Here is a 104625-nt window from a genome sequence, read left to right on the forward strand (position 1 = left end):
AGTTTCAGTAAAGCCCGCGTGGTATACATGATATTGTCTATTGTCATCATATGGCATGAGGTCGATAAGCTCACACCGGAAACTCTATTTTTTATTATTCCGCCCAAAAAATAAAATGTGTATGTAATTTTTTAAAAAAAAAAATAATAATGATTAAAAAATAATATTTCATACATCTCACAAAATTGGCACCTAATATATGTAATTCGTATGTGGCTTATATAATTACGAAACCCATATATTGTGAAAAATTATATATCTATGAAATAAATCATTATTGCTCACCAAAGGGCTTTTTATTTATTTATTTTTATTTATTACTTATTCTACTTTCCTCTGTCCTGAAGATCAAATATGTTCCCCACCCATAAAATAAAAATCTCTTCTGTTTTTTCTTCTTTTTTTGGCTTTTTCCGATTAGAACTGGCAACTAATTTTTGTCTCGTTGTGCACGTGGTTTTGTTTTTCTCCTTTTATTTTACTTTCTAGGATGGTTGGTCTACAACTTTGTCTTACTAGAAGATGTACATGAGAGATTACAAGTCAATTGTTATAGTTAGTTGACTAGACAAAAGATCCGAGGTAGAACTCTTACTACCATGAATGATAATCAAGATTGTCACCAATAATTATCTCCTCTTCTTTGTCAAAACTAATATTTGGGTTGCTTAAAAAGACTATTTACAATCTTATACGTTAAAATATGACTTACAAAAGTAGGAGAAGGGGGGACCAATCGATCGATAGCTTGACCCAACTCCTCTAAAGACACTAGTAGACATTGAGCTAGTAGTATCGAATTAATCCCAAACACTTCACATTTTGAGATTTGATCATAAGACCTACCACCCACCAAACCTCATAGGGGTAGAAATTATATTTCTTATTTCTGCTTGCACAAGTATATCTTAGAATTTTACTTTTTACATGGTACAGGACTTCTAATAGGGAGATGTATTTTCTCAAATTATTTTTTATGCATCGTTTGGATTATTTAATGAAATCTCTAAATCTTGCATGTAATTACGAGACTTTAGAATCAATAAAAATATGTTTGCATCCAAAACTATAAATAATCCAAACTTTTAAATAAACCAAACTTTTGTAAACAGCTCACTCAAAAAAAAAAAAAAAAAATTGTTTATATTTTTTTATTTAGAAAATGGGTCAAAAACTCAAGCCCAAGTTTTAATTTAAATATTAATAACGTATTCGTAATTAAGCTCATGTATAAAACTTTATTTGAATGCATAAAATTATATGTTTATATATGTATGCATGTATAAATAATATTTATAAATACTCAAAATTAGATTATGAGAGTTCATAAATAAATGCAAAATTATAATTTATAATTGACTAATAATATGTAGAATCCATTTCATAGTAAATTATATATGAATTTAACGTTATAAGATGATGATTCTAACCTTTTTTAGACCCCAAATTTTTATTCGTGGTATTAGGTATATAAAGGAAAATAAATAAAATGATAAAATAACTGGTGAACAAAACAAACTCAAGCTTGTTAGACTATAAAAACAAAGAACAAAGTTAGAACACGTAATCTGATTTTATATTGAATACAAACTTGAGTACATTTCTATTTATACCCCTCAATCAAACAAGGGCGCAAATGCATGCCCGCCGCTTACTGTGGCGAAAAATAAAAAAAATAAAAAAAATAAAAAAGGAAAAATTACATATTAAACCTTCAAAAAGTAACAAAAAGTCTATAGCCTCAAAAGTGAAAAAAAAAATAAAAAAATACACACACACACACACACACACACACATATATATATATATATACCTCTTAAGAATTTAAATTTTAACAAATAAAATCCTCCATACATATTAAACCTCTAACACAACAATAGTAAGGTCTAATTTTTTTATTATTATATGAGACTTCAACATAAAATTTATTTTTAGAGTTTAATTTGTTACTTTCGAATTTATAAGATTTCATCTGTTGCTTTTTCCTAATGGGTTTTAATTTTTCACTTTCAAAACAACATGGTTTAATTTGTTACAAAATTAAACAGAAAAAAAAAATGTAAAAAGATGTTTATTGATAAATTGTTATATACCAAGGAAAAAAAAAAAAAGACAATATGTGCAAAGCCTGTTCGGTGACTTCAAAGACAATACCAAGGGGAAAAAGAGATTGAAAAAAAAGAATGCTGTCAGCTAAAGAGAAGGCAAAGCCTGTTCGGTGACTTGTGTGCAAATCAGCAATGCATGTGTGCCTGCTGATAAAAGAAGACAATATTATATTTAACTTGGTAATCGAATAGGCTTACTGCTCTGAAAATAACCATACCACAGAAATCAAGATAGTGAGAATCAATAAGTGAAAAAGCATAATATCATATAAAGATGCAATCTCATACAATGTTTCTCTTAACATTGAACAAACTTTAACTTCCATCATTCCTAAGACAACAAATTGCATGAATACATGCCCCAGGTAATTTACTCGAGTGACGCATTCGCTTAACAAGAGCTTTGTATTATTTCAGTCAAAACCAAAATATTACAAAAGCCTTAGAAATACTTGACAAAGGGAAGAAGAAAAATACCAGGACCAGAGCCTCAAGAATATTACCCCAACATAATTTGGGTTGAAAAGAACATGCCTATGAGAAAAACAAAGAAGCGGTCAAAAAGAAACCTTCACCCTCTCCCACTACATATTCTACAACCCATAACCCACCAAAATTACCACCAAATAGAAAAGAGGACAGATAAAATTTTAAAAAAAGGGCAAAGAAATCCCTAATGGGTTAGTACTTTCTCTCCAACACCTACAAACTTACATAAATTCCTGTGGCGCACCAATACCAAGCAAACATCATCACCTCCCTCATAAGTCATAAGCACTTCTAACAGTATAGAACAACAAAAGCTTAAAACACTAACAAAAAAGATGTCACGGAAACCAAAAATGACCCTATAGAAGAAGGTATAAGTTCACAACCATATTACCTAGAGACCATTACTGCTTCAGAAGTCAAAAGTTAGTCCCAAGCGCTGGTCACCCCAGAAGAAGCTCCATATCCTCCACCATACCCACCAGATGAAGCTCCATATCCACCACTGCTGTTGCCTCCACTATAATAATCAGAACCACCCCTATTGAAAGCGCCTTCCCTCCTAAAATCACGTCCACCAAATCTACCACCAGAACGACGGTTCCTCCCTCCACCAAAGGAAGATCGAGCTGCATACCGTGACAGCCAAGCAGGCACTTCTTGATTTGATTCTTGCATTAGCTCAGATAAAGACCGTGCCATCGATGAATTGTTCTCATTGAAGAAGGCAGTAGCTAATCCCGTTTTCCCAGCTCGCCCTGTCCGACCAATCCGGTGGACATAATCATCAATGTCGTTTGGTAGATCAAAGTTGACTACATGGGCAACATGGGGAATATCAAGACCACGTGCGGCCACATCAGTTGCAACCAAAATTGGGGTGTTCCCACTTTTAAAAGACCTCAATGCCTGTTCCCTTTCCTGCATACATGTAGGATAAAAAAAATTACAGATGAGACAATGCACATGAAACTAAAAAATTGATCTTGTACAAGTGACCAGTTGCTGAATAAAGACTCAAACATAAGTATAAGCACCATTTAAAGAAGCCTCAAGGACAAGTATCTCCTGTGGGGCTCTCTCCTGATGTCAATTGTCTAGTTCTTGACACAAGGACACAGTTTAGAAGTCAGAGTTCTAAAAATCCCTGACTAAATGCTGGCAGGAAAATTACATTAATGCTTTAATGAAACATACTTAATTTGTAGAATGTTTGGTTTAGATGAGGCTGATGATGTTGTGTTTAATTGGAAATCTTTCAGAGCTAGGAATGCGATTGCCATATAAATATATATATATATATATATATATATTACAAGTAATAAAACTTCATTAAAAGAGAAGACTACTCTTCAATGAAAGAGGATGAAGTAACCAAGAAAAATATGTACAAGAAACAAAACAAAAATGAAATTATGTACAAAAGGAAAGAGAGTCTATAAACAACAGGATGGATTCTGCTCAAACAGTGGTATACATGGACCAAGTTAGATCAAGCCCAAAAATTCATTGCGAAGTCTAAATTTAAATTGATCTCTGGTTCCATGGAAAGTAACATTTCATGGAGGTTTGAGGAATTCTAGAGAATTATACCTATTCAGTATTTTTTTTTTTTTTTTTGTGGGGGGGGGGCCTATTCTAGAAATCCTGCTACAAGGATTGTGGTTAGGAGGCAGGCAAATGAGGGTGGTGATACTGGTGGTGGTTGAGTAATGCTCCTCAGTTCTATGCTAATGGAGGTTAAGATAATTCTTCAAAGTCAAGTACAATAATTTTTCTTGAATTTGGAATTCTGGAGCAAGGATAATATGTTCGGTTGCTATAGAAATTAGAAAAGTAAGAAATGAGTTGAAAATTGGACATTGGGCAGTTGATGGATCTTGAAAGATGAAGTGTTGGGTTTGCACATGTGTGTGTTTCAGAATCTATCCCATATTTAAAAAAGGAGGATTAGCCTTTACTTAAACGTTCCTCCTGTTGAGCCACATTGGATTGACCCTTATGGTCCTCCAGCGCTTATTTACCCTTCTTCTTGCATCCCAAAATTTTCCCACTTCCTCATTTAATCCCACTCACCATTTTTCTGACTCTCTCCCTTTTTGGACTCTTCCTTTCTCCATCAAATGGAATCAGCTCTCCCCCTTTATCATTATTGCCTTCAAATCTTCCACCTTGAAATTTTGATAACTAGATAGTTGGAGAGGGGGATTTGAACCCTGGATGTTTTCATTGGAAACACCAAGAAGTGTCAACCAATTGAGCTACAAGGCTCTCAGCTCCCACCTTGACATTGACCCCAGTTTTCTACTTTCAGGTCATTTATGACAGGGAAGACCAAAACTATGCTGCAATGGATAATTTTTTTAATAAATTTGTAAGTTCCCATCAGGACAGTGTGTTTATGTTGGATTAGTACTCTGCAAACACTGGCAGTCTTAACAGTCCCCATAAATTGTCTGCTAAGTATGAGTCGGGGTTTGATAGGCACAAAAGTACTGCATCTTTATTTTGTATTATAAAAAGACTCCCTCATTATGAATTTTTGCCAAAAGATACATCGGTTCTTAACTTCCATTGTAATATGTTGTTCTGGTAGAAATTGAAATTCAGAAAATTAGATTCTTAGTATTGTTTTAAGTTTTTTGCGTCATTCTCAAAATTAGATTTAATTGTTTTCAAATGGTTGTACCAATAGCAAAGTGAGTATATATAACATTTGTTAAACTATTGCACGGGTAGTGACTAGTATTACAATAAATCGCAACTCCATGCATCTAAATGCCTTACAAAGGGGCAGAAATCTTTTCTCACATAAAAATCTCCTTACAAAGGGGCAGAAGAAAACCCGTTCCAATTGTTTCTCACATAAAAATCTCAAAAGGGGCAGAAACCACGAATTTTTAGCAAAACTAATTTTTTTATGACATGGAACCTTACAAAGGCCCTCCCTTTGGACCCACCCCTGGGGAGTAAACCACGAATACACAATCCCACCCCGCTAAAACCGTGTATCACGTAATCCAAGGTAACTCCTGTGGGGCTCAAAACCAGGATGTTTGGGTCTATAGCTCATCCCAAGCCTCCAACCGCTAGGTTGCACCCTAACCTATGAAGCACGGGTGCGTTTCCAGATTCGGGTGCGGGTGTGGGACTCGGCAATTTTTGAAAAAGTAGGGTGCAAGTTCGACAATTAAAAAATTATTAAAAATATTTTTATTTATATTTTCAATATATTGCTAAGCATTTTTTTTCACATTATATAAACATATACCAAAATTTAAGAGCAATAGTATATTAACTTTTGAGGGGAAAAATACATTTTTAAACCCTATAATTTAGGGGTTCAACAAATAAAATCCTATAATTTCAAAAGTAACTAATAATTGTGAATCAGAAAAATAACAATGTTATAAGATTTATAATAATAATAATAATAATAATAATAATAATAATATATAGAAGTAAGGGTGAGAAGTGTACGGTGGGGACTTGGGAATCTTGGGGAGCGAGATAAGATTTGAAGGAATGGCTGCTGCTGCTGCTGCATTTGTTGGTGAGTGGAGACTGAGACTGTGAGATTGTGACCAAGGGTTCTTAGGGAGTGAGACAGTGAGAGAGGGGAGACAGAGAGCAGAGAGCAGAGAGACCGTCTGAATCGGCCTGATTCAAAGCCGGTATCGGCCTGAATCAGCCAGTATCAGTCTGAATTGGTCAGTTTCAGCCGGCCGATACAGTTCGATTCAACCCGAATCAGTGCAAATTGGCCCGAGTCAGCGCGAATCGGGAAATGAAAAAAAAAAAAAAAAAAAAAAAATCTGACGTAGCACCAACGCGCAGGCAGCAGCATTGCCCACCGCACCCCACATCAAACGCCGGTGCGGCACCCCTGTTGCCACGTCGGTGCTTTCCAGACCCTAACGGGTGCAAAACTAAATCAATTAAATAGAATGTCCCTACTTAGATTATATCTATATAGAATTAGATTGAACCTCTACCGAAAATGATTTAGCACCAGCACCACTTCACTTAGTCCAATATTATATCACTATAATTATCCAATAATCCAATACTGATGTCACTAGGCATAACCAAGTTCCAAAAGAATCATCTTGCCAAGACAAAATAATCCTACATGCACAAACACATGCATATTCATTTGAGTCTGTTTGAACTTTAATTAGACAGAATGTGATGTATCAGTCTACCGCATAACATTGATGTTGATGAGCATGGTGACGTGGCATAAGGCCAGCCAAGCTTAAGGGCCAAATTTAACATATGCCATATGGTTATTGTAGTTAAATCCACATGTACCAAGTCTGTTGTTATATTTAAAAATTGGGGGTAGTAAGAGGCATGCACTAATTCACCACCACAACCACACAGAGGACAAAGTGCTGAGCGCACTTAAGCGCAAAGGCCTCCTAGAGCCTAGGTACAAAGCGCAAAGCGCAAGCACTCGCCTGATCGATGTGAAGCGCACATTTTTTTTTAAATTTAATATATTGAAAAAAATTGATTAATGGTCAATACGACAATCAAGTGATCAATTAATCATATAAATTACAATAAAACATTTTATATAATTTATATAACATTTATATAATTCTTTTGTGCTTTACAAAATATATGCAACCATGATATTTGATGGCCATGATTACGAAACATGGTTGAATCAAAATAGAAATATAGAACAAAAAAGGCAAAGGCTAAAAAGTACTAGAATGTTAAGTAATGTTATCTTTGCCTAACAAAATATCTTTGCCCAACAAAATCAATGCATATGATGCAATGCAATCCTAATCTACATAATCATCATCCCCATTAAGCAAGGGAGCATCATTGTCATCACAAGATTTGTAGCCCTCATCTCCATCATGAGGAGTATGTTGTGAACTAGAACTTGAACCTGTTGCTTGAATTGAGTGTTTGTTTGTGTGGTCGTGGTCCAAAAGGTCTAAAATATCTAAAGCAATAGGCTTAGGTGTATGGTAGCACACCACACTATTAGTTTTTATATATTAAATCAATGGCTTATATCAAACATATTTAGATCTAATGGCTAAAAATCAAATCAGGATTTTTTTTTTTTTTTTTAATTTACAAAAAAGCACACGCTTAATAAAAAAGCTCTAAAAAGTGTGCTTTGCATTTAATAAAAATGTTCTAAAAGGCGCACTTAAGGGGAGCTTTTAAGAGGGTGCCTCGCTTTAAAGAGAAAAAGCCCCAAGACCTTTGCGCTTTATGCGCCTTAAGTGCGCTTTTAACAACACTGCATATACTCTAGAAGAAAATAGACATCCAGAACAACAGTATACATACAACAAAACAAACCTGTTGTGTTCTATCACCATGAATAGTAGTTGCAGGAAAACCATTCATACACAGCCAATGTTCCAGTGAATCAGCTCCCTTCTTAGTCTCCACAAATACTAATGTCAGAGCTTGCTGCAATAACCAGATCATGAAAGCAACAGTCAAACAACTACATATTTGGATCAACAAATTCAAACTCCCTCCTCCCTGGAAGTATAAGGCTTATTGATTTAAAGAATAAATTGTAAATAATAACCCAATTTAATAAACTGTTCACATTACATCAATAAGAAAAAGTTACCAGCCCGCACAGACCCTCCCCCCCCCCCCCAAAAAAAAAAAATAATAAATAAAAAGATAACTACAAAAAAAAATATGTAGAAATGATCTTTATGCAATGGTACCTTTCCCTGTGTACCATTCGCCCTCTGTGCATGAAGAAGGTCCATGAGGTGACTTCTTTTGTCAGATTCATGAACAAATTCAACTCTTTGAACAATCAAATCAGTACTCGAGCCCACTCTTCCAACAGCCAAAAATATGTAATTTGCAAGAAAATCAGAGGCCAATCTCTGCATGTCAGCCAAATTGGTAAGAGTATAACATAGATGTTTTTTTTTAATAAGTACATAGATTAAAATTAGTCCTACACAAATCTTCAGCAAAGCTGACATATTCTGTTTGCATAAGATTTAATCTCAAACCACTTTCATACTCAATGCATGTCAAGAGATGCAACATTCTATGCAAACAATGCATTACAGAAACTAGGAGCACATGCTGAGAGCTGACTCGTCACATATTTAAAGAGTAAAGAACCAAAACTGATACGCCTCCACCCTCACCCCACCTCCGTTCAGGGGGGAGGGGCAGCCCCAAGAAAAAGAAAAGATGAAAGTCCTAACTCTCTAGCAGAACAGGCAGAATGGCCAAAAAGTCATAAGCATTGGTTGAAAATCATACTTCCAATTGAAAAAATTCAGACAGAAAACGAACCTGTATCTCTTTTGGGAAAGTGGCACTGAACAGCATGGTCTGCCTTTCACCAGGTGGAGGCATGTCCATTTGTTCCACAATTTTCCTTATTTGAGGTTCAAAACCCATATCCAGCATTCGATCTGCCTCATCTAGAGCTAAATATCTGATCATCTGTAATGAAACTCTAGCCCTCTCCAGTAAATCTACCAATCTTCCAGGAGTTGCAACAAGAATATCAACACCTCTCTCCAGCTCCCGCAGCTGCCAAAACACAACTTGTTAGGATTGCTAACTAAATACCTGAGATCAAGCTAGCATATCATAATAAGAATTTCAACGGAGCGACAAGATGCAGAAAAGAGGAATAATTAATAAACAACTTGCAGAGTCAACTATATCAGACAAAGAGTATCCAACATCAACACATTGGCCATCTAAAGGAGAAAATAAGAACAAAGCCTTAGTCCCAAAATCCACAAGGACAAACGAAAAAAAATGTGTCACCAATTTTATACCCAATGTCTATGTGTCAACCATGCTGAATCAAGAACATCAGAGAGAATTTCAAGGGTACTTTATCCTTCTTTTTTGGGGGGGAAGAGGAGGAAGGGAAGGGAAATTTTTCATCAGAGTTGAAATTCAAAACATTCAAGAATGACAAAAAATTATTTTAATTGCCAAGTAATTTGCAACTATTGTAACTACTTATTGTCTGGAACTTCAGGGGACATCCACCAAACTAACACAAGGAAAATAAAACCTTCAAAGATAATTGAACCATGATCTATAAATAATAGTTCTTTTTTTTTTTTCTTTTTTTGATGGGTAATAAGAATGATCTCTAAATAATAGTACTTCAGACTCTGCCTAGGTCAAACTATGAATCAAGTTTGGATATCTGAAACCCAACTTCAATAACTTAATAGTATAAATTTGTAATGCCTGCCAGCTTAGCTTGTAAAGGCAAATTGAAAAATGTACCACCAAACTAAGGTGAAGTCCTCCTGAGCTCAAACACATTGATCAGCAAGTCATCAAACTATATGAAATATAAAGTACAAATATTTCATAATTTTTTCCTTAAATAACTGAGATTTTATTGATTCTTGTACTGTTCTCATTTTGATCAGAAACGGACAGGTACGTTAACTCATATACTTCTTTTAGATTGGCTAGAGATTCCTTTTATGAAATTCTGAAAGTAAAAAGATAAAAATCCCTTCATATCATGACCCTATAGCAACTTGAATTTGTAAAGTAGCAACCACAAAGAGAAGATAACCTAAGAAGCACACATACAGCCAAAATGAGCAGCATCCTTGCGTGTATCATTACTGGTATATACCCAATACTCTACAGTACGTAACCAACACATACCCAATGCACAAGTCTCCCACTTCTAAGAGGTCTAGGAGAAGTGGTTGGTTGACAGCTTTACCCCCAATTATTTGAGAGGCTGATTCCTAGAGGGGACCCACAAAATATCAATTGGGCAGGGGGCATATCCATGTGAAAATGAAATTTTCTATATATAAAATATATTTTAAAAAGTTACAAGTCTAGTTTTAGTTTAAGATAACACAAACTTGGGGTACATTGTATACATACATGTATGATATATTGTATATACTAATTTTTGAGGATTAATAAGTATCTATATATCCATCAAAATCATGAGAGCTCACCTAGATTCAGAATTAAGTAGATGAATAAAATTGACCACTACTATGTAAAATTTTTCCATAAGGAATGAGTTTTTCATAATTGTGTGTGATGCTTTTTTGTAAAGAAGCACCATCACAACTTGTGAACCACAGCAATATGAACATTAACATTTAAAATACATTCTACATAAATAAAATCATGTAAAAACTTTATATACTAGTTTACAATCAAAACAGAAGGCACCACAGACTATCATGACCACAGCTTTGCAAACAGGATAATGATAAATCAGTGTACAGCACCAAAAGAGAACATATTCCTTTTTGAAAAATAAATAAACACAAAACCTGTTGGTGAATTGGTGCTCCTCCATAAGCAACGACCACCTTAACACCGGTCTGATATGAAAATTTCCTAGCTTCCTCGTGTATCTGAAATTTTTAACAAAATTTTGGAATCTTATTTTAATAAAATTATGCATAATATTAGAGCATATAATGAAAGTAGTCATATGACTAAACTCACTTGCATTGAAAGCTCCCTAGTTGGAGAGAGAATAAGAGCAAGCGGGTACACTGTACGTGCCCCACGGGGTGGTCTCTGTACACTCTCACCCCTCATAATTCCACTGATAATTGGGAAACAGAATGCAGCTGTCTTGCCAGAACCGGTCTGGGCACAAGCCATTAAGTCCCGTCCTCCAAGTGAGATGGGGATGGCATGCCGCTGCACAGGAGTTGGCTTCACATACTTGCACCTCCGAATATTCTGATTCAGGGCATCACCCAAATCGATCTCCGCAAATGTATTCACAGGTGGTGGCACATTATCGCCACTTGTCTCCACCGGAATATCCTCATATGCATCAAAGTTAATACCGCTATTCTCTTGCTCAATAAATGCCTCCTCTGTAGTAACATCATCATCTGCAAAGGGGTTCACTTCCCTCTCTCTCCCACGGTCCCAACCACCACTTCTGCCACCCCCCCATCCACCACGGCCACCACCACCACTATACCCAGATCGACCAGAATCATTTCTAGGACCACCACTCCACCGTGAGCCACCATACCCAGCTCGATCATTATTTGAAACAGGCCCACTATAAGCAGGAGCAGGTGCATCAGAAACAGCTGGGCGATTTCGAAGATGTGGAGGGACATAGGTGCTCCGGGATGGAGGAGCTGACGCCGTACCTACAGGCCCATTGTTAGCAGAAGAAGACCCAGCAGTTACATTCTCAGCTGCAGAGTTCGCAGCCAAATCCGCCCATGAAGTTCTCGTACTCATGACAAATTCACAGCAATTCCCACTCAACCCCAACACCCCAAATCCTAACAATTCACAGAATAATCAAAAACCCTTCCTTGAAAATCAATATCTCCACGAATTACAATCAGTAAAATTCCAAATACCCTGATCAAACAAAATTTTGAAAATCAAAAACCCGCAAGTCACAATGACATACTCATCTAATAATAACGCAAAACCAAACAAATCAAAATTAAGACAAAACATAAATGGCAAATCAAAGTTTGATTTTTAAACAAAAAAAAAAATCTGCATCCACATAACATCTGTTTCAAACCCTACCAACCAAAAATCAAGTAAATTCCCTATATACCCTTTTGCTCCTCCTTCCCTCAATTTTCTCACCAGTCAAACAAAACATAATACAAAGAAAAAAACAGTCCTGATCTACAATGGCAACGAATCACAAACACAAAAAATGAACCACCGCAATCTAAAGCTAAAGCTAAATAAACTCACACACATGCACACACACACACACAGATAGAGAGATAGGAAGAAAACCCTAAGAATCGAAGACGATGACAAAGTTGTGGTTATCGTTGTTGATGTTGAAGAAGATGAAGATCCAGAAAACCCTAAAATTTTGCAGACACGAACGCTTTTAATACGCAACAGCACAAAAATATCTCTTTGCTCGCTTCTCTCTCTATATATATAATTGGAAAATGGAATATGGGAATATAATGAATATATTTTTGTGCGTGCGTTTTTCTTTTTACTATTACTAATATAAGAAGGTAGTATTTTTAGTGGACACAAATAATATACTATATATATTAAAAGTTAGACTTCGAAGTCGTGGCTGCGTCAAATGACTGCATCAAATTATAAAAAATTTATTAAAAGTTGGGTTTAGAAATCGTGGTTGCGCCAAGTAACTGCACCAAATTGCAGAAAATTTATTAAATTTATGTTTGAAAAACTAAATTTAGTTATTTGATGACATACAACTGCTATACCTAAGATACCTATTGAATAGAAAAAACTAAATTCACAAGCTATCTCTTTTCTAATTTATCGTCATGGACTCCTTTTTCTCTTCTTTTTTTAATATCAAATTTTTTTTTTTACCATATTAACTTCTTGAGATGAGAAATTCTATATCCTTTTTTATTTTACACTTTTTTTTTTGTTTTTCATGTCAAATTCTTCAAGAAGTTTAGGAGAGATATATATATATATATATATATATAATTTAGCATCATGGACTCCTCTATATCTTTTCTAATTTAACATTATGGACTCCTTTTTTTTTCGTATCAACTTTTTTTTTTTTTTTCCATATCAACTTCTTCAGATGAGAAGTTCTATATCTTTTTTGATTTTACGGACTCTTTTTTTTTTTCATGTCAACTTCTTCAAGAAGTTTAGGATACATACATATATATATATATATATATATATATATATAATTTAACATCATGGACTCCTTCTCTATATCTTTTTTTTTTTTTTATAGAATACTAAATATTTTTTAACACACACATGGAAAGAGGAGATAATGTTTTTTAAAGAAACTTACAATGGTGTATATCAAAAAAGGTCTAACTCTTAGATACATAGCACAGGCTTTAAACTTTTTTTAACTCACTCATTTTCTAACTTGGGATTAATCCACTATTTTTTCTTTTGAGAATACTAAGTATTTTTGAACACACACACACGGGGAGAGGGGATAAGGTTTTTTAAATAAACTGACAGTGGTGTATATCCAAAAGGGCCTAACTCTATATCTGTTCTAATTTAACGTTATAGACTCCTTTTTTTTTTCTTTTCTTTTTTCCCCTATCAACTTCTTGAGATGAGAAGTTCTATATCCTTTTTTATGGACTTTTTTTCTTTTCTTTATTTTTTTTCATGTCAACTTCTTCAAGAAGTTTAGGATATATATATATATATATATATTCTAATTTAACGTCACGAACTGCATCTTTCTTTTCTTTATTTCTTTTTTTCCATATCACCTTTTATTTATTTATGGACTCCTTTTTTTTTCTTTTCTTTTTTTCCATATCAACTTCTTGAGATGAGAAGTTCTATATCCTTTTTTATGGACTTTTTTTCTTTTCTTTTTTTTTTCATGTCAACTTCTTCAAGAAGTTTAGGATATATATATATATATATATATATATATATGTATATATTATAATTTAACGTCACGGACTGCTTCTTTCTTTTCTTTATTTCTTTTTTTCCATATCACCTTTTATTTATTTATTTATTTTTTACCATATTAACTTCTTGAGATTAAAATGTTAATATCCTTTCTGATTTTACATACAACTCATGGACGGATAAAATAAGTAATATATATTATGATTTTTATTCCATAATTGGTAAGTATGATCAATCCTCATTACTTCTAGCATGTATTCTTTATTTTTTAGCCTAAATTTTCTAAGGAGAAAAAAAATGGAAGTAATCATGTTATTAAAATTTTGAAAATTATTATTTACAATAATTTTGAATTTTTGGAACTTAATTAATTAGATCTTCATCAGCCATAATCTATTGAGATATGATCACAACAAAGGATTCTAAAGAGGGATAAAAATCATAAAAATTAAGGTGTAGAGGGTTTAGCAAGTTTGGGTCAATCGAAATATACACTGGAATTGGATAAGAAAATAATTGCTAAAATGAAATTTATTGAAGGTGTAGGGTTAAAAATTGATATTGGTCAAGATATGGCATAATCCATTGAAGTTTTAAACACCTTGAAGTTATAATCTATATTCCAAATGCATCATTTACTTATAATATAGATTGTTGTTCACAAAACTAGCCTAGGACCTCGCAAAAAGGTATTACTTTTTAATTCTCATCACATCTCAATGCTAATGAAACTATTTTCAATTATCGATGCAAACTTATTGCAAAGGTCTTACTCTTAGTTTTTCTCAAAAAAAATTATTGAAGTTTATATTTACATATTTTGTTTTGATAAGTAGAAATTTAGTGCCTCCTCCCTTGCTTTCAAATACAAAAATTCAATTCTTATGTAAATCTCAATACTTTTTTTTTAATGTTTAGTAATTTGGGTTGTTTATAATTCTTAATTATTAAATTGAGTTTACCACTTAAATATGTTTATTATTTAATTTTAATCAAATTAAAAAATATTTTCTTAAGTTTACACATGATTCTTAATTAAGCCGTATATCGCATGGACATTATATTTTAAGAGTAACTTTCCAATATGGAAGAAGTGGTAAGAATGATAGAAATATTTTATTTGTTTAATTAAATAAATTATATCAAACTTTAATAGGTTCCACACTATTATTTTGAATATATAATTTTTTGTATATATATTTATGTGGGAGGACTTTCGTCTTGGCCCCCAATCATGTATTGTTTGCTTTGAGATGGGTAAGGATTGACCTACGTCCCACCTGCACGAATTTCGGATTGAGCAAATTCATGCAGGTGGGACGTAAGTCGATCCTTGCCCATCCTAAAGCGAACAATACCTAATTGGGGGCCAAGACGAAAGCCCTCCCACAATATATATAAAAGTAATCATAATGAAGTGATTTAATCTCAAATTTTAATATTTCACTCACCTCAAATTCTATTAAATGTTTCAAGTAATTTAAAATAAATTAAATATTTGGCGTAAATACACTTTTAGTCCCTACATTTTGACTTTTTTTCATTTTAGTCCCTACATTTTATTTTTTACCACTTTTAGTCCCTAAACCAATTAACGGGGGACATTTAAGTCCTTAAAGCACTATTCTGTCATCAAACTAACGGGAAACTGACGGATTAATAAAATAATAATAAAATCTAAAAAGAAAAGAAAAGATTTTCAATTAATTTTGTTTCTCTTTTTTTGGGAAGAACATGAAGAACATGTTCATGTTCTTTATGTTCTTCCCTATAATCAATCTCCAGCAAAAGAAACAAACCCTAAACTCAGATCCTAACCAAACCCCAAACCCATATCCCTAGTAAACCAAACCTTAGCTTTCAAACCACCCATATCCCTAGTAAACCAAACCTTAGCTTTCAAACCCATGAATTTTCTTGGCACACAAACACCAAAAAAAAAAAAAAAAAAAAAAAAAAAAAAAAAAAAAACCCCAAGTCACCACCACCGAATCAAAGAACATGAAGATCAAATCCAAGCAAAAGAATAGAAACACTAAAAAGAAAGATTAAAACCCATGAAAAATAACCCCACCCACGCCGTCCATCGAGCCATCAGATCAAACAACTAAGACCCAAAATCCATCAACCAAAAACTGTACAATCTTGATCACCAGATCCACACCTCCGACCCACTAAAAGCAAGTCCCACCACAACCTGACCTCTAGAAACCCAGCTAAATAATATTGAAGAAGGAACAAGATTGACAATGGCGCCAAGAGAACTTGAGAACTGGTGGTGGCGCCGATGACATGGAGCTAGTGATGGGTGGCAACAGTGAAAGGAGAGCTGGTGATGGGTGGGTTTGTTCTCTCCTTTCTCTGTCTCGACCCATCTCTCTCAGATTGGCGTGGAGGGTGTTTGTTTGTGGAGATTGGCATCTGTGGTGGACATCGGCGTTTGTAGTCGAGGTTGAGGTCTGGGTCACGGTGGTTGTTGGGCTGTGGAATCGATGAATCAATGGTTAGGTTATGGAAATCGGTGACTAGGTTATGGGAATCGGTGGCTGGGTTATGGGATTCAGTGACTGGGTTGTGGAGTCAGTGACTGGGTTGTCGACATCGATGACTGGGTTGTGGGAACGGTGAGTGGGTTGTGTGGGTTTGGGTTTGGGTTTGTGGGTATGGATTTGGCAGTGGTGGTGGTGGTGGTGTTGTTGGATTTTAGGTGGTGGTTGCTGTGCTGTGGGTTTGATGTCGTTGCTGGGTTTGATGAGAAAGAGCTTTATTTAATTTAAATAAAAAATGACCAATTAGTGAATATGGAAAATGTCATTGCTGGGTTTGCTCTTTGATTCTGGGTTTGATGTTGTTGCTGGAGATTGATTATAGGGAAGAACACAAAGAACATGAACATGTTCTTCCCAAAAAAAAGAGAAACAAAATTAATTGAAAATCTTATTAATCCGTCAGTTTTCCTGTTAGTTTGGTGACGGAATAGTGCTTCAAGGACTTAAATGTCCCGCGTTAATTAATTTAGGGACTAAAGTGGTAAAAATAAAATTTAGGAACTAAAATAGAAAAACATCAAAATGTAGGGACTAAAAATGGATTTATGCCTAAATATTTTGATTATATATCATGATTTTATATTTTAATATGTAAAATTTATATACTACACACCATGTACGCACAAAGTGACTCAATACATGTATGTATACATATTGCAAAATTAATTTGTTTTTATTGTGTGACTCACAAAATTAATCACAATTTATAATATAATTTCAACATGTATAACTTTTAATTAAGTCGTGCATCGCACGGACATAATACTAGTAAAATATAATTTTTTTTTATTTTTTTTAGAATGATTGTCAAGTGTTTTAGATATGGTAAATTTTTGAATATGATGATAATTTTGATAATTTGGTTGTCAACGTTTTTAGGTGAGATAGATTTATCATAATTGTATTAGTTTTTATTATCAGTGATGGATTTGAATATGATGTCTATTTTATGATAATTGTTAAGTTTTTTTTTTTTCATTTATTTTTTATCTTTTCTTTTTATGGAATTTGAAAGTTTATTATGATTGTATTGGATTGTTTTCATACATAGATGTGATAGGATTTGAAGTTATGATGGTGAGTTTCTTATTACTTCTTTTGAAAAAATATTTTATTGGTGGGAGGGAATCCAATTCAACAACAAAATAATTTGCTACTTGATAATTAGATATTAAAAGATTGAGGAAAAAAAAAAAGATCTTAAAAGGTATATTCTATATGTGAAAAAACAAAAGACACCGTTCCTTATATATTTTAATTAAATTTAATCACATAATTGTATTGACTAATAAATTTAATTGAATTGTCTTTTGAAAATAGAGTAATATTATATAAAAAAATGTGATTTAATTTAATTATCTTCCGAAATATGCTAAACTAGTCGCTACCCCGTGCGATGCACGGGAAAGTTTTTAGATGATAGGGTTAACTTGCACGATGGAGTCATATCATGGCTACCAGAGTTTATTCCTAAGGTTGGACTCAAAATTGTCAAAAATGGTTGTGAGTACGGCTCATTTTAATAAAAAATACAAACATAAAAACTATTTGCCTGGAGAGAAAAAATTTTGAATCGTTAAGATTTTGAATTTCTACTCCCTTAAATAAACTCTGAAAGACAGGAATAACCTTCAAAGTAGAAGAACATTAGGTTAGCACAAAGAACCAATTGCAAAAATTCTCGAGCTATAGGGAGCACCTGGACATATAAATCTTAAATAAGAAAAGCAGTTCCCCATGTGCACTAACACCCAATTAAAGGAAGCTAAATTGAATACAAAGCACTAAAACTGAGAGGGAATTAGAAGAGAGGGGAGGGGGGAGGGAATGGACATTGTTCCATGGAAAAAAAATAATATAAAAGGAACAATCTCATCATATACCTTGTAGACATGGGTTTTCTTTAAGAATAAATAAAAAATAAAAGTTGTAATTCAATTAAACTGCATATAAAAACATGACTTAGTTTCAAAAGGTTATATCATATTTTCATATATTAAGGCTGGAGTTAGCAAGATGCCTAAATAACAACTATACTGTAGGCCATCTCTGAACTGCATACAACCATAATCCATTGAATTTCTCTTTTAACCTTATTAGAGAAACAGACACCCCTGATGTGGAGGAGGGTGGAAGATTAGTCACAGTGGAAGATTGAACATGACTGCTTCCTGGAGCAACATTGTTGTAGGGCTCATCAGACTGTGAATCAGCCAGAACAATGGCATGGGAAACTACTCTAGAACTGTCAAAACAGGAAATTCGGCACTTTCTATGAGTAAAGTTTCAATGCAGGCTCAAACTTAATCACAATTACAAAAATATTATGTGTAAAAAATAGAAATCAAAGAGATGGAACTGTTGAACCTAATTCGTTCTGCAATATAAGGAACCGCTGTATGGTAGACAATGAAAAGAGCACGTCTTGCTGGGTTTGGAGGAATTGCATAAGGTCCTGCAACCTGTTAAAACAACGATGAGGACTGTGGCCACCAAAAATAACACTAATGTATTAATAGTTTTTTATTTTAGGGTTTTATTTTTTTAATAGTTTTATTTTTTTAAATAATGCTGATGTGGAAAAACGTGGGAGCTTCAAAAGTTTCGGTTTTATATATATATATATATATATATATAGATTTGTAGTGGTTTATACAATAATGTAATTTAATTTAATTATAGAACCATTAGGCATAACTATGAAAAATGTATTTTAAGATTTCTATAAAAAAAATTATAAAAAAATTGAGCATGCACACTCACATTTGTAAAGACTTTATACTTATTTCTTTTTAATAATTAATAATTGCAAGTATTTCTTTATGTAGAGAGAGCAATAAATTTAGGGAAACAAATTTTACTACGATTTTGTGCACAACTTTGAATTGTAAACAATTATTTTTACATAGAATCATGGACTAGCAACTTTTATTCCTCAACTCATAGTCGACCACTTGCAAACATGCCTATGTGTTAGCCACTAACGCATAAGAAGACACCTAACTGATCTACTTCATTTATCTTAAGACCTAACACCTTTTAGCCATGAGTATATGCTTGCATGAGTGGCATCATTAGATGATGTTTGGCAAGTTCCAACAAATTTGGTAGTTTCCTATTAGTTGTTTCTGCCTAAAATGTCACAATTAAATAGGTTTAGTAAACAAATTACCCAATTAATGACAAAACTAACTTACCCTACTGTCAAAGCAAAATAAAAAACTAGTAAACCTAGTCCTACTTAATTGCTTTTGAAAATTAATCATGGGTAAGGATGGTAACAGCCAATAGAATCAAGGATGCTCGTCCTTGTCCAATACCCTCTCCAAAGTGGAAAAAACTTGTGTTGATTGGAGCAAGGTAGGTCAGATTTGGAGACATTTTGTCATCTACAATGATGTGGCTTTCACATTCACATTATTAAGGTTGAGATGAAACATACTAAAGAGGGGAAATCATGAGAGTGCTAGGAGGGAGATAAATCTTGTATTTTGGAAGACAGTAATAGAATATGTAAAAATAAATAAAAATTATAAGTAGTAGATGTATACAAAAATGTTACATTTTAGATATAAAATAACTCAAATATATACTATTAAACAAAAACTATATATATACACACATTTAGAGCGAGCAAAACTCATGATTGCCCTGTCACCTCTTTGGAACATAGAAAACCCATGTGGGATAGAGTGAGGTAGGTAGGTCAAGTGGGACGGAAAAAATTCTCCATCCTTAATCACTGGCAACCTAAAAAAACCACACAGTGGTCACTTCTCCATATTTAATTGTTATTTGGTGGGACAAAACTTAAGGCACGATTCAATTCCTTATATGTTGTATTAAGTATTAGACTATTAGCCAATGAAGCACAAATTGTGTTGAATTTTTAAAGAACAATTAAACTTAATACAAACATGTATTTCAATTTAATTGGAGAACCATTATTGTTAAAGTTTCAAAAAGTTTTTAAAAATACCAATCCAACTAAAAGTATACAACATATAGTTCCTACAAATTTAAATTAAATTTTAATAATTAATTTATATTATTTGAATAATCTACCATAATTTTGTTGTTTTAATAAATAAAAAATTGGCTTTTACATGTTGTGCTTGCATTATATAGCTCAGTGTTATAAGTTTTACAACATACTTTTACAATCGTATTTTTTATATACATTAAAATAATAAATATAACTTACTTAAGTGAATTTCTTTTACCAATATATTTTTAAACAAAATAAATTGTGGTTACAAGTTAATTATAAAAAAAGTTTCAAGAAATTTAGAAGGAGTTTCATTGATATTTTAAATTATTTATAATATATTATAGTCTTTGAATTTTTTTTTTTTTTTTTTTTTTTAAGTTTGCATATGATTATTGATTGTCACGTATAGCATGTGCATGGTAATAGATAATAAATGTTGAGTCATACAGTTTTTGTTGTGTCAAATGTCTTAACATAAGGGTTAGTTTTCCTCTCTATTCTCGCTCTATCCAAACTGACCATAAGTCTTACCGGTGGTATAATATGCTTTTATCTAATAGCGCACTATAAGTACATTAAAGCTATTAACATAATATTTCTTTTATTGATAAGTTATACAAACATCCAATGAATCCTGAACTTACAACTTTACACTCCCTTATAATAACTTATTAGGGGAATTAGGTATCACTTGAACTAGATATCATTTGTCGGTAGCATGTTATTGTGTTGCAGTGAGGCTTCTTTGTTAGAGCTTTAATAATTTTAGAAAAGCCACTATAAATAACCAACAGTCTTTATAATTATGAGATAACTTTTGTTATTTATTTTAATTTATCGTTATCATCTACATTTGTATCCTCTAACTAATAAAAATTGAATCTTACATATCGTGCTTTTGTCCATGTGACTTAACATTAGTATTATATATTGTACTTTCACCACTTAGTACACTGTAATTTTTTTTGTTTAGAAACAAACACACACACACGTAAGGAAGATAGAAAGGAGTTCTAATACAAAAGCACATCACAAACTCCACTTAAAACTAATAATATATTGTTAGCTTGTTATATGTAAAGTTGCATTACTCAAGTTTGAAGAAATTTAGAAGATCACTCTGATTAAAATAAAATTAAACAATTTGAGGTTTTAATAATAATTTCATTACTTTAATAGAATTATGGTATCATATTTGGTTTTGACAATAAATTGGTCTTATTCATAATAATAATAATAACAACAACATGGTCTTTCAATACTACAAATGACATCATTGTTGCAAGCTATCACTAATTATTTGAGGATAAATGATATGTCCACAACATTTTCACAACATTTTTACAACAAATCTTAAGTGACAGGTTGTTACTAGTTGTTATTGTTGGGGCAAAAAAGTAATCGTAGTGTTAGGTTTAAATTTGAACCAATAATAATTAACCACCTATAATTTGTTGTGAAAATGTTGTGGACCTAGCGCCTCTCTTATTTGAATATGCAAACTTTGGTTAGTTTTCCAAAAGAGAAATGATATGTCCACAACATTTTTACAACAAATCTTAAGGGGCAGGTTGTTACTGGTTGTTATTATTGAGGTAAGAAAGTAATTTTAGTGTTAGTTTCAAATTTGAACCTGTGGGGTTCAATAATTGACGGGCCAGGCCCATTTGCTGATGAAGGGTCCAAAGGCCTAAGCCGAAAAAGGTCATGGCCAGAGTTCAAGAATAGTATGGCCCAATTGGCCCGGAGAAGCAGCCGAGGACAGTGCAGTCCTCGGCTGACCCAAGAATAAGGGCAGAAAGGTAAAAGGACGGGCTTGAAGGGAAATCTAAAATATCTAAGAAAGGCTTCCTTTGCCACCTTCCCCATGCATATCTCTGCGCCTAACAGAACCTTATCCATTAACTTTATCAACAACTCTCAACGACTTAGGTCTGGGACCGATGGGACAAGTATCAGTCTTGGAAAGGTCGACCCTACACGTGGACGAAGGAAATTGAACGCATGCTAGTATAAAAGAAAAAGATGTAACCTAAAGAAAGGGGGCTCCAGTCCCAGGGAAAAAAAGGAGGAGGGGTTCAAAAGGTGAATACACCTGAACCAGGTATGAAAAGCTTAACAAAACCACCACCGGGTGAACACGATTTAGCCTTTCGATCCCACTCTCTACAAATGATATTGTATGGGCACACTCACGTCCTGACCCAACTACAATTTCGGTTTGTTCTGGAACGTGACCTTACAGAACCAATAACAACTAACTACTTGTGATTTGTTGTAAAAATGTTGTAAACGTATCATCTCTCTTTGCTAAAACATGGTACACTAAGATTGCGTTTGGCATTAGTTGAAAAAGGCAGTTTTTTTAACTATTTAGCTTATTTTTGCTAAAACATTGTATGTCTTACTATATTATTTCAACTAGTTTTTTGCTGAAAGTAAACAATACTTTTAGCAAAAAGTTTTTAACTAAATAAATTGTTCCTAAACGAACTATAATTACAAACTCCACCTTATCCTCTCCCACTATATATCCTCCTCCATGTGTTAAAGTTGTTAAAGTCAAATTATGTACAATATTTTTTTGCCATAATTTTTATAATAAGTAGGGAGAGGGGGATTTGATCCCTAATTATCCTCATAAAAGATAATACTTACAAGACTCTTTGACTTGTGTGTATGTATATATTTTAAAATTTCACTTTTTATATGTACAATAGTATTTTTGTACCCAACTTTAAAAAAAATTTAAACCAAAAAACCTAATAAAATTTTCTTATAACAAAGTCGTTTGGCCTTCGACCATTAATCAAGTCCCACTCTTTTTATTTTTATTTTTATTTTTAAAGTTTTGACTTGCTCTCTACTACTCTATGTTTACAACCATCTCGTTTTTTTTGAGAAGACAACTTTCTCGGGGTTGATATACTCTATTGTCACTCTTTGAAATATATTTCAATCAATTTTTTTGAAGTGATTCTACAGCAGTAATTTTTTTTTTTGGGATAGACTAAAGCAGTTAGTTTTATTATTGCTAATCAAGCATTAATTTTGAGTTCAATAAAAAGAACTAGTACAAACATGCACTAGCCTATTCTAAGTAATAAAACAGTTCCAACCGAGAAGAAGGTGAAAAAAAAAAAAAATTGAAAATAATATCAGAACTCCCCTCAAATTATTTTATTTATCTAGCTGTGTTCTCATCATGGTGTCCCAACTTGTGAAATTATGGGTTCAAGGGGAATTACTACTTGCTGTGTCTGCAATAATGATTATGACTTTGATTAATCATGTTCTTATTCTGGGTCTCTTTAAGCAAACCTCCCCTTGAAGGTTCTTAATCCCTTTCCAAGGACCCAATTGAATGACTTCCACAATAGAAGGATAAAACACATTTACAATTACATGAAAAGCGAATCGATCTACAAATGCTCATGTCATTGTTGTCAAGCATGAAACTTATGTATTTATGTAATTTTGATTTATTTGACACCCACACCGTTTTTGGTGGAAAACCTTGTAACTCTAGATGTGGAGGATTATGTTTGTAATAGACTTATTTCTTTTTAGTTAATGCATTATCATTTCCTTTATTACCAACAACATAAAGATTATCATTAAAGGATATTATGATTTGAATTAAAATTATTGGTATATTCGAAATCAATTCGTAAATTATTATGTTATTGATACCATTAGCTTTCCTTTGTTTTTGTTTTGTTTTGTTTTTTTTTTTTGTTTTTTGGATACATTTCCTTTGTTTTTGTTGAATATTCCTTTGTTGATATTTTGTAATTTTTACGTATGAAAACGATTTACACTAAGATCCACTCTCGGGGTATTCCTAAACTTGAAGAAAAATAGGATATGATAACAATTAACAAGGACATGGACAAAAAAAAAAAAAAAAAGTGGGGAATCACTAAAGCTTACGTGTGATCTCCAATATACTTCCAACAAGTTCCAACTCAACATAGAATGGACTATGGTCAATTTTAGTCACAAATGCCGTGGAGCATAGGCCATGGACATAGAGACCTCACATTTTGAATATTCATAATTCATTACATGTTTGAGTGTTTCCTAATATTCTACTCTCTCACATGTCTAAAAGATCCACCATTGATGAGACTTTCTCATTTGAGCTTTAGATTTGAGCTCTTAAGGTACTGCCTATTGAAAACAATAAAAAGAAAACACATCAAATATTTCCAATTATCTTTTTTGTTTTTGTTTTTTTAAACTGACAACACTGAACAATTTTAAGCAAACCCATTTTTGTTTTTCTAAAAATAACCCATTTTTCAAGTTTATTAAAAACCCATTGGGTCCATGTCAGTGTAGTTGCGTACATGGAGTATAAAATTTTAATATATATAATTTTTTATTTGCCTAAAGTAAAATGGTGGGTTTCTTCTACAAAATATATAAATTAGAATTGGTGGGTTTTAGTTAAATTTTTGAATTCAATTAGCGAAATAGTTAAGATTTTATTTAATAAATCTAATGATATAAAATTGCCTTTCCCTATACTCAAAGAAGTGAGAGATATCTTTTTCTATACAAAAATTTGTTAACAATATATAAAAAATAATGTCATTTAAAATTTTAAATAAAATGATACTGGATATATCATTAAATTTGTGTAGTATTTAATATGAAACCATTAACAAAAACAAAAAAAAAAAAGGATTTTTTTCCCCAAATTCTTTTATAGTGCATGAAAAAAAAAAAAAAAAATCCATTCCATTAGCATCTTCATATTTGTTATCATATTCACTTTAGAAAATCTTAGTCTAAAAAACTAGTATATAAATAAAATTCAATCCAAGATCTATCATTATAGAAAAAAACAAAAATGGTCTTACCGTCTTTAGTATTTGGACAAAGTCAGTTGATCAGTTGCACGAGCATGACAGTCCCAAAAGATCATCAACCATTCATTCACATCCACAAAATCTTAAAAACCCAAGACAAACAGACAACCTTTTTCTTTTCCCTACCCACGCGCCATTACTGACCGCCCAAACCTCCTACCCAATCAAAACCCGCCACAAAAGCACCGACCTCTCTCCTTATTCGCCCAAATATCCACGCGCCAATTCCGCGAGTTCGATATTTCAACGATTAAAAAAAAAAATTTAAAATCCCCCAAACTCCAAAAACCAAAAATTTCCAAAAAGAAAGAGAGCCAAACGAAGCGCTCCGAAAGACACAAAAAAAAAAGCAGTGCCTCTCTCTCTCTCTCTCTAGGGCGTCGTTTTCTCTCTCCAGAAATTTCTTGAAGAAGAAGAAGGAAGAAGGAGGAGGAGGTGAAGGCCTCGGGTAATCTAGGGTTTGTTTGTTTTTTTTGGGGGGGTGGGGGAATTTCTAGGGTTTTGATTCGGAGGGATTTTTGATCTGTGAAACGGTGCGTTTTTGTTTTTTTTTTGAAGAACGAAAGCTATGGAATCGGTCCCTTCGAACACGCATGGAGGCCTCGACGAGCAGATTTCGCAGCTCATGCAGTGCAAGCCCTTGTCCGAACAAGAGGTTCTTCTTCTTCTTCATCTTATTATTCATTATCCTGATTTTTGAATTTTTTTTGGTTTTTTTTTTTTGGTTCGATTGGTTCGTGTTTCGTTGCTCGAGAAATGGCGGATCGGGTTTGATTCGTTAGGGTTTGCTTCGAGTTAGATCGAGGAGTTTTGAAAATTTGTAGGATTGCGTGGGTGATATCGCTGGTGTGGTTCGTGATCTGTGAGATTAGCTGAATTAGGGTTTTTAAAAAATTGTTGGGGGTCGATTTCGTGGTTGGATTTTGGGAAATCTTGTGGTTTTATGGGTAATTGAATCAGATCCGTTGGAGTTATGGTTGGGCACCGCATTTGAATTGAACTTGATGGGGTTGGTTTTCTTATTTGGTATGAAAATTGAGGATGAGAAAGGATATGAAAAGTAGTTTCTTTTAATATACTGCATATATTTGGCTTATCGCAATGTTGGTCTTTACTTGGCTCAATGTGGGTGAGAGAGGAGTGCAAGGGATTTGGAAGCTAATAATACTAAGAGATAGTTCAATTTCATCCTTTAATGAATGGTGGGGGTGGTATTTACTATTTATTCTAGAGGAGAGAAGTGGGAGGACAAGCTTCTTTCTGACTTCACTTCAATTGGTGGTTTACGTCCCTCGTTTCTGTATTGATTTATTGCAAATTAGCTTTTTGAAGAGATCTGTGTGCACCATTGACTATCATTATGATAATGAAGTCTAGGCTTATGTTGTCTAAAGTTGGGTCTATAATCTATATTATCCTTTTGATAAGAAATTTAGTTCCATTTGATGTGGGTTATATTGTGTACATAGAAAAAGAGTCGGAGGTTAAAGCACTGCATTTACCAAGTTGATTTTCTTTGGCATTTGAATACCTTGGAAGTTACTTGAAAAAAATGCTTTTTTGGGTAAAGAACATTCAGAATGTAGGCTTCAGTTCATGGTAGTCCACTGTCATAACTTTTATCTGATCGCTATCAATGCTATCTATCTTGTTCAGTTTTTGCTTATGTAAATATCACTTTCTGTGCATATCCTAACTCCACAAGATCTAACATTTTTAATAACATCAGAAAAGATGTAGAGATTGAAGAAAGTACAGACAGTTCTCTTTAGTTTCTGGACTGTTCTCTAAATTAAATGGTCTTGGTCACATTTTAAGCATTGCTTGAAGTTAAGTTCTGTGATATTTTGGGTGAGGAAACATTATGGTTAGCTGCAAGTTCTGTGATATTTTGCCTAGAGGCTTGTAGCTCAGCTGACACCTCTTGTTGTTTCTAATAAAGACGTCCAAGGTTCAAGTACAGGGTTCGAATCCCGCCTCCCCTATTTTAATTTTCGACTTAGAAAAACAAAAAAAAGGCTGAAATTAATCAATAATTAATGTGACTCTTAATTTATTATAAGTCATGAGCCTTGTAGCTCAACTAACACCTCTTGATGTTTCCAACAAACATGTCTAGGGTTAAAATCCCCCCTTCCCCAACCATTGAATTATAAAGAAAAAGTCACATTTGAAGGAAGAAGCCATTTTAGGTTGCAATTAGTGTTTCAGCTTTAGTTAGATGGGTGTTTGTTTCAGCCAATGAGCTCTAGGTCAACTGGCACCTCCTCACCTTGTAAGTGTTAGGTGGGGGATGAGATCGGTAAGTCAAGACCCACTGCGTGTGTGTAACTTACCAAGCAAAAAAAAGTTGGGTTTTTGTTTCTCTTATTAATGTTATTATTTTACAAAATTTTAAGCTTGCATCTTCAATTCCAGTGCTTCAGTCTGATGTTTGCAATATTTGTCTATATAACTTTGCTAATTTATTCTCCTTTTGTTTTCTGGGTTTGCGACTGCCTTACAATTGTGATGTCTGGAATTTTCTTTGAGTGAATGTGTTTCTTTCCTTTGATGATCAAAATCAATTAATCAATAATGGATGTTATATTGGTGTAGGTAAGGGTGCTGTGTGATAAGGCTAAGGAGATATTAATGGAAGAAAGCAATGTCCAGGTGTGTCTTTTTATCTATTCTTTTGTGCTAATGTCATATTTATCTCTCCCTCTCTCTCTCTCTCTCTCTCTCACACACACACACACACACACACATGCATACTCACACACTAATACATGTGTTTTTATGTGTTCACTGCTGATGAGGATTTTCATGTATTGGCTTGATCTTGCGACTGGCGTAACATATGTTTAAACTTGTTTGGACTGTACGCCCCACCTAAAGTAACAAGAATCTTTGAGGTTGAGGTATTTAAGATTCAGAGATGCACTTAGGCTGGTGAGGATTGATAAAATCATTTGAACAGCTTCCATTAGTTTCTTTGACTGCATTGTGGCTAATTAATAAGTTAGGAGTTACCTTTTTCTAGTCATGATGCTTGGAGTTAGGGATACCATTCTCTCAGTGTTTCCCCTTTTCTTTCCTGGGGCAATCTGTTTTTGCTATATCGATAATTTCTTGGTGTTTTAACTTGGGTGGCTGAGATTAATATCTGAATTTTTTTATGGGTTATTTTTTTCCCTTTCTATATAGGAGAATCTATTTGTAGCTTTAGTATAAATGAAACTTATACTCTGAGGTTCTTCTTCACAGCATGATTAAAATCTTTTGATTGATAAATTGCATTAGTAGCAACATTTTCTTCTGCAGAACGTTTTGTGAGTTAAACATCTGAAAAAAGGTAAAACCTGTTTTATGAGTTAGGTTGTAGGTAAGGTTTGTTGCTATTCCTACCTACTGTATTTTTCCTCCTTGTATGAAATCTATTTAACATACTCAGCTGGTGGTTTCTAAGCCATCTGGTGATTAACCAACAATTTGAGCTAAGGTCCAAAATATGGAAGAAAGAGGTGTTTTCCCAAAAGAGAAATCCTAAATGGCATCAGCAAGAAAAAAATATTTCAATTGTTTCTTATGACATACATATAATTTCTATATTATACTGGGTCAGTGTTTTATCTTATGTTGCAAACTATGGTGGTTAAACCAATTGGGACGGGCCATTATCATTGCTGAGGTATATTTTGGATGTAGAATCAACTTGTATATCTCCTATCAAAAAAAGAATCAACTTGTATCTTACGTTGCATGATTCAAGTTTTACATTATCTTTTCAGTGGGTTTTTGCTCCTGTTTTGCATTCATGCTTTGCCTCTTTTAGCTTATGTTGATTTTAAAACCCAAGGGTAGCACAATCTGGTAGGGACCATTTCTCATAAAGTGGGGGTTACTTGTTTGAATTTCCCCTTCTCTCCCCCCTTGGGACCCAAATCTCACCTATTTTAAAAACAAGCTTACATTGATTTAGTAGAGTGGCAAGTTTTGACTAATCTTTTTTGTACTTTTGCATTGCAGCCTGTTAAAAGTCCTGTTACAATATGTGGCGATATTCACGGGCAGTTCCATGATCTTGCAGAGCTTTTTCGCATTGGAGGGAAGGTAGTAGTCTGAACAGGGCTTCCAACATTTTTCTCATGTTATGTTTGTTGAAGGCTGATTAGTTACAGCTTGAGATTTATGAACTAATGGGAGTTGTGATTGAACTTCCTTTCCGAATTGAAATTCTCTAATATATTGCTGTAATTATGTATTATAATTTTTTTCCATTGAAGTGTGAATGAGGTTTCATGCATTTTGGAGAAGCAAACCAAGAAATGTAGAGCGTGGCTTATGATGCTGATCATAATTTTATTGATAAAATTTAAATGCAACATCATAGCATGTAAAAGAAATCAGAATCTATGGCTCAATTATTGGATGACATTTACATTACGAAGACAGGCATGGGGAGGTAGATAAATTGGATGGATCTTTCAGAAACTTAAGGCTTCCAAGTGGGGCTATTACAATGCATTGAGGGATTTTTTTTTCCTGGGCAGAGCATTTGGAATGTTTTGTGTACTATCAAGGGTGCCTTTTTCTTGTGGTGTGTACCATTGGGGATGACCTTGACTACAGATAATGTAAGGAAGCGAGGGTTAATCATTATGGATCAGTTCCTTATGTGCTAGAGCCATGGAGAAAATGTAGCTCATACTTTCCTGCATTGTGCGGCTTGAGAAATGTGGTCTTTGGTTTTCTACTTGTTTGATTTCTTGGGTGATGCCTTATTTTGTGTTGGAATTGTTATCTTGTTTGAAGAGACGGTTTGGCAAAAGAAGAAATGGGGAGATTTCTTTTTCAAGTAAAAGCAATGAGGAGATTTGGAAAGTTGTTCCTTTATGTTTATTGTGGTACCTCTGGAGACAATGAAATGCTTGATTATTTGAGGGGAAAGAGTTGCACAAGTTGAAAGTGTAGTTCTGATTTTTTGAAGACTATATGAATAGACTTAGACTTAGACTTTTTATTTTTTATTTTTTATTTTTCTAATGTGGACTTTCTACAGTTCCTTGATACGGTTTTTGTTAATCCTTATTGTATTTAAAGTTAATTTTTCTTTTTATTTTTGTTTTGGATTTTCCTTTATATACTTCCTGTGTATTAGGGTTGCACTCCTTTTGCGCTCTTTCTTTTAATGGATTTTTACTACTTATCAAAAAAGCATGTAAAAGAAAATGAGAAGGTTAACATCATTAAAAGAAACTTAGTAAAGCTTGAGCATAGAAAACATTAGCCTATGTCAATGTCTCCTTTGTCAATTAAGTTTCTAGCTATGCAAGTACTGATGTCGCAAACAAGTGGGATGAGATTGTATTAATAAGAAGTTTGTAGTTGGTGAGTGCATATGTTGTATGAGTGGTTAACTTTACACAAATAAGGCACTGATTATTTTATTCTCACACGGAAATTTTGCTAGCCACTTTTGTCTCTAATTGGGACTGTAAAAGGGGACAAATTCATCTGAATCTGTTTTCGTTAAATTTTGCGTTTGATTCAATTAAATTATCCCCACTGGGATACATGAACTGATTTTGCTTCTTGTAATGACTTTAGTTCCTGCCTTTTCTTTGCTTGGATGTGTTGATCACTTAACAATCACAACTTCAATATTAATTTCTGGTTGCATATTTTTGTTGATAGTGTCCAGATACAAATTACTTGTTCATGGGAGATTATGTTGACCGTGGCTACTATTCAGTTGAAACTGTAACTGTAAGTATGAGTTAATAGCTTTTATATTTTAACTTTGTAAGTTCTGTTTTGAAGGTTTGTCTACTTAATTTTTTTCTTTTTTGAGGAAATATAATTTTTAATCTTTTACCAAGAAATAAGTCATCCCGGATTCTTTGGATGAGAATGTTTCAGTAAAACCCAGGTTTTTATTTATTTATTGTTTTGTCTTTCATCCAAACAAGTGGGCACTGTAAATCCATTCTATGTGAAACATTCAAAATCTTCAACTTTGAGTTGAATGTAAGTTGAGGACTAGATATTTGGTTCACTTAATGGTTGTAATTTTATTCATGTACAAGACTTGATCTTCCTAGGAAGACCTCAAGATTGGTCCATTTTGAGTCATTTGCTCCTTTACTGAGAATTTGTGGTTGCATGTCATTGAAATGATAATTATTTCTTGTTTTGTCTGTCGTTTGTTGGGTTGCATAGTTGGGGGGTTTTCAACTAATGATAACTTGTATTGTGAGCTTTTGTTGAATGTACCATCGAGTTCAATGCAATACATGGGGGTCACATTTGATAACTACATTAAAATCTAGATTAGTTATATATTTTTGTGCCTGTTGGTACTACAGAACATATCGAAAGATGATTAGTTGTGGGTTCCAACTGATGACACTATTACAATTGATGTTCCTTCGTGCACTTGATTTATGTTTTTAAAGTGTTTATTCAACTTGCTTCAAGACATTTGTTTGTTTTAACTACTTTTGTATGGATTTACTCCTTTGTTCAGCTCCTGGTGGCCTTGAAAGTGCGTTATTCTCAACGGATTACTATACTGAGAGGAAATCATGAAAGCCGTCAGGTATAATTTTGATTTATGGTCTCATGATTTACTGTTTATTCTTATTTAACAATGCTGTAATGTTTTCCTTTTCTATTCTGATAATAATATAATTGTAAATATCATTGTAGTAGTAGGAGCTGGTCATAGAGCTATTGTTTTACTATAATTAAGAGGTTCATTTTTGGGTTCCAATGTTCCATCTGTTTTGCGATATAGGTTGTAAGGTGTTGTTCAATTTTTGCTCTTCCATGATTCTTCTCGTTCATGGATTCCGTATATTATTCGTTTGCATGGATATGTTATGCTTATTATGGTCTTATGTTTCCCATTGCAGATTACTCAAGTTTATGGGTTCTATGATGAGTGCCTTCGGAAGTGAGTTTCTTAGCATCCTTGTTTCGCTGGGAATTCAGTTTTAAACTACTATTGTAATTGATTATATCTTTGCATGTGACTTCAATTTAAAACTCTAGCTCTAAATTCTCTTCCCTTAGAACCTCTTTATTTTTATTGATTTTCTTTTCTTTTGGTGTTAGTGATTTTGCTCTAATTTAATTTGTAATTAGATAAGCATATCTTTATTGATGCTACCACAATGCCCAGTTGGAAGGGTTTTTTTGGGCTATAAATGACCCATGTTACAGGGACACTGCCAAATTGAAATTTAATACAAGAAAAATGGCACTGTATGCTTACATACCCATCGATGCCACATTAAACAATGTAATGTGGGATTTCTAGTACTTCTCAGGTGTATGCGATGCATTGCAGGTGCATCTGAGTCATGTCAAATGACTGACATGTGGGCCAACATGTTTGAAACTGTGGAAAATGACTGACAAATGCATCATGTATTGTTGACTACTACTAGTTTGTGGAGAGTATTTTGTTTTGGAAACTATATTAGATGTAATGTTACTTATCCCAAAAAAGAAAATGTGACCTTTAAGATGGGCTGCTAGTCTCTTACATGTACATAATACTCCCACCCCCTCTTCTTATTTTTGGTTCATTAATGTCATTTCTGGTATTCTGTAAAGGTAATTTGGTTTTGGTTTATTTTCAGGTATGGTAATGCCAATGTGTGGAAGATCTTTACAGATTTGTTTGACTATTTTCCACTGACAGCATTGGTTAGTGTTATTTATTGCCATTTCTATGATGCTTTAAATGCTTGTTGTAGGGTAATGATGTCCTGCATCTTTTTTCGTCCTAATTTGTTGTGTACACTGCCACTACCAGCTATCATCTTGTACATAAGGGAGAACAACCTAGATCAATTATATGTAGCTGATCTTAAATAGATATGATGTGGCCAATGAGCTTTAGCTCAACTGGCACCTCCTCCCCTTGCAAGTACTAGGTGGGGGTGAGGTTGTGGGTTCAAGACACATTGGGTGCATAACTTACCAATAAAAAAAAACCCATGATGGGGTGTTGATCCAGATGATGAATAACTGCTTTTGGGAAGGATTCATGCAAAATATTACCTTAGAAATTTTTTGAAAAATTGATAGCTGGTTTCTTGCGATCGCATTGTCACCAAAATGATAACACTGGTTGATCACCTGCATGTCTAATTGCGTTGCTATTTGTGCACTTCCCCTTTTAGTAATGCTGTGTTAAAGCATCATTACAAACTGTTGCTTTTGAAGTAGCCATGCAAAAGAGCATTGGATCACATGATCAACTTGCTTCTGAAGAGCATAGATTGCAGAAATTCTGGTGGATTCGTTTTGTGCTTAAGAATTTGGCTACAAATTTTTTGTTTGAGCCTATTACTTCTTATAATACTGAACTATATAGTAATGTTGTGCTTCTGCATCTGATTGACCTGTAGTTTACATCTGTCTTTCAGTTTTTGATTATCTTTGTTCAGAAATCAATACTAATTATATACATTGCAGTAAATTATAATTGATACTGTTTGTAGGTACTGCTTTGTTATGATGTTACTTTGGTCATATGTTAACCTTTTCTTCCCCCTCTTTTAAAGGTTGAATCTGAAATATTTTGTCTGCATGGTGGATTGTCCCCTTCCATTGAAACCCTTGATAACATTCGTAACTTTGACCGTGTTCAAGAAGTTCCTCATGAGGGGCCCATGTGTGATCTTTTATGGTCTGACCCAGATGATCGCTGTGGTTGGGGTATCTCACCCAGGGGTGCTGGATACACCTTTGGCCAGGTGATTTATTTTTTGTTTTTCATTAAATCCATCTTTTCCATTTAATGCCAAGCTTTGTTGATCTGTTTGCTTGTACTTTTTACAGGACATATCTGAGCAGTTTAACCATACTAATAACTTAAAGCTGATTGCTAGAGCTCATCAGCTGGTTATGGAAGGATATAACTGGGGTCACGTAAGTACTTAGCCTTATTTTGAGGCTTTGTTAGGGATGGTCAGTTTGTGTAGCTAACGTTCATTCCCTGTGACAGGAACAAAAAGTGGTGACGATTTTCAGTGCACCGAATTATTGTTATCGCTGTGGGAACATGGCATCCATCCTGGAAGTTGATGACTGCAAGGCCCACACATTCATTCAGGTTGCTGCTCCCTCTTTATTCATACACACCCACACCCACACACGAACACTCTGCTGCCCTTGGACCACCATTATAGCAATATGATATCATAAGTGACAGTATACATATGTTAAAATTCAGTTGCACATATACACATAACAGACCTTGAGAGAACTTTTATGTTGGGTGCAGTTTGAGCCTGCTCCAAGGAGGGGAGAGCCAGATGTAACCCGGAGAACACCCGATTACTTCCTATGATGCATCTGTCAATTAGTTGCTGAATTTGCAGCCGCTAGTGCTTACTAGCTGGTTTACGTGTTGAGGGCTTCTATTCAAATTTTAAAGTTTATGACTTTGCTATAGTGGTGGTTGGGTGGTGAAAAGCATGTAAACTGGGCAGGGGGAACTTCAATTACTTATGCTTTCAGTTCTCAGAGAGGAAGCAGCAGATCTGGCAATGATGTAGCAGCCTATGTACCATTTCCTGCAAACGATGTGGCATCTTTTATTTCTTAGCACTGATTTCCCTTTTTTTTTTGTCCTCTTTTCTGTAGGATGGTGGCTTTTGGTTGGGGGTCTGTAGAGGAATGATGAGTAAACTTTTCTTATAATGGGTGCTTTTATAATTTTTTGATGTTAGTCTGAATTAGATTTTATTTTTATTATTATTATTTTTGTAGGTGCTTTTATTTTTTATTTTATTTTTTAATATTTGGCACTTTCAATTGAACTTTCTAAAAATAGGTGCTTTCTGTTATTCTAGTTTTTGTCATTTTTTACTCCTATATTTACCAGATGCAATTTGAGATTTTACCTATCATGGATACCTATATAAAATGTATCCACATGCAGAAATTTAATAGCCCTAAAATCTTCTCCCATTTCTAGCTCGTTAGCTGCTGGAAGCAAACAAAGCACTTTGAAAATGCCGGACTATAGACGCATGGTAAATGTTGTGAAATTTAAGGGATCTATATAAGCAAAATATAAGCTCATTATTCCACAGCCTTAATATAACAACACCCCCGAAGAAAATCTGAAAGTACTGCAATTATGGGAAGGGATATGCATATGAGCATATCATATTTATTATGTATCCATTCTTACCATTAAATTATATATGTACGCACACATAGTAATAGATCTATCATCACCAATCTACTTTTTTATTGAGTTGTCTTGATGCATTGATTCGAGTGACAACGCCTTTGTTTATTTTTATTTATTTTTCTGGTTGATAGCAGTTATACAAGATAGAAATTCTACTATAGCCTAATCTAAGTGTATATGTGTGAAACTCTCTCTTGGAGATCTGAATTCTGACCCTTGCCCCTGCACTCTACAATCACTCATACTTGTAGAGTTAGTGGAGATTTGAACTTTAAACATTTTCGTTGAAAACATTATGAGGTGTCAATTGAACTACTTAGTTCTTGATAGATGACAATGCTACTTGGCACATATTGGAGTGTCGTAAACAACTGACTAAAAATTCAATTTAATGGTATTCATTTTGGTGTTACCAAGAAATGTCACTGGTGAAGATCTGACAGCAATTGTGAATTTTAATGCTCCTTATAGTTTTTTATGTCTAAGCTTTTCTATAAATTCAAGTCATGAAAATATAGAGCATGGAATTTAAGCACCAACTATTGAAAAATACTTTTTTTTTAACTAAAATTTTGGGTAAGTGATATATTATCTCCTCCTGGTTTAGCTCATTTTTATTTACAAGAGTAATTTTAAGACGATATCCTTTTTTACAATTATCTTATATGACAGATTGTAACTGGTTACTCGTTACTTTCACATGAACCTATCATTTTTTCTCCACTTATCACAACCTACCACATCAGAGTTGTGGTAAGGTAGTGACACAAAAGAGTGTGGCCTTAAGTTTATTTATTTTGGTTTATTCTGTTTATATATCCAATGCTATTTTACACATATCCATTATAATTATTCAATTGAAGGAATGAGAAATATTTAAAAAAAAAAAATCAACTTTGGAGGAATATTATTATAGAATAAAATTTGATATAGAATGTGTCTTTTTCATTTTCCTTAATTTTAAAACAAAATATACATTCCAAACAGCCACAATTAATCACATTATTTACAAAATTCACGAATCCACAACGTTCGACCTTAACATAAAAATCCTAATTGTTGTTGCCACTCAATATAAAATGCAAGCTTCCCTTCCTTGGTTTTAGCCAACTCTTATGGGTTAAGATTAGATGAAACAACAATGTTAGAACTAGGTAGGTGTCGTCGAAAAATTGAAGGTATATGATATCGTTTTTGGTCTATGTGTGTTTGATATGGGATGACATAAAGGGCTATGTATAGGTATATATATAAAGAGGTAGAAGTGCAAGAAGTGAAAATTGTGAATTAAAATGTAAAGAGTTTTGTGTGTATGTATGAGTGATGAAAAGTCTTGAAACATTTAACCAAATGAAACAAAAAATCAATATTTAATTTATTTTTATTTCTAATGCGGCACTTGAAAATATTCCAATTATCTTTGCATAGAATATGTCACTTGGCAGAACCTCATGCACTTCTACATAATATCTCTACTTATATATATATATATATATATATATATATATATATATATATATTGATTGAGAATGTAATTTTTTATATATTGAATTGAATGATACTTTTTAGAGGAGTATATATAGTGAGGCAAGAGAGACATATATATAACAGTGCACAATGATAGTTCGATTATATTGGCCTTGAAGGTAGGCTTGGGCCTAGTGAATAGTAACAATTATCTCTGAGTGTCGAAGGTTGGTGCAATTTAATATGCCCATGGCCAGTGAAGATTGTAGTACAGCTCCATACTTTATCAAGTTGAACCTTAATTTGTTAATTTTAAGTAAGAGCAGACATAATTTATAAGTTAAAAAAAAAAAAAAAACAACAACAATAACAACAACAGCAGCAACGTATGTTAAGACTTAAAAGAGAGCTATCATAAATCAAGGGAACAATTATTTGTTTCACATAAATATGAAGTATCTTTGTAAATCACTAATTGCTCTCATTTAGTGGAAATGTTAGCTTTCCCATGTAAATCAACAAATTGAAATATCAACTAGTTTTGAGTTAATTGACTTGATTCACCTTATTGAATTGATGAGCTAGTTGAATTTAAGTTGTCTTCGACATCCCCTATTGGCCTCTTTGGTGATGATAATAGGAAAGGCTTGGAAGGCATTTGTAAGCATTCAACTTCTCCTTCAAGCATTTCTACAACTTTGTTCATTGAAGGACGATCACTAGGCTTCATTTGTATACACCATAATGCGACTATGATCATTTTCTTAATAGTCTTCTTTTCCTCCTTTGTGGCATCTTCCATTTCTATGCCATTTCCTTCGTTAAATTGGCCATAGACCCAAGTTGGGAAGTAAATTTGGCTTGAATGTTCTACAAATGCATTCAAGTTCTTTCTTTTACTTGCCGTTTCTAGCAATAACATGCCGAAACTATAAACATCAGCTTTATAGGAGACCCCTCCAATGTTTTTATAGAACAACTCTGGAGCTATATATCCTAGTGTTCCCCTTGCAGTAGTCAAAGACACTATGCTATCATCTGTTGGATAAAGTTTTGCTAGTCCAAAATCTGACACTTTTGGGGTGAAGTTCTCATCAAGAAGAATGTTATGGGGCTTGATATCAAGATGCAAAATTTGCATGTCACATCCTCGATGCAAATATTCAATTCCACGAGCAACTCCAAGAGAAATATTGTATGTTTTCTCAATACTTAAGGAGATATTTCCTTCTTGAGAAAAAATGAATTTGTCAAGAGAACTATTAGGCATGAATTCATATATAAGTGCACGCTTTAGTCCCTCAACACAGTAGCCAATAAGTTGCACCACATTCTCGTGGTGAATCCTTCCAATTGTGGCAACTTCATTGATAAACTCTTGACCGTTTGCATTGGACTTATTACTTAACATCTTTATAGCTACCAGATGACCACTTTGAAGCTTTCCTTTATATACAGAGCCATAACCTCCTTCACCCAATTTGTCCTTGAAAGATTTAGTCATCTTCTTAGTTTGTGAGTACGAGTACCTAATTGGCATGAGGTTATTATGGCTTTGCAAAAAATTTTCAACTGCGTCACACATTGATAAATGCCTTCTACGCCACTTATATATAAAAAACGCAATGACACATGGACTCCCCAACAAAATTTTTGCTGCAAAATGTAGCCCTGTGCCGGAACGTCACAAAAATAATTATAAGAAAACAAATTAGTTCCCATAGTTAAATGCTCTCATCATTAACTTCTAGTTTTTGGTTGAAATTTTAGTTCACTAACCGCATTCATGAATCATAATAATCAAGCACAATTTGTGTTGTATATTTAATGTAAATGTCACTTTAATTTCAAACTCAAAGTCTTATGGCCTGTTTGGATTAAGGGGGGAAGAAGGGGGAGTGAAGGGGAGTAGAGTAGAGTTGGCTGAAAATAGGTTAATTTTGGGCCAACTTTATTCTAATTCCCCTCACTCTTTCTCAATTTAAACGGACCATTAATGAATGATCTGATAAAAAGAATTAAAATAAAGTAGATCAAAGAAAGAGACACAGGTTCATACCTATGATGATAGCCCCTAATTGTGGCAAATACACTGCAAGATATACGAGAAAGACCGATTATTCTTTTTTATTCTAACAAAAATTAAACAATGAAATAAGTGACATAAATAACTTGAAAAGTCCAGGGCATAGTAAATCAGCATTAAGTCATTAACAACTTTTCCTTTTTTATTCTTATTAAAAAGTATGAGATCAACCAGTTGTCCAAGTAGGCAATTAAATACATGGTTATTGCTCTATATGCATGTCATCACTAGGCACAACAACTCATTTCTAGATTATCTGTCTGCTTAGACAAATAGAAACCTCACCTTCGAAAAGCCACCGGATCGTGGAAATTAATCTTCCTGTTTTGACAAAGAAGAGAATAACGTCAACGTTTGGAACCTCAAAATTAAAAATCAAGTCATTATAATGTTAAACTACAATAAATATACCTAGCATGTCGGAGAGAAAGAAACGTACAAAAGGAAATTAAAAATCAACAATAAATTAATGTAAGGTAGTATTTAATTAGAGAATGGCAAGTGTACTATGACCTAAATTTCTCGCATAATTTACAAATACTTTTGTGCCATGAAAATTTACCTCCGCAGTGAACAAGGTTCGCGTCATCAAGGTAGCAATTATTAAGAATAAAGGTTTGTGAACAATGTTCACAAATAACTTGTAGCCATGAGAGCTCAAAACCATATAACAATTCATTGTGGACGTCTGTACAGGAAGTATTAACTGGGTCATCATTTCCTGGCCAAGATGTCAGGAACATCTGCTCTACTTTGCACGAGTCCTCCACATCTCTTGCATTCGTTCTACCAACTTTAACATATTTATATCTCTTCTTGAAATCCTTTCCACTGTCGATATTGCAAGTAGAAGCGTCCAAATAGAATAGAGAATTCACTGGTTTTTCACAGCTCATCAAAACCACACTCCTTGATAGTTTGGTATCCTGATCCTCTGTCCTCTTCGGCAGATACGTGGTATATGCAGAGCGATCTTGACTGAAATTATAGCTATTTAAAGAATAACTTGGGAAGGAGAAGTAATTATCCTTCCATATACCTGAGTCCACGACCCGGATTGTGTAGTTATTGTAATTGATTTCCTGTACATGGTATTTTCGAGCAAATAAGTATAACACAGTAGTTCGATTGTTCTCACACGACAGCTCATACCTTGAGTCCCCACATATTTCTGGATCGCTCTTCAATCGAAACGGATAGCTTATGTTGTGGATATTGCCACAGGAAGAAGGGGGACAGTGATGATCATTAACCTCAGCAGTATCACAGCAAGTTTCTTGGACTAGTACAACAGCAATAAGGGCCGTGAGTACTACTGCAGTGAACGTCAATCTTCTCGCCATTGATACTGGAAAACTTCCACAGCTGTGGATGAAGATAATACGAATTTATTTTGGTAGTCTTGAAAAGTATCTTCAGTCTGCTACAAGAAAGTAACAAGTAATTTCCACTGAAACGTCAAAAAGATGAATATTAGTAATAAGTTGGTGGTAGTGAGATACTTTCAACATCAGTTAAGTTTGTTTACTTAGATTAAAACCGCACTAGCACACTTTAAAACGCACTAGGAATGGGTCAAAAAATATATGCCACTTTAAAACGCAAAAAAAGTTATTTTATTTATTTTTTAAGTAATATTTAATAATACATCTTGCATCTTATTTTTTATTTTATCATTATAACATATTAAAAATAATAAAACAAATCACTCGCAACCAAGTAGAGGAAAGAGAGAAAGACATAAGTAGAGGAAAGAGAGAAAGTCTAGGGACAAAGAACTAACCAGGAGAGAGAAAGAAAGAAAATATAATAAAAAACTAAGTGTGCGTTTGACCATAGATACTTGTGGGTATTTAAATTCTCCCCTCAATCCATCTTTTAAGAAATGTTGATTCCCTTTTTAAAAGATAAGTATCCACTATCCACTATCCACATTCTTACTCTTGAAAAAAGTTACAATTTTATTTATTTATTTATATAAATTGACAATTGTATCCATTCTACGATATCCTTTATTCTTTAACCAATAAAAATAAAACAAGAAATTGTTCAACGGGTAAATTTAAAAGACCTTATTGGAAGGTAAGTGCTGACAATATGTGCTGACAATATGGACAAGTTTGGTATAAATGCTATGTATGCACCTTCATATCCAATAGAAGCCATGACTCATTAGTCAACAAATAGCTTCCAAGGAGTTGTGGGGTTCCCTTCCATACAAACTTGAAAATGAATTTTGCAAGTAGTGTCATCCCTATTCCCTTATCTGTATTACTTTCTCATTGGAACATCAATGAAAACACAACTTGTCATCCTAGCATGATAAATCAAATAGCTTCTTATGGTCATACCATGCGTAAGAAAAGTTGATCAAATTCTTTGTTTGTCAACCATAGGAATGTCACCAAATAGTAGCTCAAATTAAATATTAACTAGTCGAGGGCCTTGTGCAATGCGGATGTTGTTGTAACTTACTATATGAGAAGATTAAGTAGAATGTTGAACATATGTTAAAAGTAATAATATTAGGTAATATCATTTTATCAAATCATATCATTCACTAATCAATAACATGTTGCATCAATACAATTTTCCATTAACATAACATTTATCCTTGGGGCGAGCGAGAGGTTGAGTTTGACATGGGTTGAGGAGGAAAAGGGTCTTGGTCTTTTGGGTTTTGAGTCTACGTAGAACCTGGTGAAGAATGCAAGAAAACATGACAAAATGAGAGAGACATAGGGATAAAGAAAAGAGAAGTTTAGTACATGTTAAACTTTTATATCACTTACTAGCATTACCACGGAGTGTTTATTAAACTATTCTGCTACAAAACTTCTATTCTTTTCCGTAGCCTTTCACATATTACTAACCACCTCCAAACTCTTTGATAGATTTCTATTTAGCCTCTTCTTTTTTCTTTCTTACCAAGATTTCGATGAAGCCTTTGACATAGAAGAAATGAGATGTATTAAAGTTCCAACTTTTCAAGAGAAAAATACAGTTTAAATAGAATACAAAATGATGATGCCGAAAATGTCACCAATGAGCCACACGATACTTGCACACTCGAAATAGCACCTGCGCAACACAAAAAGGAGAAGACCTTGCAGAGAGCACTGGTGTGGTGCCGGCCAAATACTCTCCGAAGGTCAAGTTAGAACTTCTCACAACTCTAGAGTGCTAGAGAGGGGTAAATTATGCGTACCTTGACTAGTGAAGGTATTGGGGCTTTTATAGTAGTAGATGGTTGACATCTTTTTCTTGCTATAGAAGTCTTTTACTTATAGGAGTCTCTTTTGAGCGTATTTGATGGGATCCTTTCCTTATAGGAATCCCTTTGAGTAGCCCCTAACGTGGGGGGCAAGACTTTTCCTTATATATGCAATCGTGGGCACCAAGCAAAATGCTATAGAGACACCCGCCCACCCTTAGGCTAATGGACAGGTCGAAGTCACGAACCGATCCTTACTCAAGATTATCAAGACTCGGCTCGAGGGGGCAAAGGGTATATGGCCTGAAGAGCTGCCAAGCATACTATGGGCATACAAGACAATGATAAGGACGCCCACAAGAGAGACACCATTCCGGCTAACATACGGGAGTGAAGCTGTCATCTCGACCAAAGTCGGACTCACAAGCTATAGGGTACACAACCATGACGAGAGTAAGAACGACGAGGCCATGTGACTACAGCTTGACCTAGTGGACGAAGTCAGGGCGATGGCAGAACAAAGGCTCACACGGTATCAGGACCACATGGCTAAGCATTACAATTCCGAGTCCGACACAGAGACTTCTGGGTTGGAGATCTCGTTCTCAGGAGAGTCATGGGCGTTGCTAGAGACCCTACCCAAGGGAAGCTCGACCCCAATTGGGAAGGACCTTACCGAATCACGTCATGGCAGAGGAAAAGCACTTACCACCTGGAGATGTTAGACGGACAGAAGCTGCTGCATCCATGGAACACCGAGAACTAGCGGAAGTATTACCAGTAGAGATGACGACATGAAGACCAACCCCCCTTTATTTACAATTCATCGTAGTTAAATTTAGTTATACTCCTCAGTTTTATCATTTACTTTAATTTTTGCTACAATGCCATTTTTTAAGCCTAAAGGGTAGGACCTTTTTTCTTTTTAAGAACTACTTTTTCCTCGTATGAATGGCAATAAGAGGAGTTTATTCAAAATTGACTAAAGTTTCTATCTACAAATTTGAAGTTCATGAAAAATGGACAACTTTAAGTAGATGCTCCCGAGTCCACAAAATAGATGGCTTCAACCTAAAAAGGATCATGAAGTCCATAAGATGGAAAAATTTCTAAGTCCATAAAGTGGACGACCTTAAGTTCATAAAAAGTGGACGATTCAAAGTCCATAAAGTGGATGACCTTAAAGTGGACGATTCAAAGTCCATAAAGAGAACGACCTTAAGTTCACAAGAAGTGGACGATTCTAAGTCCATAAAATGGACGACCATAAGTCCATAAAAAGTAGACGACTCTAAGTCCATAAAATGGACGACCTTAAGTCCACCAGAAACAAACGACCCTAAGTCCAAAAAAGGGACGACTTAAGTCGATGGTCTCATCAAATGGATGAGATTATAAGAATTGACAAGGTCATTAAGTCCATAACATGGACGAAGCTATAAAACCGATGGGCTTATAAAAAATGACGAGTACGTCAAGACCGTAGCGAAACTATAAAGCTGACGGGCCTATAAAAAATGGCGTCTTCATCAAGTCCATAAAGTGGACAAGGTCAGAAGGTTAGCAACACAATCAAATGCTCAGAGGTAAAAGCTCATAAAATCAACGGGTTTATCAAACTCAATAAGATAGACGAGCTCAACATTACAAGTGGGTTACCCATAAAACTGACGAGCCTGTCATGTCCTTGAAAAGGACAAGTCAATCATCAATCCATGATATAGACGAGTTTGCAAAGACAGTAGGAATTATAGACAGACAGATTCATTTGGAGCATTCAACAACACATTAACAGATAAAAGCAACGAGGGCAAAGTACTACGGATAAAAGTAAATTGTTTACAAATAAAAGCCCAAAAAACAACAAGGGCACTTAAATACATTGTCCACAAATTAAATAAAATAGGATTAAACGGCAGAGGCGTCAGTAGGATTCCCGTCTCCTTTATCCTAAGCAGGAGGATTTTCTACATCTAAAAGCTCAATTGATGGGTTGGAAGAAGGGACAAGAGGATTTGCAGCAAGTTGAGCCAAAATGACGCTGTCATTTCTAGGGTCATCACCATCATAAGCGAGGGTGTCGCCAGCAGGTGTTGACGGCACAGACTCATCCATAGTGATTTCAGATAGGTCTAACTCTGGGAAGGCTGATGTGACTTGCTTGAGGCAATCATCAAACCCAGTGCCATAGTAATCAGTACAGGAGTCAATAAATGATTGCGACGCCTTGAATTCTGTAATAGCGTTGGTCCCAGCCTTTTCCACCTATTCGCGCAAAGTTGTCAGCTTTTTCTGCAATATCTCCTTCTGACGATCTGCCTCCTCCAACTTCCCCTTTGTCTCCTTCAGCTCATTATTTAGAGTACGAATGACATCCTTGTATTGCCCCTGCTCATTCAATAAGTTTACATTATGCTTCCTGACTCGGCTGATGACACAACGGTCCTGAAGTGCCTTAACGCGCACCAAGGCCTGAAGAAAAGTGTAGCCGTCAGTAAAAAAAAAAAAAAAAAACCAACTAAAGACATGATAAAATCCACGAGGGAAGAGGGCTTACTCGGGTAAGGTCGAAAAGGGCTGACGCCCCCAGCTCCTCTATGCCCAGCTCAGCACAAGGATCCATATCCGTTGGCTTTATAAGCGTCTTCACTTCCTCAACGGCGTAGTCCTTGAGAGTAAAAAGGCAATGGGGTCCCTTAATGACGGGACCAGCTGAGGTCATCATACCCTTGCTCGCACCGGGACTTGACTTGGGAGGTGACTTCTTGGAGTAAGCATCCCCAGGAGTGACGGCTACTTTTTTGGGCAGACGGTCGCTATCCCCGTCAGTCTTCCTCTTGGCCGAACCCTTATGTACGGCCTTGGGGACTGACGAGGAAGTCCCCTTTGTGCCCTTAGTCTTTTTCTCCTCTTCTTTTTTACGAGCAACGGCCGCCCTCACTCTTTACTTTGCTGCATCCATTTCTGCAAAAGACAACTAACCTACGTTACAAAGGTAGACGGTAAGAACAAAAACCGACGAGGATGATAAAAAAAAATCTACTCACGGCGACGGCTGAGTTCGTCCAATTTGCGAGCCTCAGATGTCGGTTCCGGGCCCCCACAGTACAGATGAAAAGTGTCAAGGGTTATTAAGTCCCTACACCTTCATTGCTCAAGAGGAATATCAAGAACACGATGAATGAATTCCTCCTGCTCGTCAGTTATGTGAGGATGAGTGCTAGCTGAAAACAAAGGAATAGACGATGTTAGAAACAATAGAACAAAACAAAGGAAGAAGAGCTGACAGAATTAACCTGAATCCCTGATGAAAGCCCAAGTGTTGTCAAAATAACCACGGGGCATCGTCTACCATTCTTCCTAACGACATACCCAATCCGTCCCCTTGACAAAGAAATATCTACTTTTCCAATTCCTGTTAGAGTCTGGCATATCAGACACTAATCTCAAGTCCCTCTCTCGGACAACAAAATGATACGTCCCCTTAGAAGACACAATGTGCTGAGGTCTATAGTAGTAAAAGAACTCGTCTAGGGAAAGTTGACGGTTCCCTCCGCTCAGACGACCCCATAAAACCTCAGCACTTATAAAGATCCTCCCGGTGTTCGGGGCAATTTGGCTGACGGATAGACCCAAAAAATCAGCCAGCTGACGGTGCAAAGTCGTCAATGGTAGTCTAAGCCCCGTAGCAAACATGGCATCATACATGCCGACGTCCGCGGTCCTCCCTGAATAGCACCTTTCATTTTGCCTAAGGAGACGGATTGAGATATGGTCTGGGATCTGGTAACGAGAACGCAACTCCTTAAAAACCCTACTACTCATCATGGGTAGAAATTTGTTGATGGCCCAGTCCTCAAGGAGGATGAAGGGACGATTATCTCCAGGACCCCCTGAGGTCCCTTCACAGGATTCCTCGTCACCTTCATCTTCATCCCTGTCACTTCCACTCTCTCTTTCTCCCTCTTCTACCTCATCCTCTCCCTCATCCACTACCTCCTCACTTTCCCTAGTATAACTCTTATCAACATCACGAGATTGGGCTGATGTCTCCCTCTCTGATGAACGTAAAAAGCCCTTGGATTCATCACCTGAACCAAAGACCTCGTTGTAGCCCGCTCCATCGCGGACTGACGACTATTCACTTTTCTCATCACTTGACATCTTACTACCTACAAGAGACGGATCAAGTCTAAGAACCTAAATTGATGACCTCACTAGGAAATTAATCGGTTGGAATGAAATACAAAGTAGAAAGAGAACTTACAATATGTCTTCTGAGCAGGAGATGAGTCTGAAAGCGATAGCAACAGCATAGGCAACGAAGTCAGTAAATCAATGGGGTAAGAGTGACGGGCTCTCTCTCCAGAAATTAACAAGGATGAAATAGGAGAAATGAGGGGAGGAGGAGAGTTATATATAAGGGGGAAATGCACGGAAGACGAAGCGACGCTCTCATCCAGAAGCGGAGCCAACTAGGATGCAACACGTGTCTGAGCATTTAATGATGGCTGCTAGAGGAATCGCCCATAAATGGCTTCCAAAAGACAATTAACAAATAAGACTCAACTCCATAACCCGTCAGTTAAAAGCGACGAGGATATGGAGTAGGGGGCAGCTGATATGGGCAAAAATAGAAAGTAGGCAAAACCGTCAGCTTCCATTGTAAGCTGACGACAAAAAGAGATTTGATAAGGGTAGAGAAGGGAGTCGGTTGACAAAACCAAATGGTTGATAGCATCAATAAGCTGACACTTGTAAACCTGAAGGGAGCGCGATAGGCTGACGGTCCTGAATAAGTTGACGATCTCTATAGCAGTTTGCTTGGTGCCCAAGATTGCATATATAAGGAAAAGTCTTGCCCTCCACGTTAGGGGCTACTCAAAGGGATTTCTATAAGGAAAGGATCCAGCCAAATACGCTCAAAAGAGACTCCTATAAGGAAAAGACTTCTACAGCAAGAAAAAGATGTCAACCTCTACTACTATAAAAGATGTCAATCTCTAGTACTCTAGAGTTGTGAGAAGTTCTAACTTGACCTTTGGAGGGTATTTGGCCGGCACCACACCGGTGCTCTCTGCAAGGTCTTCTCCTTTTTGTGTTGCGCATGTGCTATTTCGAGTGTGCAAGTATCGTGTGGCTCATTGGTGACGTCAGCCATTTGGTTTTGTCAGCCAACTCCCTTCACTACCCTTATCAGATCTCTTTTTGTCGTCAGCTTACAATGGAAGCTGACGGTTTTGCCTGTTTACTATTTTTGCCCATATCACAAAACAATGAAGGGAAAAAAAGATTTCACTGAAATAAAAGTCAAGGGAGAAAATCCCGCATCTTCCTTCTCAATCTAAAGCAACAACACATTTCTTGACATAGATTTTAGGAAAATCCGGCATATATAAAGCCTCCAAATAGAGCCTCCAAATTGTTAATTTTCCTAGATTAAAATTTACAAATAAAGAAAAATCTTTAATACTTTTTAATCAAAACATTATGTATGCATAGTGGAAGCAAATTGATATTCATAGAATAACTTGTCCACAACAAATCCCAAAGTGTGGGATGCTTGAATATATAAGAATGCCATATATAATTACATACAAGCTCTATATAAAAAAAAATGTAACCATGATATATTGTACTAATACATATAGAAATTGTTTTCGTGTGAAACCTAAATTAAGATTACTAACAATATAATCAATACCTGACCAGAGTATCATATGCATCCAAATCAGAGTTCTCCTGTAGAACCAAATCAAGCCTATCAATTTGCACAAAAATTGGATCTACTTTTACATTATTCACCTATGGCAACTACAAAAGCGCGACAAATCTTAAAAATCCAAAGAAAATAAAACCCCTAATAAAATCAAATCCAATTTAATTACTGAATTTTAATTGAAACCATAATTATCAATATAATCACCACCAATTTGATTTCAAAAATTTTGGTGTTTTTTTTTTTTTTTCTTTCTTTCTATTCAAGAGTGAACTTCTACTGGATCAAACCTTATACACTAAGTTAGCTAACTCAATTATATATTCAAATACTATCAATATTCATGTTAATACATTGTGAACAATGTTAAATGTATTGTAAAGGAATATTATTAATAGGAAGAAGGTTTTCATTAATTATTTACCAACTTCAAGTTTATAGTTATCGAAAAAATAAAAATTGAAGTTTATAAATCGAAGACCAACAAAAGCGTTGTACCCCCACAATTAAATTAACAAAAGCAGAAATTAGAAAAGCAATATCTCTAATCACTCTTCATAACCGATTGCTACTTAAACAATGGATTAATTAAAAAGATGAATCTTACCAAATCATTGGCTAAATTAAGAAAACAATAAAAAGTTGGACTACATAAAGAGGAATTGTTCCAATAGACAAAAGTTGATGGTGATGTGTAGACCATTTCGTTCATGTGTCTTTTTGGACTATCTCAAGCTTAGTTCAGAAAATTCCAAGGCAATAGCAACAGAAGGTTAAGAAGAGAATAAAGTGGAGAAGATAGTAGTAATAGTGAACTAAATTAACTTGAGAAGTCGAAAACATTGAGAAGCATTGAATGTGAGCAATTGGGTTTTAATTCCAATATGGTGGCAATTGAATGTTAGCTAATTGGGTTTGATGGTGGGGGGAGATGAAGAGTTGAGAGAAGGTGGAAAGACAATGGATGAGAAAGCCCTTCACAAATATGTATGAAAAAAGAGAAAGAAAAAAGGATAACAATGAAAGGATCTAACATGCTAAATTAATGATCAATGTCTTGGAGAGAATCTCTTGGGACAACTATGTGTGGAAATTGTAGAAAGATTATTGCAAAGGATGTGTCACTTGACAAAACCTCATGCTCTCCCACATGAGATCTCTGCTTTTATATATATATTGATATTGATGCTGCTACAGAGTGATTGCTATTTTTTATTTTTATTATTAAATAAATCAAGAAGAAAGGGAGCTTGATGGCTCAATCTCTATTCTTTTTCTGTGCTAAAAGCCATCCACTTACAAAATTGGTCCGTCCGACTTATAAAAAGTAGCCCAAGACAAGATTGTGAGCAATGAAATTTTACATTCCGAGTATAAAATAAAATGCTAAAATCCATAATTTATTTAAGTCTTTTAACTTTTCTTTTGTTAATTTAAGTTTTCTAAATTTCAAGTTTATTCAATGAGAACTGTTATGTCCACAACATTTTTATAACATTTTCACAACAAATTATAGGTAGTTAGTTGTTATTGGTTCAAATTTGAACCTACCATTGAGATTACTTTTTTGCCCCAACAATAACAACCCGTAACAATTTGCCACCTATGATTTGTTGTAAAAATGTTGTGGACATAACATTTCTCTTATTCAATTAAGGTATTTCCTTTGTTAAATGTTGCGGTTAATTGTCCAAAATTTTAAATTTTTTTCTTCAAAATTTTAATTAAAAAAAAAAACAATATAGGGTTGAAAAATATTTACAGAATTAAGAAAAAAAGAAGTAAATGAAAGTTCACAGAAATGTCTTAATTAAATAAACTTGAAACTTAGAAAACTGAAATAAATGAACACAAAATTAGAAGATTGAAATGAATTTTGGTGAAACTTAGATGGTAGGTTTTACATTTTAGCCAAAACAAAATCACAAAACAAAAAAATTTTCTGCTTGGGCTGAATGGTCCAATTGATATCTGAGGAGTTCTTATGTGTAGATCGACCTGCATGAAAAAAGTTATACATGTGAGAAATTTGAGGTCAATATTGTGACTGCAAAGCCAAAAAGAGCATAACTGTCGGCACTGCCAAGGGGAATTCATAACTATAATATTTTTCTTGAGTCCTTTTTTCAATAAAAAATGAAATTAGGGATTATTTTTTTATAAAAATTGAAAGAGTTACAAATTTGAATGATTATTTTTATTTTATTTTTTTGAATAGGCTTTTTGTTGAATAATTTATTCGATTATTGTTGTTTGGTCTAGTCTGATTTCTGTTTAGGTTATGTAAGGACTCAATTTGTAATAATCCCAAATTGGTATTGGGTTCGAACGTTAAAGGCCCAAACAATAAATTTGTAGAGCGTGGATGTCAAAGAACTAGGTTAACTCCAAAAGAAAAACGATTAAACTTAACGTTTATAGATGGATTAACGCTAATATAACACTCAATTTCTCCTTGAAACAAGTTCAGTTCTTTATTTCATAAGGTTTTCTTCTAAGTACTACTCGTTTAGAAGTCCTGATCTCCCTTTCCCAATGCATTCTTCCATGTTATATATTACCCTCTTGGTGTCATCTTCACCACACATGTGTAGGTTGAGTTCGGGGGATCCCTTTCTGTCTCATCCAACACCTTCTGGAACCTCCAACCAGCAGCTGTAAGACTGCCTCATCACTGTTCAGGCATTACCTCCACATTAATGCGTCCAGAGAGTTGGTTGAGAGGCAATTAATGCGGAGGTAGCTGTGGTTAAAGATATTTGTTTACCTTTTCTTTCTTACCCTTGGTCCCATGTCCCACCTTCAGTGGTAATGTAGCTCTGAGGTGTGTTTGCAACAATGTGGCGTTCGGGTCGTCCTCGAACTCATACTGCCGAGAAGGATTTTGTCCTCGGACGAATACTGAACTCACCTCACGTGATATCTACTCTCCTTTTTATTTGGTTACCCTTATAACCTGATATGAGTCTCCTCGGACAGTTTTACGTTCTCAGATGGGTCATAGGCCCAGTTAACACGATTTTAATAATTTATTGACTAACTGGCCCCCACAGGTTATTTTTGTAGTTATTTGGGTTATTTTTGTTGTTTTTATTTAAGGGTTATATATTTTTTGTTTTGTTTTTTTGTTTAAGGGGTTAAAAATTATGTTTGAGGGGACATAATTATTTTTGGAGTCCTGCTACATCTACAACATTTTTAAAACAAATTTTATGCAACAATTTGTTATTGGTAAGTTAAAAAGTGATGTCGATATTAGGACAAAATTAGAATTAGTAACTGTTATCCACTTATCACATAAGATTTGTTGTGAAATTATTGTAGATATTATTGTGAATGTAGTATTACTCTTATTTTTATTAAATCAAAATTCTTGTAATTCTCAAGTTAGGGTGGTCAATACTTTTATTAAGGTGGTCAAAATAGGTTAGTTTTGGGGGTGTGTGTGTGTGTTACACCACCCAATAACTTGTTATAGAAATTATAATTTAAAAATCCCGCCGTTGAATTACATATTCTATATGTTTTTAACATTCATACCAATTTTCATGTCAATTAGATATTATTTACCATTGGATTCATAAATTCATCTTTTATGCATTATTTTAAACTACAAAAATTGAATTTAAACAATTGATTGATGACATGGTTATTAATCTTTGATCACCTTGAAATTTTGCAAGCATGAAAAGTATATGAAGATAACATAATCTAACGGTAGATTTGTTAAAATTCACATTCAATTAAAAACTATTGAGTGGTGTAACATTCCTTAAAGTTTAAAGTTACACTAGGTGTAACTTAAACCCAACTCTCTCTCTCTCTCTCTCTCTATATATATATATATATATATATATCGCAAGTTAGGGTGGTCTTATAACCACCTGAGTTACACATAGAACCGCCCTTTGCGTAAATTGCATTAGCACGCCTTTGAACTTTCAAGTTGTTACATTAAGGCTCCATAATTTTCTTTTTTTGTCAATTTGGTACAATAACTTTGATACTATATCAATTACCTCTATCCATGCCCTGTCCATTTTCTACCTAACAGAACACATGGGTCTCACATGAGCCTAAATGTTTTTTCATCTAATAATTAAAAATAAAGGAAAATATAGAGAAAACTAAGGATGGAAGTAGGAATTTGTCTTTGGGGAACGAAAAATTGAACAATAAAATTTTGATAAAATTCAAGAGTAATAAATATACTAGAATTCAAATCTAAGTTAGTGTACGAAAAATAAAACAAGTACCTATACTATTTTTTAAAAAATTAAACAAAATAAAAGACACAAATAACAGTTTTTGAATATATTTGAAATCGTTAATGATATTTCAAAATGGATCCCAACTTTTTTTTTTGAAGTATTGAAAATCATTTATATTGGTTCTATAATAAATTTCACTACAATTTCTCTTTTAATATAACCAAGTTGAAATGGTCAAAAGCCAAAAAAATCTAGCCCTTCTTGTCTTTGGTAAATAAAATTTTATTACTTAGTCGAACAAAAAAATATCTCAAACTCTAAAGTCATGTTCTATATAAAATGCATATCTCACTTGCTACTCTACTTTCATGGACTGCAATTTCCATTAAAACTTGAAACTTGATCTTAATTGAAAAGTTCAGTATCAGCCTCATTATAAAAGCATATATTTTCATTACTCCTCACTTTCCTAGATTATGATTTCCACTAAAACTGGAAACTCTTATCTTTTTTGAAAAACTCTAATATCAAACTCATTATGAAATCTTATATTTTCATTACTCTTTATTTAGAGAATAGTGCTGTAATGGATTTATAAAGGTAGATTTTTTTAGAATTACAAAACTAGTTGGGTGAGAAGAACCCATCCAGGTTGCACGCAATGTAAAAGACTTGATGGATTGTATTAGTTCAATTACATAAGTGGTCCAATTAAACAATCAGACTATAGCTTAGATAACGATTTATTGATTTACTGGTTAAATTGGCCCTAGTTGGTCCAAGGTTAATAACTATGCAACTAAGTATCTTCATAAATCCTAGAAATAATTGACCACAATATGTATTATATTTCTGTAGTTCTATTCATATTGTGTAACAAGTATTGTGCTGATTTGGTGGTCGGGGATGTTTTTGTAGTTCTGGTGTGGCTACTTAAAGCAGCATGCATCAAGACCGGAAGGCCTCAAATGGCAAAGCGGGCGATTGAACTGGTAGAGCAACAGCTTTCCAAGGATGGCTGGTCGGAGTATTATGATGGTAAGACTAGGCGTTACGTTGGAAAGCAAGCCAGGAAGTACCAGACATGGAGCATTTCTGGCTACCTGATTGCTAAAATGATGATTGAGAACCCTTCCAATCTTGTTATGATCTCTCTTGAAGAGGATAAGAGGAAAGCCAATCCAAGGCTTAACCGCTCTACTTCATTTCCACCATAAAGAAGAGATTGAGGTTGAATTGCAATAAGTCAATAACAGGGATACGGTTATCACAAATGTATTGCTTTAGTCATGGTTGGATAGTATCTCAGTTTCCCCATTATCTTCTATCTTTTGTGAATGGTGGCTGAACCTGTCTATTTGTTGAAAATTGGAAATAGTTTTCTTGATTAGTTGCTATTACTTGTTGGATATGATCTTAAAGTTTCATTCCTTGGGTAGAAATGCTTTGTTCTTTTTCTGTTGATTTAATAATTTGGGTATTTAAGGAGGAAAAAAATAAGTTGCGAATATTATACCCAAGCCTTTTCTCAAAATCTTAGCTAAATAAATTATGTCCAAGCCTTTTCTTAAACCTTGAGCTAACTAAACATACTTATGATATAGGAACAGAGATATTGCTCTTTACTTGTTCAGAGAATGTCAGAATGTGTGCTTAATACAGCTGAACCCCGATATGTGAATATCCATGATTATGACATTGGATGTGAATTGATATCATAATTTAAATTAATACTTCAAATTAATATGGCCTTTATTTTTCTTAGATACATTCCGTTCTCTATTTCTTTGGAAAAATATATCTAAGATATGACTCAGTTTTGGGCCCTAAAATCAGGCACCTTGTAGGTTGTAGACTATTAAACTGGATTCTGCAATCAGAACTTTTGTCTTGCTATTCAGAATTGACAATCTCTAACATATCTGTATATAACATTCCAGATGATTTAGAAAAATTCATGATCATCCTGCATATGTGGTATGTAATTAGAAGATATACCTAATTTTTAAGGAAAGTTAATATCCAAACTGGTTTTGAGAAAAATTCCTCCAACACACTACATGGTCTGTTTAATGAGTTATGTGGCTTGTTTAAATAATACATATGAATGGTTTATAGATTGGCATGTAATTGGTTGGAGGCTTGGAGCAAAATTTTGTCCTTTTTTATGCCTCATATTTGTGAGGTATGACTCAAAGTTGAGTGCTACTGGATAATTCTTGGATTTGTTTTGGAATCAATTATGTTTTAGATAGCCATCGATTTTGCACGTGAAGAAGGAATGACCAGATTAATTTTCTTCTTTCTTTCTTTTTTGTTTTTCTGTTTTGGATTGGGGAATGTCTGCAATGGATTTTCAGGCTAAAATTAGTTAGTTTCCTTAGCTCTGTACCGCTTAACATCTTGCCTATTAAGTGCACAACAATGTTTTATGCTCTGTTAAGCCTATTAGGCCATTTCTTATGTCTCCTGAATCCAAACGAATCGCTTTGAATATAAGCATAATTTAAGATCATTTTGAACTAACAAAGTTGTAGGAGATCTATGGCATAATTGCTCGTACTTTATGATTTTTGTGGCTAACACGATTATAGGAGGCTCTCTGTGTCACAGGCTGGCCGATATTTAGTTAGTCTGCAGATTTTCTAAATCAAGACCTAGTAGCAAGAAGTTTGAAGGAGTTGGTTAGTTAATTAATCAAACAATAAATAGCTGGTAGAATAACTCATTAATGTTCATGAATGACTAGGTTTCATTTAGACATTTTCTAGATTTAGTTAGAGTTAGTATCTGGCCTAGAACTGAATATGTTTTCCCCAAGTTTTTGGATGAGATATTATTTTCTACAATTGATAAGTACTTTTAAAACAAGCTGTTAAAAGTGTATATCATTGCTTGATGCATTGCAAATACAAACTATTAAAACTCGATATTCCTGTGACTAAACACTTTTAGCCGGTTAGCTAGCCCTGATCTCATAACACCATTGATGAGCTTTACTTTGTGCTTTGAATTAAGCCCGAGTCCTCCTTTCCTAACCAAAAATTCGTTAGTAGTGATTATCATCATGGCGTTTTTTGTTGTTGGTTAGGACTAGGAAGTTAAGACCTTGTTTGGTTTAAAAAAATGGTCACTCATCACTCAGTTTTCATCACCCATCACTCATCACTCAGTTTTCATCACTCATTACTTATTACTTATCACTCATCACTTAAAACACCCCACCCTGTTTGGCACCATCACTCACTTGTCATCACTCAATATTTTTCAATTATTTGTGGGCCCCATACTTGTACCTTGTGTAGCTTTAACTTTTATTTTTTTTCCTTCAACCCCCAGTAGCTAAATTCATCGAACCCAGAGAGAAAAAAAAATAATTAAAAAAAAACCAAACTCACTAAACCCAGGAAAAAAAAAAAAGGAGGATGAACTGAAGACCGAATAGTGAAAAAAAAAAAAAAAGAGAAAGAGACAAAGAACTGAAGAAAGAATCAGTGAAGAGAAAAAAAAAAAAGGATGAACTGAAGACCGAATAGTGAAAAAAAAAAAAGAGAGAGAGACGAAGAACTGAAGAAAGAATCAGTGAAGAGAAAAAAAAAAAAAAAAAGAAGACCGAATAGTGAAAAGAAGAACTGAAGAAAGAATCAGTGAAGAGAAAAAAAAAAAAAAGAAGACCGAATAGTGAAAAAAAAAAAAAAAGAGAGAGACGAAGAACTGAAGAAAGAATCAGTGAAGAGAAAAAAAAAAAAAAAAAGAAGACCGAATAGTGAAAAGAAGAACTGAAGAAAGAATCAGTGAAGAGAGAAAAAAAAAAAAAAAAAAGAACGGAAGACCAACCAGTGAAAAAAAAAAAAAAAAGAGTCAGGTCAAAAGTTACGGCTGTGAATCCCTCCATGTGTGTATAATTACAAAAATGCCATTGAGTTATGAGTTATGAAAATTGAAAACAGCTAAAATGTGTTTTCAGTTTCCATAACTCATAACTCAAAAATCAAAGAATTGAGTGATGGAAACTGAGTCACGGATCATGAGTGATGGTGTCCAAATAAAAAATTTTCTGTGGATCCCACAAATTTTGGATGATGAGTGATGAAAACAAAATCATATCACTCAAAACTCACTCATCCAAACAACACCTAAGACTCCAGTGCTTAAACATCTCACACCCCACTTGTGAACTGTCAAATGTCATAGTCACTTGCACAATGGCCGATATGTTAGATGTTCATCATATTATTAAGAAATGATAAATCATGATTTTTATTATTTCATTTATTCTACTCTCATTTCATGCAAATTCGCCATATCAGTGATTGTTGGGATTGGGGATATAAAAAAAAAAGGGTAATACCACAGTTATGCGAGATTGCTGGGATTGGAGACAATTAAAAAAAAAGAAAAAAAATTAATCAAAGTATACAAAGAATATTTATTTTTTATTAGAAAAGTATTGAAACATTGAACCAAATGAAACAAAAAATCAATATTTAATTAATTAATTTTTTTTTTTGAGAAAAATTTATTCTTATTTCTAATGTGGCATTTGAGAATATTTCAATTATCTTTGCATAGAATATGTCACTTGACAGAACTTCATACACTTCCACATAACGTTTCTGCTTTTATATATATAATATATATATATATATATATATATATATATATATATATATATTTATATTGATTGAGAATGTAATTCTTTATATATTGAATTGAATGATACTCTTTAGAGGAGTATATATAGTGAGGCTAGAGAGACATATAACAGTGCACAATGATAGTTCGATTATAGTGGCCCTGAAGGTAGGCTTGGGCCTAGTGAGCAGTAACAATTATCTTTGTGTGCCGAAGATTGGTGCAATTTAATATGCCCATGGCTAGTGAAGATTGTAGTACAGCTCCATACTTTACCAAGTTGAACCTTAATTTGTTAATTTTAAGTACAAGCAGACATAATTTATAAGTTAAAAAAAAAAAAAAAAACAACAACAACAATAGCAGCAATGTACATTAAGACTTAAAAGAGACCTATCATAAATTAAGGGAACAATTATTTGTTTCACAGAAATATGAAGTATCTTTGTAAATAACTAATTGCTCTTATTTAGTGGAAATGTTAGCTTTCCCATGTAAATCAACAGATTGAAATATCAACTAGTTTTGAGTTAATTGACTTGATTCACCTGATTGAATTGATGAGCTAGTTGAATTTAAGTTGTCTTCGACATCCCCTATTGGCCTCTTCGGTGATGATAATAGGAAAGGCTTGGAAGGCATTTGTAAGCATTCAACTTCTCCTTCAAGCATTTCTACAACTTTGTTCATTGAAGGACGATCACTAGGCTTCATTTGTATACACCATAATGCGACTATGATCATCTTCTTAACAGTCTTCTTTTCCTCCTCTGTGGCATCTTCCATTTCTATGTCATTTCCTTCGTTAAATTGGCCATAGACCCAAGTTGGGAAGTAAATTTGGCTTGAATGTTCTGCAGATGCATTCAAGTTCTTTCTTTTGCTTGCCGTTTCCAACAATAACATGCCGAAACTATAAACATCAGCTTTATAGGAGACCCCTCCAATGTTTTTATAGAACAACTCTGGAGCTATATATCCTAGTGTTCCCCTTGCAGCAGTCAAAGACACTATGCTATCATCTATTGGATAAAGTTTTGCAAGTCCAAAATCTGACACTTTTGGGGTGAAGTTCTCATCAAGAAGAATGTTATGGGGCTTGATATCAAAATGCAAAATTTGCATGTCACATCCTCGATGCAAATATTCAATTCCACGAGCAACTCCAAGAGAAATATTGTATGTTTTCTCAATACTTAAGGAGATATTTCCTTCTTGAGAAAAAATGTATTTGTCAAGAGAACTATTAGGCATGAATTCGTATATAAGTGCACGCTTTCGTCCCTCAACACAGTAGCCAATAAGTTGCACCACATTCTCATGGTGAATCCTTCCAATTGTGGCAACTTCATTGATAAACTCTTGACCGTTTGCTTTGGACTTATTACTTAACATCTTTATAGCTACCAGATGACCACTTTGAAGCTTTCCTTTATATACAGAGCCATAACCTCCTTCACCCAATTTGTCCTTGAAACATTTAGTCATCTTCTTAGTTTGTGAGTAAGAGTACCTAATTGGCATGAGGTTATTATGGCTTTGCAAAAAATTTTCAATTGCGTCACACATTGATAAATGCCTTCTACGCCACTTATATATAAAAAACGCAATGACACATGGACCCCCCAACAAAATTTTTGCTGCAAAATGTAGCCCTGTGCCGAAACATCACAAAAATAATTATAAGAAAACAAATTAGTTCCTATAGTTAAATGCTCTCATCATTAACTTCTAGTTTTAGGTTGAAATTATAGTTAACTAACCGCATTCATGAATCATAATAATCAAGCACAATTTGTGTTGTATATTTAATGTAAATGTCACTTTCATTTCAAACTCAAAGTCTTATGTCCTGTTTGGATTAAGCAGGGAAGGAGGGGGAGTGAAGGGGAGTAGAGTAGAGTTAGCTGAAAATAGGCTAATTTTGGGCCAACTCTACTCTAATCCCCCCTCTTTTCCTCAATTCAAACTGACCATTAAGGAATGATATGATAAAAAGAATTAAAATAAAGTAGATCAAAAGAAAGAGACACAGGTTCATACCTATGATAGCCGCCAATTGTATCATTAAAGCTGCAAGATATACAAGAAAGACGAATTATTCTTTTTTATTCTAACAAAAATTAAACAATGAAATAAGTGACATAAATAACTTGAAAGGTCCAGGGCATAGTAAATCAGCATTAAGTCATTAACAACTTTCCCTTTTTATTCTTATTAAAGAGTATGAGATCAACTGGTTGTCCAAGTAGGCAATTAAGTACACGGTTAATAATTGCTCTACATGCATGTCATCACTAGGCACAACTCATTTCTAGATTATCTGTCTGCTTAGACAAATTGAAAACTCACATTCGAAAATTATCAGGATCAACGTTTGGGACCTTCCTGTTTTGACAAAGAAAAGAATAACATCAACGTTTGGAACCTCAAAATTAAAAATCAAGTCATTATAATGTTAAACTACAATAAATATACCTAGCATGTCGGAAAGAAAGAAACGTACAAAAGGAAATTAAAAATCAACAATAAAATATACCTGGCCATGAGAGCTCAAAACCATATACCAATTCATTGTGAACGTCTGTACAGGAAGTATTGATTGGGTCATCATTTCCTGGCCACGATGTCAGGAACATCTGCTCTACTTTGCACGAGTCCTCCACATCTCTTGCATTCGTTCTGCCAACTTTAACATATCTATACCTCTTCTTGAAATCCTTTCCACTGTCGATATTGCAAGTAGAAGCGTCCAAATAGAGTAGAGAATTCACTGGTTTTTCACAGCTCATCAAAACCACACTCCTTGACAGTTCGGTATACCCTGTCGTCTTCCGCAGATACGTGGTATATGCAGAGCCATCTTGAGTGAAATTATAGCGATTTAAAGAATAACTTGGGAAGGAGAAGTAATTATCCTTCCATATACCTGAGTCCACGACCCGGATTGTGTGTTTATTGTAATTGATTTCCTGTACATGGTATTTTCGAGCAAATAAGTATAACACAGTAGATCGATTGCTCTCACACGACAGCTCATAGCTTGAGTCCCCGCAGATTTCTGGATCGCTCTTCAATCGAAACGGATAGATTATGTTGTGGATATTGCCACAGGAAGAAGGGGGACAGTGATGATCATTCACATTAGCAGCATCACTGCAAGTTTCTTGGACTAGTATAACAGCAATAAGGGCCGTGAGTACTCCTGCAGTGAACGTCAATCCTCTCGCCATTGCTACTGGAAAACTTCCGCAGCTGTGGATGAAGATAATACGAATTTATTTTTGTGGTCTTGAAAAGTATCCTTAGTCTTCTACAAGAAAGTAACAAGTAGTTTCCACCGGAAAGTCAAAAAGTCAAATACAAGAAAGTAACAAGTAGTTTCCACCGGAAAGTCAAAAAGATGAATACAAGTTCCTGGAAGTGGGACACTTTCAACGTCAATAATGTTTTTTACCCAAAATACCCTTGCTCATAACGGTCATCCAATCCCTCGTCCCCAAAATACCCTTGCTCATCCAGTCATCCATCGGAGTGAAAAGGCAATGGCATCTACGTAAATATATATAAAACTAGGCCTGATTAACCAGAGTGCAAGAAGCTTAAAATACTTCTGAGAACGTGTCCTTGTCCGTGTCCGCGTCTGAGATTCCGAAGATCACGCTGATGTCTATTGAAAAACAAGAATCTCAAGAAGACTCACCGGCCAGGGAATCGTTGCCGCCCAATCTTGAAGTAACCGGTCAGTGAAAATCGGTCAGGAACTGAAAGAGTGTCCACGCGGACTGAGAATGTGTCCGTGTCCGTGTCCGAGAATACAAAGATCGAGCCGTGTCTGAGTCTTGGCCCGTGCATTGAGAACTTTGTTGTGGAAGACTTCCACAACAATTCAGTGCCTAATGGACAGAGCAGTGCGATGGATTCAACTGCTGACACTTTGAACTACAATCAGGTAGAGTGCGATGGTTTTCTTGAGAATTTGAAGCATTATCTTGATTCTATGTATGACCCAGCAACACATTATTATTAGTATTTGCTAAAATTGATTCCTTTTATTGTTTGTTCTTGGATTATGCTGTTTTCAATGTATTGTGCCGATTGAATTCGGCAATTCTGCAACTTTTTTGAGCTTTTTTTCCATTGATTGATCATTCAAAATGTTAAATTACAAATCAGATCCTCTAAGTTTGGTATATTTTTAATCTTGTCCCTACAATTTCTGCCAATATTGTCGCTCCATTCATCTCCGATGGGGCTTTCGTGATAGCAGATTTGGTTGGGGTGTGGATAGGAGTGTAGGTGTGTTGATGATTAGCGTAAGGAATTGATATGTGGAGTGGAGACTGTTTGGGAAAGACTTGAAAGGGAAATGACTTATATTGGGGTATTTATGCTTCAAGAAATGGAAGAAGAATGTATGATTAAGAAGAGAGCTTAGAAGAGAATTTTGAGAAAAATGCATCAACCTTCATGACGAGCTTTGAGTAAACGGTTGCTTAGTATATATATTAGGAGATTAAAAGCAAAATTCAATAAAAACTTAAAGATTGGTTCTTTTAATTATATTGAATTCACTGTGAATTAGAATAATGTATTAAACATAGGAAAGGTGGCTAATTTATAACTTTGTTTGCCATTCTCACAGTTCTAATGTTTCATGAAGTAGAGCAGGTCTGACATAACTGAGAGAGTATTTATGGTTCATTCATTTCTGAGGGATCAAATATGTTAATTTGCAGCTTGATTTATTTCCTGATAAAATTTTCTTTGGAAATGTGGACTGCTGAATGAACTAAGGAAACCTTTTTGGAGAACTATAAATCTGACTTTCAAGTACTTGATTATCTAAAGGGACTGACCTCCTGAAGCTTTTTTTGATGTTGGTGTGAGCAGAGAACTAGTCTGTGATGGAGTGGGATTGACTTTCAATACCCTTTTTGGATGATCGAAATATATCTGGACTTCTCGTCCCATGAAACTTTGAACCTACTACATTCTAATATCCTAACGGCCCTTATTGGATCATGTGTAAAATGCTGATATTCTTATACACACAAAGTGTTGCAGAGAAGATCCCCAATTTGTCTACCTGCATTTGTTACATAATATTATTTATTATCTAAACTTGCAGGTTTTTGTGAAAGATTTTGTTCCTACTGGCTTAGCTTGCTTGATGAAAGAAACTGCAGAACCTGAGATAGTAAAAAACTTCCTATTAAAGACCCTCCAATTCCAAGGTTGGGAGAAAAAGATTGACAACTATACTCTTGGAGAAGGTGCAATGCCTGCAAGTTTCAAGGTTCAGTTTGACACAACTTCAGAAGGACATTTGTGTTGCAGATTTTAGAAGCAGAGCAATTGGAAGAGTTGCACCAGTTGATTCTTGGTTCTGGTGGATTATACTTCTAAGGGCATATACCAAGCATACACGTGATTATGCACTGGCAGAGATAGCTTTTCAGTCCCATTGAATGATAACACTTTGGCATACTTTTGAAAAAGGGAATATATGGATATCCAATTGAGTTCCAAGCCCTCTTTTATTTTGCACTAAGATGTGCAGGGCAGATGCTGAAACCAGAGCATGATGATAAGAAATTAATGGAGCAAATTGATAAGCGGATCACAGCTCGCAGCTTTCACATACAGCAGTACTACTGGCTTGACTTTACACAGTTAAATAAGATATACCGGTACAAAACGGAGTACTCCCGCACTGCTGTCAATAAATTTAATGTCATCCCAGAGTCTATCCCTGATTGGGTGTTTGATTTCATGCCCTTGAGAGGAGGGTATTTAATTGGCAATGTCAGCCCAGCTCGCATGGACTTCCAGTGGTTCTTACTTGGGAATTGCATCGCCATATCGAGCTGTCTAGCCACAGGTGCACAGGCTACAGCGATAATGGATCTTGTTGAGGAGCGCTGGGAGGACTTGGTTGGGGAGATGCCTTTGAAGATTGTTTACCCAGCACTGGAGGGACATCACTAGTGGACTATGACTGGTTTTGATTCAAAGAACACACGGTGGAGTTACCATAATGGGGGCTCTTGGCCAGGTGAAAATCATGAACACAAAGCTCAGAATGTAAATTGCATTGCTGCTTGGAATCTATGTTAATGAAAAATAATGTTTCAGATATACCAACACTTTGGAACCTTACTGTATCTTAGATTCTAATCTCATGCTGTGTTACTTTGTAGTCTTTCTAGTAAATAAACATCATGAATGGATTTTATATAGTCAACTACTCACAACAATCTTCTATGAGTGTCCTGCTACCCAAAATTTTCTAATCGATAGCCAATGGTTGTGACTTATAACAGCATTTGATATGTCTGACTTTTTTGATTTAGATATATGGAATTTAACTTCTTAACACTTTGGGGGCAGTGTTTCCTAGTTGTTTAGGCCCTTCAAAGACAATGCATGAATTTAGAAACCATCAGCTAAGAAATAAACTGCATTTTGATAAACGAGAAATATCTATTCATATTGTGTAACAAGTTGTTTGCTGATTTGGTGGTCGGGGATGTTTTTGTAGTTCTGGTGTGGCTACTTAGAGCAGCATGCATCAAGACTGGAAGGCCTCAAATCGCAAAGCGGGCAATTGAACTGGTAGAGCAACAGCTTTCCAAGGATGGCTGGTTGGAGTATTATGATAGTAAGACTGGGCGTTACTTTGGAAAGCAAGCCAGGAAGTACCAGACATGGAGCATTTCTGGCTACCTGATTGCTAAAATGATGATCGAGAACCCTTCCAATCTTGTTATGATCTCTCTTGAAGAGGATAAGAGGATAGCCAATCCAAGGCTTAACCGCTATGCTTCATTTCCACCATAGAGAAGAGATTGAGGTTGAATTGCAATAGGTCAATAACAGGGATACGGTTATCACAAATGTATAACTTTAGTCATGGTTGGATAGTATCTCATTATCCCCATTATCTTCTATTTTTTGTGAATGGTGGCTGAAACTGTCCATTTGTTGAAAATTGGAAATAGTTTTCTTGATTAGTTGCAATTACTTGTTGGATATGATCTTAAAGTTTCATTCCTTCGGTAGAAATGCTTTGTTCTTTTTCTGTTGATTTAATAATTTGGGTATTTAAGGAGGAGAAAAATAAGTTACAAATATTATACCCAAGCCTTTTCTCTAAATCTTAGCTAAATAAATTTTGTCCAAGCCTTTTCTTAAACCTTTAGCTAACTAAACATACTTGTGATATAGGAACAAAGATATTGCTCTTTATTTGTTCAGAGAATGTCAGAATGTGTGCTTAATACAGCTGAACCCCAATATGTGAATATCCATGATTATGACATTGGATGTGAATTGATACCATAATTTAAATTAATACTTCAAATTAATATGGCCTTTATTTTTCTTAGATACATTCCGTTCTCTATTTCTTTGGAAAGATATATCTAAGATATGACTCAGTTTTGGGCCCTAAAATCATGCACCTTGTAGGTTGTAGACCATTAAACTGGGTTCTGCAATCAGAACTTTTGTCTTGCTATTCAGAATTGACAATCTCTAACATATCTGTATATAACATTCCAGATGATTTAGAAAAATTCATGATCATCCTGCATATGTGGTATGTAATTAGAAGATATACCTAATTTTTAAGGAAAGTTAATATCCAAACTGGTTTTGAGAAAAATTCCTCCAACACACTACATGGTCTGTTTAATGAGTTATGTGGCTTGTTTAAATAATACATATGAATGGTTTATAGATTGGCATGTAATTGGTTGGAGGCTTGGAGCAAAATTTTGTCCTTTTTTATGCCTCATATTTGTGAGGTATGACTCAAAGTTGAGTGCTACTGGATAATTCTTGGATTTGTTTTGGAATCAATTATGTTTTAGATAGCCATCGATTTTGCATGTGAAGAAAGAATGGCCAGATTAATTTTCTTCTTTCTTTCTTTTTTGTTTTTCTGTTTTGGATTGGGGAATGTTTGCAATGGATTTTCAAGCTAAAATTAGTTAGTTTCCTTAGCTTTGTACTGCTTAACATCTTGCCTATTAAGTGCACAACAATGTTTTATGCTCTGTTAAGCCTATTAGGCCATTTCTTATGTCTCCTGAATCCAAACGAATCGCTTTGAATATAAGCATAATTTAAGATCATTTTGAACTAACAAAGTTGTAGGAGATCTATGGCATAATTGCTAGTAATTTATGATTTTTGTGGCTAACTGGATTATAGGAGGCTCTCTGTGTCACAAGCTGGCCGATATTTAGTTAGTCTGCAGATTTTCTAAATCAAGCCCAAGTGGCAAGAAGTTTGAAGGAGTTGGTTAGTTAATCAAACAATAAATAGTTGGTAGAATAACTCATTAATGTTCATGACTGACTAGGTTTCATTTAGACATTTTCTAGATTTAGTTAGTGTTAGTATCAGGCCTAGAACTGAATATGTTTTCCCCAAGTTTTTGGATGAGATATTATTTTCTACAATTGATAAGTACTTTTAAAACAAACTGTTAAAAGTGTGTATCATTGCTTGATGCATTGCAAATACAAACTGTTACAACTCGATATTCCTGTGACTAAATACTTTTAGCCGGTTAGCTAGCCCTGATCTCATAACACCATTGATGAGCATTACTTTGTGCTTTGAATTAAGCCCGAGTCCTACTTTCCTAACCAAAAATTCGTTAGAAGTAATTATCGTCATGGCGTTTTTTGTTGTTGGTTAGGACTTTAGGAAGTTAAGACTCCAGTGCTTAAACATCTCACACCCCACTTGTGAAATGTCAAATGTCATAGTCACTTGCGCAATGGCCGATATTTAGTAAGATGTTCATCATATTATTAAGAAAAGATAGATCATGATTTTTATTATGTCATTTATTTATTCTACTTTCATTTCATGCAAATTCGCCATATCAGTGATTGTTGGGGTTGGGGATTAAAAAAAAAAAAAAAGAAGGGTAATACCACTGTGTATGCGAGATTGCTGGGATTGGAGATTAAAAAAAAAAAAAAAAAGCAATAAACAAAGTGCGCATCCAGGGAATCGAACCCTGGTCAGTACCGTGGGAGGGTACTATGATACCACTACACCAGATGCGCTTCTTAGTCGATTGTTGGTATTGTGTATAAATAATTAATAGTGTAGTATGCCTTCTCAAATTGAATGAGCATTATTGTCCAAGAGCCTTTGGAATCTTGAAAAGCAAGAGCACAAGTTATTGCAATAAATGATTCCCATTGGGTGAATTTTTGATGATATTTCTCAAATTGGAGGAGGGAGGATTTGAACCTTTGACATCTTCTTCAAAAACATTAAAAGATGCCGATTGAGTTACTAGACTCTTAGCATATGTGAGTAAAATTAATATTTGATCCAAGTAAAATTAGTAGTATAAAAAGTAAAGAGATTGTGTGTGTAGAAAACTAGTAACATAATCATTTGGAATGGAGCTGATAATGTCAATTTCTTAGTCAATATAATTTGGGAAGGATTATGTTTTATACACTTTTAAGTAGGGAGGGAGATTTGAATCCAAATATTTCCATTGAAATACCAAAAAATGCTATTTAACATGAAGAAAATAATTTCACAGCACCTATATCCTATATCGTTCTCTAAGGCTATTTCTCGGTGTCTTATATTAAGTAGATAGTGTTGCTCCAATATATCATAATCTCTAGGAACTTTGTGGCTTAGTTGATGAAGATACAAATCACCTACTGTGAACATCAATCAACAATATTACTTTCCATTTTTAGGGGGTGTCCAGGTCAAGTCAAGTTGATTTGAAGCTAAGTCTATCATTCGAAATGACCATGTCGGCTAGGGGAGGCAGAAGCCATTATTGATCAAGTATAAACGTTATCTTGACCATCTGGAAGTCCACGGAAGTAGGTCAAATGAAATTCATGAAACCAATTAAGGGTGAATGATGGTTGCAGATTTGGCGATAATGGCACGAATTTGAGCCATTAAGTGTCAAGAGAGGTGAAGAGATCTTTGCCAAGTTTTGACAGAGATGTCACTAGGAATGAGGTTATGAGAATGCTAAATGGGAGAGAAAGCAAGTTTTGGATTATGGTAATAGGATATGTACAACAAAAACATATTATAAATTAGATTTGTGTAATAGCGATTAAATTCTATATAAAAATAATTTGTATATACATATACACACACACAAAGCTGAGATGAGGTTGGGCAAGCAAAACCTGTCTCTATTTTGTCATCTCTTTGGAGCAAGAAAAACTCGCACAAAGCAAGATGGGTCAAGCGGTGTTGAGATTTTTTGACATCCCTAAGGTTAGGGCAATCCAAAGACCTACTAAACTCAACTCACCCATCTGATCCAATCTAACCCAAAGACTCATGGATGGTTTTGAATGGTGGGACAGTTGATCACGGTCTTTGACACTTGAAACCAATGATTCTCGATTCAGGTATGATCAATTTGGGTGATTTCTCACTTGCCCAAACTGACTTGATTGAAAATAACATAACAATTCGGCCATATTTAGAAATTGGGTGCCATTCACTCATTGATTGGATCAAAACTCAATCATTTCCCATCCTTTTTTTTCCTTTTCATTTTAAAATTCAATATTCAGTTCTTTCTCTCTCTAAAAAAAATAGCTATCATTCATTTGAATAACTTGGTTATCCATTCAATTGGCGGGTTAATCTCAAACCCGAGCCGACTTTAACTCATGTTTGTGTAGATGTATGATTTACCCCCATATGAGAAGGTGAATACATGATAGATTTTCTCAGAGTGTTTAGAGTCTAGACAGTCCTAGTCAAATTTATTGACAGCAACATACACCTATTTGGATGGCCCAACCTTCATCAAAGGTTTGCAGTCCTTGTATTGTAAGCTCCGTTACCTTTCCCTTTTGCCTTAAAAAAAAAAGGAAAAAAAAATTTAATATAAAATAGAAAGTGAGAGAAGAAATTATTTTTGTTATATCCAATGCTTTTAGAAAGAAAAAAAAAGTCAAGAGAGTGTTTGGTACTACTACTTAAATAATAGTTTTCAAGTGTTTATACACTAAAACCGGTTGTTCCATAATTGTCCTAAAATCTTGAGATCTCCCATTTCTAGCTCATTAGCTGTAGGAAGCAAACAAAGCACTTTGAAAATGCCAGACTACAGACGCATAGTAAATGCTGTGAAATTTAAGGGATCTATATAAACCAAATTTAAGCTCATTATTCCACAGGCCTAATACAACAACTCCCCCAAAGAAAATCTAAAAGTATATATGGTGATTTTTAATAAATTAAGACATCTCAAAGGGTTTGAATGCCGTATTGAAATTTTGGGAAGGGATATGCAGATCGTAATTATGATGCATCCATTTTTACCATTAAATTATATAAATATATACACAACACAAACACATGATAATAGATCTATCATCAGCCATCTACTTTATTTTTATTTTTATTAAGTTGTCTTGATGCATTGATGCTAGTGACAATGCCTTTATTTATTTTTGATAATTTGATAGTTACATGGAGTGAGGGGGAATTTGAACTTTGAATACTTTCATTGAAAGCATTAGGTGTCAATAAACTACAAAACTCTTGACAAATGAAAATGCTACTTGGCACAAATTAGAGCATTATAAACCAAAAATTAAATTCAATGGCATTCATTTTGCTGTTATTGAAAAATGTCACTGGGGAAGATCTGACAGTAATTAATGTGAATTGTAATGCACCTAATGGTTTTGAATGTCTTCTTTATAAATTTCAGGCATTCAAGTCATGAAAATATAGAGCATGGAATTTAAGCACCAACTACTGAAAAATACCTCTTTTTAACTAAAATGATGAGTAAATGATATATTATCTCTACAAGTTTAGCTCATTTTATTTATGAGACTAAATTTAGGACCACACTATTTTCCACAATTATCTTTATATAACACATTGCAACTGGCTACTTGTCACTTTCATATTGACCTATCATTTTTTCTTCACTTATCATAACCTGCTACATCAGAGTTGTAGTAAGGTTGTGGTACAAAAGAAAGCAAGTTTTTTTTTTTTTTTTTTTTTTTTTTTTTTTTTTTTCAACCTTAGTACCACTCGGTAATTATTTCTAATGCATTTACCCACATTCCAGTGTTTATGGATACCACAATACATGCCTAGGACGTGACTTAACATGAAGTGAGGCCCTGGTGCAAAGCAAGAGTACCTCGTACCATTTTATTCTAATTCACTATTCTTTAACTAATGCTTGAAGTTCATGGGAAAGATTTTAAGATTTCCTTTTCCTCATTGATAATTGTTTCAAAGTCATTATTAAGGATGAGTGCTTGTTTTGCTTGGTGCATCGTCTATATTTTTTAGAACTTATTAATATATTTTGATTTTTTATTATTGGATGATGCAAGATTTGCATTTGATTTATAGAAGAAAAAGCTCCATTTTGAACCATGTAGCATTGATTTCCTTTTCTATCTTTCTGTTGGATCATTTTATGGAAGTCCATGTAACTCAATATGGAGTAAGCAGTGAACAAGCTCCATATACATGATTAAATTTTGGCTGTTATATTCTGTATCTTTTAAGATATTAATTTTTAGAATAAGAAAGAATAAAGTAAATATGCATAAGTTTAAATATTATATATATATATTGATGGCAGGGTTATGTTTCTTAAGATATTTTCAATAAATCAGTTGTCAAGCTTTTTGGACAACAATGCAAATCACATATGCATTGCATCAATTTATACAAAAATTATTGTTTATTTTAGAATAAAATCTACTCTTTCTATTTTAGGCTTTTAGCTAACATTTTTTCAAAACACTCGCATATGATTATCTATTTGATTAAAATAAATTTTTTTATTTTTTTTTTTTAATCATTTTTCTCTCTTCACACGTAACAATTACTATCCACTCTTTTTTGTTTTTGTTTTTTTTTTTTTTTCACTCTTGAAAAACAAAAAGAAATAATAAAAAGTCATTTTGCATAAGCTCTAGTAAATTGTGTATTTGTACAAACACGGTAGTAAAATTCCATTTTACATAAATGGTTCATAATTTGATGTTGGTGATTTTTGTACTTCAATGACGTACTATATTTTGAGCTTCATCTTATTTTACATGAGTTGATGCTAATACTCTTGGTCAATTGTCATTCTTGGTTCACAGTTGTTGTCACTGCAAAACCTAGCTTTGCTACAAAACCCAGGGTCCTTGATGAACAATTTAACGAATTTTTATTATTATAAAAAACACCTTTTGGGTGTTTTCTGAAAATCATTTTGCATACTTAATTTTGAGAACAGTTTTATGAAAATAGGCTATAAAAGATTTGGAACCCACTAGTTTTTGTTTTTAAAAACAGTATTCTGTTTTTAAAAATGGGGTACGGCCTTAAACGTTTAGGTTACATACAAATAACATCTTAGCACATATTGTACTGGTTTAGTGGGTTTAGTCTTTTCATGAGATGAGTTCAAGGTTAAAAAAGTTGTATTTTAAATATTTTTGAAGGTGTTTGGTATAAAGTACCGTTTTTGGAGTCTTGAAAATATTGAAAGATTTTCTAATATTTTTACCTTTGATTGTAAACCACACAAGTAAATGGATACTTGTGGGTATTTAAATTCTCCACTCAATCCATCTTTTAAGAAATGTTGAAAAAAGTTACAATTTTATTTATTTATATAAATTGACAATTTTATCAATTCTTCCATTTCCTTTATTCTTTAACCAATAAAAATAAAACAAGAAATTGTTCAGCGGGTAAACTTAAAAGACCTTATTGGAAGGTAAGTGCTGACAATATGGACAAGTTTGGTATAAATGCTATGTATGCACCTTCATATCCAATAGAAACCATGACTCATTAGTCAATAAATAGCTTCCAAGGAGCTGTGGGGTTCCCTTCCATACAAACTTGAAAATGACTTTTGCAAATAGTGTCATCCTTATTCCCTTATCTTTATTGCTTTCTCATTGGAACATCAATGAAAACACAACTTGTCATCCCAGCATGATAAATCAAATAGCTTCTTATGGTCATACCATGTGTAAGAAAAGTTGATCAAATTCTTTGTTTGTCAACCATAGGAATGTCACCAAATAGTAGCTCAAATTAAATATTAACTAGTTGAGGGCCCTGCGCAATGCGGATGTTGTTGTAACATACTATATGAGAAGATTAAGTAGAGTGTTGAACATAAGTTAAAAGTAATAACATTAGGTAATATCATTTTATCAAATCATATCATTCACTAATCAATAACATGTTGCATCATTACAATTTTCCACTAACATAACATTTATCCTTGGGGCGAGCGAGAGGTTGAGTTTGACATGGGGTTGAGGAGGAAAAGGGTCTTGGTCCTTTGGGTTTTGAGTCTACGTAGGTCTAGGGGCGGCTCAACATAATTTGGGGCCTAAGGCGAAAAATTTATACGGGGCCTTTAATATGTAAATATTAATTAAACAAAATTATTTAATATTAATCAAATTAAGGTTAATTTGATACATTAAATACATAAATAATACCAATTAGACTAATGTTAATTTCATATAGAGAATTGAATATCATAGTTGAATTATAAATATTAATAAAAAGAAATAAAAATATATTATGATTGAAAAAGATACTTTATTTTGGATATAAGACGATGCATAGTTAAATAAAGTTGTAATCTAATTTTTAATTTTATATTTTGATTTTAAGAGAGAGAGATATAGATATTATTTGGTTTATGGTTTTGTAGGATATTAATTTACAAAAATCAAAGTCTCAAACTCTTAGGGGAGATTAATCTATAATTGATGATTTAACACATTTGCAACATCTTTTTGAAATATTTTAGGGTTTCAGTTGAGTTAAGGTTCTATTGGTCTCGTACTTTGAGAGTCTTAATAGAAATGAAAAAGAAAAATGCGCTAATTAAAAGCACTATAAAATGTTCAAAATATAATGTGATATTGTCTCTCATTGATAAACTTCATCAATTTAACTAATAAATGTTTATATCACGTTTTTTGTTATTAATAACATGACAATTTGTAAGCCAATAGTAAAATTTGTATATCACTAATAAAAAAAATGTACAACATTTAGAAAATATATATGATTGTATAAAAATTTGGGCATTTAACTATGAAAAGTGGGGCCTTTTTATCCTAAGGAAATTTTTTTTTTTTTTGGTGGGGCCTTAGGCCTAGGCCTAACTTGCCTAGGCCTTGAGCCGGCCCTGCGTAGGTCCTGGTGAAGAATGCAAGAAAACATGAGAAAGAGAGACATAGGGATAAAGAAAAGAGAAGTTTAGTACATGTTGAACTTTTATATCACTTACTAGCATTACCATGGAGTGTTTATGAAGCTATTCTGCTACAAAACTTCTATTATTTTCCGTAGCCTTTCACATATTACTAACCACCTCCAAACTCTTTGATAGATTTCTATTTAGCCTCTTCTTTTTTCTTTCTTACCAAGATTTCGATGAAGCCTTTGAAATAGAAGAAATGAGATGTATTAAAGTCCCAACTTTTCAAGAGAAAAATACAGTTTAAATTCAATACAAAACAATGAAGGGAAAAAAAGATTTCACTGAAATAAAAGTCAAGGGAGAAAATTCCGCATCTTCCTTCTCAATCTAAAGCAACAACACATTTCTTGACATAGATTTTAGGAAAATCCGGCATATACCATTTAGAGCCTCCAAATTGTTAATATTCCTCGATTAAAATTTACAAATAAAGAAAAATCTTTAATACTTTTTAATCAAAACTTTATGTATGCAAAGTGGAAGCAAATTGATATTCATAGAATAACTTGTCCACAACAAAACCCAAAGTGTGGGATGCTTGAATATATAAGAATGCCATGTATAATTACATACAAGCTCTATATATATATATATATATATATAAAATGTAACCATGATATATTGTACTAATACATATAGAAAGTGTTTTCGTGTGAAACCAAAATTAAGATTACTAACAATATAATCAATACCTGACCAAAGTCTCATATGTATCCAAATCAGAGTTCTCCTGTAGAACTAAATCAAGCCTATCAATTTGCACAACAATTGGATCTACTTGTACATTATTCACCTATGGCAACTTCAAAAGCACGACAAATCTTTAAAATCCGAAGGAAATAAAACCCCTAATAAAATCAAATCCAATTTAGTTACTAAATTTTAATTGAAACCAAAATTATCAATATAATCACCTTCCATTTTATTTCAAAAATTTTGGTGTTTTTTTTTTTCTTTTTATTCAAGAGTGAAACTTCTACTGGATCAAGCCTTATACACTAAGTTAGCTAACTCAATTTGATATTAAAATACTATCAATATTCATGTTAATACATTGTGAATAATGATAAACGTATTGTAAAGGAATATTATTAATAGGAAGAAGGTTTTCATTAATTATTTACCAACTTCAAGTTTATAGTTGTAAAGTGGTGGGCTGTGCTAGTGGTGTTGGGCTGCTTCCTACGGCATTAGACCCAAGTTTTCTGGATAAGGGAGTTGGGACCGGTCCAGCTGCAACTCAAGTTGGTTCGGCTTGTGCGCAAACTAGGCCAGGTTTGCTAGGAACGTGCTTACGGCAGGCAGAACTGTTTCAGACAAGTTGTGGCAGACAGACATAATAATAATAAAATAAACAAAATATCTAGCCACTCAGTGAGAAATGACCAAACAGCCCTTGAACACAATTATAGCAGCAATATTAATCATTTTTTACGGAAGGGAAAGAACAGAACAGAAGTTAACAAGTATTAATATGTATGGGTTAATCAGAATGTTAGGAAAATCAACTAAAATTCGGTTCGCAGGAGCAAAGCCAGAGAGGAAAGAATGTTCTTTCTCAACGCAATTAATCTCTGAGGAAAAAGTCCTGCCGTGGAGATTAACTGCCCTGAGGGAAACAGACCTGAGTGGTTTTTGCACAGAGGCTCCTTGAGGTTTTCATAGAGAGTAGGATTTCATGAGGGAGAGAGGGAATCAATCCACTGGTGCATGCCTGCCGTTCTAATTCTCACTTTGTCTTTCTTTCTGGTTGTTTTCTTTCTTTCTTTCCCACTTGTTTCTTTTTCTATTTCTCAGTTTCTCTTTGCAAGATCCTATTTCTTAGTCAAAGTTCCCGTCGTTCCTCCTCCTTTCTGCTCACGGCAAGACTCTCTTTTTATAGTGCCTGTCGTGATGATTTAATCCTGCTGGGCCTTTTTAGGCAAGCCGTTTACTCTTTCTCCCAGTGGCTTGGTATGACCACTGGTTTTTTCTTACTTATGGGCTCCTGTGTCCCTTTTGTCTTTCTCTTGGGCGTCCTTGGCCCATTTGCTTTCTTTGGGCTTCCTTGGCCCTTTTGCTAATTCTGCATTTTCATGGACTTTTACTAACTTTATTGATCTTCCCCGACCCAATAACCTTATTCTCATCCTTGGGGTTCATGGGCCTGCCATAAACCCCTTACTTTCTTAGTTTGTATTACTTTAGGCCTGCGGCAGCCCTTTTTCACTTTCTACATCATACACTACCCATTGGATGCTATTTCTTTCTTTCCGGGCTTCTTTAAGGCCACTTGCCTCTTTAAGGCCCATTTGTTTATTTCTTGGGCCTGTGATTCATTATTCCTGCCGCTTGGGCCTAATGGTTTTGTTGTTTGCTTGCCAATTCTTTGCTGCCCTTGTTATTGGGCTTTCTTTCTTTCTTCCTAGATTCTCACAAATGGCCCTCAACAATAGTTATCAAAAAAAAAAAAAAAAACTTGAAGTTTATAAATCAAAGACCAACAAAAGCATTGTACTCCCACAATTAAATTAACAAAAACAAAAATTAAAAAAGCAATATCTCTAATCACCGTTCATAACCAATTGCTACGTATACAATGGATTGATTAAAAAGATGAATCTAACCAAATCATTGGCTAAATTAAGAAAACAATAAAAAGTTGGACTACATAAAGAGGAATTGTTCCAATAGACAAAAGTTGATGGTGATGTGTAGACCATTTTGTCCATGTGTCTTTCTGGACTGTCTCAAGCTTAGTTCAGAAAATTCCAAGGCAACAGCAACTGAAGGTTAAGAAGAGAATAAAGTGGAGTTGGGCTCATGGTTAGACACTGAGGAGGTCATGTGGCAGCAGCGCTCTAGAAATATGTATTTGGTGGCTGGTGATCGAAATACACGGTTTTTTCATGTCAAAGCTTCCAATAGAAATCAGAAAAATATGATTGAGGGCATGGAGGACAGTTCGGGTACCTGGCAGGAAACTCCAGAGGCAATTGAGCAGATTGTCACAGATTATTTCTCAATGTTATTCACCACTTCCAACCCGTCTGATATTGGGAGAGTAGTTGATACGGTGCAGGCCGTGGTTTCTGAGCCTATGAACAATTTGCTTGGCCGAGATTTTCAAGCAATGGAGGTGCAACAAGCGCTAAGTCAGATGCATCCTACAACAGCTCCTGGCCCTGATGGTATGCCCCCTCTCTTTTATCAAAAATTCTGGACTCTTTCTGGTGATTGTGTCACACATGCAGTTTTGGATTTTTTGAATCATGGGATAACCCCACCGAATTTTAATGATACCCATATTGTTCTTATCCCTAAAGTTAAAAACCCCCGTAAAATTACTGAGTATCGGCCTATAAGTCTTTGTAATGTCATTTATAAACTTGCTTCTAAGACTGTGGCCAATAGGCTTAAGACAGTTTTGTCTAGCTTAGTCAGTGAAAACCAAAGTGCTTTCACTAAGGGTCGATTCATAACCGATAATATTCTTGTGGCATATGAAACTATGCACCATATTAGCCAGAAAAGGACTGGAAAGATTGGGGAGATGGCTTTGAAACTTGACATGAGTAAGGCGTACGATAGGGTTGAATGGGCTTGTTTGAAGGGTATTATGGAAAAGCTTGGCATCCATAGGAGAATGGTGGAGATTGTTATGAGATGTGTATGCACTGTTACTTATTCTATTCGGATTAATGGGCAACCTAAAGGGCGTATTATTCCTTCAAGGGGTTTACGTCAAGGGGACCCTCTTTCTCCTTATCTATTTTTACTTTGTGCAGAAGGCTTATCTAGTTTACTTAGACAACAGGTAGAAAGTGGAAGTATCAAAGGAGTAGCTGTTTGTCGTGGTGCTCCTCGTATCTCTCACTTGTTTTTTGCAGATGATAGCCTGATCTTTTGCCAAGCTACTTTGGAGGAGTGTGCAATTTTGCAGCAGATCCTTTCAGTTTATGAATCCGTGTCAGGGCAACAATTGAATAGGAATAAAACTGCTTTATTTTTTAGCAGAAATACTCCAAGGCCAATTCAGGAGGAAATACAAAGGAGGTTTGGGGCTCCAGTGATCCGGCAACATGAAAAATACTTGGGATTACCCTCTTTGGTGGGGCGATCTAAGAGGAATACCTTTAATGACCTCAAAGATAAGTTGGGGAATAAATTATCTGGCTGGAAAGAGAAGCTTCTATCGAGTGCAGGTAAAGAAATTCTGATTAAATCAGTGGCCCAAGCTATCCCAGCCTATACTATGAGTTGTTTTAAGCTTCCTGATGCTTTGTGTGATGAACTTGCTGGCATGGTGAGGCGATTTTGGTGGGGGCAACAAGAAAATCAAAATAAATTGGCGTGGCTAAGTTGGGATAAGATGTGTGCTCCAAAAGAGGAAGGAGGTATGGGTTTTCGTGACTTGAAAGCTTTTAACATTGCTTTATTGGCCAAACAAGGATGGCGGCTTCAGAATTGTCCAAACTCATTATTTTATCGAGTGTATAAAGCCAAGTATTTTCCACATGGAGATTTTTTGACTGCTTCGTTGGGGAGGCATCCCTCCTACTCTTGGCGGAGTATTATGGAAGCCCAGAAGGTTGTTCAATTAGGATGTCGCTGGCAAATTGGTAATGGAAGTTCGGTCAGCTTGTGGAGAGATAAGTGGCTGCCTTCCCCGCCCTCGCATAAACCTGTAACTGTTCCCCATTTTTTTCCTGATGATGCCTTAGTCTCTGCACTCATCTATACGGAGACAGCAACCTGGAAGTCTGATATAATCCATGAGGTGTTTCTTCCTTTTGATGCTGAAGCTATCCTCTCTATTCCTCTTAGTCCATCGTTGCCTGCAGATAGGCTGATTTGGGCTTATACTCCTGCTGGCCGGTTCACTGTGAGCAGTGCTTATCGTGTTGCTCGCCAAGCCAGGAATGATACAGAGCAGGGTGAGAGCTCGACGCCACAGCACATGGTGTCCTTTTGGAGGTGTATCTGGAAGTTACCTCTGCCCAATAAAATTAAGAATTTTGCATGGCGTGCTTGTAGGAACATTTTGCCAACAAAGGCTAATTTGTTCTACCGGAAAGTAACCCAGGATGACATTTGTGATGAGTGTGGGGCAGCTGTGGAGTCTACGGCACATGTGCTTTGGCATTGTGATAAGGCTAAGGAGGTGTGGATAGCGGCGAATATCGATCTCGATCCAGACATGGGAGAGGTGCGTGAATTTATTGATCTGGTTTGGTATGCTCGGAATGTGAAGCAGTGGTCGGTCCAGGAGTTGGCTCGTTTATTTATTGTTGCCTGGGGTATTTGGTCCAATAGAAATGAAGTTCGAGTTGGTGGGGCTCGCAAGACGGCTTCTGGTATTGCTGGCTGGACGTTGGAGTTTTTAGAAGAGTTTCAAGTGGCAAATCATTGTATTAAAGTGAAGAATCCAGAGGTTGAGGTTGGCTGGGTTCTTCCTCAGCATTCGTGGCTCAAAGTTAATGTTGACGGAGCGGTTTTTGAGAGACAACGTGCTGTGGGCATCGGAGTCGTTATTAGGGATCACTTTGGGCTGGTGTACGCTGCGCTGAGCATGAAGATTCTCGCCCCCTTGGGTCCTCTGGAAGTTGAAGCCAAGGCAATGGAGGAAGAATTGAGGTTCGCTTGGGAACGTGGTATTAGCTCTGCGATCTTTGAAGGTGATTCGTTGGTTGTTCATAACTCCCTCACAGGCTCTATTACTCCTCCAACCAGTATCTACAATTTGATCTCAGGATCCTTGCTTCAAGCTACTCGTTTCAGAGATTGCTTGTTTTCTGTTGTGTCACGATGTGGTAATAAGGTAGCGCATGGGTTAGCCCAACACGCTAAGTCCTTATCGGATTCTGTTAGTTGGTTAGGAACTTGTCCTCCTTTTGTGGAGCAGTTAGTAGCTTCTGATGTAATGTTTTCTTCTTCTTAATAAAATTGTCATAGTTCGCATCAAAAAAAAAAAAAAAAAAAAAAAAGTGGAGAAGATAGTAGTAATAGTGAACTAAATTAACTTGAGAAGTCGAAAACATTGAGAAGCATTGAATGTGAGCAATTGGGTTTTAATTCCAATATGGTGGCAATTGAATGTTAGCTAATTGGGTTTGATGGTGGGGGGATATGAAGAGTTGAGAGAAGGTGAAAGACAATGAATGAGAAAACCCTTCACAAATATGTACGAAAAGAAAGAAAGAAAAAAGGATAACAATGAAAGGATCTAAAATGCTAAATTAATGATCAATGTCTTGGAGAGAGTCTCTTGGGACAACTATGTGTGGAAATTGTAGAAAGATTATTGCAAAGGTTTTGCCACTTGACAGAACCTCATGCTCTCCCACATGAGGTCTCTGCTTTATATATATATATATATATATATTGATATTGATGCTGCTAAAGAGTGATTGCCATTTTTTATTTTTATTATTAAATAAATCAAGAAGAAAGGGAGCTTGATGGCTCAATCACTATTCTTTTTTTGTGCTAAAAGCCATCCACTTACAAAATTGGTCCGTCCGACTTATAAAAAGTAGCCCAAGACAAGATTGTGAGCAATGAAATTTTACATTTTGAGTATAAAATAAAATGGTAAAATCCATAATTTATTTAAGTCTTTTAACTTTTCTTTTGTTAATTTAAGTTTTCTAAATTTCAAGTTTATTCAATGAGAATTGTTATGTTCACAACATTTTTACAACATTTTCACAACAAATCATAGGTAGTTAGTTGTTATTGATTCAAATTTGAACCTACCATTGAGATTACTTTTTTGCCTCAACAATAACAACCAGTAACAACCTACCACCTATGATTTGTTGTAAAAATGTTGTGAATATAGTATTTCTCTTATTCAATTAAGGTATTTCATTTGTTAAATGTTGTGGTTAATTGTCCAAAATATTAAATTTTTTTCTTCAAAATTTTAAATTAAAAAAAAAACAATATAGGGTTGAAAAATATTTATAGAATTTAAAAAAAAAAAAAGTAAACGAAAGTTCACAGAAATGTCTTAATTAAATAAACTTGAAATTTAGAAGACTGAAATAAACGAACACAAAATTAGAAAATTGAAATGAATTTTGGTGAAACTTAGATGGTAGGTCTTACATTTTAGCCAAAAGAAAATCACAAAACAGAAAAATTTTCTGCTTGGGCTGAATGGTCCAATTGATATTTGAGGAGTTCTTATGTGTAGATCGACTTGCATGAAAAAAGTTATACATGTGAGAAATTTGAGGTCAATATTGTGACTGCAAAGCCAAAAAGAGCATAACTGTCGGCACTGCCAAGGGGAATTCATAACTAAAATATTTTTCTTGAGTCCTTTTTTCAATAAAAAATGAAATTAGGGATTATTTTTATATAAAAATTGAAAGAGTTACAAATTTGAATGATTATTTTTATTTTATTTTTTTGAATAGGCTTTTTGTTGAATAATTTATTCAATTATTGTTGTTTGGTCTAGTCTGATTTCTGTTTGGGTTATTTTTGTTTTTTTTATTTAAGGGGTTAAAAATTATGTTTGAGGGACATAATTATTTTTGGAGTCCTGCTACATCTACAATATTTTTAAAACAAATCTTATGCAACAATTTTTTATTGGTAGGTTAAAAAGTGATGTCGATATTGGGACAAAATTAGAATTAGTAACTGTTTTTCACTTATCACATAAGATTTGTTGTGAAATTATTGTAAAAATTGTTGTGAATGTAGTATTACTCTTATTTTTATTAAATCAAAATTCTTGTAATTCTCAAGTCAGGGTGGTCAATACTTTTATTAAGGTGGTCAAAATAGGTTAGTTTTGGGTGTGTGTGTGTGTGTGTTACACCAACTAATAACTTGTTATAAAAATCATAATTTGAAAATCCTGCCGATGAATTACATGTTCTATATGTTCTTAACATTCATACCAATTTTCATATCAATTAGATATTATTTACCATTGGATTCATAAATTCATCTTTTATGCATTATTTTAAACTACAAAAACTGAATTTAAACAATTGATTGATGACATGGTTATTAATCTTTGATCACCTTAAAATTTTGCAAGCATGAAAAGTATACGAAGATAACAAAATCTAACGGTGGATTTGTTAAAATTTACATCCAATTAAAAATTATTGAGTGGTGTAACATTTCTTAAAGTTTAAAGTTACACTAGGTGTAACTTAAACCCAACCCTCTCTCTCTCTCTCTCTCTCTCTCTCTCTCTCTCTCTCTCTCTCTCTCTCTCTCTCTCTCTCTCTCTCTCTCTCTCTCTCTCTCTCTCTCTCTATATATATATATATATATATATATATTGCAAGTTAGGGTGGTCCTATAACCACCTGAGTTACACATAGAACTGCCCTTTGCGTAAATTGCACTAACACGCCTTTGAACTTTCAAGTTGTTACATTAAGGCTCCATAATTTTTTTTTTGTTTTTTTTTTGTCAATTTCGTACGATAACTTTGATACTATATCAATTACTTCTATCCATGGCCTGCCCATTTTCTACCTAACAGAACACATGGGTCTCACATGAGCCTAAATGTTTTTTCATCCAATAATTAAAAATAAAGGAAAATATAGAGAAAACTGAGGATGGAAGTAGGAATTTGTCTTTGGGGAACGAAAACTTGAACAATAAAATTTTGATAAAATTCAAGAGTAATAAATATACTAGAATTCAAATCTAAGTTAGTGTACGAAAAATAAAACAAGTACCTATACTATTTTTAAAAAAATTAAACAAAATAAAAGACATAAATAACCGTTTTTGAATATATTTGAAATCGTTAATGATATTTCAAAATGGATCCCAAATTTTTTTTTTGAAGTATTGAAAATCATTTATATTGGTTCTATAATAAATTTCACTACAATTTCTCTTTTAATATATCCAAGTTGAAATGGTCAAAAGCCAAAAAAATCTAGCCCTTCTTGTCTTTGGTAAATAAAATTCTATTACTTAGTCGAACAAAAAAATATCTCAAACTCTAAAGTCATGTTCTATATAAAATGCATATCTCACTTGCTACTCTACTTTTATGGACTGCAATTTCCATTAAAACTTGAAACTTGATCTTAATTGAAAAGTTCAGTATCAGCCTCATTACAAAAGCATATATTTTCATTACTCCTCACTTTCCTAGATTATGATTTCCACTAAAACTGGAAACTCTATCTTTATTGAAAAACCCTAATATCAAACTCATTATGAAATCTTATATTTTCATTACTCTTTATTTAGAGAATAGTGCTGTAATGGATTTATAAAGGTTGATTTTTTTGGAATTACAAAACTAGTTGGGTGAGAAGAACCCGTCCAGGTTGCACACAATGTAAAAGACTTGATGGATTGTATTAGTTCAATTACATAAGTGGTCCAATTAAACAATCAGACTATAGCTTAGATAACGATTTATTGATTTACTGGTTAAATTGGCCCTAGTTGGTCCAAGGTTAATAACTATGCAACTAAGTATCTTCATAAATCCTAGAAATAATTGACCACAATATGTATTATATTTTTGTAGTTCTATTCATATTGTGTAACAAGTATTGTGCTGATTTGGTGGTCGGGGATGTTTTTGTAGTTCTGGTGTGGCTACTTAGAGCAGCATGCATCAAGACTGGAAGGCCTCAAATCGCAAAGTGGGCAATTGAACTGGTAGAGCAACGGCTTTCCAAGGATGGCTGGCCGGAGTATTATGATGGAAAGACTGGGCGTTACTTTGGAAAGCAAGCCAGGAAGTACCAGACATGGAGCATTTCTGGCTACCTGATTGCTAAAATGATGATTGAGAACCCTTCCAATCTTGTTATGATCTCTCTTGAAGAGGATAGCCAATCCAAGGCTTACCCGCTCTGCTTCATTTCCACCATAGAGATGAGATTGAGGTTGAATTGCAATAAGTCAATAACAGGGATGCGGTTATCACAAATGTATGACTTTAGTCATGGTCGGATAGTATCTCAGTTTCCCCATTATCTTCTCTATCTTTTGTGAATGGTGGCTGAAACTGTCTATTTGTTGAAAATTGGAAATAGTTTTCTTGATTAGTTGCTATTACTTGTTGGATATGATCTTAAAGTTTCATTCCTTGGGTAGAAATGCTTTGTTCTTTTTCTGTTGATTTAATAATTTGGGTATTTAAGGAGGAAAAAAATAAGTTGCGAATATTATACCCAAGCCTTTTCTCAAAATCTTAGCTAAATAAATTATGTCCAAGCCTTTTCTTAAAACTTAAGCTAACTAAACATACTTATGATATAGGAACAGAGATATTGCTCTTTACTTGTTCAGAGAATGTCAAAATGCTTGATACAGCTGAAACCCAATATGTGAATATCCTTGATTATGACATTGGATGTGAATTGATACCATAATTTAAATTAATACTTCAAATTAATATGGCCTTTATTTTTCTTAGATACATTCCATTCTCTATTTCTTTGGACAAATATATCTAAAATATGACTCAGTTTTGGGCCCTAAAATCAGGCACCTTGCAGGTTGTAGACCATTAAACTGGATTCTGCAATCAGAACTTTTGTCTTGCTATTCAGAATTGACAACATCTAACATATCTGTATATAATATTCCACATGATTTAGAAAAATTCATGATCATCCAATGCACATGTAGTATGTAATTAGAAGATCTACCTATTTTTTAAGGAAATTAAGTTAATCTCCAAACTGGTTTTGAGAAAAATTCCTCCAACACACTACATGGTCTGTTTTATGGGTTATGTGACTTGTTTAAATAATACACATGAATGGTTTATAGATTGACATGTAATTGGTTGGAGGCTTGGAGCAAAACTTTGTCCTTTTTTATGCCTCATATTTGTGAGGTATGACCCAAAGTTGAGTACCTGTGGATAATTCTTGGATTTGTTTTGGAATCATTTATGTTTCAGATCGATGGCCATAGATTTTGAATGTGAAGAAGGAATGACCAAATTAATTTTCTTCTTTCTTTCTTTTTTGGTTTTCTGTTTTGGATTAAGGAATGTCTGCAATGGATTTTCAGGCTAAAATTAGTTAGTTTCCTTAGCTCTGTAGAGCTTAACTTCTTGCCTATTAAGTGCACAACAATGTTTTATGCTCTGTTAATCCTATTAGGCCATTTCTTATGCCTCCTAAAGCCAAACGAATCGCTTTGAATATAAGCATAATTTAAGATCATTTTGAACTAACAGAGTTGTGGGAGATCTATGGCATAATTGCTAGTACTTTTATGATTTTTGTGGCTAACAGGAGGCTCTTTGTTGTTGACAATTGACATTAACTTGGTGTCACATGATGGCCAATATTTAGTTAGTCTGCAGATTTTCTAAATCAAGCCCAAGAAGTTTGAAGGAGTTGGTTAGTTTTTTAATCAAGCAATAAATAGCTGGTAGAATAACTCATTATTGTTCATGTTTGACTAGGTTTCATTTAGACATTTTCTAGATTCAGTTAGTGCTAGTATCTGGCCTAGAACCGAATATGTTTTCCCCAAGTTTTTGGATGAAATATTATTTTCTACAATTGATAAGTACTTTTAAAACAAACTGTTAGAAGTGTATATCATTGCTTGATGCATTGCAAATACAAACTGTTACAACTATTCCTGTGACTAAATATTTTAGCCGGTTAGCTAGCCCTGATCTCATAACACCATTGAAGTGCATTACTTTGTGCTTTGAATTAGGCCCGAGTGGATTATTCAAAGTCTTGGAGACTATTATAGGCAATGTCTGACTTGTAGTTTGGGGTGAGAAATAGACAAGAGTTCAATCTGAAGTTGTGGATCAATTGAGTGGCTGATGTTGTTTAAAGGATACGTTCAAGTTTTGTTCTTGACGCATGTATTTTTGTTCAAGTTGTGTTCAAAAGATATTCCATCTATCTTTGTTCATTTGACAAGATTGATGGTTGCTGGGTTTGGGGTTGTTGGGTTTGTGTTTGTGTTGTGGCTGATGTTACTATTTTTATGGTTCTTCTTCCCATAAGTGTTTCACACTGGCGGTGGTGGTGCCATACGTGCTTAAAGATAGTGAAGAATAGAGGAAAAAATAATAAATAAATGAATTGTTTATTGTAGTAGATACAATATTTTATTATGTTTTTTATGTTATTTTATTGTGTTGAAAGCTAAACTAAAACTACTGATGCTGAATCTTTTGTAAAGTGAGAAGGTAGAATAGATAAAGTAGTTTTTGGTAGAGCCAAATAGCTAAAATTATGGCTCCACAAATATTGTGGATACTCTAAAGGGTTGTATGTGTCCTGTTGTGTGTCCAAGTAAGTCTATGTAGGATGAGTTTAACACTTTAATCACCAATAATTATCTAATAATGGATTATATATATATATATATATATATATATTTTTTTTTTTTTTCATATATGATCTTACGGCCTGTCCTTTCAAATTTTGTTTTGTACAAGTATATATCCCCATGTACTAAAAGTGTTATGTCTTACATAAAAATAAAAAAAATGTAATGGTCATTTCGATGGAATTCTAGCATTTTGGGTGGAACATGCATTCTAGGCTAAAATACCTTTTATGGATTTTTTTTTATATCATTTTAATACTTAAAGAAAAAAAAACTAAATTTATATATTTTATAAATTTTTTATGGAAAATATTAACGAATACTTTAAGAATATTGATTTATGAAATATTTTAAAAATATTTTATGAGAAAAATTATTTTTATGGCAACCGACAATTTTTGGTGTTCTTGTAGCATTGTGGGTGGTATGTGTAGTGTAATAATTATTTAACACATTCTATATATGTATCATCTTTTTTTATCATATGAGGTCTTACCATTAGATGTTTTGAATTTTGTTTCATTTCGATACTATAAAAACTGGTGTACTCATGTGTTATTCTGTCTTGGCCAAAGTTCTAGCCGGTAATAGTCATTTTGGTGAAATTCTGATATGTATTCCAGATGAATTGTTAATTTGTTATTTTTTTAATAAAAAAATGAAAAGAAGCCCAATTTTATTAGATTTTATGATTTTTTTTTTTTGGTTTGTTTAATTATGTGAGTTTTTATAAGTTTTTGGTTTGTTTAATTATGTATGAGATTTTATGAACTTTTGTATTTTCATTTTTTTAATTGTAGTATCTTTTATGAATTAATGTTAGTTTAGATGGCTTGAATCATTAAGCACAGACTTATTAGAATATGATAATTGTTAATTAGATGGCAGAGGGATGATGCATTGTTAGGTACTTCTTCTTTTACTTAATAGTTTGTGGGGGAATTGCTTACTAACAACCCACATACAAAACTCTATTATTACACTACACAATCTAGTGAAGAAGGTATGCATTGCATTCTTGATTACGGAGCTATTCTGTGATTTTCTCTTAAGGTTTCCTTTTATAATTCCCTCACTAACTTAACCTTTTTCAGTGTTGGGTCCAATCTAGTTTTGTGTGAATTAAGAAAACTGTAAATTGGATTATAAATTCCTCATTTTATGCAGATATTGGCTTATAATATAGCTGTTATTAGCATGTATGTTGCCTAGCACCTGCCCATTTATGTGTTGACTTAGAGTTTGTTGTTGCTGTTGTAATATCGGGCTCTCTTTCTATTGATTTTCTGACTTGCCACAGTTTCTTGACTTAATATACACTATGGCTTTGGTTTTGCAGACTGAAAGTGGTAAAGGAAACTAGGTATAGTTATGAGAACTAAGGAGACAAAAGACCCATTCAAAGGGGTTGACTGGAAAGCTGTTGGTGGTGACATGCAGAAGGACCCCAGTGCTAAACCTGTCATAAAGAAGCGGCTCCCAAAAAAGATTAGGCAGATTCCAGACTGCTATTTCCTTCCTAGAAAATCCCTAACATCTGCCATTTCCTTCTATGGGGCTTGTATTGTGGGTGGAGTTGGTGCTGGAGATCTGGATAAACAAGAAAGTTAAAGGTATGCCCTCAACTTTAGCTCAAACTGTTTGGATGAGGAATAGAGTCTATCTTTTGAAATGTAACAAATAATGAAACACAAGCCAATGAGCTCTATCTCAACTAGCACTTCCTCCTCTTGCAAATGCTTGGTGGAGGCGAGGTCATTGTTTCAAGACCCACAAGGTGTAACTTACCTATCCAAAAAAAAAAAAAAAAAACACACACACACACAAATAAATGAGACACAAAATCCTACTATAAGAATGATGATGATCTGCAACATTCATATGGCGCCTAAGTCTAATTTTCTATATTGGCTGGCATGTGTAGCTGGCATACAGTTTAGAAAATAGCTTTCTTCACAAAACAGTGGAGGCTATTTCCTTTCACGTTTGTAAAACTGTGAACAGTTTTTTGTATCTTAAACATAACATGGGACATTTTGGAAATATTCCGGATATTTAATCACTGTTGTGCTAAATGGTTTTGGCGCTATAGCGTTGGCCTTACTCCTTAGCAAGTTCGCATTCATGTTGCTCACATTTTGTGTATGTTCTAAGCTTGTCTTTTATTGAGCTTGAAATTTAATACCTGAAATTTGGAAATTTGAATTACAGGTTTATTGTTTTGACTTCTGGGTGATTGATTTCTTCGTGTATATGGGGAAAAAGAGTTTATTTCTAGTGGCAATCCTTTTGGACCTTTTCTTCCTCTCTTGGTCTCACTTTGCTGCCTTCTCTATGGTAAAAGTATTTTGTGGATTTATGTCATTTTGTTGCATCATTATTTAGTCTACAATGTAAAGTGACTATGAACGGTAAATATAAAAACATAACTTTCCTTCATTGAATTGATTAATTATGTTACAACATACCTCTGCCTTTTATACACAGTGACAGAGCATGAGGGTTAGTGTGCGTTTAGCATGGATTATTTTTGCCAACTTATTTTTACTATTTAGCTTATTTTTGTTGCCATTTATGGGTTCTATTGTACTTTTTGGTACTATTCATAGGTCTTACTGTATTATTTTAGTTAATTTTTATCTTTATTTACAATATTTTCAGTAAGAAGTTTTCAATTTCAGCCAATAAGTAGATCCCAAACTGACATTTAACATGATGTTCCTATATACTAAACTAACAAAGGCACAAAATAACTATCTCCTCCACAAACCAGATACACCATTCATGAACTAATTACACTAATTAACATTTACGAAGAAATGAGAAAGACCACAAGCCGTATAATTCTAAGTATCCAAAGACCACAAGCAGTATAATATCAAAGATGGAATTACATATTTCAATATTATTGGAGAGGCCGAATGACCCAGCCTTACCTGTAGTGAAAACCGCCAAGCTCATCGATCAGTGATGGAAAATTGCAAATTATTGGTAAGAGAGTCCTTTGGACATTCATTAAAGAAACAAAAGAACTTGCGAATTCATGGCCTAAATCATGAAGATATATAGAAGGATACTAAAATAAAACCCAAATTGAAATATAATGAAGCTTCTTTAAGGTTAGTCCAGTAGTGATTGTTTGAGTTTATGTGATCGCATGTGCATGACAGGAAAGTGGCTTATGGGGTATTTGATATTTCATAAAGTCAGATCAACGGTGATGTCCCAAAATTTGAAGGTCAAACAAAAGAAATCTTGAGATTAGAAATTAAGACCAACAATTGCAAATTAAATGTAGAAAGAAAAGACAATGCAGTTTATTTAGTGTGTATTTTTTTTTTCCTGAGATTTCTAGTTGCCAACATTTGTATGATCATCAATATGTCATGAATCTTCAATATATTAGTTTTTATTTATTTATTTATTTATAATATTTTTCTTATTTTAAAATTGTATTAAATATTGACTTTTAAATGGTTAGGTTTGCATTACATGGCTGTATTAAGTATCATACATAGAAGGGGGCGACCTCTTTGGTGGGCTGGGTTTGTTCAGGCTATCAGCAACATGGTGGCGACTAGCTAAGATGAAGGATTTGGCTATTCATTCAATTTAGGTACAAAATTTTCCAATCATTCTGGGTAGAACGGAACGAAGTTCATATCTTTGATATATATGTTAAATAAATTGTAGGAGATAGAAAATAAATGTGAAAGTATAAAAGAGGAATACTAGAATTATGTGGTTCAGCATAATGACCTACAACCAAGGAGAAAAATTCTTGAGGGCTATATTTTTACTATATACCCTAGTCATATAATATGGATTTTTATAAAAGTCTAAACGCTAGACTACTAATCATCCATTATCTATGGTTAACAAAATTGTAGTACAAATATAATACCCTAATTGCATACCAAATATGATTAGGCTTAAGGCTTGACTATTTTTCTCGAATATCTCTAATAATATATATAATTTTGTGGGTAAATTTTTGTCACCATGTATCAAGTTGGTGTTATATTCTCTAAATACAGTGGAGCTATCACGTGTTTGCATACCTTTATTTACATTAGTTATTCTGTAATTCCAAAGCTTTCAAAAAACATTTGTTCCATTGACTTATTATTGATAACTTAATTTTGACCAAGATTATTGATAAAAATTGAGAATGCATGTAATTCTTTATATATTGAATTGAATAATACTTTTTAAAGGAGTATGTATAGTGAGGCTAGAGAGACATATAACAGTGCACAATGATAGTTCGATTATAGTGGCCCTGAAGGTAGGCTTGGGCCTAATGAAACAGTAACAATTATCTCTCAGTGCCGAAGATTGGTGCAGTTTAATATGCCTATGGCTAGTGAAGATTGTAGTACAGCTCTATACTTTATCAAGTTGAACCTTAATTTGTTAATTTAAAGTATGAGCAGACATAATTTATAAGTTAAAAAATAAAAATAAAAATAACAGCAGCAACAACGTACATTAAGACTTAAAGAGAGCTATCATAAATCAAGAGAACAATTATTTTTATTTACATAAATATGAAGTATCTTTGTAAATCACTAATTGCTCTCATTTAGTGGAAATGTTAGCTTTCCCATGGAAATCAACAGATTGAAATATCAACTAGTTTTGAGTTAATTGACTTGATTCACCTGATTGGATTGATGAGCTAGTTGAATTTAAGTTGTCTCCGACATCCCCTATTGGCCTCTTCGGTGATGACAGTAGGAAAGGCTTGGAAGGCATTTGTAAGCATTCAACTTCTCCTTCAAGCATTTCTACAACTTTGTTCATTGAAGGACGATCACTAGGCTTCATTTGTATACACCATAATGCGACTATGATCATCTTCTTAGCAATTTTCTTTTCCTCCTCCGTGGCATCTTCCATTTCTATGTCATTTCCTTCGTTAAATTGGCCATAGACCCAAGTTGGGAAGTAAATTTGGCTTGAATTTTCTGCAAATGCATTCAAGTTCTTTCTTCGACTTACCGTTTCCAGCAATAACATGCCAAAACTATAAACATCAGCTTTATAGGAGACCCCTCCAATGTTTTTATAGAACAACTCTGGAGCTATATATCCTAGTGTTCCCCTTGCAGCAGTCAAAGACACTATGCTATCATCTATTGGATAAAGTTTTGCAAGTCCAAAATCTGACACTTTTGGGGTGAAATTCTCATCAAGAAGAATGTTATGGGGCTTGATATCAAAATGCAAAATTTGCATGTCACATCCTTGATGCAAATATTCAATTCCACGAGCAACTCCAAGAGAAATATTGTATGTTTTCTCAATACTCAAGGGAATATTTCCTTCTTGAGAAAAAATGTATTTGTCAAGAGAACTATTTGGCATGAATTCGTATATAAGGGCACGCTTTAGTCCCTCAACACAGTAGCCAATAAGTTGCACCACATTCTCGTGGTGAATCCTTCCAATTGTGGCAACTTCATTGATAAACTCTTGACCGTTTGCTTTGGACTTATTACCCAACATCTTTATAGCTACCAAATGGCCACTTTGAAGCTTTCCTTTATATACACAGCCATAACCTCCTTCACCCAATTTGTCCTTGAAACATTTAGTCATCTTTCTAATTTGCGAGTAAGAGTACCTAATTGGCATGAGGTTATTTTGGCTTTGCAAAAAATTTTCAACTGCGTCATACATTGATAAATGCCTTCTACGCCACTTATATATAAAAAATGCAATGACGCATGGACTCCCCAACAAAAATTTTGCTACAAAATGTAGCCCTGTGCCAAAACATCACAAAATAATTATAAGAAAACAAATTAGTTCCCATAGTTAAATGCTGATCTCATCATTAACTTCTAGTTTTTGGTTGAAATTATAGTTAACTAACCGCATTCATGAATCATAATAATCAAGCACAATTTGTGTTGTATATTTCATGTAAATGTCACTTTCATTTCAATCTCAAAGTCTTATGGCCTGTTTGGTTTAAGGGGGGAAGGAGGGGGAATGAAGGAGAGTAGAGTAAAGTTGGTTAAAAATAGACTAATTTTGGGTCAACTTTACTCTAATCCCCTCACTCTTCTTCAATCCAAACGGACCATTAATGAATGATCTGATAAAAAGAATTAAAATAAAATAGATCAAAAGACAGAGACACAAGTTCATACCTATGATAGCCCCTAATAGTGCCAAAACTGCAAGATATACAAGAAAGACGAATTATTTTTTTTCATTCTAACAAAAATTAAACAATGAAATAAGTGACATAAATAACTTGAAAAGTCCAGGGCATAGTAAATCAGCATTAAGTCATTAACAACTTTTCCTTTTTTTTATTCTTATTAAAAAGTATGAGATCAACCAGTTGTCCAAGTAGGCAGTTAAGTACATGGTTATTGCTCTACATGCATGTCATTACTAGGCACAACAACTCATTTCTAGATTATCTGTCTGCTTAGACAAATAGAAACCTCACCTTCGAAAATCCACAGGATCACGCTCATGCGAAAGAATATTTCTGTTTTGACAAAGAAAAGAATAACATCAACGTTTGGAACCTCAAAATTAAAAATCAAGTCATTATAATGTTAAACTACAATAAATATACCTAGCATGTCGGAAAGAAAGAAACGTACAAAAGGAAATTAAAAATCAACAATATATTTAAGGTAGTATACTATTTAATTAGAGAATGGCAAGTGTACTATGACCTAAATTTCTCACATAATTTACAAATACTTTTGTGCCATGAAAATTTACCTCCGCAGTGAACAAGGTTCGCGTCATCAAGGTAGCAATAATTATAAATTCCACAATGACTTTCACAAATAACTGGTTGCCATGAGAGCTCAAAACCATATAACAATTCATTGTGGACGTCTGTACAGGAAGTATTAACTGGGTCAACATTTCCTGGCCATGATGTCAGGAACATCTGCTCTACTTTGCACGAGTCCTCCACATCTCTTGCATTCGTTCTACCAACTTTAACGTATCTATACCTCTTCTTGAAATCCTCTCCACTGTCAATATTGCAAGTAGAAGCGTCCAAATAGAATAGAGAATTCACTGGTTTTTCACAGCTCATCAAAACCACACTCCTTGATAGTTTGGTATCCTGATCCTCTGTCCTCTTCGGCAGATACGTGGTATATGCAAGGCGATATTGACTGAAATTATAGCGATTTAAAGAATAACTTGGGAAGGAGAAGTGATTATCCTTCCATATACCTGAGTCCACGACCCGGATTGTGTAGATATTGTAATTGATTTCCTGTACATGGTATTTTCGAGCAAATAAGTATAACACAGTAGATCGATTGTTCTCACACGACAGCTCATACCTTGAGTCCCCGCAGATGTCTGGATCGCTCTTCAATCGAAACGGATAGCTTATGTTGTGGATATTGCCACAGGAAGAAGGGGGACAGTGATGATCATTAACCTCAGCAGTATCACTGCAAGTTTCTTGTACTAGTACAACAGCAATAAGGGCCGCGAGTACTCCTGCAGTGAACGTCAATCCTCTCGCCATTGATACTGGAAAACTTCCACAGCTGTGGATGAAGATAATACGAATTTATTTTTGTGGTCTAGAAAAGTATCTGAGTCTTCTACAAGAAAGTAACAAGTAGTTTCCACTGAGAAGTCAAAAAGATGAAACCTTTATTTTGTTTACTTAGATTAAACCTTTATTTATTTTTTAAGTAATATTTAATAATACATCTTACATCTTATTTTTTTATTTTATCACTATAACATATTAAAAATAACAAACAAATCACTCGCCACCAAGTAGAGGAAAGAGAGAAAGACAGAAGTAGAGGAGAGAGAAAGTCTAGGGAAAAAGAACTAACGTGGAAAGAGAAGAAAGAAAATATAATAAAAACTACCGTGGAAAGAGAAGAAAGAAAATATAATAAAAAACTAAGTAAGAAAGTAGTATGTTGTTAAGCACACTGCCACGGGGTAGAAGGGCATGGTAGAACAATGCTATTTTTTTGGCATTTGGTACATTTAGGTCTGTTTGGATTGAACTTATTTTTGTTGAAACTGAAAACTGAAACTGAAAACACTGTAGCAAAATAATTTTTAAATATGTGAATAGTATCGTGGGACCCATTTTTAATGAAAAAGTTTCTGAAAAGTGAAATTTGTGGGTTCGTGAACAGTGCACGAATGCACTGTTCACAGTTGATTTAGTCAAAATATGCGGCTAAAGTTAAAAAAAAAAAAAAAAAAAAATTTCAGAAAACGCAGCTTGGATTCAGCGGAAAACGCTGAATCCAAACGGCCTCTTAGTGCCCATTTGGAGAGCACAGAAAGTTGCCGTGCGTTTACCTTTCAAGTTTTGCCTTTTTATTTTATTTTATTTTATTCAGCCGCAACATTTGACTCAGTCTTCCGTGAAGAGTGCATTCGTACACTGTTCATGTACCCATAAATTTCACTTTTCAACAACTTTTTCATTAAAAATGGGTCCCACGATACTATTCACACATTCAAAAATTATTTTGCTACAGTGTTTTCAGTTTCAACAACAATAAGCTCAATCCAAACGGACCCTTAATATAGATGGTTTTTTTTGTGTTTATTTAACACATCAAATGTTATTGCTCTTAGCGCATAGATCAATAACATCTTAGCACCTATTATACTGGTTTAGTGGGTTTAGTCTTTTCATGAGATGAGTTCAAGGTTAAAAAAGTTGTATTTTAAATATTTTTGAAGTTTGGTATAGAATAACCTTTTTGAATTCTTGAAAATATTGAAATATTTTTTAATATTTTTACCTTTGTTTGTAAACCACACAAGTAAATAGATACTTGTGCGTATTTAAATTCCCCACTCAATCCATCTTTTAAGAAATGTTGATTCCCTTTTTAAAAGATAAGTATCCACTATCCATGTTCTTACTCTTGAAAAAGGTTTCAATTTTTTAATTTTAAAATTGACAATTTTATCAATTCTTCCATATCCTTTATTCTTTAACCAATAAAAATAAAACAAGAAATCGTTCAACAGGTAAAACTTAAAAGACCTTATTGGAAAGTAAGTGCTGACAATATGGACAAGTTTGGTGTGAATGCCATGCATGCACCTTCATATCCAATACAAGCCATGACTCATTAGTCCACAAATAGCTTCCATGGAGCTGTGGGGTTCTCTTCCATACAAACTTAAAAATGATTTTTGCAAGTAGTGTCATCCCTATTCCCTTATCTTTATTGCTTTGTCACTGGAACATCAATGAAAACACAACTTGTCGTCCCAGCATGATAAATCAAATAGCTTCGTATGGTCATACCATGCGTAAGAAAAGTTGATCAAATTCTTTGTTTGTCAACCATAGGAATGTCACCAAATAGTAGCTCAAATTAAATATTAAATAGTCAAGGACCCCACGTGATGCGCGGATGTTGTTGTAAGTTACTATATGAGAAGATTAAGTAGAATGTTGAATATATGTTAAAAGTAATAACATTAAGTAATACCATTTTATCAAATCATATCATTCACTAATCAATAACATGTTGCATCAGTATAATTTTCCATTCGGGCGAGCGAGAGGTTGAGTTGGGCATGGGGTTGAGGAGGAAAAGGGTTCTGGTCTTCTAGGTTTTGAGTCTACGTAGGTCCCAGTGAGAGAGACATAGGGATAAAGAAAAGAAAAGTTTAGTACATGTTGAACTTTTATATCACTTACCAGCATTACCACGGAGTGCTTATGAAACTATTCTGCTACAAAACTTCTATTCTTTTCCGTAGCCTTTCACATATTGCTTACCACCTCCAAACACTTTGATAGATTTCTATTTAGCCTCTTCTTTTTTCTTTCTTACCAAGATTTCGATGAAGCCTTTGAAATAAAAGAAATGAGATGTATTGAAGTCCCAACTTTTCAAGAGAAAAATACGGTTTAAATACAACACAAAACAATGAAGGGAAAAAAAGATTTCACTAAAATAAAAGTCAAGGGAGAAAATCCCGCATCTTCCTTCTCAATCTAAAGCAACAACACATTTCTTGACATAGATTTTAGGAAAATCCGGCATATACCATATAGAGCCTCCAGATTGTTAATTTTCCTTGATTAAAATTTACAAATAAAGAAAAATCTTTAATACTTTTTAATCAAAACATTATGTATGCAAAGTGGAAGCAAATTGATATTCATAGAATAACTTGTCCACAACAAATCCCAAAGTGTGGGATGCTTGAATATATAACAACGCCATGTATAATTACAGACAAGCTCTGTATATATAAAAAAAATGTAACCATGATATATTGTACTAATACATATAGAAAGTGTTTTTGTGTGAAACCTAAATTAAGATTACTAACAATATAATCAATACCTGACTAGAGTCTCATATGCATCCAAATCAGAGTTCTCCTGTAGAACCAAATCAAGCCTATCAATTTGCACAACAATTGGATCTACTTTTACGTTATTCACCTATGGCAACTACAAAAGCACGGCAAATCTAAAAAATCTGAAGAAAATAAAACCCTAATAAAATCAAACCCAATTTAATTACTGAAGTTTAATTGAAACCATAATTATCAATATTGATAAGGGTAAAAATATAGCTTGACGGACCTCCTTTAAATGGGTCTGATAGATCCATGTCTATGGGCCGATAGAAGGCAAGCCCAACTTGTGCAAAGGCCTGTTATGGATAGATATAGCAGAAACCCCAGATGGAAAATACTTGCGACACACATTTAATCACTATAGAATCCCTAGGTAGATGGAATCCTAGCGTGAAGAGGATTCCGGAAGATACACGCATAAATAAAGATCTTCTCTACAAGGAAATGTCTTGTCTATCACGTTTGGGACTATTCAAAAGGATTCATATAAGGAAAAGACTTCTATGCCAAGGAAGAGAGGCCAACCTTCTACTACTATAAAAGCCCCAATACCTTCACAAATTAAGGTACGCATAATTTACTCCTCTCGAGGGTGTTTTTGTAGTTCTGGTGTGGCTACTTAGAGCAGCATGCATCAAGACTGGAAGGCCTCAAATCGCAAAGTGGGCAATTGAACTGGTAGAGCAACGACTTTCCAAGGATGGCTGGCCGGAGTATTATGATGGTAAGACTGGGCGTTACTTTGGAAAGCAAGCCAGGAAGTACTAGACATGGAGCATTTCTGGCTACCTGATTGCTAAAATGATGATTGAGAACCCTTCCAATCTTGTTATGATCTCTCTTGAAGAGGATAGCCAATCCAAGGCTTACCCGCTCTGCTTCATTTCCACCATAGAGATGAGATTGAGGTTGAATTGCAATAAGTCAATAACAGGGATGCGGTTACCACAAATGTATGACTTTAGTCATGGTTGGATAGTATCTCAATTTCCCCATTATCTTCTCTATCTTTTGTGAATGGTGGCTGAAACTGTCTATTTGTTGAAAATTGGAAATAGTTTTCTTGATTAGTTGCTATTACTTGTTGGATATGATCTTAAAGTTTCATTCCTTGGGTAGAAATGCTTTGTTCTTTTTCTGTTGATTTAATAATTTGGGTATTTAAGGAGGAAAAAAATAAGTTGCGAATATTATACCCAAGCCTTTTCTCAAAATCTTAGCTAAATAAATTATGTCCAAGCCTTTTCTTAAACCTTGAGCTAACTAAACATACTTATGATATAGGAACAAAGATATTGCTCTTTACTTGTTCAGAGAATGTCAAAATGTGTGCTTGATACAGCTGAAACCCAATATGTGAATATCCATAATTATGACATTGGATGTGAATTGATACCATAATTTAAATTAATACTTCAAATTAATATGGCCTTTATTTTTCTTAGATACATTCCATTCTCTATTTCTTTGGACAAATATATCTAAAATATGACTCAGTTTTGGGCCCTAAAATCAGGCACCTTGTAGGTTGTAGACCATTAAATTGGATTCTACAATCAGAACTTTTGTCTTGCCATTCAAAATTGACAACATCTAGCATATCTGTACATAATATTCCAGATGATTTAGAAAAGTTCATGATCATCCAATGCATATGTAGTATGTAATTAGAAGGTCTACCTATTTTTTAAGGAAAGTTAATCTCCAAACTGGTTTTGAGAAAAATTCCTCCAACACACTACATGGTCTGTTTTATGGGTTATGTGACTTGTTTAAATAATACACATGAATGGTTTATAGATTGGCATGTAATTGGTTGGAGGCTTGGAGCAAAATTTTGTCCTTTTTTATGCCTCATATTTGTGAGGTATGACTCAAAGTTTAGTACTAGTGGATAATTCTTGGATTTGTTTTGGAATCATTTATGTTTCAAATAGCCATCGATTTTGCATGTGAAGAAGGAATAACCAGATTAATTTTCTTCTTTCTTTCTTTTTTGTTTTTCTATTTTGTATTGGGGAATGTCTGCAATGGATTTTCAGGCTAAAATTAGTTAGTTTCCTTAGATCTGTACCGCTTAACTTCTTGCCTATTAAGTGCACAACAATGTTTTATGCTTTGTTAATCCTATTTGGCCATTCTTATGCCTCCTGAATCCAAACGAATCGCTTTGAATATAAGCATAATTTAAGATCATTTTGAACTAACAAAGTTGTAGGAGATCTATGGCATAATTGCTAGTACTTTATGATTTTTGTGGCTAACAGGATTATAGGAGGCTCTCTGTGTCACAAGCTGGCCGATATTTAGTTAGTCTGCAGATTTTCTAAATCAAGCCCAAGTGGCAAGAAGTTTGAAGGAGTTGGTTAGTTAGTTAATCAGACAATAAATAGCTGGTAGAATAACTCATTAATGTTCATGTTTGACTAGGTTTCATTTAGACATGTTCTAGATTCAGTTAGTGTTAGTATCTGGCTTAGAACCGAATATGTTTTCCCCAAGTTTTTGGATGAGATATATAATTTTCTACAATTGATAAGTACTTTTAAAACAAACTGTTGAAAGTGTATATCATTGCTTGATTCATTGCAAATACAAACTGTTACAACTCGATATTCTTGTGACTAAATACTTTTAGCCAGTTAGCTAGCCCTGATCTCATAACACCATTGATGAGCATTACTTTGTGCTTTGAATTAAGCCCGAGTCCTACTTTCCTAACCAAAAATTCGTTAGAAGTAATTATCGTCATGGCGTTTTTTGTTGTTGGTTAGGACTTTAGGAAGTTAAGGGGCTATTTGGATTGACAATTTCCATAACTCAATTCTCAGTTTCCATAACTCATAACTCAAAAATGGTGGGACCCATAGCAAAAAGATTGTTTGGCAAACGATAACTCTGTTTCCATCACTCAGTTATCGTATTTTTGAGTTATGAGTTATGGAAATTGAAAACACATTTTGGCTGTTTTCAGTTTCCATAACTCATAACTCAATGACAATATTGTAATTAAACACACATAAGGGACCCATAACCGCAACTTTTGATCACCTTTTGACTTTTTTTTTTCTTTTCCTGGGTTGGCTATTCCGTTTTTTTTTTTTTCTTTTTCTGGGTTGGCTGTTCGGTTCTTTTTTTCTTTTTTTTTTTCTTTTCCTGGGTTGGCTGTTCAGTTCTTTCTTCTTTTTTTTTTTTTTTTTTTCATTGGGTTGAGTGAGTTTGGGTACTGAAAAAAAAAATTGAAAAAGCTGCACCGGTGATAGTTATGGGGCCCACAAATAGTGTGAAAAATATTGAGTGATGGGAAGTAAGTGATGGTGCCAAACAAACATGGTATTTTAGAGTGATGAGTGATGAGTAATGAGTTATGGAAATTGAGTGACAAAAAAAATGAATCCAAACAGCCCCTAAGACTCCAGTGCTTAAACATCTTACACCCCACTTGTGAAATGTCAAATGTCATAGCCACTTGCGCAATGGCCGATATTTAGTAAGATGTTCATCATATTATTAAGAAAAGATAGATCATGATTTCTATTATGTCATTTATTCTACTTTCATTTCATGCAAATTCGCCATATCAATGATTGTTGGGATTGGGGATTAAAAAAAAAAAAAAGGTAATACCACAGTGTATGCGAGATTGCCGGGATTGGAGATCAAAAAAAAAAGTAATAACAAAAGTGCATGTGCATCCAGGGAATCGAACCCTGGTCAGTACCGTGGGAGGGTACTATGATACCACTACACCAGATGCGCTTCTTAGTCGCTTGTTGGTATTGTACATAAATAATTAATAGTAAAGTATGCCTTCTCAAATTTAATGAACATTATTGTCCAGGAGCGTTTGGAATCTTGAAAAGCAAGAGAACAAGTTATTGCAATAAATGATTCCCATTGGGTGAATTTTTTATGGTATTTCTCAAATTGGAGGAGGGAGGATTTGAACCCTTGACATCTCCTTTGAAAACATTAAAAGATGCCGGTTGAGTTACTAGACTCTTAGCACATGTGAGTAAAATTAGTATTTGATCCAAGTAAAATTAGTAGTATAAAAAGTAAAGAGATTGTGTGTGTAGAAAACTAGTAACATAATCATTTGGAATGGAGCTGATAATGTCAATTTCTTAGTCAATATAATTTGGGAAGGATTATGTTTTATACACTTTTAAGTAGGGAGGGAGATTTGAATCCAAATATTTCCATTGAAATACCAAAAAATGCTATTTAACATGAAGAAAATAATTTCACAGCACCTATATCCTATATCGTTCTCTAAGGCTATTTCTCGGTGTCTTATATTAAGTAGATAGTGTTGCTCCAATATATCATAATCTGTAGGAACTTTGTGGCTTAGTTGATGAAGATACAAATCACCTACTGTGAACATCAATCAACATATTACTTTCAATTTTTAGGGGGTGTCCAGGTCAAGTCAAGTTGATTTGAGGCTTAGTCTATCATTAATTCGACATGATCATGTCAGCTACGGGAGGACGGAAGCCATTATTGATCAAGTAGAAACGTTATCTTGACCATCTGGAAGTCCACAGAAGTAGGTCAAATGAAATTCATGAAACCAATTAAGGGTGAATGATGGTTGCAGATTTGGCGATAATGGCACGAATTTGAGCCATTAAGTGTCAAGAGAGGTGAAGAGATCTTTGCCAAGTTTTGACAGAGATGTCACTAGGAATGAGGTTATGAGAATGCTAAATGGGAGAGAAAGCAAGTTTTGGATTATGGTAATAGGATATGTACAGCAAAAACATATTATAAATTAGATTTGTGTAATAGCGATTAAATTCTATATGAAAATAATTTGTATATATATACACACACACACACAGAGCTGAGATGAGGTTGGACAAGCAAAACCTGTCCCCATTTTTTCATCTCTTTGGAGTAAGAAAAACTCGCACAAAGCAAGATGGGTCAAGTGGTGTTGAGATTTTTTGACATCCCTAAGGTTAGGGCAATCCAAAGACCTACTAAACTCAACTCACCCATCTAATCCAATCTGACCCAAAGACTCATGGATGGTTTTGAATGGTGGGACAGTTGATCACGGTCTTTGACACTTGAAACCAATGATTCTTGATTCGAGTATCAACTTGGGTGATTTCTCACTCGCCCAAACCGACTTGATTGAAAATAACATAACAATTTGGCCATATTTAGAAATTGGGTGCCATTCACTCATTGATTGGATCAAAACTCAATCATTTCCCATCCTTTTTTTTTCCTTTTCATTTTAAATTTCAATATTCAGTCCTTTCTCTCTCTAAAAAAAATAGCTATCATTCATTTGAATAACTTGGTTATCCATTCAATTGGTGGGTTAATCTCAAACCCGAGCCGACTTTAACTCATGTTTGTGTAGATGTATGATTTACCCCCCATATGAGAAGGTGAATACATGATAGATTTTCTCAGAGTGTTTAGAGTCTAGATAGTCCCAGTCAAATTTATTGACAGCAACATACACCTATTTGGATGGCCCAGCCTTCATCAAAGGTTTGCAATCCTCGTATTGTAAGCTCTGTTACCTTTCCCTTTTGCCTTAAAAAAAAAATAGAAAAAAAAAATTTAATATAAAATAGAAAGTGAGAGAGAAGAAATTATTTTTGTTATATCCAACGCTTTTAGAAAGAAAAAAAAAAGAGTCAAGAGAGTGTTTGGCACTACTACTTAAATAATAGTTTTCAGTTTTTATACACTAAAACCGGTTGTTCCATAATTGTCCTAAAATCTTGAGATCTCCCATTTCTAGCTCATTAGCTGTAGGAAGCAAACAAAGCACTTTGAAAATGCCAGACTACAGACGCATGGTAAATGCTGTGAAATTTAAGGGATCTATATAAACCAAATTTAAGCTCATTATTCCACAGGCCTAATACAACAACTCCCCCAAAGAAAATCAAAAAGTATATATGGTGATTTTTAATAAATTAAGACATCTCAAAGGGTTTGAATGCTGTACTGAAATTCTGGGAAGGGATATATGCAGATCGTAATTATGATGCATCCATTTTTACCATTAAATTATATAAATATATACACAACACAAACACATGATAATAGATCTATCATCACCCATCTACTTTATTTTTATTTTTATTAAGTTGTCTTAATGCATTGATGCTAGTGACAATGCCTTTATTTATTTTTCTGATTGATAATTTGATAGTTACATGGAGTGCGGGGGAATTTGAACTTTGAATACTTTCACTGAAAGCACTAGGTGTCAATAAACTACAAAGCTCTTGACAAATGAAAATGCTACTTGGCACAAATTAGAGCATTGTAAACCAAAAATTAAATTCAATGGCATTCATTTTGCTGTTATTGAAAAATGTCACTGGGGAAGATCTGACAATAATTAATGTGAATTGTAATGCACCTAATGGTTTTGAATGTCTTCTTTATAAATTTCAGGCATTCAAGTCATGAAAATATAGAGCATGGAATTTAAGCACCAACTACTGAAAAATACCTCTTTTTAACTAAAATGATGAGTAAATGATATATTATCTCTACAAGTTTAGCTCATTTTATTTATGAGTGTAAATCTAGGATCATACTATTTTCCACAATTATCTTTATATAACACATTGCAACTGGTTACTTGTCACTTTCATATTGACCTATCATTTTTTCTTCACTTATCATAACCTGCTACATCAGAGTTGTAGTAAGGTTCAGTGGCGGCTTCAGAAATTTTGTTTAGGGGGTTCATTAAAGATTCTTAATAAAAAAGAGAACTTAAATATATCGAGTTATTGACAAAAAATATAATAATAATACGTGAAGTTTTACAATTTTATTCTACAAGTTTTCAAATTTTGAATGTTACATGATAGTTCATTATGAGTATTTATTGCCAATGTGGGTAGCTATAAGCCTATGACCATTTTATTTTGTTAAGTTTGTCTAACATTTTTATCTTTATAAAGTTGTTATTATCTATTTGACTTTATTTTTATAAAAAGATTTTAGACTAAATGACTAATCTCAACTAATTGACTCCATATTAATTATTGACGTACATAATCACACTTATTTATACATAAAATTATGCACTATATGTCTACTTAACTAATCAAATACTTGAACAATCACTAATTTTACCATTTTTTTCTTGAATTTTACTAACTTTATAACAAAAAGTTATTATAACATGATAACAATATACACGCATGTTTAAAAACCCTCTTTATTTCCTAATTATTAAATCATATAAAGTTATATTATATTTATATTGTACACACAATCATTCACACGCATCATAATTTATACAAATAACATTATAACAAAATGTAATATACAAAATCAATATTAGACACACTCACACAAATATAATATAAACTTATAAAAAAAATTTACACTTCCAATTCACAATCACTCACTCTTTAATTTTAGAGTTAGAAATACTTGTAATAAGGATGTGCAAAATTTCAGTGAGAGTGTGCAAAAATATATTTTTAAGAATAAATTAAAGTATTAACCTAACAAAAAAAATATTATATATATATAATTTTATTTTATTTTTGAAGTCAAGGGGTTCATTTGAACCCCCTGAATAGGCCATAGCGCCGCCCCTGGTAAGGTTGTGGTACAAAAGAGTGCAAGGTTTTTTATTTTTATTTTTATTTATTTTTTATATTCAATTCTTTCATTTATTCAATCTTAGTACCACTCAGTAATTATTTCTAATGCATTTACCCACATTCCAGTGTTTATGGATACCACAATACATGCCTAGGACGTGACTTAACATGAAGTGAGGCCCTGGTGCCAAGCAAGAGTACCTCGTACCATTTTATTCTAATTCACTATTGGAATGTTCATCTTTAACTAATGCTTGAAGTTCACGTGAAAGATTTTAAGATTTCCTTTTCTTCATTGATAATTGTTTCAAAGTCATTATTAAGGATGAGTGCTTGTTTTGCTTGGTGCATCGTCTATATTTTTTAGAACTTATTAATATATTTTGATTTTTTATTATTGGATGATGCAAGATATGCATTTGATTTATAGAAGAAAAAGCTCCATTTTGAACCATATAGCATTGATTTCCTTTTCTATCTTTCTGTTGGATCATTTTATGGAAGTCCATGTAACTCAATATGGAGTAAGCAGTGAACAAGCTCCATATACATGATTAAATTTTGGCTGTTATATTCTGTATCTTTTAAGATATTAATTTTTAAAATAAGAAAGAATAAAGTAAATATGCATAAGTTTAAGGTGAAAATGCACTTTTGGTCCCTATATTTTGGATCATTTATCAAAACCTAGCTTTGCTACAAAACCCAGGGTCCTTGATGAACAATTTAACGAATTTTTATTATTATAAAAAACACCTTTTGGGTGTTTTCTGAAAATCATTTTGCATACTTAATTTTGAGAACAATGAAAATAGGCTATAAAAGATTTGGAACCCACTAGTTTTTGTTTTTAAAAACAGTATTCTGTTTTTAAAAATGGGGTACGGCCTTAAACGTTTAGGTTACATACAAATTACTCTTCATGTAAGTTTGGATTTTATTGTCAATTAGATTTTAGAGACGTGATAGTAAATCGATATTTTTAATTGACTAAGATGTTCAAATCATTTAATTATTTGTTGAATTGAAAATTGAGATGTTAAACAATTTATTTTATGAATTTATATAAACATATTTACATTCATAGATATATATTATTTAGATACGATATAGTTGATATAGGTGGGATTCAAACTCATATTCCTTTTGATACTATGTTAGATTATCAATTGTCTCAAAAGCTTAATCTAAACTCATATCCTTATTCGATAACAATACTTTATCATTTTTCTTTTTCTTTTTTTTAGAATAGAGACGTTATCAATTATACTAACCAAAAATTACAAAAATCATGAGTTTCATGTGATAAGAATTTGATTGTCATGGTCATGACTCATGAGCCATATACAATAATTATCATGCTACACATATCTACGCCAACTCATGAGTAACATATGTGGGTGAATTTACAAGATATATATGACATATCATACTACATTCATTTATTTATTTTTTTGTTTAAGCAACTTCCAATTTAAAACTTGCAGAAATAATTTTTTAGGATTTTAAAGATAAGGCCGTTTATAATCCAAATTTTTATTTCTTTATTGCTTGTTTAATGTATAAAAATAAATGAATTTATATAAGATATTGGAGAAAATTATAATTCTATGGCTATTTTTTTCTTGACCGGAATCCATAGAATTGAATGATTAGAATCTTGTCAAACCTGCAAGTTTTGACTAGATGACAAATATCTAAACCAAAGTACTGAAGTACCTCTCTTGATTCTTTCAGTTTTCTTGATTCAAATCTAGCAATTTTATTTAAAGAAGTAAGTGAAGATTAATTACAAGTATATCATAATTCATATGAGATCTAAGATTTAAATGTAAATGTTTTTAAAGGCAATTGAGGAGGAAAAGAATTTTCCTCAAGTTTTCAAAGAAATTTTCCAATCCTCCAGTTCTCCCAACAAGCAAATGGGATATGAGGTTTAGAGTATTTAATTCCTCTTTAGTAGAGGTATAATAATACAAAAAGTGTTAATCATGTGATAAAATAAGACGTACAAGATTTCAAGTTTCTTTTGTATCAAAATCTCTTGAGAGTTCGTAATTCTATAAATTTTTTTTCCATTTGATTACCACTGTTTCTAT

The 104625-nt window shown here is 34.0% G+C and overlaps 4 protein-coding genes, 2 non-coding genes and 1 pseudogene across 16 annotated transcripts; 2 read left to right on the plus strand and 5 right to left on the minus strand.

Moving 5' to 3' along the window:
- Positions 1-2058: 2058 nt before the first annotated feature.
- On the minus strand, positions 2059-12539 carry LOC126719295 (DEAD-box ATP-dependent RNA helicase 37-like). 5 transcript variants are annotated; one of them, XM_050421876.1, is made up of 8 exons: positions 12372-12539; positions 11082-11972; positions 10904-10987; positions 8910-9152; positions 8318-8485; positions 7932-8045; positions 2992-3518; positions 2059-2252 (listed from the first exon to the last, which is right to left on the minus strand). In XM_050421876.1, exons 2-7 carry the CDS (start codon positions 11844-11846, stop codon positions 3024-3026), a joined length of 1869 nt encoding a protein of 622 aa, XP_050277833.1. In that variant the 5' UTR covers positions 11847-11972; positions 12372-12539; the 3' UTR covers positions 2059-2252; positions 2992-3023. The 5 variants fall into 5 exon arrangements, with proteins under 5 accessions (XP_050277833.1, XP_050277830.1, XP_050277845.1 ...); XM_050421873.1 differs by having other exon boundaries at positions 2059-2255; XM_050421888.1 differs by lacking the exon at positions 2059-2252 and adding an exon at positions 2354-2642.
- Positions 12540-25690: 13151 nt separating this feature from the next.
- Positions 25691-35189, plus strand: LOC126719359 (serine/threonine-protein phosphatase PP2A-2 catalytic subunit). Of its 3 annotated transcripts, XM_050421937.1 has the most exons (12): positions 25695-25849; positions 25957-26057; positions 28001-28057; positions 29414-29497; positions 31082-31153; positions 31914-31985; positions 32302-32342; positions 33034-33100; positions 33964-34155; positions 34241-34330; positions 34407-34514; positions 34686-35189. In XM_050421937.1, the coding sequence occupies exons 2-12, from the start codon at positions 25971-25973 to the stop codon at positions 34749-34751; spliced, it is 936 nt and encodes a 311-aa protein (XP_050277894.1). In that variant the 5' UTR covers positions 25695-25849; positions 25957-25970; the 3' UTR covers positions 34752-35189. The 3 variants fall into 3 exon arrangements, with proteins under 3 accessions (XP_050277891.1, XP_050277885.1, XP_050277894.1); XM_050421934.1 differs by lacking the exon at positions 34686-35189 and having other exon boundaries at positions 25691-25850; positions 25961-26057; positions 34407-34613; XM_050421928.1 differs by lacking the exon at positions 34686-35189 and having other exon boundaries at positions 25694-25849; positions 34407-34613.
- A 2272-nt stretch (positions 35190-37461) lies between these two features.
- On the minus strand, positions 37462-92135 carry LOC126719323 (rust resistance kinase Lr10-like). 5 transcript variants are annotated; one of them, XM_050421894.1, is made up of 5 exons: positions 91880-92135; positions 39719-40308; positions 39442-39477; positions 39130-39162; positions 37462-38741 (listed from the first exon to the last, which is right to left on the minus strand). In XM_050421894.1, the coding sequence occupies exons 1-5, from the start codon at positions 92068-92070 to the stop codon at positions 37636-37638; spliced, it is 1956 nt and encodes a 651-aa protein (XP_050277851.1). In that variant the 5' UTR covers positions 92071-92135; the 3' UTR covers positions 37462-37635. The 5 variants fall into 5 exon arrangements, with proteins under 5 accessions (XP_050277851.1, XP_050277857.1, XP_050277873.1 ...); XM_050421900.1 differs by lacking the exon at positions 91880-92135 and adding an exon at positions 60079-60243 and having other exon boundaries at positions 39719-40409; XM_050421916.1 differs by lacking the exons at positions 39130-39162; positions 39442-39477; positions 39719-40308; positions 91880-92135 and adding exons at positions 58387-58590; positions 58979-59008; positions 59288-59323; positions 59475-60243 and having other exon boundaries at positions 37462-38537.
- LOC126719376 (alkaline/neutral invertase CINV2-like) lies at positions 60675-64003 on the plus strand (annotated as a pseudogene).
- Positions 65954-66024, minus strand: TRNAG-CCC (transfer RNA glycine (anticodon CCC)). The gene has a single exon. It is a non-coding gene; the product is annotated as a tRNA-Gly (tRNA).
- LOC126719352 (rust resistance kinase Lr10-like) lies at positions 89090-90672 on the minus strand. Its single transcript, XM_050421922.1, has one exon. It carries the CDS (start codon positions 90225-90227, stop codon positions 89178-89180), a length of 1050 nt encoding a protein of 349 aa, XP_050277879.1. The 5' UTR covers positions 90228-90672; the 3' UTR covers positions 89090-89177.
- A 6469-nt stretch (positions 92136-98604) lies between the features above and the next one.
- TRNAG-CCC (transfer RNA glycine (anticodon CCC)) lies at positions 98605-98675 on the minus strand. The gene has a single exon. It is a non-coding gene; the product is annotated as a tRNA-Gly (tRNA).
- Between the last annotated feature and the right edge of the window lie 5950 nt (positions 98676-104625).

This window comes from Quercus robur, chromosome 1, assembly GCF_932294415.1.
Source record: "Quercus robur chromosome 1, dhQueRobu3.1, whole genome shotgun sequence".
Lineage (NCBI taxonomy): Eukaryota > Viridiplantae > Streptophyta > Magnoliopsida > Fagales > Fagaceae > Quercus > Quercus robur.

What these genes read in the sequence shown, in the direction of transcription:
- LOC126719295 (XM_050421876.1), bottom strand. Translation starts at nt 11,846, where the DNA reads ATGAGTACGAGAACTTCATGGGCGGATTTGGCTGCGAACTCTGCAGCT. An exon ending in CTAGGGAGCTTTCAATGCAA is followed by an intron (nt 10,988 to 11,081) that starts GTGAGTTTAGTC and finishes TAAAAATTTCAG; the next exon opens with ATACACGAGGAAGCTAGGAA. An exon ending in CTTTCCCAAAAGAGATACAG is followed by an intron (nt 8,486 to 8,909) that starts GTTCGTTTTCTG and finishes GCTGACATGCAG; the next exon opens with AGATTGGCCTCTGATTTTCT.
- LOC126719359 (XM_050421934.1), top strand. Translation starts at nt 25,971, where the DNA reads ATGGAATCGGTCCCTTCGAACACGCATGGAGGCCTCGACGAGCAGATT. An exon ending in TATGATGAGTGCCTTCGGAA is followed by an intron (nt 32,343 to 33,033) that starts GTGAGTTTCTTA and finishes GTTTATTTTCAG; the next exon opens with GTATGGTAATGCCAATGTGT. An exon ending in CTGGATACACCTTTGGCCAG is followed by an intron (nt 34,156 to 34,240) that starts GTGATTTATTTT and finishes TACTTTTTACAG; the next exon opens with GACATATCTGAGCAGTTTAA.
- LOC126719352 (XM_050421922.1), bottom strand. Translation starts at nt 90,227, where the DNA reads ATGTATGACGCAGTTGAAAATTTTTTGCAAAGCCAAAATAACCTCATG.
- LOC126719323 (XM_050421894.1), bottom strand. Translation starts at nt 92,070, where the DNA reads ATGGCGAGAGGATTGACGTTCACTGCAGGAGTACTCGCGGCCCTTATT. An exon ending in GAACCTTGTTCACTGCGGAG is followed by an intron (nt 39,478 to 39,718) that starts GTAAATTTTCAT and finishes TTGTCAAAACAG; the next exon opens with GAAGATTAATTTCCACGATC. An exon ending in GATCCGGTGGCTTTTCGAAG is followed by an intron (nt 39,163 to 39,441) that starts GTGAGGTTTCTA and finishes TATATCTTGCAG; the next exon opens with TGTATTTGCCACAATTAGGG.